This window comes from Eretmochelys imbricata, chromosome 5 (genome assembly GCF_965152235.1).
Source record: "Eretmochelys imbricata isolate rEreImb1 chromosome 5, rEreImb1.hap1, whole genome shotgun sequence".
Taxonomy (NCBI): Eukaryota; Metazoa; Chordata; order Testudines; family Cheloniidae; genus Eretmochelys; species Eretmochelys imbricata.
The window spans coordinates 72,220,244-72,364,422 of NC_135576.1; the positions used below are offsets into that span (position 1 = coordinate 72,220,244).

The window sequence follows — 144,179 nt, forward strand, 5'->3', positions numbered from 1 at the left end:
CCGTGTGTGTTCCCTCCATGTGCCACCCCAGCCCTGTACAGACAGCTGGTATGGCACACTTCGAATGAACCATCCAATGACCACAAGATCCGTTAAGGGATGAAGGCACCCAGCCAGGTTTATTGTCAACGAAGCATGTACTAGTATCCCGCAGACTCTACTGGACTAATAATACATGAATGCCCATAACAATGGACCAGTTTGGTGAACAGCGGGGCTTTCTGTTCCTCCCTAGGGCAGACAAAGATACTCCCTTTGAGATACATCTTTATACCCTGGTACAAACAAGTTATTACTGCCCCTCTGGCATAGTTAGTTACTGCCCCCTGATGTGGCTAGTTATCACCCAACACCTTGTACATGTTAGTTCGATCAAAACATGTCTATTACATACTGTCATCCTGACCTTATCTTTTAGGGGGGGTGTATGTGTTCCTGTTATCCTTTGGGAATGTTCTTATATCATCCTTGATATCAGGATGTTCTGGTACCACTTGATATTGGGATGTATTTGAGTACTCTGTGACTAGCACTTCTTAGGATTGTGTATTTCTGCAATATTAGCCCTGTTCTTGCCAGATTCTGTGAGCAGGTCCTGTTTCATACCAGGCCTCTAATACAAGGGCTTATGTCTCAGGCTCTTTTCCTACTATATTCCCCCACTTTTTGAGTTTTTATGGGGAGGATGTTTACCCATTGACCCAGAAAAGCATAACGCATGGGCTGAAGATGGTCCAGTGGGCTAAACGCTGTTATGTGGCCACCTTATTGCTTCCCATTTACACACTTATGCCCCATCTGTTTCTTAACTTGCACATTCCCTTGTATGACTGATGGGCAGATTTTATTTTCCAATTGTTATTAGTTCCTTATGGTGGGCCTGGGAATGTTGGGCTTGAGACTTTGATTAAGGAATATAGTTTTATGATTGAGCCTTGGGGGCACTCCCAGATAATTAATACATATGAATAATATGGATATAATGTATATATTTGTAGTGTATATGGGTATATATGTACAGTTCGTATGTGTACATATGACACCACTTTATATTTAAGTGTAACATTTTTTTTCCAATCTGGTGCTATAATTTGGCTTTTTTATGTTGGTGCTGTAGATAGCAACATATTTTTATTAGGGCAATTACAGTTACCATTTGTGTTATTATTGGTAGAAGGCTGAGTGTTTTGAAATACTGGGATAAGCATTATTATAGTGTGTCCCACCGTGCTATGTATATGAGAAGTAAAACAGAAATTTGGAGTAGTGACATTACAAATGAGGCCTTTATATATAAATGTTTTGTAATTGGTTACTACCCAATACTGTCCATTCATATTATAGATTACCCTTACTGCTGGTTGTTACCCTTTGGTAAGCTTTGCTGGGTAGGAAACAAGAACGGCTAGCTTTTTTATTTTATTGGTGGCATTACTCTGTGATACACCAGTAGTTGACGTAGATTTAGTTTTTGTTTTTTTTATGGATGCTGTTTTCCAGGTAACTTACTGAATGGACAGTAAGCAATAACCAATTTATTAAATATTCTGTGTTAGGATTTAATGTTGGTACTTGGACACTGGACAAGATTGTTTTGAATAATGTCTGTTTTACTTAGGATGCAGGGTCACTTACCCACATTATGACTGGTGCTAACAGGGATTTGTTTACCCAAATTGTAGTTATTGTGTTGCTGTTGTTTGCTACCATTTGTTTGTGGATTTTTATTCATGTGTTGGTTAAACAGTTTAGCAATGTTATGTAAATGACATACAGAGCAATAATACAATTGCTTTTACATAGTAGCTAAGTTTAAATTAACTGATAGTGTTTTTTAGCTCATTGCCAACTTAATTGTTTGTATATGGTAGATTGAGGTGTATTTGACCAATTTTTTATTTGTGCACTTCAATTTTTTTGTTTTTTTATCTCAATACTGATTTTTGGGGGTGTTTTTGTGGTGTGGTTTTATGGTGTATTTAGTTTGTGGGATGTAATTTTAGTTAACATAATAAATTTTTTGTTTGTTTTAAATTTTTTAAATTTTTAGTAACCCAAATTTAATCCATAGATTAATTTAATGTGATTACAATGTAATAGGGACCAAGTCTTTTTTAAGGCAAACAAAAATGACAAAGGGTTAAACATTTAAATAAACAAGTTATCACCTTATTTAACTTTTTTAAAATTGATAAAAATATATTTGCCAATTTTGTTGTGTTACTTTAGTAACTTAAGGCATTTTTGATTACCTTATATTAAACTTTATTTTAAAACTCTTCTATCTGGAAATAAGGAAATCCCATGTTTCAAATATTAGTTAGTGGTTAGGATTAGAAGTAGGGTCTGCATTTCCATTGCTTGGCAACTATATTTTGAAGAAAGTTAGGAGTATTTCCAGCTGTTGCGTTTCTGAAGGGTTAAAATAATTAAGGTACTGGATTTATTTAAACGAAAGTTTTTACCATTTTTTCTCTTTGTGAGTTTGTTGTTTTGTTCAGTTTTTAATTGCTTTATTTTTGGAGGTTTTTGTGAAAACTATAACTTTTAAAACAAAGAGAGAAAGAGCCGCAGTGAGGAGAGACAGGAGAAGAGCAACCTAGGAAGGTAAATCCCATTGACTTTTAGGGGTTTAGGACCTTACATCTGAGGAAGGGTCCTTCGGAAATTGTAGCTTTGGGTCGATTTACAGGGAGGACAAATCCACACGGAACAGCACCTAGTGCCGCCCCTGCCTCAGAAACCGAGGCAGACAATAGCAGCAGGAGCTTCAGCCTGGCCCACGTGGGGAGGAGCCGCCCACAGGCAGCGCCTGGGGAAGAGAGGCAGCCAGGTGAGGTGGGCGCCCCGCGCTCAGCGAGGGCCTGAACACACGGCGGCCTTAGCCCAGCGTCCCGCGCGCTGCCCCTAAGGCTGTGATTGGACCGACACGGCCGCCCCCTAGCGCATACGCCCCGCGCGGCGCCTGGTCCTATTTCCTGCGTGCCCCCTTCGCCCCGCCCCCGCCTGCAGGGACGTCATTGCGTCGCGGCTCCCCCCCTTCCAACCCCCTTTCACTTTTCCTGCGAGTCCCACACCGCCGGCGCGGCGGCTGCCTGCTGACCTGGCCGCTGGCAGGTGCGCGCGCGCGGCCTGCCCTGGCCGCCAGAGGGAGCCCTGCAGCCCCGGGGCCTGTCTGGGAGCGAGTGTCTCGTCCCCGCAGGGCCATGTCCCGGCCCAGCAGTGTGTCCCCCCGGCCGCCCAGCAGCGCCCTGTCTGGCGGGGGCCCGGCCGCCGCCTCCGGCTCGGGCAGCGGCCGGGCCAGGGGGCTGAAGGACATCCGCATCGACGAGGAGGTGAAGATCGCGGTGAACATCGCCCTGGAGCGGTTCCGCTACGGGGACCAGAGAGGTGACCGCGGGTCGGGATGATGTGGAGGCACCTGGGAGGGAGTCGGTGGGTGAGGCTCTGGGGACCGAGGGGGCTTCTGGGTGAGCAGAGAGATCTGTCTGTCTGGGGCGGGGGGTGATCTCGACAGGGAGTGTGTGGGGGGGACCTGGACAGGGAGTGTGGGGAGGGGTTGCGGGGAGGCAGGGCTTGGGTTGGGGGGTGGTGACCTGGGCAAGGGGGTGTGGTGGGGGAGCGCAGGGTTTGGGTTGGGGGTGTGTGTGTATGTGACCTAGGCAAGAGGTGTGGGGGAGGGCTTGGATTGGGTTGGGAGGTGATCTGAGGGGGGGAAGACAGGACAGGACATGGGGAGGGGGGATGTTATACTGTTGCCCCATTCTGGTGGCAGAAGCTCTCTGAGGGCACCATGGGGATCTTGGTTTGGGAAGCAGGTAGAATCATTCCAGCATTGACAGGAATACCTGTTGAGATGAATTTAGGGTGATGGGGCTGGCAGCATGTCATGTCTGAGCTATAATATTCATGGCTAGAACATATCTTGAGTGCTGGTACTTCATGTGTGTTTGCTGCCCTATTCTGTTTTGAGGTTCCATGGAGGCTTAGTGCATCTTGTATTCCTATTAGTTGTGAGCTGTAGCCCAACATAATGAGCTCCTATACCACCCCAGTCCTCTAATTGCCCAAGTGCCATATTGGCCAAAATATTCAAGGGTGAATGGGGGACATGACTCCCTGGCACTTGTACCCCTGAGATCTGACACTGGGCCTGGCAAATGATTGCAGTTGCCTGAAAAAGCTAGGAACCACTACAGTAGGTAGTGGCAACGGTTTTATATGTGTTAGAAAGATAGTTCTACTTTGCTAGTGAGAAGTACAGGTTTGCCTCCTCTCTTGGGAGAAGATAAATGAAACTAATTTGTTTGGAGGTTTAGAGATCTCTGCTCACTAGTTTTTGGTGAGATTGCTTGTTTTGGCATAGAAATAAGCAAATATTTCTCATTTTATTTGAAATAGGGAAGAAGTAACATGCTGATTATGTTGTGTTATATCTTCTAATTTTTTAAATTTTTTTCTAGAAATGGAATTTCCTTCTTCTTTGACTAGTACCGAAAGAGCATTTATTCACCGAATGAGTCAGTCTCTTGGTCTGATTTCTAAAAGTAAAGGGTAAGTTAATGTGAGATTAGTTGTGTTAATTACTAAAAATGAAAGTCCATATATCTCTTTAAAAGGCCATATATACATTTCCAATATTTCTTATAATTTGACTGAGGGCCAGATCATTCAGGAGGGTTTAGTAGGGAAGAGATATTGGGGTTCCTTGCAGGGTTCTTTGAGCACTATTTCTCTGGTTGAAGGAATTTGGGGCCTATACCGTTTGGGAAGACTTGTCCCCTCTGTACGTTATGGATCTGTGAAATTGACAAAGAAAGGACTCTCTTTCCACACAGTGCCAGGAGTCATTCTGCTCTGAACTGTATTGCCTCCTGACCAAGATTCTGCATGGAATCTGGGAGCTTGGTAAGGAACAATATAATCGAGAGCAGCATCTCCCTTACTCCTAGACATTTGTGAGAACATCTTTACAGAGTAATGGAGGAAAGAGGTTGGATGGTACTGCAGGGATGGGTTTACTCCCCAAGTCGCTCTGCATTTCAACCTTCTAAGTAGAAAAGGGGAGATCCTCATACAGAGGGCCCCTTTCATGCTGAGATAAACAGAAGATGATCAAGGCCGAAAAGTTGTAGGGTCACACAGCGGAAGAGGAAACAGATCACAGTCTATATAAGGGACATAAAAATCTGGACTTGCTGATAGATAAGTTGGGGAAGCATCCTAAGAAATGTTTTGCTCAAACTCAGTCTTTTTCTTGTTTGATTCTTGAGATAACTTCTGAAGGGGTACTATCAAGGTTCAAAAGCCTGATTATGATCGCTGACATAATAGGAGGTCTTTGAGTCAGAATCATAAAACCAGGTTGACTTTTTGCTTAGGCATTCTGTTGGATCTCTTAAGATAATAGTGTGCTGGATGCTTCTCTTATTCTGTGGGTTTTTTTGTGGTATTTAGTATATTATTAGACTTTTTTTGTAGGTCACCCTAGTATAATTTAGGAGTTAATTGTCAAAAGATTTGTATGTATAGGTAAAATAGTTACTACCTAGCGAAATGAAAAATTTTTCTTTTTTTTTTCAGAAAAGGAGCAAACAGATATTTAACCATAAAGAAGAAAGATGGATCAGAATTGGCTCATACAGTAATGGCCTGTAGTTTGACCCTCAATACAAAACATGCTATTAGGAGCCTAATTCAGAGATTTCCTGTGACCAATAAAGAACGCACTGAACTTCTACCAAAAACAGAACGAGGAAATGTGTTTGCTGTTGAAGCTGGTATGTGCAGTATAATCTGATAAGAGTTTGTGAATTCATACTGTTAGACAATAACATGCTTTTCATTTTCTCATTCCATGCTATACTATTGACTTCTTCCTATTAAAATAAGAAGGAAGCTTATATTTGTATTATATTAATTGTATTCCAGCTCTAGACATGGTCCGTAACCTAAAGAGTTTACAATTCAGACTTCTTAAATCTCCACTAAATGAGAGAACTAGTTCAAATATACATTTGATAAATTATCGTATGCTAGAACACTGACCTTTTAACAGGATTATTACTTGAACAGGTATTCAGGTATGAGGGCTTAATTGTATTTTTGTATAGGAGGTTTGATCTAGTGCACAGAAAACTCTACTTCATTTGACATTACATATTTTATGATGGTTCTAAATACTGCTACACATCTCTTTTTCTTGAGGTTGTATTATAATAAGGTTAACAAGATGAATTTTGTGTGGTTGGGAGCCATTGTTTAATACCCGTGTGGCAGTGCTTTTTGAAGAAGGGTGTATAGGATTTGATATAGTAGCTTAGCCAATTATTTGCTCCTGTCCAGCTCAGTCTGTTAGCCTGTGTCAAGAAGAAGTAGCAATAAAGGACTCAAGTTTGTACTGAATTTGCATCTTCTGACTTTTTCATGGTGTAAAGATGTTTCTTGATAGTTAGATTTGACATTCTCAGTAAGCTTATACTAAAACTGCTTGAATTGATGTTTTGCAAGAAGCATAAAAACCTACCTACAATTTATTTTAGAATTTATTTTTAGTTTATTCAATAGTGATGAACATAAATAGTTTGGTTTTTAGGTAGTTTAACATTAGACTCTTGCAGAATAGCCTCTTATGCTAAAGATTTTTAGGATTCTTGCAATTTTATGGTATGTGCTAGTGTTAAATACGTTGGTATGTACACCGTGTATCTAGAAGTATAGACTTAGCAAAATCAGTGTACCTTATTCCAAATTAGACACCTGTCTAAGGGTATGTTTACACTGCAATTAGACCCCACAGCAGGTACATGCCTGCTGACTTGGGCTTGCTGGGGTCCTTAACTGCAGTATAGATTCCCAGCTGGGACTGCAGCCTGAGCTCTGGGATCCTCTCAGGGTCCTAGAGTCTGGGCTGCAGCCCAAACCTGGAAGTCTACACTGCAGTTAAGCAGTGCTGCAGCCCTAACACCATGAGCCTGAGTCAGCTGGCCAGGGTCAGCTGCGGGTTTATAACTGTTCTGTAGACATACCCTGTCTGCAGGATTGGGGGCTAATTTAAACATGGATACAATGAATGTGGCCAACAATCATTAGGAAAGGAGTGGGAGAAGAAGCACATGGGTTACAATATGATTATACATTAACTCGTAGAAGGCATGTATGCATCATGGTGGAGTAGTTTAAAAAATCGTTAGTCATTTATTATTTTAATATATGATAACTTCTCTAGGAACTGTGGAAGAAATGGGTCTGCAGGAGAGACTTAAGGCCAGCATGGTAGCCTCACAGGTCAGCTTCTTTAAGTCAGTTGCCACCTCTCCTTAGATGCCTAGATGTGGTGCTTTTAAATATAATAGACTGTTCCCTTTCCCTATAGGGCTGAGTCTGATGTTTTCACAGCACTTGTAGCCTTTCCCAACTTTGGCAGTGAGATATTGGGAAGGTTAATCTTTTTATTCTTTCAGAAATACCTTTTGTTAAACAACAGAATGTCTTCCACCAGTGTTCTAGAATGTGTTCATTTGTCACTTTAAATATCTTACTGCACTAACATGGAAACGTGGTATTTTGTTAAAATAGAGGTTTCTAAAATGAAGTCAATGTTCAGTTTTGCATTGAATTCTTGCGTTTTGGAGGACACCTTTGGTGCCATTTCATTAATTCTGTCTTTTCTTAGAGAACAGAGAAATGAGTAAGACAAGTGGGCGACTTAACAATGGCATCCCTCAGATTCCTGTGAAAAGGGGGGAATCTGAATTTGATTCCTTCAGGCAATCTCTACCAGTTTTTGAAAAACATGAAGAAATTGTCAGAATTATTAAAGAAAATAAAGTTGTTCTGATTGTGGGAGAAACTGGATCTGGAAAAACTACTCAGGTATGTCTTTTTGCTTAATGAAATTGAAAGGACAGAATTAGTTCTTTATACTGTTGGACTAACCATATGTGTTTTATCTGTGTTAATATGAAATCCTAAAACATTATTTATTTAAATGGGATCTCTTCGTATTACTCTGTTAGCTTTTCTTTGGCCTGTTAGTGGAAAGATTCTCTGTTAAAATAAATCACATTTTCTGTCTCCTTCTGCAACTGAAATATTTGACAGAAATCAGGTGCTTATATTAAATAGCTATGCTTCTGTGCTTCTCACATCTTTCTAATAACAATATAGTTACTGACTTTTTCAGACAATGTAAAGTGCATTTTAAAATGTTTTATTTATTTCATTTTTTTTCTCCTTACATCCTAATAAACTTTCCTGAGTAGGTCAGACTGAAACCCATTGTAATAAAGCTGAAGACAATACAAAAACAGGGTAAATTACTAACCAAATAGCCTAGTCTGAGAAATAGAAAATTTTAAAGTGATCAGAAGTTTTGAAGAGCGTTTAGGACAAAATCACCAGTCCTGTCATTCAAAGACCTCAATCATGCAAGCTGATCCACATGAGTGAACTCCTGCCTTTGTATGGAGCTCCATTGACTTCAGTGTGTCCATCTGGATCAACTTGCAGAATCAAGGCCTAAGGACACACTCTTACTACAAAATACTTTGGGTCCTTAGTTGTAAATTAACAAAAATGCAAATTGTCATGGTGGAGACACAAACTGAAGGTCAGCTGCTGGTTACTGGACTAGTGAATGGGGGAATCTCTAGACATAATATATCTTTTTTTGGTGAGGCTTTTGTTACAGTCCTATATGATGTTCTCATATAGGACAGAGTGGTTATCAGTGGTTTGCTGTCAGACAGGGAGGACATATCTAGTGGGGTCCCGCAAGAGTTTGGTACTATTTAGGGCTGTCAGGCGATTTAAAAAATTAATTGCGATTCATTGCATGATTAAACAATAATAGAATTCCATTTATTTGAATAGTTTTGGATGTTTTCTACATTTTCAAATGTATTGATTTCAATTACAGAAATCAATTATGTATTCAACACAGAATACGTGTACAGTGGTCACTTTATATTTATTTTTGATTACAAATATTTGCACTGTAAAAAACAAAAGAAATAGTATTTTTCAATTAACCTAATAGAAGTACTGTAGTGCAATCTCTTTATCATGAAAGTTGAACTTACAAATGTAGAATTATGTGCAAAAAGTAACTGCGTTCAAAAATAAAACAATGTAAAACTTTAGAGCCTACAAATCCACTCAGTCCTACTTCAACCAATTGCTCAGACAAAAAAGTTTGGCTACAATTTGCAGGAGATAATGCTGCCCGCTTCTTGTTGACAATTTCCCCTGAAAGTGAGAACAGGCATTCGCATGGCATGGTTGTAGCCAGCGTTGCAAGATATTTACATGCCAGATGTGCTAAACATTCATATGTCCCTTCATGCTTCAACCACCCTGATGATGGATTCTGCTTGATAACGATCCAGAGCAGACCGACACATGTTCATTTTCATCATCTGAGTCAGATGCCACCAGCAGAAAGTTGATTTGCTTTTTTGATAGTTCGGGTTCTGTGGTTTCCGCATCTGAGTTTTGCTCTTTTAAGACTTCTGAAAGCATGCCCCACAACTCGTTCCTCTCAGATTTTGGAAGGCACTTCCAATTCTTAAACCTTGGCTCGAGTGCTGTAGCTATTTTTAGAAATCTCACATTAGTACCTTTTTTGTGTTTTGTCAAATCTGCTGTGAAAGTGTTCTCAGAATGAACAACATGTGCTGAGTCATCATCCAAGACTGCAATAACATGAAATATATGGCAGAATGCGGGTAAAACGGAACAGGGGACATACAGTTCTCCCCCAAGGAGTTCAGTCACAAATTGAATGAACGCATTTTTTTTAACAAGCATCATCAGCATGGAAGCATGCCCTCTGGAATGGTGGCCGAAGCATGAAGGGGCGTATGAATGGTTAGCATATCTGGCACGTAAATACCTTGCAACACCAGCTACAAAAGTGCCATGCGGATGCCTGTTCTCACTGTCAGGTGATGTTGTAAATGAGCAGGCAGCAGTATCTCCCATAAATGTAAACAAACTTGTTTGTCTTAATGATTGGCTGAACAAAAAGTAGGACTGAGTGGACTTGTATGCTCTAAAGTTTTGCATTGTTTTGTTTTTGAGTGCAGTTATGTAACAAAAAAACCCCTACATTTGGGTTATACTTTCACTGTAAAGAGATTGCACTACAGTACTTGTATGAGGTGAATTGAAAAATACCATTTCTTTTATAATTTTTATAGTTCAAAATATTTGTAATTAAAAATAATAATATAAAGTGAGCACTGTACACTTTGTATTCTGTGTTGTAATAGAAATCAATATATTTGAAAATGTAGAAAAAATCCAAAATATTTAATAAATTTCAATTGGTATTCTATTGTTTAATAGTGCGATTAATTGTGATTAATTTTTTTGAGTTAATCGTGTGAGTTAACTGCGATTAATCAACAGCCCTAGTACTATTCAATAGAGTGGAGAGTATGCTTATAAAATTTGTGGATGACACCAACCTGGGACTGGTTGTTAGCCCTTTGGAAAATGGGATTAGAATTCAAAATGACCTTTACAGATTAGAAAATTGCTCTGAAATGAACAAGATGAAATTCAGTGAAGACGAGTGAAGTACTTCACTTAGGAAGGAAAAAATCAAATGCACAACTACAAAATGGGGAATAACTGGCTAGGTATTAGTACTGCTGAAAAGGATATGGGCAGGGATCACAAAATCGAACGAGTCAACAATGCAATGCAGTTGTGAAAAAAGGTTCGTATCATTTTGGGGTGCATTAACAGGACTGTCAGACAGGGGAGGTAATTGTTCCATTCTACTCGGCTTGGGTGGGCCTTGGCTGAAGTACTATTTCCAGGTTTGGGCACCACATTTTAGGAAAGGTGTAGACATACTATTTGAGTGTCCACGGGGACGGGAGGATGGGGGGAGGGTAACAAAATGACAAAAGGTTTAGAAAACCTGACCTATGAGGAAAGGTTTTAAAAAATCTGAGCACGTTAAGTCTTCAGATATGTTAAGGGCTGTTATAAAGAGAATGGTGATCAAGTGTTATCCAGGTCTACTGAAGGTAGGACAAGAAGTAATAGGCTTACTCTGCAGCAAGGGAGATTTAGGTTAGATATTAGGAAAAACTTCATAAGTGTAAGGATAGTTAAGGTCTGGAATAGGCTTTCAAGGGAGGCTGTGGAATCCTTGTCAATGGAGATTTTTAAGAACTAGGTTAGACAAACAGCCATCAAAGATGGTCTAAAGTATACTTTATCCTGGGGGGCGGGGGCTGGACCTCTCCAGGCAAGTTCCAGCCCTACACTTTTTGTATTGTAGTCTATGGCCCCTGCATTATGTGCTGTGTTTTTAACACAATGAAATGACCTAAGAACACAGGGCCAAATCCTGCTTACTTTGTGCACATGGGAAATTCCAATGCAAGATTAAGGGAGCACGATTTATCCCAGAAAAGTCAACAATTTTGGTTTTATTTTTTTTTGCTTTTGGCTCAACCCATCCTGATTTAGAGGGGAAGTGAAAGTGGCAATTAAGAAATGGTTGACATATGCACACATACAGAAAAGTTGATAGAAATGACTGCAAATTACAGTTAGGAAATGCAGACAAGTGGTAAGAAAGGGATCAGTGGCCAGTAGGGTTAAGGACAATAAGAAATAATTATTTAAATATATCAGAAACAAACAAAACCTGACAGTTGCATAAATTGAATACTAGATGAGGATGGTAAAATTGTCAGCCATGATGTAGAAAGGGCAGATGTATTCAGTAAATATTTGTTTTCTGTTTTCGGTATTTATTTTGATTCTAAATAATGAATAATGACTGTAGAGTTCTCTGAAACTCTACCATGAGTACATCAGACTTTTCCTAAAAGTTGTCATGACAAAATTGCAGTGTTGCTATTTCTCTTTTAAGAGAATTGTAATGTTCTTTTATATATTTGGTTAGAAGTTTGACATCATTAAAATTTTGTTAGATCATCCTGTGTACCAATGCTCCGGATCTCAAGTGAGTATAGTTTATGTAATCATTGTTTTGGGTCAGGAACTTGAGAAAACAGCATCTGAAATGTTTCAAATTCTCTCTCAAACAGACTACAGCCCAAAATAACTTCATCTACTTAAAATCAAATTGAAAGGTGCCTGTTCTGTTTCCCTGACTTTGTCAGTAATAGCCCATTATGGGTCTATTAAACACTCCTAGAAAAAATTCTTTTTGGCTTTGGATGCCTTCTTCCTGCATCAGGAGCCAGCTCTGCCCTCTGCTATGAATCCAAGAGGGATTTCTCATTTGGCAACAGCAGGAGGAGCAGTCTCAGCAGAGCCTAAGAAAGGCTAGTAGGTAGGAGGAGAGAAAAGAAAGATCAAACACTTCAGCACCCAAAACCTTGCAGTGATGCGGGTTGGCATCTAGGATAAGAAGCTTTGTCCTTTCCTCTCAATAATAAACAACAGAGAGGGAGAAAGCAGACAGCCATGAGCTTCTGAACCTCGCACCACTTGTCTATTTCTTTAGTGATTTATGGTGATTTGCCTCTTTCCTGCTGAGTACCAGCATTAAACACCCAAAATACCCTAAAATGAATAATGAGCTATTACAAACTGAATCTTCCTCTCTTCTTTATAAAATGAGTCAATGCAAACTGCTTTATTCAGTGGTGCTGCTCAGTTATATATTTTGTTTGCTAAGGTAGGAAAGTTGCAATGCTATCAAACTAAAAAACAAACCCACTGTCTTCTAGATTCCTCAATTCCTTCTCGATGACTGTTACAAAAATGGAATTCCATGTCGCATATTTTGCACTCAACCAAGACGTTTGGCAGCTATTGCTGTGGCTGAAAGGGTTGCCGCAGAAAGAAGAGAAAAGATTGGCCAGACAATTGGCTATCAGATCCGATTAGAAAGCAGGTATAAATAATATTACTTAATTATGTTTAACAAAAAAAAACCCAAGTTGTATGAACGTATCTAACTCTTTGAAGAAAAATTAGATTTTAAGTTTCTCAGGGCAGGTCGTGTTCATCTCATGTCATTTAAACAACATGCTTATCTGTGATGCAGCATAATAAATGATCAAAGAAACACAGATAGTTGGCTACATTGTGTGAAGTATAATATATGAAGTTCCATCTCATCAGATGTCTATGAAAGTGCAAAAAACAGAATTTTGCTTGCATAGACTTCTGGGTAGGGGAATAAAAATCTCTGCTGACACAAAACTTTAGCCTTAGTTTGATCTGGAAATAGGTAATTTGAGGAAATGTGGATCTAAGTTTTTCCTCAAGCACAAAATCCCAATCCATTTCAGTGAAAATAAAAAGGTTTATTTTTATTCATTATTTGTATAGTTCTAAAAGTCTTCAGAGCTCTGAAGACATGGCTAGTAAAACAGGGCCTTGTCCTAAACAATTTAACGTAATACACGCTAAATAGTGTTTAAAAGTGTAGAAAACAGGAAGAAACAAAAATTAGTTGAGCCCTTGCCTGTTTTTTTTTCAAATGTTTTGTTTGTTTTTTATTTTAATTTGTTCATTAGCTAACCCTTTCCAGCAGGAGGTTTATCAGACTGTTGGGAGACCTGTGTTTTTTAAAGTGGGGGGAAAAGAGTGATTGGATATATGGTGAACTGAGGATGGAGGGGTTGGGGGTTTCCAGGAATATGGTGCCATTCAGAAGGTGGTGTGGGGACAAGTAGGAGGAGGACACTAAAGTCTTGGCTAATTATGCAGCTTCAGTAGAGTGGAGGTGCTAAGGTGAGTGCAGAAGGTGACAAAAGCAGAGGAATGAAGGAGCTAGGTGGCCTTGAAGGTGAATACAGAGGCGTACATTTGATGGAGAAAGTCACAGGAAGCTGGTGAAGGGTTTTGAAGAGGGGCTAAAGATTATGAAAGTGTCCAGTAAAATGGATGATTTACTTGATTTGCTGGAAATGGCCCAACTTAATGATCACTTTAGATAAGCTATTACCATCAGGAGAGTGAGTTTGTGTGTGTATGGGGGTGGGGGGGTGAGAGAACCTGGATTTGTGCTGGAAATGGCCCACCTTGATTATCATGCACATTGTAGGGAGAGTGGTCACTTTTGATAAGCTGTTACCAGCAGGAGAGTGAGTTTGTGTGGGGGGGGGCGGAGGGTGAGAAAACCTGGATTTGTGCTGGAAATGGCCCAACTTGATGATCACTTTAGATAAGCTATTACCAGCAGGACAGTGGGGTGGGAGGGGGTATTGTTTCATGGTCTCTGTGTGTATATAATGTCTACTGCAGTTTCCACGGTATGCATCCGATGAAGTGAGCTGTAGCTCACGAAAGCTCATGCTCAAATAAATTGGTTAGTCTCTAAGGTGCCACAAGTACTCCTTTTCTTTTTGCAAAGACAGACTAACACGGCTGTTACTCTGAAACCTGTCATTACTTGCAGTAGCGTTTTGACAGTCTGAAGCGGGCCGGGGCAAGATGAGTGTCTGTCTGGCAGGCCAGAGAAGAGGAGGTTGCAGTAGCTGAGGAGAGGAATACTTAGTTTATGTAGGATTTGGTGGCAGTGGTGGACAGGAGCAGGTGTTTTCCTAGGCAATATCTCCTAAAAGAACTAACAGGATTCTAGAAGGAGCTTGAATGTGTGAGGGGAATGGGAGAGAGACAGGGAGGATAGTGGAATTTCCAACGGTAATAACTTATGTCACTCTGGGGTGTGAAAAAGCCACCCCCCAGAGTGATGTAAGCACTGTTTAGACAGTGCTATGTCGGCGGGGCTGGAGTAGATAAGCAGACGGGCTCCCATCAGCTTAGTGCGGTCACATTAGAGAGCTTACAGTAGCACACCTGGATTGCTGCAGCTCCACCACTGTAAACTTTTGAGTGTAGCTGTAGCCTAAAAAAGACTGGCTTGCAAGCCAGGCTGGTGTGACCCAGCTGATTTCAAGCACTGACAGTTGAAAATATTTTTCAGTGGTATAAGATGGAAAGTTCAAGAGCATGTTTTTATAAACTAAGCCATCCTGTGCATTTTACATATAATTAAACAGTCAGGTTGGTATATATGTATATTCTCAAGTTCTTATCTTAGGGATTTTTACTCTGAATCTGGCCTTAGGTTAAGGAGTCATTTCTTAGTGAGCAGGTGTTAATATTTTTTTTAGTAGTATTCATTTTTAATAGGAATATGAAAGAGAGAATGCCTATTTTAAATTATATGTAATTTATAACATTGCAAAGAACTGAACGTGTCTGTTTCATACCTATTTAATTAGGGTTTCTCCAAAGACATTGCTAACGTTTTGCACTAATGGTGTATTACTTCGTACGCTAATGGCAGGAGACAGCACGCTATCGACCGTGACACATGTTATCGTGGTAAGAACCCTTAGGTGTTCAATGTAGAGTGACATTCCAGAGGCCTTGACAACTGTGATGTCAGGCCTTATTTTTTCTGATTAATTGGCTGTATATTATACTTAGTCTCAAATCTTCATGTCATCTGAGCAGAATATGAATAATTATTACTGTATTTGCTGCGCTTGACTGGTCTATATAGTAGTTCATGTGCTTGTATGTTTTTCTGCATTAAAAATACTGCCAGCCTGTTTAATGGGCTCAGGTTTTTTTAAGTGCATATTTGAAATTAATAAGAGTATACAGATATGTTGAGGGGAAGATAGAATCCTCAATTGTTTGCAACATCCTTTGGAACTAAATACATTGAGTCTTAGCACAGCTCATGTAGATACTGTGGAGTCTGGTGAACATGCATCAGAATTCCATGTATCTCACATTTCTATTTGCAGTCTAAATTGTAGCAACACTTCTTTAAGCATTCTGTGCTGCAAAGTGCTGAGCACTCTGGCAACAATCATGATCATTGCCCTATTGTGCTAAGCACTGTACAAACATGCAGAAAGGTCCCTGCTCCAAAGAGCTTACACCAATTTAGTGCGTGTTGCCTTAGATTGTAACAGAAAGAATAGCAAAGAGAACAATCATAGGAACACATGATTACGTAGAGCAAGATACCATCACAGTTTAATGGTTCTGAGTTATGACTTTTTAGAAAAAGTTACAAGGTATAAATAATCTCTGGTCAGCTACCTGTGACTAAATTATCCTTCATGGAGGATTGTGTGATTATTTTTTTTTTTTTTGGCTCTTATGGTAAATGCTAATCAACGCAGAAAAGTTATTTATAAAAATTAAATTGTGGGGATCCAGTGATAATCAGATTTGTTCGGTTATTGAGTAAGGAGATTGTCTTGTAACTGCCAGTCTGAAAACCCAACCGAGGATCTAAAAATCTAGCAGTATTTTGTGGATCATGCATCATCTTTAATAATAAGATTCAGTAGGCAAATTCTGCTCTGAGATACTTGTGCAAAATCCCTCCTCTACCGTTTTTTACTTTATGATATAAAGATGTATTTCCTTTGACAAATACTTGTGTAGCTTATTGGCCAACTATACAGGTTAGCAATGGGTACAGTTTTCTCAAAAATTTTGATCCTGGATCTGGGATGTTTGTCCTTTTTTCTGCTTGTTATAGGATGAAGTACATGAGAGGGATCGATTCAGTGACTTCTTGCTAACAAAGTTAAGAGACATATTGCAAAAACAGACAACTTTGAAACTGATTCTTTCTAGTGCTGCTCTGGATGTGAATCTCTTTATCAGATATTTTGGAAGCTGCCCAGTGATACACAGTAAGTCAAGTGATAGCATATGCACAAATACTAAATCTGACTAATTTTAAGATCAGTTATTTCATAACTAAAATTTATCTATCTCATTAAAACATAACAAAATATTTGAATAAGGGTTTGTTAAACCTATGACACTTAAGCAAATCAAAGTTGAAATTGTGTGCTGACACACACGCCTTAGTTTGCTGGATTTGAAACATTTCTGTCACCATTCCGGATTAGTGCATTATTTTTACAGAGTAGTTTTATATTTTTTTGGTCCTTTTGAGGTAAAGGAATAAAGTGGGGTATAAAGACAAGAGAACGAGTTCAGCTTGATGCAGAGAAAATTAGAAGTGCTAATAACTTTGAGCATGTAATTCCCAGCTGATATTTTCATCTTTCTTGTAAAATGCTCCTCTGCCTTGACTCCAGTATTGTTAATACAAGGAACCCCTACCAAAGTTTATAATATTCTTCCAATAAAAAGTTATTATTGAATCTTTAAAATAGCCCTTAGAAATTTGTTGAAATCATTTTCTTCTCCATACCAAGGCATATGTATTGGTTCCCACATGTAAGGATAACTAACTGAGGCAAGGAAAATCTAAAAATACTGAATATTAATTATTTGTATTTTCAGTTCAAGGAAGACCATATGAAGTTAAGGAGATGTTTCTGGAAGATATCTTACGAAGTACAGGATATACAAATAAAGAGATGGTAAAATACAAAAAAGAAAAACAGCGAGGTTGGTACACTTATTTTGAGGTGGGGAAAAGAAACCGCAGTAGTCACTGTTTTCTAGTAGTAAAATATGACCAACATTTTTGTTCAGAAATATATTTTTGTTCAAAATATTGAATAATAAACGTCAGTGGATCAAAGCAAGCATTTTTTGGCCCTAAATGTTTTACTTCTTTGTGGTATGTTTTGTAAAAATCTTGAAATAACACTTAATTTCCTGCTGTTTACTTTTTTACGTTTTTTTTGTTCTCCACTTGGTAAATTTTTTTTATTTTTTTTACTGTTTCTAAAGCACAATCCTGCATAATTCATTTGTTTACTTCTAGCTGTGTGCAAGCATCATAATATCAAGAGGTACTGTATATGCTCACCTCTGGGAATAGAATGTAATTGTGTCCACACAGCACAATGTCTGCAGTGCACAGAAATAGTGACTATTGATGTAAAGGAGTTTTGTTTATCTTTCCAACTGGTGTATATTTAAGAGAAATAGAATCTAGAAAAACTCACAAATATTAACCAGTTTAAAGAAGACTATGGTGTGGCTATTAGACATACATGTCCCTTTTAAAAAAACCAAAAAACCCCCCAACCTATACATTGTATGACCAATTAACAAACTACCTGTTAAAACTTAACATTAACATGAGGCATCATCATACAGTGTACATCATTCATGTTGCTCACTTTGATATAGAAATGATAAATCACTGTTGACCTAGTAAAGCTTTTATATTTCTGAGAAATATGTATAATGACAAGTTACGGCCTCCATTATTATGTTTGTCTAAGAGCTATTTAATTCCTGTTGCTTGATCGTTTCAAAAGTTTTCTGCTTGAAGAAAAGTAAGAAATTTTGTGTCCATTCCTGTAGCAATTCCTTACTTGGAACTCCTCTACCGTTACAGTCAACAGTATTTTGTCCTGATCATTTCAGGATTGAGCTGTCTGTATATTTTGGCTTTATTCCTTGCTCTTAAAGCAAAGGTTTACAATAATGAAACTTTGGAAGATCTATGCTAGTTACTAGAAACTGCCCCTGGATTTGAGCCAGCATTCTAACCAAAGGATTGCATAGACAAATTCTTACAATGTATGCTTTTTGGAAAGTATTTATGCATGGTAATGTCCCAAATACAATTTTAAACTTAATTATCTTTCATAAATAAAAGTGGGTATTAGATAATATGTTTGCTTATTAGTGCTTTACAAAAATTATAAATATTTTAGAAGAGAAACAGCAAACCACCCTGACAGAATGGTATTCTGCTCAAGACAACACTAGCAAACCAGAATCTCAAAGACAGAGATCTGTACCAAGTGTGGCTGAAGAGTATGACTTGTTGGATGATGGTGGTGACACAGTGTTCAGTCAACTGGTATGCTTTTCTTTTTGTCAGAACTGAATTTTCAAATACACTGTATTTATATTAGTAGTCTGTGCTTTCTCCCCCACATATGTGGCTGTAACAGTTACATAAGACAATTTAATTTTAACAAACAAATTATGGATAGATCCTATACACCTGTGAAAAAGTTGTGTGTTCTGCTTGAATGTTGTTAACACTAGTATTTTAAATGGAAGACTTTTTAATCCCTTAATGGCAGGAGTGAGTGAATATCTCTCAGAAGATCTCACATTACTAAGAACAATTAATTAATGTTAAAATATTATTATGGTCACAAAAGTCTTCTTTAAGTCATATTTTCTTGCTTTAGTGACAAAACAGTTATACTGCATATACTTGTGTGTAGTGACCCATCCTTTTCATAATTCAAGTTTAACTGGCAGTACTGGAAAAATCATCTTTTTGTTGTAAACTAAGCGAAGTTCATATGGAAGTCATAGAGACAATAAATGGGTCTGTAGGGACCATTTACAGTTAATCTTTAATGTATAACACTCTTAAGTAATGTTATTACTTAAGAACATTAGCTATTTATCTAAATGTCTGACAGAATATACTTGATGAAAAATGCAATAAAAAGTTCAGATTTAAGGCTCTCCTGACAAATTTATTCAAGTACTGATTAAAGGTATTTTTGATTAAAACTTTGTACCTGCCACCCAATTATCATCTTTGCTTAATATATAGGGTTTGTTATGTAGAAAGTTGGGATTACTTATAATGGCATGTCCTTTAACCATAGCATTTTATTAGCTAAACCATATTATAGAAGTCTTATACTTGTATATATTTAAAAATAAGGGACTGTTCTTTTGTAAGCAGTAGTAGGAAGGGAATAAATGACACACTCACTTGTAGTAATTGCCTGCAGTCACCTCTATCTTTACAACCTTCTTTGCAGTTCCAAATTAGTTTAATTTGGATGGCGTTGTTTGTAGTCTGTTCTTAACTGTTGTGTGTCTCAGTCTTGAGTGATAATGTGAAAATGAATCCTGGTCTCCATTATTATATGGGTATTCATCTGAGAAACTTCCACCTCCCTGAAAGAGTTTGTGACAAAATTTTCTGTATGTGATATAGGAAAGGACTAAATCAAGTATACGCTACAAGTACATGTGTACATATAAGATGATAAATTGTATAAATCTGCGTGTTTAGAGACAGTGATGTTTACAGTTTTGTATTTAATAAGTCTAGAAAATGAGTTTATAGTGAAATTGTTGATACAGAGGTTTTTTAGAGGGGCACAAATGATTTTAAATGAAAAGCTTTTATTTCAGTTGCTGCTTAGAATATTTTCTTCTAGTGAAAATGATTAGTGAAAATGACTTAACTGTATATTAAATCCTTATAATGCATTAGATCTTATCCTATTTTAAAAACGTATTTTGTTTTTGTTTAGATAAAGTGTCCAGATTTACCATTCTTGTCCTTTTTAATAATAATTTAGTTTGAGGACATGTGACTTTTATATGCCACAATTCCAGTCATTATGAAAGCTGGAAACCTGTTTTCCTGTGATAATGTACTGGATTGGCGTAGTATCACATTATTAAAATAGTGAAGGGTGGGTGAGTCGGAGGATGTGTGAGAGTGGGTGTGCAAAGAATGTAAAACATTAGATTAGCAACTGCTTTAGAGAAGATTCAAATACTTTTTGTTTTTCAAGTCTATTATCTTTTTTCAGACTGAAAAAGATGTGAATTGCCTTGAACCATGGTTAATAAAAGAAATGGATTCTTGTCTCTCCGATATATGGTTGCATAAAGATGTTGATGCCTTTGCTCAGGTGTTTCACCTTATCTTAACTGAAAATGTCAGTGGTAGGTTTCTCTTATTTTAGTAAACTTGTTTTTCTTACTGGGCTGTGCAGCTTCCTACATAGACTTTACCAAAAAAAAAAAAAAAGAAATGAGTTAAAAGTGCTGTGAATTCTACATCACTTTTACTTTCTCAATTTTTGTTTAATTTTACATTAAAATACCTCTTTGAGAATTGACTTAAGATTTGTACGATTAATGGATTGTGTCCTTATTGATTATTACCACAGTATTCTTGAAGTGTACATATTATTTTTTATAGAATCATTTTGTGTAATACAATGTTAAGTTCATGAGGATTGACAATGGAAAAAATGAATCTTTTGGTCCTTCATCCAGAAACCAATTTTTCCGTAGGTGGATGGAGTATAGCAAGGCTGCTAAATATAATGTTTGGAGGAATCAGTAACATTGTTTGAAGAATTTCCTTTTTGCCCAAAACACTAATGTTCCGATTTTTCCTTATTAGTTGATTACAGACACAGTGAAACCAGTGCAACTGCACTAATGATTGCTTCAGGGAGAGGTTTCTTAAGTCAGGTAGAACAGCTGATTGGAATGGGAGCGAATGTCCACAGCAAATCATCCAATGGCTGGTAAAAAAACAATTGAATTCTTTCAAAATCTGATTTGTTTACGTTTTCTAAATATGCAAGTTTTCAGTTTACAGCCAGGAATAATTACATATTTAAGAACATAAGAATAGCCATACTGGGTCAGATCAAAGATCCATCCAGCCCAGTATCCTGTCTACCGACAGTGGCCAATGCCAGGTGCCCCAGAGGGAGGGAACCTAACAGGTAATGATCAAGTGATCTCTCTCCTGCCATCCATCTCCACCCTCTGACAAACATTCCTTACCCATCCTGGCTAATAACCATTAATGGACTTAACCTCCATGAATTTATCCAGTTCTCTTTTAAACCCTGTTATAGTCCTAGCTTTCACAACCTCCTCAGGCAAGGAGTTTCACAGGTTGACTGTGTGCTGAGTGAAGAAGACTGTGTGCTCTTTTATTTGTTTTAAACCTGCTACCCATTAATTTCATTTGGTGGCCCCTAGTTCTTATATTATTGGAACAAGTAAGTAACTTTTCCTGAACAAGTAAATAACTTACTAACCCAGGAACCTATCCTTGCAACAAAGCCCATTGCCAACTGTGTCCACATATCTATTCAGGGGACACCATCATAGGGCCTAATCACATCAGCCACACTGTCAGAGGCTCGTTCACCTGCACATCCACCAATGTGATATGTGCCAGCAATGCCCCTCTGCCATGTACATTGGTCAGACTGGACAGTCTCTACGTAAAAGAATAAATGGACACAAATCAGATGTCAAGAATTATAACATTCATAAACCAGTCAGAGAATGCTTCAATCTCTCTGGTCACGCAATTACAGACATGAAAGTTGCGATATTACAACAGAAAAACTTCAAAACCAGACTCCAGCGAGAGACTGCTGAATTGGAATTCATTTGCAAATTGGATACAATTAACTTAGGCTTGAATAGAGACTGGGAGTGGTTGATTTCCCCTTGTTTTTTTCCTACCCCCCCCCCCCACCTCCCCCCCCAGATGTTCTTGTTAAACCCTGGATCTGTGCTGGAAATGGCCCACCTTGATTATCATACACATTGTAAGGAGAGTGATCACTTTAGATAAGCTATTACCAACAGGAGAGTGGGTTTGTGTGGGGGGTGGGTGGGGAGAAAACCTGGATTTGTGCTGGAAATGGCCCAACTTGAATATCATACACATTGTAAGGAGAGTGATCACTTTATATAAGCTATTACCAGCAGGAGAATGGGGTGGGGGGAGAGAAAACCTTTTGTAGTGGTAAACACCCATTTTTTCATGTTTTGTGTGTATAAAAAGATCTTCTGTATTTTCCACAGTATGCATCCGATGAAGTGAGCTGTAGCTCACGAAAGCTTATGCTCAAATAAATTTGTTAGTCTCTAAGGCGTCCCAAGTACTCCTTTTCTTTTTGCGAATACAGACTAGCACGGCTGCTACTCTGAAACCCATTAATTCATTGTTCTCGTTATTAGAAAAGATCATTGTAATACAAAATGAAGTAGGAATTGATCTACCAGTGGATTTATATCAGGCAGATGCTAATATCAGAAGAATGCAAAAACAGATTTGATTTAGGGAGAGAACAGTAAAAATTGGCTTTATAAGGAGATAATGAACAAAGGAATTTTAAAAACCAAATCTTTGAGCATGTGAATCTTTGCCTACAGAGAATACTAGGTGTGCCATTTCAGAACACTTACATGTGCGGTACAGGTGATAGTGAGGGAAAAATACAAAGTGTGACTCAGTATTGCACATAGGCTTATGTTTTTCAACAGAAGAAGTGAAAAATTATTTTTTGCTATAGCTTGCTTGTACTTGCTCTTGTACAGAGCTGGCAAACTTACTTTGCGGGGATTTCTGTATACTGTATTATTTAGATATCATGTGATTTCAAGTGTGAAAACATATATCCAGTGGATACTACAGTGATGAGAGCATGACAAGTGCACAAGTGTTTAAAAAAGGGGTTCCTAGAATCTGTAGTTGACTGATATAAGGTATTTGTAGTTCTAAATGAGACCGTAAAGAACACTTTGTAACTATTGCAGGATGGCTTTGGATTGGGCTAAACATTTTGGACAGACTGAGATTGTAGATCTTCTGGAATCTTACAGGTAAGGTATTCCTGCTTTGCTGAAACATTTATTTAACATGTAAATGCCTATTACATTCATGCATAACTTTAATGGGTACAACAATGTTTAGTTCTCTAACTTCTAAAATCTGGCACAAAAAAGCCAATTTGCAGAACTAGGTATAATAAATCCAGAAGATATTCTTGCTTTTTAAAAAGTAAACCTCCTGTAACAAGACTAGGTGGTTTAAAAATGTATATCAAATGAGTTCTGTTTCATGGCCACTATAGCAGTCCTCACCAAGAAACCAAGAGCAGTTCAAACACTTGGATTGGGAGGCCTGGAACTGTAAGCCTTACTCACTCTTCGCTTTTCTGCTTGGACAGCATGTTACAGTTCTCCTACTTCTGTTCAAATCTCTTTTGCTTTCCCTTCCCTTCTACTTCTAGGTGGGGAAGTTTTTTAAATTTACTTTTGCCTCTTTGGTATAACTTTTGTCTTGATAAACTTTGTTAAAGCTTTGAAAACCTTAGGGACCACTCATTAAACGCTCCCTGTGCCCTTCAATGATGGAACAGCTGAAACAGCTCAGAAATATGTATCTTTACATCCTGCATGGCACCAGAGGGCCACCTTACAGAAAAATCTCTTCAGCAGTCACTATTTTCAAAGTCCAAAAAGACCAAGATTTGCAAAAATAGGTGTCTAAAGTTGAGCTCCTATGGCGATGTTTAGGCATCTTGGAAATTGGTCTGACTTTCAAAAGCACTGGGTATCCAGCAGCTCCCTTTTAAAGAGCTAGTGTTCCTTCAATTCTGAGAAACCTTTAGGGCTCCATAAAATTCTTAAGTGAAGTAAAAACTTTACGCTTTCTACTTGCTCTTCTACCAGCTCACTCATGAGACCGCTCACCGTCCCAATCAGATCATTACGGCCACAGTCAGGAAATATTCTTTCTCCAAGAATTATTTTGACGCTGTGCAAGAGAAAGAATTGCACTCTTAACATTTAACCTGTAAAAGAAAGACAAGAGGTGCATAAATACCCACCTTTTGTGTTTGAATAAAATGTTATGCCACTACTTGTTTGAGTAAGTTAATAAGGGCTTGGAGGGGAGAAAACAGATGAAGGGAAATGGTTCAATCACAAAATTAGGAAATTCCATAGGATTCAGGCTTAAAAAGCTTAGCATCCCTAAAATTAAAAAACGTATGAAAGAATTGGCATCATTGTCTGAAGACATGGTTATCTCTTCAGAAGAGGATAACTTTAAGATAGGAGGACCTCTGAGAAGATATCAAATCATCTTTCAGTTTTCCCCCATATCTTGCTTTGCCAAAGGGGACATAGCCTGGAGTGATGACCTCAGACCCACTAAGTCATGAAAAGTTTCATTCTTAAGAAAATCTCTGTACTTCTATTGTAGAAGCCCTAGAAGTCTGCGTTTTGCTTCAAAGTCTTTCTAAACTGATCTCTCTTAACATTTTATACTGTGCCCATCACTGTTACACTTGTGCATCTCACACTGTAACTAGTTGCCCGTTCTGGGTAAGTGGCTGTCTGTGGTTCAATAAATCAAAACCAATCATTTGCTTCTTCAAATTAATTAAAGCTAACTACTCATTGGAAAGTGGCAGAAAATGCTGAAATATCCAGGTATTCCTTGCCTATCTCATGTGAATATTTATACTCATCTGTTTAGTCTCTCTTTAAAACAGATGAGTAACCAGCCTTTTCATCCCAATACAGGTATTAATGGAAAGATTCCAAATACTTCAGCAGAAAATATTGGAATTGAAATGATAAAGTATTTCACCCTTTAATTCTTCATCCAGCCACTATAATCAGTTAGTCAATAAAAGCCCCGGATGATCCAAGAAAAGTGTTCTCACTTTAGGGGCTATAAAACCAATTCCTGCACTTGAAAGAATATGTGGGCTGCACTCTATACCTTTATAGTTCAGAACAGACGGGTGTAAGAGCAATTGTAGACCTTGAATCCCTGAAAAAAGTAAAATCCCACTGGGATCAACCTTTGTTATGATGTCTCCAGGAGATTTCCTAACACCTGTAGATCTTGGAGACGTACCTTCCCATTCTGTTTTAGCAGTGCCAACATCCCTCTCTCCAATTTGTCTGTGAAAATCATCCTATATTTACACCCTTTCATTTTGATCTGTCAGTTCTAAAAATCTTTACTACATAGTCAGTCTCCTAGGATTTCGGGTAGAAAAATCGTTAAGGATTACTACTTTGTTTAAATTCATGTAAACCGTTAACATGTTGTTATTGACATATCTTTGAAAAACTTCTGGTGAGTGAATAATTGTGACTTACAGTCCCTTATCAAAGCTCTTGGATGTGTCTTTGGTCTCTGTAAAGAGGTAATCTACCCATCATTGAGGACTGAGTTTGATGTTAATTATAGAAAGGAAATAAGCAGGTAATTTTTTTTTCCATTGGGCCCTCATAAGTCTTCACACAGCACCTCTTGAGATCCAGCTGGGTTTTATACACCATTCCCACTGCCTATTCCATAATAATCTGATTCAAGATATGTCCAGCAAGTATTTTTTTGATGCATCCTTTATGACTAGTAACAATTTTATAAAAGAAAAATGGAGAAAATGATTAATGGGAGTCAAGTACTTCTTAAAAATAACTTGATGGCATATAAGGTACTTTCTTGTAAGAGAATTGCTTCTGGAATGGGATTCTTTATATAAGCCCTCAAACCATGTTTTCTGATCTGTGTAATTTCACTGTCCACTCTTTTTTTTTAAAATTGCCAGTCTCCTTGCCTTAGACTAGACTAATGAGGATGTTCCAGGTCAATACTGAAATATATTGGTAGTGCTATGTGGGAAGGTTTGTATTGAAACTGCCTGTATTATGTTTTGCTCCAGCCAGTGTGCTTATTTTTGTGAGCAACAAAATTCACATACAAAGTAAAAGGTAAGTTACATAATAGGCTTCCAAATACATTTTAAGTTGATTTTAAGGTAACAACACTATTTTGTCTTGTCTAAGTGTGGAGGTTTTTTTTGGTTTTGTTTTTTTTTTAATTTTTAGAACTACAATATATGGTCTTAGAGTCCTAAAATTCCAACTGCTGGGATTTTCCTGCCTGGCAGGGCAAATTAAATTAAGTGAGTTCTTCTATAGAAAACCCTTCCTCCTTGCCTTTCTGCAGGAGGAGCAAAATGTTGAGGCTCAAGAATCATAGTAATTTCTAATGCGTTTGAATGCCATTGTAATAAGTTTTACTGTTCATTCTCCAAAGATACATTGAGGGAAGATCCACAGTATTTTTTGTGGCCAGAAAAATGTGAAAGGTAGTTGTGTTGCAGATGTTTTGTTGAAGGAGTTTCAAGATTTTGTAGAAGTGTGCGGGGGCAGGCCGGGCGGGCGGGGTCAGGGAGAACCATAAAGTGGTCTCAATATATCATTCCTGGTGTTGGAAAAAAGTGCTTTCTAAATTGCTTTTTAGTATGTTAAAGGATGGGGAGAGAGTCAGGAAAGGGATTGCAATGAAATAGAAAACAAAACGGGTTTAGGCCCCATTTGTGGGGAATTACTAAGCTATAAACCTATTACAATATTAAAGAGGATTTTGGTGTTAAAATACCAAAAATAAACCAAACCTGCACCAAAACATCCAGCATTTAAATAGTAAATGATCAGTTAAATAGCAAACAGAACTAATACTTAGCTGTATCTTTATTTTATGTTAATATTTTGACACAGGTGTCTTTCTGTCTGCCAAATGCATTAATGGTATATGAGTGGAAAAACTTCACCTGTACAAAAGCTTCAGGTCTTAAACAGAAAATCACCACACAACTGACTAACATCTATTGGTATTAATGATTTTCATGCAAATTGTCACTATGAGCAGAGCAGTTACCAAACAACTTACCAACTAGTAACGATGGTATTTTAAAAACTCCAAATAGACATTGCTATTACCATGCCTTTGAATTAAATTAATATTCAGTGTCATTAAAACAATTCTTGAGCGATTATCAAGGATAATCAGAAGATACTTGTAAGGAGGAGAAATATTGAGTCTTAGATGAATTATAAAACAAATCAAGTTGAGCAAAATGAAGGGAGAAAAGATATTTACAGATATCTGTTCAGTGCATTTCACTTGCACTTTGGCAATATCATTCCTGGCCTGGCCAAGTTGAGCAAATGTAAAGTATTCCTAAATCACACAAGATAGTCTATTACAAGAATAATTTGGGTACATATGTTGGTTTTTCATGCTTAAATGTTTTCTATAAATATTTTTTGTTTGAATGTGCTTTAGCGTTGGTATCAACAAAAATTAAATATATCTTACTTGAGAATAGGAGGACATTTTTAAGACTTTGTCAACACAGCTTTTAATAATACAACCTATCGTGGAAAATGATCCCCCACTCTCACAAGCCTTGGGAGGCAGGCCAATCCTCACTTACAGACAGCCCCCCAACCTGAAGCAAATACTTACCAGCAACTGCACACCATGCTACAGAAACACTAACGCAGGAACCAATCCCTGTAACAAACCCCGTTGCCTTCTCTGTCCCCTTATCTACTCTAGTGACACCATCATAGGACCTAACCACACGAGCCACACCATCAGAGGCTCATTCACTTGCACATCTACTAATGTGGTATATGCCATCATGTGCCAGCAGTGCCCCTCTGCCGTGTACATTGGCCAAACCGGACAGTCTCTATGTAAAAGGATAAATCGACAAATCAGACATCAGGAATGGTAACATACAAAAGCCAGTAGGAGAACACTTCAGTCTTCCTGGACACTCAATAATAGATTTTAAAGTAGCCATTCTTCAACAAAAAAACTTCAAAAACAGACTTCAGTGAGAAACTGCTGAGCTACAATTCATTTGCAAACTTAACACCATTAATTTGGGCTTGAATAGGGACTGGGAGTGGCTGGCTCACTACAAAAGCAATTTTCCATCTCTTGGTATTGACACCTGCTCATCAATTATTGGGAGTGGACTACATCCACCCTGACTAAATTGGCCTTCAGTATTGGTTCTCCGCTTGTAAGGTAACTCCCTTCTCTTCATGTGCCAATATATATTTATGCCTGTATCTGTATTTTCACTCCATGCATCTGAAAAAGTTGTTTTTTTTTTTTTACCCACGAAAGCTTATGCCCAAATAAATCTGTTAGTCTTTAAGGTGTCACCGGACTCCTCGTTGTTTTTGGCTTAGCATGATATTATGTATTGACAAGTAATATACGCATATATAATATAGACACTGGAACATTCAAGAGTAATAGTTTGGATCATAGAAGCTTTTTGTTTATCATGATAAAAGCCTTATTGGTTTTAGATCATTTTACTACTGCTAAAACAGTAACTGTTAAACTGATTTACCACCTACTCAAAAAACTGCAGCTATGTGTTTGTTTAGCTGGGTATAGCTACATGTTGATGGGGAAAAAATGCATTTTTCTAGCTACTGTTTTCCTTTTAAAAGATAAATTGGGTGCCTGGTTATACTTTCACTGTTTTTTAATGCTCTGATTAAACAAAGTGTTTCAGCTCATTGAGCATGTTAAGTACTGAGTGGTACTGGCACATAAATCACTAAAGTCAGTGAATATAATTCGCTGTTAATATTCTGTTATTACCTACACCATCTTAAATATTTCAGTATGAAATAAGAACTGGATATCTTGGTAGTTCTGATCTTATTTCGAATTCATGGCTACAGGGAAGCCTAGTAGTCTGATGCACACTTCCACTCTTGTTTCATGAGGATAAGCTTATTTTATGTGACTCTGTGTGTGTGTGTGTGTATGTTTCAGTGCTTCATTAGAGTTTGGAAACCTGGATGAAAGTTCTCTAGTGCAGGCAAATGGTGGTGATCTTAGTGCAGAAGACAGAGAACTATTGAAAGCTTATCATCACAGTTTTGATGATGAAAAAGTGGATCTGGATCTGATTATGCACCTACTTTACAATATCTGTCATAGTTGTGATGCTGGTAAGCACGTATTAAATTTTTTTATTTTAATAAGTTACTGTGGATACAGCTTGTTTCAGATGTATTAGTGATTGCACTTGTCTTCGTGAATAGTAATAACTTAATACACTGACAAAGAGTCCTGTGAAACCTTATAGACTAACAGACGTATTGGAGCATGAGCTTTCGTGGGTGAATACCCACTTCAGGCGAGGTATTCACCCACGAAAGCTCATGCTCCAATACGTCTGTTAGTCTATCCTAAGGTGCCACAGGACTCTTTGCCACTTTTACAGATCCAGACTAATACAGCTACCCCTCTGAAGCTTAATACACTGAAGTACTGCATGCAAATCCTTCGTGTGTTTACAAATACATGTTACTGGAGCATGTTTTTCTGTGATTTAAAATGAGTTTCCTATGTAACTTCTGTATTCTTCATTTTTTTTAAAAGGAGCAGTTTTAATTTTTCTTCCTGGATATGATGAGATAGTTGGCTTGAGGGATCGCATTCTGTTTGATGACAAGAGGTTTGCTGATAATGCTCACAGGTAAATTCTTTAGTCTCTGTTGCTGATTTTAATGCTTCTTAGTCTCACCCAAAAAAAAAAATTTTTTTTTTAATTTCACTTCTGTTTTGCCGTTAGATATCAGGTTTTTATGCTGCATTCAAATATGCAAACATCAGATCAGAAGAAGGTGCTAAAAACTCCACCTCCGGGCATTCGCAAAATAGCAAGTATCAAATTACTTTTTTCAGCTGTTCTCTTTGATTCATGTCTTCACTTCTACAGTTACTATAAAAGAACTTTATTGTTGCAGATTCTTTCTACTAATATTGCAGAAACCAGCATCACAGTCAATGATGTTGTCTTTGTTATTGACTCTGGCAAGATGAAAGAGGTATGGCTGTATAAATTTTGGGTTAATATTGCTGAAAGAAATAGTGGAGAGAAGTGTGCAGTGGTACATATTTTAAGTAAAAATGTTAACAGTAGCGGAAGGAAAATGGTATTAGCAGGATTATTCCTGGCACATGTTATCAAATACATTTCATGTAACTGAACTTATTGATTCTTGAATGCATATCTTTTGACAACTGAAAGAATGTTATAAATGTTTAGTATGATTGTATTTTGCACTCAAATACCAAGTTTAGGAAAATATGGTAATAATTTACAAATGTGGCAAAGAAGAAATAAAATTTTAATCAAGTACAACAACAAGAGATGTTTATGCTTAGCCCTATGGTAAAGCGAGAGGAAATGCAACTCACTTTCTGTGCTATACTAGGCATTATAAATTAAAAGAACCTGATAGCCAGAAAATTACATTGAACAGATCTGGCTTTGGCTTTAATTTTAAAAAGGTGTCTATATATTCGTAAGAAAGAGAAGTAGGTTCTAAATAAACACTTGGTTATAGTTAACTAGCTTTAAACATGCCCAGGTCCAATTACTGTAATTATTGTAGTTGAATTTAGCTTGATAATTAAGATAATTTACGTTGCTTTGTTTAATGTACCCTATTAAATCCAACTATTGCTCTTGTGATATGAACTCTACCTTAATATTGTAGAAGTCCTTTGATGCACTGAACTGTGTTACCATGCTAAAAATGGTGTGGATTTCAAAAGCCAGTGCCATTCAGAGAAAAGGCAGGTAATGTACAATTCACGTTGAATCTTATTTCACAAACTCGAACTTTGCATACGTTAAATGCAGTAAGGAGGCAGACCATTGCCTTTATAATAGGAAGTATTATGATGTGAACTGTCAATGTATTTCTTTCATCCAAATACAATTAAAATCATTTAAAAGCTTTGTGTCTCTATTATAATATTGGAGTTACTACTACAGGGAAAACATTGAGACTCAAATTAGGCTTGAATAACGTTAAAAGATTTAACCTAACCAGACTTTTGTATTGGGAAAATTGTTATAATATACAAGTCTGAAAATAGAAGTTCACTTATTTGCTTTTTTATTCACAATTCTTAGAGTTTGTCCACACTATAGATGGAAGAATTCTTCTGTTGACCTGGCACCAGGTCTTAAGTCGGCTTAACTATTTTTTTCTCGAGGGTGTGAATTTTTCACATTTCTGAGTGATGTAGCTAGGTTGATCTAAATTTTTGTTGTAGACCAGGCCTTGCTGTTTGCTGGTTTTTGAAAACATTTGGCCCTTATTTTCACTTATACTACAAGCATCACTTTGTGCCACTCTGGGAGTGTAAAGGGGCCTTAGAGAGTGAAAATTACACTTACGCGTACTTTAAAGCCTCTCTTCACTCATAGACTCATATAGAGTTTAAGGCAAGAAGGGACAACCAGATCATCTAATCTGACCTTCTGTATGTCACAGACCCTCCCCACTATCTAGCAACCTCACACTGCTGCCAGAGTCAATCTTAGTATAATTGACAAATCCATTTGTATTTAAGTCAGGTGTTTCTTCCTGAAGAGTTTCCACCTGCTCTCTTTTGATCCTGCAATGGAGTTATAATTGTCCAGTTTGGTGATTTAATTTTTTTGTTTTAGGAAGATTAGATCATTTTTCCTGGAAAATCTAAGTCTGCGTGTTTAAAAAAAAAGTAGTATATTTATCTTTGTGTTAAATGTGCTTGACTGTAGATCTCCTTTTGTTTTTTCATTATGAGCTTTTTTTTTTTACACACTTTTTGTATTTGATTCTCAGCTGTCTTTTTAAGTAATATTTTGTTTCTAAGGGCTGGACGCTGTCGGCCTGGAATCTGTTTCCGACTCTTCAGCAGGCTCCGATTTCAGAATATGTTGGAATTTCAGACGCCAGAACTTCTAAGAATGCCACTACAGGTGGATCGTCACTTGAAAGCTATTATTTTTTTCTGTTGTTTTACCATAAGTCTACGCGTTGTTTTACAAAACATATGCTGGAAAAAAAGGTCCCTGTCTTGAATACTTATAACCTTGGGTATATTTAAGGATGTAAAAATATGATATGGGATAATTTGTCATGTTCCAAGAAAGTGTAGAGGCATTATGGGAGCAGAGATAGGGGCTGGGGAGTAACATAAAACCATGGATGGGTGCTTGGTATCTGAATTGGGAAGCTGCTTAAGGCAAGTCATTCATACTTCTGAGTATGAAGCGGAGGATGGGAGGAGAAAACAAGACGGGCACTTGGAGTGCCTCTGGAGAAGCACAAGTGTAGAATAAAATAAGATGAGATCTATGTGGATAGTTCTAGAGTTAAGTCAATGTTTGTTTTTCCAGGGACCTTTAATTTAATATGGGTATAAAAATATCTGTGAGATAATAAAGAAAATAGATTGCAAGATCTCAGCCTACAGTTAAAATTTGAAGTTGATGTTTCATTTTATCAGCTTACTAAATTGATCTGTTGTAGCATACAGTAACACAGCAGCTCTGCTCCTGAAGCTGGACTAGTTTTAATTTAAAAGAACTGATTTAGTAATTTGTTAAAGGATATTGTCATTTAAAAATCACACTTTCAGAAATTTTTACCTCCAATAATCATGAATAACATTGATGATTCCTATAAGTAAGAGATGAGAACAGTGTATTTCTCAGGTTTTTCCAAATTATTTTGTATATTTGATAGTGCTATAAAGGAAAATGAAAAGGAGTACTTGTGGCACCTTAGAGACTAACCAATTTATTTGAGCATGAGCTTTCGTGAGCTACAGCTCACTTCATCAGATGCATACCGTGGAAACTGCAGCAGACTTTATATATACACAGAGAATATGAAACAATACCTCCTCCCACCCCACTGTCCTGCTGGTAATAGCTTATCTAAAGTAATCATCAGGTTAGGTCATTTCCAGCACAAATCCAGGTTTTCTCACCCTCCACCCCCCCACACAAATTCATTCTCCTGCTGGTGATAGCCCATCCAAAGTGACAACTCTTTACACAATGTGCATGATAATCAAGTTAGGCCATTTCCTGCACAAATCCAGGTTCTCTCACTCCCTCACCCCCCTCCAAAAACCCACCCCCATACACACACAAACTCACTCTCCTGCTATTACCAGCAGGACAGTGGGGTGGATTTGTGCAGGAAATGGCCTTTACTTTAGATAAGCTATTACCAGCAGGACAGTGGGGTGGGAGGAGGTATTGTTTCATATTCTCTGTGTATATATAAAGTCTGCTGCAGTTTCCACGGTATGCATCTGATGAAGTGAGCTGTAGCTCACGAAAGCTCATGCTCAAATAAATTGGTTAGTCTCTAAGGTGCCACAAGTACTCCTTTTCTTTTTGCGAATACAGACTAACACGGCTGTTACTCTGAAACCTGTCATAAAGGAAAATATTACTGTTACTCACACATTTGGGGGGGAAACTCAGGGCATATGTACTATGTGATACTCAACTCACTTTTTTGAAATCAGCTAGATTTCAGAATGACAGTGTATTTATAGTGCGCTAGTTTTACTTAAAAGACAAACTGCAAATGAGATTTTAAAGTAGCTATATATCCAATCACTTTTTAATAAGTATTTTAGTACTTGTGTCATGGATAGTGTAAGGGATAAATGAGCTGTAAGAGTGTGATACTTAAGCTATTTTTTTTCTTTAATTTAAAAAGGAAAAATAGAGACAACTTATTTTTTAGTGTTCACTTCGTCCATTGCCTCTCTATATTAGCGTTTACATAGTGTTCTATCTTCGATGCAGACATATGCAGTACTACAATCTTTTAGTCTAAAGATTTCTTTAGTGATCATGAAAATCTTTAAATCTTTACATTTCTTATTTTTTGGTCTAGCCCCATTGTTAACAAACTTATAAAGAGGCCAAAACTGAGTGTGTAATTTTACCTGTTTTGCTTGCACAATGTAGGTGCTTATGTATTGTATAGAATACTGCATTAATATTTTGATGCAGAGTTGCTTTTTTGCACAGTTTGCATTCACTCCATACCTAATGATTTGTGTTGTGGGAGGAGAAGATATAGTATTTTACCATTTGCTTTGTTAATTACAGATTTTCTCTTTGTTAAGATTTGAATGATGTATCCTATTATGTATATTTAAGGTTGAACGTAAAGTCCATATTCAGTATAAGAAACTGATTTTTTTGGAGGTTTTCGTAAATGGTTTCCATTTTTAATTTATAGGAACTTTGTTTGCACACAAAACTGCTAGCACCAATTAACTGTCCAATTGCTGACTTTTTGATGAAAGCCCCAGATCCTCCGCCATCCTTAATTGTGAGAAATGCTGTTCAGATGCTTAAGGTGAGTAAATGAAATAGATGTATACATTAATATTTTGTTTTTTACCTCTGTTCTTGGTGGCACAGACATTAATGTAGGTGGGAGACTTTCTACATTCAAGAGGCATGCTGTTCCCAGACAAAGCCTCTATTTGGATAGTGGCTTAATGGAAGTCTTCTTGTTAAGTGGTTTCAGGCTTTCACTTTGTGCTGACCAGGCTAATGCTATACCCTGGGTAGGGGAAGATATTCATTTACTCTTCACCAGATGTAACCATCATTTATCCAAAGCCTTTATCCATACTATCCAGGCAAGCAAGGACATAAACAAATAGCTGTTACATCTTTTTTTATTGTTCTCAGGCACTTTTGGGTGGGGGAGGCGCTACTCAGGCACTACTTACTCCTAGAGATTGTAGCCTTCTTGACCATCCTGGCTGAAGGAATGGGGAGGAGGAATAAAGAAGTCATTCCAAACTTGGGTCTGATTATGTTGCTAGTATATGGTATTTTACTAATCCTATCACTTGGATGGTGTGCTCTTCCTGCTTTTATGCTAAACTTGCTAGCTTCTCTTTCCTTTTTTTTTTTTTTTTTTAAAAAAATCAGACAATAGATGCCATGGATACCTGGGAAGATCTCACGGAACTTGGTTATCATCTGGCTGACTTACCTGTAGAGCCACACCTTGGTAAAATGGTGTTGTGTGCTGTTGTTCTGAAGTGCCTGGATCCTATTCTTACCATTGCTTGCACTCTTGCATATCGAGACCCTTTTGTCCTACCTACACAGGCCTCACAAAAACGTGCAGCCATGCTGTGTAGAAAACGTTTTACTGCAGGAACATTTAGTGACCATATGGCACTTCTCAGGGCATTCCAGGTATTATTATTTCATCTACAGAAGGAGTATTGATGGCAATAGTTAGTTTACATATAAAAGTAATGGTACACTTTAAAGCAGGGATGGCCAACCTGAGCCTGAGAAGGAGTCAGAATTTACCAAAGTACATTGCCAAAGAGCCACAGTAATACGTCAGCAGCCCCTCCATCAGCTCTCCCCCTGGCTCCCAGCACCTCCTGCCCACTGGCAGCCCCACCGATCAGCCCCTCCCGCTCCCTCTCCTCACCTCCCAATCAACTGCTTTGTGGCTACAGGAGGCTCGGAGGGGGAGGAGCAAGGGCATGGCAGGCTCAGGGGAGGGTGTGGGAAGGGGTGGAGTGGGGGCAGGACCTGTGGCAGAGCCAGGAGTTGAGCAGTGAGCACCCCCTGGCACATTGGAAAGTTGGCGTCTGTAGCTCCAGCCCCAGAGTCGGTGCCTATACAAGGAGCCGCATATTAACTTCTGAAGAGCCGCATGTGGCTCCAGAGCCACAGGTTGGCCACCCCTGCTTTAAAGTTATAGCTTGACTGTAAGTCCTTTTGTGAAGAATTTCAGTATTTCCTAGTAGACTGTCCCTTTGTAGACTCTTTCCTAGTAGACTCTCCCATTGAACCCACTAGAAATTTTATATGTGAAGAAATTTTTTAATCTATTAAGCATGATTTTGCTGACCTAATTCAACTCTAAATGTTGTAGTTGATGATGTATTTCTAATTTTAAATTACACTTAATCTGTTACCAAAAAGTAATAATTTTGAGATGCATTATATTGACTTGAGAGAATTTTGCTTGATGATAACAGAAAAAACATCCAGATGGCTTAATGCCTTTAAACTTTTGTTTCTCTCTTCAATTGAAGTGCATTGTACTATACTCAAATAAAATGCAATAAAAAATCACATGGAAGATTTGAGTTTAAACACATTTGTAGGCATTTGAAAAAATATTTTTCTGCAGGCATGGCAGAAGGCACGAAGTGATGGCTGGGAGAGAGCCTTCTGTGAGAAGAATTTTCTCTCTCAGGCTACTATGGAAATCATCATAGGAATGAGAACACAGTTGCTCGGTCAGCTCAGAGCATCAGGTAACTAATTAAAAAAAACCCAAGAAGAGGTTTTTGAACAAACTAGATTTATTATGAAGTGAATTATTCAAATTTTAACAAGAATGAAATTCAAGGCCATCCTAACTTCTTCTTTGTGTAATACATATTAATACAGACTCTCAAAAGCCAAGTTTGATCATCGCATTATGCAACATAGCCCGTTTCAGGTTAAACAAGTTTAACACACAGTGAGTTAGTTGGATTCTTAAGTGCAGTTGAGCTTTGAACGGTGCAGGTCCTAAGAAGAAGAAGATGGCTCTAAGATGGCTTTCCTCTCCTGGGCCCAACTGGTGGACTGAACTGGCTTATTGTGGTGTAACTTGGAGTGACCTAATGGCTGTTCTAAATTATTTTGGCTAAAATGGTCCAGGATCTGGTCTGATGTTTCATTGGGATTTCTATTCCATTAAATAACTTACATATACAAGGTCTTCATTCTCAGTATTTTGTATGCAATAAAGAGCCACTTTATTTTAGTATATCAAAGCCCACTAACTTGAAGGGTCTCAACCAAATTGTTGCATTAAATATGGAAATAATACATACTATGTTAGCTAGTATGAAAGTTATAAAAAGCAGTGTGGGATTTCATAAAATAAAGCATAAATACATTGTTTTCACTCAAATGGAAATTTAAAAATGTATGATTTTTAAAACATCCAGTAATCTTTTTTCCTCGGTTTAGGTTTTGTTAGAGCCAGAGGTGGAGGCGATATTCGAGATGTTAACACCAACTCTGAAAATTGGGCTGTAGTGAAAGGTGCTTTAGTAGCTGGGATGTATCCAAATCTAGTGCATGTGGATAGAGAGAACCTCGTATTGACTGGCCCGAAGGAGAAGAGAGTGCGATTTCATCCTACCTCTGTTCTTAGCCAGCCTCAATATAAAAAGGTAACATTTCTAAACGAATAGCCCACAAGTAAGAACAGATTTCGTTGTTTGTGAAAAGTTATAAAAATGTCTCCTCTTAGTTCTCATTCCTTTAAAAGAGCTTGTGCATGCATGAAATAAACCACTATAGGGAAGATAAAGAAAATGTTTTTGTAAATTGGCTGGATGGGTTGTAGTCAGCTTATGTTTTAAAAGCAGTATATGTTTAGTCGTCTTCACCTGGACTGAAACCAGAATCATTTTATCTTGGGGAATGAGACAAAATTACCAAACAATGTCATGGAGTTGTTTTTGAAGATTTATTGACATGTAGTGTTGACTGAGTTTGGACTGACAGTAGCAACTAGGATTTCTGCCCTGAAGCATTAACCTAGATTTTCTTTGGATATTATTGTTTTTAACTAAAGAAACTTGGCTATAAAGCTATAATAAATTTTAATTTTTACTGTACTTTATTTTACAATCCTAAACTATAAAACGGTTTATTGGGCTGCAGATTTGTTATGGCATTTAAAAAAAAAAATCTCAGAGCAGTCACAGTAAATTTAGTAAAAGTCACAGGTTTGGAAGAAAATGGTGTGTAAAGTCATGGGAGTACCATTTAACGAGTGTGCGGATGAGCTATGGGCGGGGGTTCTACCCCGAGGGAATGGGCGACCCTGCAGTGGGGCCGGAGGGCTCTGCAGCAGCAACTCCTATCCCACAGTGTTGGGCCTGACTCCTTGCTGTGGCCATTTCAACCTGGTGTATGGCATTACAGTGCTGCTCGGGTTTGGCCTGGCCACCCTTCCGTCATGATTGGTACTGTGACCCCGTGTGCCACATTGTCATGGACTAATGGAAAAATCACAGTGTCAGTGACACTTTTGTGACTGTGACAACTCTGCAACCAGTTTATTTTAAATTGTTCTTGAAAGTTTTGATTATCTAACAAATAAATGGTACAAGAGCCTTGTTTGCTTTTGCTAACAGATTCCTCCAGCAAATGGTCAAGCTGCAGCAATTCAAGCACTCCCCACAGACTGGCTTATATATGATGAAATGACTAGAGCACACAGGATAGCCAACATCAGATGCTGTTCAGCTGTGACGCCTGTCACTGTGTCCCTCTTCTGTGGTCCAGCTCGGTTGCCAAGTAATGCTTTACAGGAGCCCTCATCCTTTAGAGGTACAGTATACTTGGAATTAGAAGTTTTCAAATAATATACAATACTCTGACATATTGGAACGTCAGTGCTGCTTATACAGGAATATTTAATGCACTTTGGGTAAATTGTGAGGGTCAAAGCCAAAACCATAGCTCTTGCAACCATCCAAAAATGTGTTAATGGTCTCATAGCAAACGTCCTGGAATTTTTTTGAACTATACTATTTAAAGAGTAAATAATGGAATATTAGAAAATGGAAGAAAAAATGAATGCCTTTTGTCCGGTGCATAAGGATTGGACCCTCATTGGACCTGAGGAATAAAAGCAGTACTGAAGTAGAGGTATAGTAATCAAAAAGTAGAGGTAGATACTCCAAATTAAAAAACTCTCTTGTGAGAAGTTTTATAGTAGTAAATTTAAACAGAAAACTTATATTTTAACATTCACTTTAATTAGAATTAGGGAAAAAAGAGAGAATGTTAAACAGAAAAGTTCAAAACTAGTGGGGGAAGAAATTTAATTTTCATATTTAAAATACAAGTACACCATTTAATAAAAATGCTGACTTAACTTTTATTTTTTGAATTATGTTAATTTAGTGGATGGTGTTCTTAATGATAGTAGTGATAGCGAGATGGAAGACAGAACAACTGCTAATCTGGCTGCATTGAAGCTAGATGAATGGCTACATTTCAAACTGGATCCTGAGGTAGGTAATGTATTAACTGAATAATTCTACCCCTTTTCAAGAAGCAAATACTGTTTGCTTTCTGAATCTCTTCCCTTTACTGTGATTTTTAAAATAGTTGGGTCTTCCAGAATTTCATTGAAAATAATTGCGCATCTTTCTTTAAAACACACACAAACATGCACCCCACCCTTAGGAGACCTAAATAGAAATGCTTGGTTGAAATAAGCAACAAGGTTTGGTTTGTTTTTGTTTTTTTAAGGATTCAGTGTGACTGTAGTCAAGGCTTGGGTATATCATATATTGACATAAATATGCTTACTTGCCCACAACTTTTCTTAATGTCTTCGCAAATTATCAGATATATTTATACAAGACAGAAGGGTTTTTTCACAACCTGCCTTCTCCTGAATTAATCAAGAACTGAAGTAATAAATGTAATGTAATGCATTTCTGCTATTGGAACAAATTAATGTCCTTATGCTGCAATGAGATCCATTAATGCAGATACCTGTATGTATGAGTCCTATTGAAGTCTAAGTCTTGGAACCAAATAGGTACAAGGATGTGCATTATCAAATGTAGGATTAGAACCTCATGTTGTAAACGGGCTTATAACTATACAGATCACTGAAAAGTAAGATGGTAAGGGAGAATATATTATAAATGGAATACAGAAACACTGGAAAGTATGAATGAAAGAAATCTGGGATTTTGGCGTGGGGGGGTTATATTTGCTTCCGGTTTGAGTGTCACTTTTCCAAATCTGTTTGCCATCTCCTTTACACCAGAAACCATTGCAAAAGTAACACCACTGTTAAATGTATGCATCAGAGTTTGCTTGGGGACCAAATAAGAAAAAAGTCAGTGAGTCTTCCATTTGGGAATTCCCTTAAAACTTGTTCAGTAAATAAATTTCTGCCCTTATGCAGTGTCTGTTTGTGGGGGTCCATCAAACATTATCGAGATGCACAGGTCTTAACTTTTTTCTTCTGGCAGCTCCTACATTTCCATAAGGGAAGCTACCTTTTGTATTTTCCTGTTTTAACTGCACGCAGCCATTAAGTGAATCCTGTTGAGCACCAAACACACATCAACACTATGCTGCTTCCGCTTCCTTAGGTGGTGCTGCACAGCAGAACCCGGTTAGGTAGCCTGAGGAAAGGAGTAGCAGAAGCTAGAGCAAGCTGGGGGCAAAGTGATCACTTCTGGAGTTGAAGAGGGCAAGCGGAGAGAGCCAAATATGAGAACTGTCATGGGTGAATTTAGAGAGTGCAAATCTTGAGGGAGGTGGGGAATGAGTGGTAATGATAATGATAGTAATTGGGAAGTTGCCAATCTTGAGTGAATCTGGGTTGCGAAAGAATCTGCCTGGGCACCATTGGGCAAATCTGGGTATCAGTTCTGTAGGGAGGAGATGTTGTGGTGCAATCTGGAGTTGGCAGGAGAAGGAAAGGCAGAGATGGTTGGAAGGAAAAATAGGAAATGCTGAGATACAGAGTTTTGTGGGGGAGCAAACAATCTCTTCCCTTTTAAGTAGCAGGTGAAAATACACTAATGAGACAGGCATTTTAGCTTAATGCCCCCTCTTAAAATTGTATTAGGATGAGGAGCGTGGTCTACTAGGCAAAAGCGTATCAGACCCAATACAGACAAATGTAGAGATCTGCAGAATGCTTTTAAAGTGAGCTAGGAAGGCTTTGACTAGTTCACATAATGTCCACACTGAACTGTTAATTAAACCATTTGTTTTAGCTGAAATCTATTTGAAGGAAAGGCATTCAGTTAAGACTTTTTTTTTTTTTTAATCCAACTGTGACAGAAGCGTGCATGTATTTGGAAAGAGAATTAACAGAGAAAAGGCATAAGGCAGGGGCGGGCAAACTTTTTGGCCTGAGGGCCACATCGGGTTTCCGAAATTGTGTGGAGGGCTGGTTAGGGGAGGCTGTGCCTCCCTAGACAGCCAGGCATGGCCTGGCTGCGGCCCCCGCTTCTCACCCCCTGATTGCCCCCCCCCCCCCCCCCGGAACCCCTGCCCCATCCACCCTTCCCTATCCCCTGACCGCCCCCAGACTCCCTGCCCCTGACTGCCCCCCGCCACCCCATCCAACCCCCACTCTCCTTCCTGACTGCCCCTCTGGGTCCCCTGCCCCCATTCAACCCCCTGTTCCCTGCCCTCTGACTGCCCCGAGCCCTATCCACACCCCCGTTCCCTGACTACCACTCCGAATTCCCCTGCCCTCTATCCAACCCCCCCACTCCCTGCCCCCTTACTGTGCTGCCTGGAGCTCTGGTGGCAGACGAGTGAGCCGCGCTGCCCAGAGCACCAGGACAGGAAGCCGTGCTGCCCGGCTGGAGCGAGGCACGCCACCGCGCAGCACAGAGCACCGGGTCAGGCTGCGGCTCTGCAGCTGCGCTGCCCAGCAGGAGCTCGCAGCCCTGCCACCCAGAGCATTGCGCCAGCGGCGCAGTGAGTTGAGGCTGTGGGGGAGTGGGAACAACAGGGGAGGTGCTGGGTGCTAGCCTCCTAGGCCGGGAGCTCAGGGATCAGGTAGGAGGGTCCGTGGGCCAGATGTGGCCTGCGGGCCGTAGTTTGCCCACCTCTGGCATAAGGTAAAAGAAAAACAGGTGAACAAATGAAAAATAGGTTCTAAATAAAAAATTAGAGATGGCAGAGAAATCTGAATAAGGAAAACTCAGGAAACATTCTGTTTTGTTGTATTTATATTTTATATAAAAAAAAATGTTACTTTTAAAATAAAAAGTCAGGAAATAGAATTTCACAAGCAAAGTCATGGGAAAGATTAGATGGAGAAGCAACATAAAAGTGGTTTTAAAATTATTTCGGAAAAAAGTTGGAGAAGTGTATGCAGAAAACAAGACAATGTGATAGGATAGTAGTTTTAAAACTGATTTTCAGTTTTACTCAGAAATTATGTATGCCACATTTTGGACGTTTTTCTCTCTAGAAAATATTGCCGCTTTGTATATTGAGGGGGTGAGGGGTCCTCTATCTGCAATCGGTCCTTTTTAACAGAGGTGAAATTCATTACAGGCTGCCAGTCTGCTTCTGCAACTCAGACAGAAATGGCATAGTTTATTTCTGCGCCGCATGCGAGCTCCTTCTAAACCTTGGTCTCAAGTTGATGAAGCAACTATAAGAGCAATCATAGCTGTTTTAAGTACTGAAGAGCAGTCTGCAGGCTTACAGCAACCTTCAGGAATTGGGCAAAGACCAAGACCTATGTCTTCTGAAGAACTTCCCTTAGCATCTTCTTGGAGATCAAATAGCAGTAGGAAAAGCTCAGCAGAAACAGAATTCTCTGATGACTCTTCTAATGCTGAAAAGTAAGTTGGTAGAAATTAGTGGTAATTTTTTTAGGTGGAGGAGTGCTACCTGTATTTCGGTTTGTGGCAAAATCATGACAGTGATTGTTGAGTAGAGTGAAATAGTACAGTTTTCAATGGGACAAACTGTGAAAAGCAAGTCTGGTTCAAATGTGTGTATTCAACAGAAAATTTCACTTTTCACAGGCGACTACTCACAAAGTGAAAATTGGTCATTCTGTGCGGGTCTCACTTTCTTATTCCACCTGTGCCTACTCACCTTTTTCTCCTCCTCACACTTTTGCTATTCCATTTTAATTCTTCAGTCCCCACTTTGTTTTCATTTATCTCTTTCCTCCAATCTACTCATAAATGGCACTATGAAAAGCCATGCCCTGTTGAGACAGGAGCAAGTTATCAAATTTACTGGTGTAATCATTTTTATACTTTGAAGAAAATGTTACTTAATTTTATTTATGTATTTCCAAGGTACCTTGAATTCTTTCAGGTTATATTTCAGGGAGCATGGTGGAGAAAATAGACCAATAACTATTTTTACAATACAAAGGTGACCAGATTGAAATCAAAGTCATGCCTCAACTAGATATGAAATAAATTCTTATTGTTGTTTTGGTAGGTTTATGGCTGTTCTATAGGTTCCATTCCTCTAGAGGATTCTACAAAGATATGGATAGAAACAGATGTTTTTAATTATACCATGATAAATTTTAAATTTGTCATACAGTTGTTTAAACCTTGCATGATGCCTATGGATCATGATGCTAGCATAGGTCTATTGTGTAGAAACAAGCACTTTTCTTTTCAAAGGCCTTTTTAAAAATAGTTGGTCTGAGGTTTAGTGTCTACTAAATGCAAGTCTAATACTAAGAAATGTAAACTTCAATAATAAAACACCTAACTCTGCTGTGTGGTACGACAGTTTTCGTTAGGCACCTAGCAGAGCTGTACATATGATATATTGTGATGGCATTAAAAATTGCTTCTTGCAGTGGTCTCCCACCATGCTTTGTGTGTCCATAATGTCAAGTCCCCTCAAAAGTAAAATGTTCTAACTTTACAAAAAAAAACAAAAACAAAACACCAAAATCATTTCTTAATTGTCAAACAGCGTGACACTTAAATTCAGAACCAGATTGATTGAGGGGTAGGGAAGGGAGCGATCTGCCTCATGCATCATTAGGAAGGAAGATCAACTGAAAGATCGTGCTGTCCTAAGAAGCATGAGTGGGTATGACAGAATACTATATATTTCCAAATATGTCTGTCCTCTGAGGGGGCAGCTTGCTGCCAGTGCACCCTCTCCACCAAATTTGTCTCTGGAAAGAAGGAGCAGAAGCCCCATCCTCCAAAAACAAATAACTGGTATTTAAAGTTAACTGAAAATTGTTTAACCTGTTTAAGAAATGTAATGCATGTAGTCATTCTGAAGACTCTTGAAGCTTTACATTTTTTTTTTGCTTTGATTGCTGTTTGTACCAACCATTTGTTATGTTGAACAGTTTTATATCTTCACCTATCCTCCCTCAGAGTCCTAATGAAATCTACGTCTCCAGCATTTCACCCGCCACAGAAATACAAAGAAAGAGGTATCTTGCATTCTAAACGAAGTTCAGATGACAGGTCAGATCAGTCATCTGTGAAATCCACAGATAGTAGTAGTTATCCCAGCCCATGTGCCAGTCCTTCTCCTCCATCATCTGGAAAGGTAAAGTATCATTTTATTCATAAATGTTCAACTGTAGAATATCTGAAGTAATCTTGCTGACATTCTTCAGAGGTAAAAAGAACAGTGGACCCTAATCGAGGCTCCTGGTCCCAATGTATAAAGTGCTATACAAATGTAAAGGAGTTCATGCCCCTAAGAGCTTACACTCTACAATAATACCCTTAGTACTATGGTTTGAACACAACAAAATTTATTATCAGAGGAATTCTTCATAGTGTGATGAATTGGAAAGCTTTTGGCATGCAGCATACAGAGCATGTTGCTACATATGTGTGCAAGAATATGTATCTTTCTTATTTACACATATACATTACTACTGAATTAAATTCACCTTGCTTTATCCTCATGGTTTTAGAATAATGTATGAAAATCATTAAATGTCATGCGCTTAATTATTTAGCAATCAGATTATCAAATTCATTAGTAGCATAACCTAATAGGCCTTTTCATCTTTCCAATGTAAAAAGGTCCCTTTAATGGGAAAATTTTGGTGCAGCCTTACTATGGAGGTATACTAGCATGCGTCTATAATCTGCCTTGGTAGTAAATTGTCTGAATCTGAGATTACCTTTACGTACCAAGCATACATAGAAGGGCAGAGATCTAAAAAGAGGTATCTAATCACTCAAATTGGGATGGTGGGTATAATATCCCTAGACAAATATAGTGCTTGCCACAATTTGAAAGCCATATAAAATGCATTAGGAGAATTCAGCTGCCATTTTCGTAAAGAATAATCTTGCATTCTAGTTCACAGCTGAGCATTAACATTTTTGGACTGTAAATTGATCAGCAATTGTACAACTGTATGTTTTAATTGAAATTTCCTTTTGCTACATTGAATACCTCTTACTCATTCTTCCCTTTTCTTTGGGTCTTTTCCATTTTGTCTTCCCTCATGTTCATTTCCCTTACTGTTATAGGAGATAGGGCTTTCCACCTACAGTTACACTGTATTCTTCGGTATCTGTTTAATGTATCTGAAAAATGCAAACTTCTTAATTGCAAAAATGTTCCTAAATCAGAATTTAGCCACTATTTCATAAGTCCACTCAAACCTTTTGCTTGTCAGGTGAAAATATTTTTTCATAACTTTTCTAGCTGGTATTTTTAGAAAAAGTATCAGATTGGCGTGATCGCCAATGAAGTTGGTGTGCAATTTCTTAATAGACTGAGATTTAGCACCTGGACTTCTCCTGCTATTGTGGCTTTTGTTTGAGAGTCTGTTCCCCACCACTTCCTTTAATAACGTGCATCAGGGCCACACTCTCTGGTTCTCAATTTTGTGGCACTTGCATTATGTCTTGTAGCTTCACTGTGATAGCTATGTGCACTCCACAAGAGGAAATATTTCAGTGGACTGGTTGAGTTCAGTTCCACTCACATACGTAGGGAGTATAGTATGCCTTCAGTCACCGTCTCTCTTCCCCTTTCTCACAGTATTTCCATAGATACTGATCCAGTCTGCTTCTTGCATTTCAATAAATAGGTTAGTGCAGGAGGCTGATATGTCTGGATCTGCTCTGTTTGCTCCTTTTTTATAACAATCTGTCTATCTTCCCCCCCAATTCTTCTGTCTCTAGCAGGTTTAATTGATTCCTTATTTAATTCTTTGACTCTTGATCTCTTGATTTTTTTTTTTTTCCTAACCCTATAATACGGAGGGGAAAAAACTTTGCATTTCCTGGGTGTGACAAGGACATTAATAATTTACGTTAATCCTATCATAGACTGTAGCCTGCTTTACCAAAAGAGCTGTCAACTTCTAATTACTGCAGAGTGCTTAGGGCTATCCTTCTTTGAACTATTCTCCTAGTTATACTGTTCCCTAAATTAATAGCTTTGGAAAATATGCCAAAAATTAATTTGTTCATCTCAAATGGGATGTTTGGCTATTACCATTTTCTTCTTCTCCTTGTTATTTTGGATAATGTTACTCATTTCTCATAATCTGAGTTGGTGGCAATTGATCTGCAGAAATGGAAATTTCTTACATGGCCGTGCCTGTCTGCAGACTTGTACCAACACCTGTCCTTCAATTGCTATTAGTCAGATAGCTAGTTTCAGTTGTCATTTCTTGTCACTTGCTTGTTAAAATTGAAAGTTATTAACTACACTTGAAATTTCTGCTTTGGAGGCTGTCAACTGGAACAGAGTCTGTGGATGAAGGAGTTACAGGTGTTACTTATGCTTGGTGGCCTCCTTGATTTTTACATGATGGGAAACAAACCTATCCTGTTTTCTCTGGTGTAGTAAGAAATTCGTCTTTCTGCAAGACTATAATTCTGCTAGAACTTAGTGAAAAGAGGCTAAGCAGGGGATTTTTGCTTTGTTCAAATATTAGAAACGCAATTTGCTTCATTTTTGCAGGGATCCAAGTCTCCTTCACCCAGACCAAATATGCCAATTCGATACTTCATTATGAAGAGCAGCAACTTGAGAAACCTTGATATTTCTCAACAAAAAGGCATCTGGTCTACGACTCCAAGTAATGAACGAAAACTAAATAGAGCCTTTTGGGAAAGCAGCATGGTTTACTTGGTATTTTCAGTTCAAGGATCAGGACATTTTCAGGTGAGTCTTAAATTAACTTTTAAAATTAGGTCATTCTGGTGGCCTCATATCAGTGCAACAAATTACCATGCACAGAATGGGAGTTTTGCTTATGATTTGAAATCTTTACAACTGTTTTAATAAGTAGTGATGGAGAAAGAACATTTCATATCCCTCTGGGGTCTCCCCTAACTAATGCAGGAAAGTCAATGAAAAGCCGAGGCGCTCTGGATGCAATTCAGTCTTAGTCAGAGTAATGTTTGTGTCCTCCATGAGTTCTCTGGAATTAAAAACAAAGCGGGAAAATAATTAAGGGTATCCTCATTCTTTTCTTTCTCTGACTGCTAAAAATATATGTAATAATGTACATTTGTCATCTTATTATGGCAACCTTCTCTAACAGTCATGGGGCTGTTTTAAAGACTTCAAGTGATGAAGAATCCACCACATCTCTAGTTGTTCCAGTTATTAATTAACATGGATCTTAAAAGCTTGTGCCTTATTTCTAGTCTGAATTTGTCTGGCTTCACCTTGTAGCTATTGGATCTTGTTATGTCTTTGCCAGATTAGAGCCTCTTGTGGTCAGAAATTGCCTCATGCAGGTACTTGTAGACCATGATGAAGTAACATTTTAATCTTCTCTTGGATAAACTATATAGATTGAGCTTCTTGGTCGGGACTGTGTTTTGTTTGTATATTACAAATGTAATTAGGTCCTGATCACTTGCACCTAGACAACTGATTTTTAGTTCAGTGATCAGATGTTCTAAGATATAAACATAAATCAACTGGAAAATTAAAATATTATTGCCATGTACTTTATTGCTTTACTATACTTTTGACTTTGTTTGCATTTCAATATACAAGATAATAAAATTTTAGTCAGTATTTTTCTTGTTTAAATTATCAAGACCTTGGGGGGAAAAAATTCCACATCAGTGTTAGACTCCCTGTTTAATATATTACATCAGGCATTTAGGTGAAAAAACTGAAGTGAAGTTGCAATTAGTTTCAGTTGTCACCATTGAAATTTTCAAGATAGATTACAAAAACTAGTCTCTGCTGAACAAGTATTCCTTCTAATTTTAAATTTGCTCTGTTTTGCATGTTTTGGTCTAATTGCATTCCAGTACATGGAACAGAGTTTTGTAACTAGATTTTTTTTTATACTTTTGAAGATCATTAAATACTTCTCATACATTTATATATCTTGTTGATTATTTCTGTCTTTGAACAAGGAAAGAAAAATAGTGCTGGATGAGGTGTTCAAGTACATTGAGTTGTTGTTCAGCTTCATTAAATATGAAAATTCTAATACCCCAGTATACAAATTGGCGATTCCGATCCAAAAATCCCATTCATATGCACCAAGGGACATGAATTGCATATGGAAAAATTTCATTCCTCTACTTAACTTTTCTATACTTCTGTTTCTCATCTGGAAAAGGAGTAAAATATACTTGTGTGCCTCTTGGGGGTGAGGTGAAGGATTGATGTTTGAGTGAAGTACTTTGTACCTTTAATCCAAGAATGTCAATGTAATACAAATGATTATTTTATTCCAAGATGGAAGGGTATTATTTGATTATATACAATCTGATTAGCTTTATGTCTTTCAATTAAATATATGTTTTATTTTAAATTTTCCCACAGGGTTTTGCTAGAATGTCTTCAGAAATAGGACGTGAGAAAAGTCAGGACTGGGGCTCTACAGGCTTGGGAGGAGTGTTTAAGGTGGAGTGGATCCGGAAAGAAAGTCTTCCCTTTCAGTTTGCACACCATTTACTCAACCCTTGGAATGATAATAAGAAAGTACAAATAAGCAGGGATGGCCAGGTAGCATTTATTTTCATTTGAAATATGTTTACACTGCTCAGTGTTGAATATACAGTGTATTTAAAAGGATATTGCTGGGGTGATTTTTGTGGTTTCATTACTCTCCATTTTATATAATAATCTTAATGCATGGGTTTTTTTCTTTTATGATTTTTAAGCTTCTGCTCTCTCTTATCTTTCCTATCTGGTAAACTTCAATTCAGGTTATTGGCATGCTGGGTTGTGTTACCACTAACTTACTAAAGGCTTTGCTAAGTAAGAAGGAGGAGCGTCTCTTCAAAAGAAGGTTGAAATCTTCAGTATAGAGCAGAAGACATGGTATTGCAGGAGCAATACTCATTTATCATTCCCAATGTGTTTAACCCATGTATTTAAAAACTATAGAGAACACCATCTCACAGTGAATGATACATGCTGTAAAGCCTCCGGTTTTTTTGTTAAAAGAAATGTCTCTAAACCAATCAAGTCAGTGTATCTTCTTGCATGAAATGGAATATAAATGTACTTTTTACTGAATATTTATGAAAGGGAAGAAAATCATAGAATATAGGTCTTTTGAACACTTTGTTACATGGTTGACTATAATATTTTAAACAATGATAATGTCAAAAAGGAATTGGCAGGTAGTTTGATTACTTCATGAACTGTGGGAATGGACTTGGAGAGAATTTTTAGCACCTCAGATTTTTTTAGAAATTGATTAGCTGTGACTTTATCCAGATATATTGTACATTAAAATTGTCATATAATGCTGCCCTCCGAAAGCCTGTAAGTTTGTGCCAGTTGTAGTATCTACATGGCAATTTACTTAAAAGAAAAAAAAAAATTAGGTCCTTATGCTCTAGAAACTCATCTGTCCTAAAGAGATAATAGTTTTGTGGTGTTCATCAACACTCTATTGCTAAGATGGTAGTCAGAAATCCTCTGGAATTACTCCTTCTCCTGCACTGTTTTGCCTTGCCTTTCTGTGCTGCTTGGTTGAATCTTGTTCTAAATTGGGGTTGTTGGTTTTTATACAGAGTAAATAGGCTCATCAAATCCAGCCAACTTTTTGTTTAATTTGAAAACAACACAGTAGGTTTTCCCATGTCCAAGAGAACCTCATTTAATTGGAAACTAACTTGCTTTTCACAGTGTTTAAGAGGACCACAACTTGAGATGCATTTCCAGCCATACTCAGATTTGTCAGCAATGATAGCAAAAGTCCCTCTCACCCAAAAAGATTCAAAGCTGAGACCTTGAGTTTTTTGTATAGTTTTAGGAGACTGTATCACTATTTTGAAAGAGAGTTGGTGGGTGGGGTTTGATTCTCTCTGGGCCCAGTTCTCCAGACTGAGGCCACATGCGGCTAGAGGTATCAAACACACATAGTCTGCTGGGGACCATTTTACCAGCCAGAGTGACTGCAGTTGATGGCATCTCCCCAGGCATCATGTAATGAAGTTTCCAGATCTGGCTCAATCCTGCGAATCCATGAATCTCTGGGATGGCCCCATGTGCAGTATCAAGGCATGCACCCCTTCACGAGTTGATGGAGGATTTGAGAGCATAGTGTGCTGGGGTGTTTTTGTCCATCCTGACAATGTGGCCAAAGGGCATGCAATGCTGCTTTTGAATATAATGAGCAATTGAAGGAAAGCCAGATCTTCGCAAGTCTGTCACATTTGATGTGAAGTCAAACCACTTTATGCTCAGGTTTTTACAACGCATATGGGATGCTTCTAGGGTCCACATAGCAATACAGGCAGTAAACAGGATTGAGAGAGCCTGAACTTTTGTCTCAGCCCAAAGATGTTTTTGTGTCCGTAAGCGAGATATGGACTTGAGATAGCTTGTGGAGAATTCCCCCTGTGCAGGGAAACTCGCCACTGACCGAAGACTTGCGGAGGCAACTTTGGTACCTCCTGTGCGCAGCTACCCCTAGTTCTGAGGGTGAATTATGTCAGCGGGATGGGATGGGGAGGGGAAGGAATGTGGCAGAATGGAGCTCTACTGTGCCCAATCCTCTACAAATCCTTATGACAATGTCCTAAATGAGGGTTGCTTCTGTGCAACCCTGACTTGCACTGGAGTCTAGTAGCACAAATTAGTGAACTGTAACCAAATCCGTATGCCCCACTCTCCACTCAGCTGAACTGTTCTTGAACGGAGTGGAGCATAAGGACTCTAACTCTTTACATCTGTGTTCTTTTTTTTTAGTTGTGCTTAGGGTTTTCTTTTGTATAAACTAATGTTGTGTGAGAGTGTTAGAGTTCTGTAGCAGGTCTACCAGGAAGAGCCCTGACCACTGTTCTAGGAAAAGTCATGGAGGAAACGTATAAACAGTTTGAATCATTTTATCTCAGAATTCTGAGAATACAGCCAATGGACACTTTACCATTTTACCTTTGCTTTTTTGGCTGAGCCAGGCTAGGTTGTATGCTCAACTTTTCTATTGTACTATAAAGGTTCTTATACCACACTTATCACCATAGTTTTTGAGTATCTAAAGTGATGATTTCTGTAAAATAATTTGTTGAACACCTGTATCTGATTGTACTTAGTATGTATCAATAGCAAATGGGATTCGCTCTTTCAAACAAAACAAAAACCAAACACTGTTTATTTTGTCTTTACCTCCATTGCTGTAACTGTCTTCTTTGTGTTGTGGCCATCCTGTAACATGCCTCTTAGCATTAAATGTGTCATTAAGTTTTCTTTCTTCTGGTCTGCAGGAATTGGAACCACAGGTTGGAGAACAGTTGCTACAGCTTTGGGATCGTATTTCTTTAGGAGAGAAAAACACAACTGATTGATTGACAATTTACAGTAACACGCTTGAGGTATTATATTGACATGTAAAGTCATATTTTTCTTGTGGTAGATCATCAGTAAACTTTTCCTGGTCTTTATACTATGTGTTTTCACCAGTTTTAATGGTACCTATCAGAGAAAATAGCTGCTGATGAATTTTGCTGGAGAAAGTATAGATTTGTTTTAATTTTCTTAACCTTTTTCTCCTTGAATTTTACAGTTCTGGCTGCTGAGACACATCTGTTTTATAACCACTAGAACCAGCACTGCTCAGCACCTACACAAATAGAAGGGGGAAAAGCCATGTAGTGAAATGGGCTGTTGGAATTGATACCATTTCTCTAAACTTGGCATAATAAAAATAAAATGGAGCAGGGTTTCAGTAAGCTCACAGTAATAAGTGTGATAACATCATTTTGCTAGTGTGGTTTTGACTGAATGAAAAATGATGTATGTTTTATTTGTGTGACATTCAGTCTGCAATTTATATCTAAACAATTTTGAAACTTTAAATATTAAGTTTACAACAATGGAGCAGGCTGAAGTTGCTGGTGGGTTTTAAATAGTACAGTAGGCAGTTAAATAGACCCTTTCCTTTCAGAGCAGCCCAATGCAGCAGAAGGTTTGGGAGCAACCAGTGTAACGTTAATTAGTCTTAGAATTTCACATTTTATCGTTTAGTTCTTGAGAACAATATTTTCCAGATGTAGTTGTTGAAGATTTCTCAACTTAGATGCTCAAGGCTACTTTTATTATTGGAGTAGAGCAGGATATATGCCGACAACTGATGGGGGCAGACGGTGCACCTCCTAGCTAAATAAAAATTGCATTTAAATTTGCAGCATGAATGGAAAGAGAAGGAAGGCTCTCCCTTGCCTGAAGGTTGTTCCAGAGCGAGTTTCCAGTCCCCACTATCTTTTTAATGTGTGTACTCATAATTCCCTCTTCGTAAAATGGATACTTCTCTCATTGTTTCTTATTTCTCATCTGTACAGCAAGTCAATAAGCTTTTTCAAAGGCTGAAGCCAAAGGCAAAAACCTTGGGTTCTAGCAAGTAGCATCTTTTGTTGAAGACCTAATTTTCCAATTGCTCTCTTCGCCGACCTGCACATATGCTTTTGTATTGTTGTACATGTACATAGGGACCCATACTGTGTTACTTGACTTTTTAGGATATACATGAAGTTCCTGCACTGCTTTGATGGGGAAGATAGAAGGCTAGCAGTTCAGTGATAACTTTCACTGAATTTTAAGTAGAATAGATAACATACTTTCCCTTTTAACACTCATTATTGTTTAGGGAAGATATGTAATCTTAAAAACTTTGGAAAGGACTGGAGTTCTATACTTTAAAACACTAACAAGAGAAAAAAAATCATGAGTGGCCTTAACATCAGGGAAAAGAGAGTGAAATAAGAAAATCCTTCTGTTTTATCTGTGGGAACATTGGTACAGTACATCAACTAAGATATTGTGCATGGATTTTTATTCTTTAACTTAAGTTTTTCGTGTATAGATTTGACACACTTGGTTTGAGATCACCTGCAATTAGACTCTACTGTACATTGTTGTAATTACGTTTTCACTTGTTAAATTTTACTAACAATGACCATAGTTTCATATTATACATTTAACTGTTTAGTGTTTTGAAATTAGAAATAAGGAATTTCTGGAATAAAGTTGTTTCAGTTTTAGCTTTGTGATGTCTTCAAATCATTAGCCCTTGTGTATAGAGTAGATGATCTTAGTAAAAATACTATTTGACCAAATTCAATGTAAATACTACAGTGAGTGGAAAAACACATTTTAAAAATGAAGTATATTATACAGAATGTAAAACGAATTTAGTAAATGTATTGAATTCTTCTTAGTTAGGTATGGAAGAAGTTGAGTTTTTTCTGAACCAAGATGTTTTAAAGCACAGCGTAAAATATTTTGAATCAGGAATGGGTAGTAATTTCCATAATGACCACACTTCCTGCAGTTGTCTACATCTTTCATCTCGGTTTATGGGCCAATGATGCAAATGGAGTTTAGAGCCAGCTTTGGACATCGGGATGAGTTTTCCATTTTTTTTTTTTTTTTGAGCATGCCATCTCCGCTAATCCCTACAAAACCAGGGTAATTCAGTGCTGATAGAGAAAGGACACTAGAAGCTAAATTCTGTTTGTCTTGTAATTTACTAGAAATTCTGCCTCTAGTGAGAAGACAATTTACTGGTCCAGTGGTCTTGCTTTTATTGTTTCCTGGACAGATTTTTTTCATTTTTCCATGGAAGTAGTAAGACCTCTTCCTCTCTTGTTCTCTCTTTATGGCTATTAGTTCCAGGTATTCACTATTTGTGTCTCAGCGGGAAAACTGGACTCAAGCCTCAGGCAGGACAAAATAAAAAATGAGTAATGGCTTAAGTACCAAGATCATAGGTAAAATTTGGGATGTGCCATAAAGAAGCTACGAGTATAAGTAGGGGAGGGTCTTGAGAAACCTGATGGGTACCACAATAGCCGTTGTGACATGAGGATGCAAAGGAGTTAAAACCTCTAATTCATACATCTGTAAGGTCAGTGTTATAGTATATTAATAATAATATGCTTCCCAATGGTTTATAAGGCCACTTTAACATGAGAGATAGAAAATCAAGTAATAGTGAATAGTTAAAGATTTGTAAATGCTCATCCTGTCGGTTTTTGACATGCAGTAATAATAATTGTGGTATGGTCTGTGGAGGGGTTTGTAAACACCTCTGCAATAAATAGCAATACAAGTTGATATAGGCAAAAACTTCCAGCAGAGTCTTCTACTAGATCTAAGTGTCTTCAGTCTTTACCACTGAAGAAGCTGTGTTATTGAGAGATGGAATTTTGGAACTAAGAAGACTGAACATTTGTGGTGTTCTCCTTTTGCTGTTCAAAGTCACTTTCAGGCATTTGTATATTTCTAAATAAAAATACAAGAGGAATGTTTATTAATCCTGACTGTCAATCATTTTCTCACCTAAATTAGATAACTACTTTGTCAAGTCAAAATAGTTATCTAGTTTGGTGACACAAATATTTAAATATAGGGTATTAAATTGCATGATGGTGATTAGTTTCCAATACATTCACACAAACATATCTTGATGTTTAGACCAGGGGCCTGAATTTTAGCCCGGCCTTTGCTTAGACTCACTTTGGGATCTAAAGGCTTGTCTACATTAGAAGGTTCCACTGGTGGAACTGTCCTATTGGTGGGAAGTGCCGTGCCCCTATACCCAAATTCTCTTATTGATGGTTCTTCGCACATTTGTCCATTTAAGTCCATAGGAAGTTCATTGATATAGTGCTAGCCTGGACACTTCCTCCTGCCCCTGCCCCGCAAACACACACACACATCTAAGGTAATTGAATTACTGAAAAGAGTCTTCTGCAACATGGGACAGTAGCAGGAAGTGGTCTGTCTGGTCAACTTTGTATATTCCACTGCTTTGGGGTCATGACAGCTGTATATCAACCACCTCCTCAAATCCTACTGGCTCAAACATGAGCACTAGAGGCATTTTTTGAGGGGAGCATTCTACTTTTCGGAGCCTGTGTACTGATGTTTTTGATTACTATACTTTGCATATCTTCCTGGATCTATGAAAAGGTTATCTTCATTGCTTTGTGGGTCAAGAACCACATCTTGTTCCAGATGCTGATGTGAAGCAGGGGGTTCAACCCAGTTCTCCTTCCTCCCAGGTGAGTGCTCTAACTGCTGGACCATGGGTGGGTGTTTCTGTTGAAGCTGTTCTAATTTGTATAAAATATTTAAATATTCATTGGAGTAGAGACTGGAACCTTGGTCTCCTAGGAGATTGTCCTAACTGCTGGTCTGTAGTCATTCTTTCTCTGGCCCAATGCTTATTTAAGTATTTTATGCAAAGTGGAACAGCCTCAACAGGAAAGATTGAGACCCACCCCAGAATACCCTATAACTCAGAGGTTAGGACACTTGCCTGGGAGAAGGGAGACCTGGGTTCAAGGACCTTCTCCACAACAGACAGTGTGGGGATTTCAGCTTGGGTCTCCTATGTGCTGGCTGAGTGCACTAACCACTGAACTATTGGGTATAAAGGGGCACCACCATCACCACCACCTCAGTGTTTTGCAAGAAAGTGCTGATCTGGCTTAGCGCCCAACTCCAGGAGAGGGTTCATGTTGAATATGAAGCAGAATTAGGTGTTTCCTGTTAGGCACCTAACTCCCTGTGGGGGTGGGGTTTATGCCCTGCTCCTTTCCTCAGCATTCTTTACTGACTAACTTAGGCAGCTCCCTGCTCAGCTTGCTGGCTTCTTTGAATTGCATCTAGGGTGCTTAACTCTTCCCATGCATTATATAGGGACCTTGCATGCCTAACTTGGGGCTGAGTATTCCACTTGGCATCTAAGAAGAGTATCTAAAAATTAAGTGTTGAAACATTGAGTCTAAGTCCCCTTTATTGATCTAGCCCACTGGAGGTGGGAGCAGGAGAAGGAGAGATCCTTCTTGAGGATGAGGTTCTCTCCAACCTCTTCCCATGTGGGGTAGCCAGAATCCTGGCTTGGAGGCCGTTGGTCAGGTTCTGTTCTGGTGCAGACTTAGACCCAGGGGCATATTGCCAGAAACAGTGGAGTTTGGAGACCAGAGGTTCTTATCCAGTCGGCAAGTTATTTTTATTGTGGCCCTTTTGAGACAGTTAGGGGGATTTGATCCAGCTAGGAGGTCTATGGAGGACTTTCTTCTGGATTTGCCTGGCTACCACCATTACAGATTGTAAAAAGGCAGATACAGTTAAACATAAAGGCAGAAATGTCCATCCCTGGTTCTTCTCCTTCACTGCTGCTTTACCACCTCCACTGGTTCCCCTCCTCACTAGTGGCAGATGGACCACTCACCAGCTGCTAGGATGACCAGATGTCCTGATTTTAAAGGGAGAGTCCTGATATTCAGGGCTTCGTCATATAGATACCCAAAACCCCCTACCTCTTGTCCTGATTTTTCACACTTATTGTCTGGTCACCCTACCTGCTGCCTACTGTTTTGGTTCAGTTGAACCCTTTCCTCCCTTCTGTGCACTGTATGGTCTCATTGAATTGTGTTGGACACTGAGTATTATAACAAAAATACTATCAAATAGCAGTTTTGTGGGACAGGATTGGTCTGTCTGGCCAGTGCATGATACAAGTTGGATGTCAGTATAATAAAACACTGGTATAGTGTGTTCTGGCCCTTAGTGTCATGTGAACTTCATATACTTGACAGCCTTAGGGACTCTATCTGAATATATGGGCCTGAAAATCTGTAGAGGGTCAGCTATGCTGGAACGAACAGCTTGAAGTGGCTGTAAGATCTACTGTACAAGAAATAGACTGAAATCTTGTAGCCATGAAGGAGGTCAATGTCATCTCAATTTGAAATAAAATGTACACATTAGCCTGTGTTAATCTTATTTTACCCTCTTCTTTTGACATGTTTTATCTTAAATTGTGAAATCTTTAGGACATAGTGTCTTCCTATGAGCTTGTACCACGGTTGCACAAAGGGGCCTCCATCTAATAGGGGGTCTTTTGAACACTACCACAAAATCTATAATATGTTTGAAAGACCTGGATTGAAGATTTAGCCGAATCCAGAATAAAATAAAAACCAGCAGGATCTTATTAAAGGGGAAATGGCAAAATGCCACATTTATTGTGAATACAGAAAGAATCATAGTAAGCAGTTAGTTATAGCTATAACATTCCATTCAATTTCGTATTTATTCACACAGTCATTCATACACACACACACACAGATTCTGGAAGGTTATCATAGTTACCAGCCTTAGAGTTGTTCATGCCAAGCCACTGGCCAGGTGGCTTGGACACAAGGAGGGAGCAGGGCCTTGTCAGATGCATATCTGACGCTCCTGGAAGTTGGTTTGCAGAATCAGACCCCAAAGTTCTCAGTTTCTAGAGTCCATGTTTATAGGAATTTTTTCCTATGCCAGTCTATGGGAATTGCTTCAGCATGCTGTTGCTGAATCAATCAGCAGATGGCACATTCCTGACGGCTCAGTGTTGTTCTTTGGTTCTCCCATCCTTGAGGCTGTTGGGTAGATTCCAAGCTGCCCTCCTGGTGTCCTCTGGTTGTTTCCACTTGACGCCTTCTTTGGCCGATGGGCACTGGATTCTTAGGCTGGCACCTCCCTGATCATTCAGTTATTATCCACACCAAGCATCCATCCACATACATCCTCTATCTCTATTTTAATCACAATTGTTAACAAAGCGAGATAAATACAACTAAAGGGTGGGGAGTCTCTGTGTGCTATTTCTGTTGTTACAAAGTATTGCTTTGAGAACAGACTCTGTCTTAGGATGTACTAACACAATTAGCAGCTTGCACGTTTCACACAGCGAGGGAGAGAAACAGTAAAAATAAGAGACCAAGAGACCTCTTAATTAGTAATACCCTGGAATTCAAACTATGGGGAATCAAACTCATTTGTGATTTTAACACAGAACTTCTGTAATATGATCCAACATAATCCCCCTTTTGACACTAAGATTTATAATAGTGTCACTTTCTATATAGCCTATTCAAGAGAAGGTACTGTGAGGCAATTTGAGTGTGTGATTCCAATTCATCCCACATACATGATCCTAGTGATGTATCTTTACTACAAGGTTCTGGGGCAACAGGCAAGGTGAGGCACACCCACTTTTGAAGAGCCCATTTTGTACAACCTCTAGTGTCCAATAGCTTTCCTCCCTCCCCAGCCCACTGGCTTGAGGTCCAGGGTAGCCAGAAGGATCCCATGTGTAATATGGGGAGTGGGCTAACCTTCCATACCTTTGCCTCCAGGGACTGTTTGGTGTGCAATTTTGACGACAATTTCTCCCATTAACAAGTCTGGTTTTACAATACTGGAAACGTATTGCATCCATTCATAAGTGTCAAACAATGATCTCTTTCTTTGTTATTGTATTAGGCTGTTCTGTAGCTGGCACAGAGAGCTTAATTTATTCTTAATTACCTGCAGGTCTGCAGTATTTTTTCTTTAAACACAACAGTGCTAGCAACAAGACAAAACATAGAACACAAAACACAATTTCTATTGTGACAGTAGATTCATGGTATTGGGTTCCTCTTCAGCTGGCATCAGCTTTTCCTGATTTTCTGAAAGACAAAAATAACATGTTTCTACCCCTTTTGGGGTGGCAGATTATTGCTTAAAATATTTCTTTTACAAATAACCTTGCTGACTGCAGGCAAAACAGAGGAATTACCCCCATATTTTCCTATGTTTGTTCTATAGGCAGGCCAGGTTTCAATGGCTTCTATCTTTTAAGGGTTATGGGGAAATTATCCCACTGTTTAGTCATTAAATCCCTGAGGTGGGGTACCTCAGTTTCCCTTCTTATACAGCAGACCAAGTTTATAATGTTTTTCCTGCTGTGTTAAGCTTTGTTTATTTACAGGTAATAAGTGAAAAGCATCATTACCATATGACCTTAAAGGATTTTTCCAAAAATCATACACACTATACATTGTTACTAGGGGTACTTATCGTTAAATTTATTAAAGTTATCTTGTTATACCATGCCTTTTATTTAGACAATTTGTTTGCTGACCAGGTATGTCCTTTATCTGCAGCTCCTTTGTGCAGCTAGTTCTTTCCTTCCTTTATCGTTTAGGTAAATTGCATTTTCACAGACGTTTCCTGCTTGCTTTTGGATTTAAAGCCATCAGCAGCTCAGAGGCTCTATCTTAAAAGGGACACAATCAACTTTCACCAGAGTTTTGATTACTTTTAACTTTTAACTTCTGCTTCCAAAACACACAGCAATCTGAAAAAGAAAACCCAACCTATTGTGGCTCCCTTTGGAGCCCTAATAGCATTTTAATTAGATAGCGTGGTATGTTTGCATTTCTTTTGCCCCTTCTACAATATACACCGCATATGTTCTCGAGAAAATGCACATTCCTTCCATACTTTAACTTCTATAACATTATCCATATCAGTTTTTTCATAAGGGGTAACTATTTCTTTTGTGCTTACAGAGTTTTCATATACCTTTATCAAAGTGACAGTCTGATTACTCAGAAACACAGTCTTAAAATGGCTCTAACATTGCTTCTTTTTGTTTTGTGCACCTCACCCCTGCTGTTGCTTCAGAGGGGCACTGTCTTTTTTAATTTCTTATTATTTTTTTTAACTACAGCTCTCATCTGCTATTTTGTTACAAAAACAAACCAACCAACCAACCAAAAAGAATCCAGAATTTTTTCCTATTGTCCTGATTTTGACTGCCCTGCTGTAGCCACTAGTTTAAAACATTTTAAATTTTGTAAAGCATTGAGTTACCTCTTAAGGATTAAATGCCAAATCCCAGAGCCAATCAACACTAATCACCTGTGTCTAGCAAAAAGGTCTGTCAGTTTTGCAACTTTGAAATAAAGAGTCAAATGAATTTTTAGTGGCATTATTTAAAACAAAAACAAAACCAACTGGTCCTTAGAACTTTACATATTTACACACACACAGATAGATACATATACATTTTCTTTTCCTTAACGTCCCTTCCACACTGCTGTTTTTTACATCTTACATTCCCTTTATACATTTGAGGCAGAAGTTCCAATAGAACCCCCTTATGCTCTTTTAGCAAATTTGACGAAATTGTCCAGTCAAATGATTTTAATCAGTTTATTTTTGTCTGGCTTATTTACACACATTCCTTTGCAAAGGAATTCTTTCAGAATGGCTGCAAAGAAACCAAGAATTCTCTTTCTCCAACAGGTTTCAGAGTAGCAGCCGTGTTAGTCTGTATTCGCAAAAAGAAAAGGAGTACTCGTGGCACCTTAGAGACTAACAAATAAATTTTCTTTCTCTAACAGTTTTCCTTTTTAACATTTTCACAAAGTTTAACTGCTTAATTCTCTCCAGCCTCTGCAGAGTTAACTTTTCACTCTTTTCTCTTTGTAATTATGCCTGGGGGTGCCGTACATAGTACCTTCTCCCCCTTCACCCGTTGCAATGGCTGCTACCTGTTTAGAGGCAAAGCCCAATTTTTGTCTCTCACTCTTAATTAGTGACTCACAACGACTGTGATTTGCAGGTGCTCTGCCCTGCTTCAAGGTTAATTTTCTTTACCATACCTTGTAGCACATGATTCTCTCTCTCAGTTTTCTCAGAGGCTTTAGCTTGGTCTGCCAGGAATCTTTCTGTCTCTCTGGATTCCTGGAGTGCCTCTTTCACTATTTCCAGCTGACTCTGGGTATCTGTAGCCAGCACCGTCCAATTGTCTGCTCCCTTTTCCGTTTGGTTTAGCTTTTCCTGTAAAGATGCCTTTTCCTCTTTCTTACCACCGCTTGTCTTCATGTAATCTTTACATGCCTCCCGCAACAACAAAATTGGTCCTGCATCTCTGCAGCACTAGAAGGTTTGTATATGAGGATATACTGAGCCAATCTATCCTCTAAGTCCAAAATAGCGCAGACATCAGCTAGGGCTTGTTTAGTCCAAGGACTGTGCCCAAATTTTTGAAGGATTTGTTTAAAAGGTGTAATTTCTTTAACAAAAGGTGAGGTTGGAGTTCCTTCTGACTCCATTCCTCCCTCTGGCTTACTGGCTTACCCAGTTTTCTTTTAAACATCTTAACACGGGTATTTCAATCTTTGTCACTCCTGGTATTACTCAGCGAGTGACACCTAGATTCTGAAATCGTGGCTCATCAGATTTCCTCGTCACACCTGGCACAGGTCAGCGAGTGACACAACCTAGATTCTCTGATCCTGCTACTCCTTGTTCCAGTGAGCAGCACTGCCTGGCCCTTAGGCTTTTTTGTTGCCCCTGATACTTCAGTGAACAATAGGACTTGGATTCTGTAATCATAGCTTAGTAATATGAGCTCTGTATATTTTACCTCTGCCTCCTGGAGGCCAGAAGGTAGAAATGCCGAGCTCAGTAGAGCTGGCGGGGTGCACACCAATATTTACAATAACTCAGATTTTTTACCAATATTACCCCTTTTGCAATTCTCCACCAAAATGTTATACCAATAAATTAAAAACCAGCAAGGTCTTATTAAAGGGGAAAAGGCGAAATGCCACATTTATTGTGAATACAGAAAGAATCATAGTAATCAGTTAGTTATAGCTATAACATTCCATTCACTTTCATATTTATTCACACATTAATTCATACACACACAGGTTCTGGAAGGTTGTTACCATAGTTACTAGCCTTAGAGTTGCTCTCGCCATGCCACTGGCCAGGGGCTTGGACACAAGGAGGGAGCAGGGCCTTGTCAGATGCACATCTGATGCTCCCGGAAGTTGGTTTGCAGAATCAGACCCCAAAGTTCTCAGTTTCTAGAATCCATTTTTATAGGATATTCTTCCTATGCTGGTCTATGGGAATTGCTTCATCATGCTGTTGCTGAATCAATCAGCAGATGGCACATTCCTGACGCTCAGTGTTGTTCTTCGGTTCTCCCATCCTTGAGGCTATTGGGTGGATTCCAGTCTACCCTCCGGGGGTTCTCTGGTTGTTTCCACTTGACGCCTTCTTTGGCCGATGGACACTGGATTCTTAGGCTGGCACCTCCCTGATCATTCAGTTATTATCCACACCAAGCATCCATCCACATACATCCTCTATCTCTATTTTAATCACAATTGTTAATAAAGCGAGATAAATGCAACTAAAGGGCAGGGAGTCTCTGTGTGCTGTTTCTGTTGTTACAAAGCATTGCTTTGAGAATAGACTCTGTCTTAGGATGTACTAACACAATTAGCAACTTGCAAGTCTTACACAAAGAGGGAGAGAAACAGTACCAATAACCAAGAGACCTCTTAATTAGTAATACCCTGGAATTTAAACTATGGGGAATCAAACTCATTTGTAATTTTAATACAGAACTTCTTTAATATGATCCACAAGAGTTTATACACAATAAAGGAAATGTTCTTTTTATAAAAAATACCTGTGACTGATATAACATCCATGCAAATTAAAATGCAGGCTCATATATTTATTTGGGAAGAGTTCTATTAAAAGGCAGTGCTCACTGAGAAAAGGGAAGAACGTGACCTGGCACAATTTCTTCTACTCTTTGGAGCTGATGTTAATCTCTCAAAGGTATGCAGTTGAAGGTTAACGCTAGAAGGAGGTAAAAATTCCCTTCCATTGGACTTGCTCATTAATGCGCTTGACAATGTGACCTGGAAAATAGCCATGAGGTACAATTTTGCTGTAAGATAAGGTTATTGAATTCTTCTAAATTTTGGAGATTAGATCTTGAAATTGTGAAATTGAAAGTGAAATTGTTAGGTCTCAAATAGAGAGTAAAAATCTCTGCTTGTGTTTTCCTTTCAATTTTTTGTTAGAGTAAGTTGTTTCAGGTAATCCTTAACCAATTGTAATGAGAGGAAAATGGCTCTCCTGTGGTGGTTTTTTGAGGTTGGTATAGAACACTAAAATTACAAACTGGGAGCCAAAATCTGTGATATGTTGCACTGCAAACAGTTCGCTCTTCTTTCAAAGCCTGAAATAAAGGTCACCTTTGGGATGAAATGTGGTGACTGTTTTAACAGTGCATGGTAGCACTGCATAATAGTTTAAGCTGATTTTGAAAAATATGGTATCCTGTTGAAACTGAAGGGGAAATCTGTAGAGCAGAATTTAATTTGTGTAGCCAAACCACTGGATTGAATACCCCTACAAACTCTGGACACTGTGACAAATCTAAAGGAGGTTTTGATCTGAGTGGTAAATAGAGGTGCTCATTAACAAGCAGACTGACACCTGCTGAATCACTAACACCACTTTCTGCTACATATCAAGGGTCCTTACAAGCCTCCTATGCAAGGATTGACCCAACTCAGTTTGAGAGCTGGCAGAATTGCATCACAAGGCAGTAACAATGAAACATGGTTCTTATAAAAAGTAGGACCTGGACTGAGGCATGTAAATGTTTGTTTGGATTGACCACTGTATCTTTTCATTTTGACTTTTCAGAGTTAAATTGACTATCGGTAACGATGCCGCCTCTGGCGGGACACAACTGAGAGTATCAATTCAGGACAAATTGCTTAGAGCAGGGCAGTCACAGCCCCAGGCTGGTGGTTCTCCACCTCTAAGGTACACCAAACCAGCCAAACAGAGAGGACTTCGGTTTTTCCCCACTGACTAACCAGAAGTCATACACGCAATTCGCTCAGACACTCCAGGTTCCCAGTATCACCACCAGCAGCCACTCGTTATGGGGATGACTGGTTATGAAAAACCAATACCCCAGTAAAAGAAAAACGGTTCTCCTGATCCCAAATGACCAGGCCCCAGTCCCAGGTCAATATACAAGTCAAATCTTACCCACAAATCACGCTGTTTCCAGTTCTTTAGAATCTAAAATCTAAAGGTTTATTCATAAAAAGAAAGAAATATAGATGAGAGTTAAAACTGGTTAAATGGAATCAATTACATACAGTAATGGCAAAGTTCTTGGTTCAGGCTTATAGCAGTGGTGGAATAAACTGCAGGTTCAGTTTAAGTCTCTGGAGTACAAATATCCCAGCTTGGATGGGTCGTTCAGGCCTTTGTTCAGAGTTTCAGTTTGTAGCAAAGTTCCTCCAGAGGCAAGCAGCAGGATTGAAGACCAAATGGAGATGCTGCTGCTGCCTTTTGTAGTCCTTTTGCCATGTGGCTTGTGCTTTCTTTGTTCAAGCCACAAGCCACCCAGCACATGCCATGGAAAAACCTTAGAGTTCTGTCCATAAGCATGTCCTTGCATGCCTTGCTGAGTCACAAGGTGTATCTTCCTTCTCTCGATGAGTCAGTTGTATGGCTGATGGTCCTTAATGGGCCATCAAGCAGGCTAGGCAGTGCTGACGCCACATTGTCTGGGGTAGCTCCCAGAAGCATAACGCAAGTTTGAAATACAGACAGTATAGAGCCAATATTTATAACTTTAAATACAAAAATGATACATGCATACAGATAGCATAATCATAACCAGCAAATCATAACCTTTTCATGGACACCTTACTTGACCTCCTTTGTATAAGATTTGGTACCACTGTATGACCTTGGTTGCAACAATGATCTGTATGGTCACAGTTCATGTCAATAACATCACACTATGCATCTGAGTTTTTAGCCACATGGTTAAACTTTGAAAACTCATATATAAAATTACACCCATTAGCTATAAACATCTTTGCTTTAAGAAGTTAGTTTTATTTTTTTTAATTGATATTTATCTGTGGTCAACTAAGACAATTTTGTCTACTTTATTTTTAAACTGAGTAGATACATATCATGAACCAGCTTGCTCATGGAAACTCCCACATGCATATAAGTTGCTGATGATGTGCAGTAGATGTGTGGGGTGGGGGAGGGAGGCTATATGCATAATACTGCTTTCCACTTGCATCACCATCTTCATTTAATTAAAATGATGCTATTATGGTGTTCCATTCATTGTGCTCTTCTTCTAATTAAATTATGCTTAGCAGCGTATTGCAAAAAATCTTAGTCTAGTGTTTTCATAGTGCCAGTGTCTATTAGATGTATACAGGTGTATAAATTTTAAAATGCAAAATATTTGGTTTATATGTTTATCATGTTTGGTTCCCCATATAAATGGCCATTCTGAATAAAGTAAGAGCTAAATTGTGACCCCAGGAACTCCTCAATAGCAAAGGGCCCCCCATACTATAACTCCCATCAAGCCTGACACACTCACCTTACATGACGCCTTTATATATTATGACAACAGTGTGTTGGGGCAGTATCATTTGTAAACTGGTGACACACTGGTCCCAAAAAATCACTGTGTGGGTTGTGCACAGTGTGTTACAGGTGTGTACTGTAAATACATTCTTAAATGTGTTTTTGGAGACGGAGCATGAACCCACCCTGCCCTAGACAAAGAAATGTGTATTTACCTGTCTGACTGGCTTGGTAACAGGCAGAGGCAATAGAAGTACATTTACATATATGCTAAAGCTAAACAAAGCCATCAAGCTAAATAAGAGGGGCAGAGGACTGTTCAGCAATCACATGGAGGGACAGAATCTGCACTCCAGGAAGCTTTCCTGGTTCTTGAAACAGAGACAATAGACTTTGGGTAATATAAGGGGGTCAAAGAGTCATTTTAGTTATCCATCACTTAGGGAAGAAAGGGAACAGCACTTTTTTATTCTGAGAACATTGGGTTCCTTAGTCTGGAGGGCTAGGGATGTTGGCAACTTGATGTAAGTAAGAGAACTGCTGAGGCAAGGATTGTAACTTGTGAAGATTAAGTTTTAGACAGAAAGCATCTTATTTTGTTTTATTCGTAACCATACCTGTCTTCTATTCATACTTAGAATCACTTAAATCTCTGTTCTTTGTTGTTAAATTCATTCTTGGTTTATTACGCCGCTATCTCAGTGCTGTGCATTAAACTGGAGGGTGACTCCTCAGCTACCCAAGCAGACTGGTATGTACTCTTTGGAGCAAGTGAGCGTTTTGTGAGCGTCCAGTGAGAGGGACTGGACAATGCAGAGAGATGGCTCCAGGGAACTCGGGAATTGGCGTTCACTGATTGTTACCTGCAAAGAAAGGTTTGGACAGGCAATTGTCAAAATAGCTCATATCTGAGGATGTCCTGGATGCTGGCAGAAAGTGAAAGAGAAAAGTTTTAATATGACATGTAAAATAGAGATATTTAATACCCTCCCTTGTTGTAAAGTGCCTGAGATCCTAGGGTGAAAGGAGCTGTCTACAGTAGCAACATAGAGGAGATCTTACCATGACAGGACAACACAGGTAAATGGTTGAGCCACTTACATGGTAGCTGTTTTTCAATTGATGGTCACCATAGTGTGTGGTGTTTTTTTCATTTTTATTTTTTTTAATTTGAAAACAATGTATTGATAGAACATTATTAGTTACAAATACAAACAGCTTTAAAATAAACAATGACTACTAGGGACTATCAAAATATATGCCATCCCTAGAAACCAATGTACATAATGTTATATACATTAAGAATATTTTCATTCAAATATGACATTTCCTCCATTCTGATCTCCGGTGTCTGTAGTAAATTATTTTTCCTTACTGATAATGTTTAAAACAGTAGACTAACTTAAAGGTCCAGAAAACTTTCTGGTACTTCTGTGCCAAACAGGAAGAATTTGTGATCTGATCAGAAATATTTTAGACTTCTCTGTTACTGATTTTTGAAGAGGTAAACAATAAGTTTGTGACAATGTTTATCAAATTGATTTTCTTAACTATAAAAGTTAACTTTTTCAAAAATTTTAATTGCACTCTGGTAGCACAGCCCATCACAATTTAGTATTAATATCTATTTATGCAGCCATCCATCTGTTGCTGAGTTCCTTGTTCCTGTGGTGTGCCATGGATTTATAGAGACATAATATTTTCTGTCTTATTATCTATCCCTTTCTTAATGGTTCCCAACATTCTGTTAGCTTTTTGACAGCCACTGCACATTGAGCGAATGTTTTCAGAGAACTCTCCACAATGACTCCAAGATCACTTTCTTGAGTGGTAACAGCCAATGTAGACCCCATCATTTAAAATGTATAGTTGGCTTTGTTTTCCAATGTGCATTACTTTGAATTCATCAACATTAAATTTTGTCTGCCATTTTGTTGCCCCGTCACCCAGTTTTGAGATCCCTTTATAACGCTTCACAGTCTGCACATTTTGCCACTGCACTGCCTACCCCTTTTTCCAGATCATTTATGAATAAGAATTTGTGAATTTATGAATATGTTGACCCCTGGGGGACCACTATTTATGTCTGTCCATTCCGAAAACTGACCATTTATTCTTACCCTTTATTTCATATATTTTAACCATTTACTGATCATCTTCCACCTCCTGCTCCTCCTCGCGCCAGGGGCCTGTGACTTGGGCTTCTTGAAGGTATCATTGGTGGTCTGCAGGGTGGTAGTGGGTTGTCCACCAATTATGGCATGCAGCTCTTTGGAAAAGTGGCTGGTCTGCAGCTTGGCACTGGATCAACTGTTGGTCTCCCTGGCTTTCTGATACGCCTGCCACAGTTCCTTCACTTTCACATCGCACTGCTGCAGGTCCCTGTCCTTCTGCATCCTTCATGCAATCTGCTCATAGATGTCCATGTTTCGGTGGCTGGTCTGTAGCTTGTACAGCCTCTTCTCACGTGCCCAGGAGATCCAATATCTCCTGTCTACTTCAAGCTGGAACGCATCTGGAACGTGTAGCTAGCGTGGTTAGCTGGGCAATTTCACACAACAGAGCTAGGTGTGCTTGCCAAGCTGGACAATCAGGAAAAGGCATTTCAAAAATTCACAGGGCCTTAAAGAGGTGGGGGGCCTTATGGTCTCATGGCCCCTGGGCAGTCGAGGTCACAACTGTGACAAGAGCAGTATCCGTCATTGTGGTTCAGCAGCTGTAGGACTGCTAATGTTGACATAAGTAATGCAGTGTCTACATTTGCACTGTAATGACCCCAGTACATCGACCCAGGCTCAGTGGTGCTTGGGGAGGTGGTGTTACTGTGTTGCTGGAATGAGGCACTTACATTGGTGGGAAACAAATTTGAATGTAGACATGTGCACAGCTAGGTCGACACAAGGCAGCTAACGTCAACCTAGCTTTATAGTGTAGCCCAGATGTGGATTTTCACAGCTCTGAGAGACGTAGCTGTGCTGAGGTAAGTCTTCAAGGTAGACCAGGATAAGGTTTATTCATGTCAAAGGGAAAACAGGTGGGTGGCACAAAATTAAATAAATTAGAGATTTTTTTTTAACAAATGTTTATTTTCTCACCATGATCCTCAAATGTGAAGAAGTAATGTGCTGGAGCTCAGTTGCTCTTTATTATATAGCTTTCATCCTAGAGAAAAATATGGTCATATAAATGCATATTTAGGAGATTCTGCATAGGAAAATACCTTTAGTGGCTTCAACAGTGTGAATGCTACTTTAAGGAGGTGAGGCAATTGCAACTATTCTGTTATCTGACAATAACATGCCCAATATAGATGACCTTGGTGCCTGATGAGAGGCAATTCAATAGTGTAAGAGTTTTTTGCCACTGCCATCCCTTTGAAAAATTGACCAAATTTGGCCAAGTTATAGCCTTTGAAAAATCTCAGCATACGACACTCAATAAAGGCTTATGAGAGCTTGGCAACTAAAATCTCGGAAGATTTCATCAGTACCGAATGCAGGGGCTGAGCAGGACCTTTCCTGCAACTGCTGTGAGGCCATATACCAAAACTAAGAGTGGGGAGCCTGTCTCTCCTGTGCTGGCAGTGCTTATCCTGTAGGCACCCAGGCACGGTGGGGGAGGAAGCTGCCTGATTCAAAGGCAGAGGGGACATGAGTCAGGCTGAGATGGGGGAGGAAGTAGACTGAGCAGGGAATTTGTGGAGGAAGACTGTGATTGGGAATGAGTGAGTGGCAGGGAGAGGGAAATGGGGTTGGTGGGGAGAGTTGGGAGCCACTGGAGGTGGGCCATGTGGAAGATGAGGATCAGATGAGGAACAGGCAGGGGAAATTGGGATTGGCTGGGCTAGGAGGCTGTAACTAGGAGTGGGGGGGAGGGGGACTGAGCTCAGAGGAGGGGCCTGGGACAAGAAGCCTGGGTGGAGGAAAAGTCTGGGTCTAGGAGAAGTGTGGGACTGAGACATGGTGGAAAAGACTGAAATCAGATGAGCTCAGGGCAGAGTGCAGGGATATTGACAGTGGCTGGGCAGGAAGACTAGGTCAAGGAGCCTGGAGTGATCATATAATTAAAGTCTGCATCATAATACGTAGTCATAAGATGGCCAAATTAAGGTTGCCTGGGTAACTTTAATATTGCCATTTTCTATCTTTTGAGTGCTTGATGTTGCAACCTTAATGATGTTCTTCTCAGAGCTGGTTGATGCATTTTATGATGCAATGTTTTTCTGTAAAGAACAAAACAAAACAAAAAAACCCAAACCAAAAAAACCACAAAACCATTTAGTCAAAATTAAAACTTTCCACAGGAATGTGTCAACTTCAACAAAATTTGGTTTCATTTTTTTGAAAAACGTTTTTTAAGGTTAACCCATTCCTTTTGACCTTATAGAACAGCATATTTAATTATATTATTTTTTCATATTTTATAAATGTCAAAGCTGAAACAAAGTTTTGGTTGGTCCAAAGTAAACATGTTCCTAAAATTTAATTGGAGGGATGGATTTCAAAATGTCTGGATTTCGGGCAGTATGGAAATTTCAAGTTTCAACCAGCTTTAGTTCTTTTATCTTTTTTTTGGTAAGTATGTGTGTAATATATAATGTGCATTGTCATGACATCAGACATTAGCTGTGCTGCTGGAAGAATCAGGCTTACATCACCTTTCCCTTTGTAAAAGAAAGGGAAGAAATAAGTGAAAAGGCGTTGTTTTATTGCAAGACTACAAAGTACTTGGTACTTTCAGGAGTACATTTTGTTTAGGAGAAGGGCTTCTAGCAATCCACAGATCACCCGACTGTGGAATTGTTTGCTAAACTGTGGGCAAGGGACAAGGCTGGGGAGGTGAGATTGTGAGGCAGCTCCTTTGAACATAAATAATGATGCTGAGAAAAACATGATTTTGAAAATCCGTCTAAAAATGGAGGAAGGTGGTGCAGTTGTCTAGTGTATTAGATTTTTACTGCTGGTGACTTAAGCAAAAATACTCAATGTATTCACACTTACAAATTAAATGGTTTTATCCTAAGGAAAGACCATGTGGGTGAGGTAATATCTTCTATTGGCCCAATTTCTGTTGGTGAGAGAAATAAACTTTTGAGCTAAGCAAGGCATTTTTCCTGTGCGCACAACCAACAGCTGTAGACAGTCCAGTGAATCTGGGATCCTTTGCAAAGCTCCTTGGTTGGTCCCTCTGGCTGCAAGGCCCAAGATTAAGTGTGCGTCTTGCTCTTCTCTCACTTCCCTCAGGCTGCTGTACAACATCTTCTGTGAGGCAGTGGGAGCTAGTCTCATGCGATGGGGGTGAGAATAAAGAATCTGTCCAGAACTAGTATGTGTGTGTTTGTGGAAGAAGTAGGGAAATAGTGGAAGGAGGTTTCCTGTTAAATAGGAAGCAAGAAACTGCAATGTGCCCCAACTCTGGCCATGGTAAAGAGGAAAGAGTCATCTTGATTTTCCAGGGGTTCAAATTATCACTCTGGAGACAGCTCAGTAACATTTCAGTCCAGTCACTGGTGGAGTGGGTGCTCCAGGATGTGGGTCCTCCTCCTGTGGCTGCAGTGGGTTTGGCAGCATGGTCTGAACCAGCTAGGAGTTCCAGAACTAGGATTGTTGTATATCAAGATTAAGCTGTGTGTGGAAGCATGCACACTTCTTGCTCTCTGCCTGACTTCCTATTCACCAGTGAGCTCTCATCCTGCTAAAGGGAAGCGCCTTCTCTTGGCCAGCAGCCATGTGTTTATCAGAGATGTGGCATTTCCTTAAAAATTATTTAAAATCCTTTTTTGAAGAGCAGTCTCTGCCTGCAGATAGCCCAGAGGTACAGGATCAGGGCAGGAAGGATAACTTTATCTTTAAAAAGGTTTTAAATAACATTGCCTTAACTTGCATAATGACAGGTTTCAGAGTAACAGCCGTGTTAGTCTGTATTCGCAAAAAGAAAAGGAGTACTTGTGGCACTTTAGAGACTAACCAATTTATTTGAGCATGAGCTTTCGTGAGCTACAGCTGACTTCATGAAGTCATGTAGTAGGTAACTTCCCAGAAGTTACCTACTACAGGACAGGCCTAACAAAGAAAATAACAGAACGCCACTAGCCGTCACCTTCAGCCCCCAACTAAAACCCCTCCAACGCATTATTAAGGATCTACAACCTATCCTAAAGGATGACCCAACACTCTCACAAATCTTGGGAGACAGGCCAGTCCTTGCCTACAGACAGCCCCGCAACCTGAAGCAAATACTCACCAACAACCACATACCACACAACAGAACCACTAACCCAGGAACTTATCCTTGCAACAAAGCCCGTTGCCAATTGTGCCCACATATCTATTCAGGGGACACCATCACAGGGCCTAATAACATCAGCCACACTATCAGAGGCTCGTTCACCTGCACATCCACCAATGTGATTTATGCCATCATGTGCCAGCAATGCCCCTCTGCCATGTACATTGGTCAAACTGGACAGTCTCTACGTAAAAGAATAAATGGACACAAATCAGATGTCAAGAATTATAACATTCATAAACCAGTCGGAGAACACTTCAATCTCTCTGGTCACGCAATCACAGACATGAAGGTCGCTATCTTAAAACAAAAAAACTTCAAATCCAGACTCCAGCGAGAAACTGCTGAATTGGAATTCATTTGCAAATTGGATACTATTAATTTAGGCTTAAATAGAGACTGGGAGTGGCTAAGTCATTATGCAAGGTAGCCTATTTCCTCTTGTTTTTTCCTACCCCCCCCCCCCGATGTTCTGGTTTAACTTGGATTTAAACTTGGAGAGTGGCCAGTTTGGATGAGCTATTACCAGCAGGAGAGTGAGTTTGTGTGTGTATGGGGGTGGGTTTTTGGAGGGGGGTGAGGGAGTGAGAGAACCTGGATTTGTGCAGGAAATGGCCTAACTTCATTATCATGCACATTGTGTAAAGAGTTGTCACTTTGGATGGGCTATCACCAGCAGGAGAGTGAATTTGTGTGGGGGGGTGGAGGGTGAGAAAACCTGGATTTGTGCTGGAAATGGCTTTTAGATAAGCTATTACCAGCAGGACAGTGGGGTGGGAGGAGGTATTGTTTCATATTCTCTGTGTATATATAGAGTCTGCTGCAGTTTCCACGGTATGCATCTGATGAAGTGAGCTGTAGCTCACGAAAGCTCATGCTCAAATAAATTCGTTAGTCTCTAAGGTGCCACAAGTACTCCTTTTCTTTCTGCGAATACAGACTAACACGGCTGTTACTCTGAAACCGGTCTCCTCTTAATTGTTCTGGAGTACACAATGATGCGCTCATTAGTATTTGTTATAGCTAAAAATTAAAACCCAAGACTAAAGGTTACAGATAAATGTCACTGCGTGTCTCATTTGGGAGCTTTACAAACAAACAAGGGCTATTGAATGGCAGTCTAATCCGGTGCACCAGAATTTAAAAAAGAAATAAAATCCCAAGCAGTTTGTTAATTTATGATTCAGTGAAAGAGTAAGGGTCCAATCCAGCACACGTTGCAGTCAGTGGAAAGACTCCCAAAGTCTTGAAGGCTTGTTGGTTTAGGCCATAAACCACATCAAAAAGGAGAGGAGTTTTAGGAGTGGAAAGGGAGTGTGCGACTGTTTATCAACCTATTTAATTGTTTGGTACACATGATAAAGATAGCTCCAAATAAACCAGGTAATATTTGGAAAGCATGTTACTCAAACTCTTGGCATGTTACTGCTTTTCTCTACCAATCAAGATTTAATTCTTACAAAAATAGGCTTTTATCAGTAAAGCAGGTCTGCTTTGCCAATTCACCTCTGATTTACAGTTCAGTTGAGGCAGTAGATAGTCTGAAAGTCAAAGGCTTCACAACAGCAGTTATCTCTTGAAATCAGCAATGTGAAAACTGACTGTTTCTCAAGTAATTGACAGAAGATTGCCCCATTGAGAGTTATTTATAGGTTTTTGGGTTTTTTTGAGAAATTGAAAGTAGAAATGGGGGAAGAAGCCAAAAATCAATAAAACTAGCAAAACACAACAACATAGTGTGTTCATTTAATAGAAAGTTGAAAATGTGATCTAGTTAGAAATATACAAAGTGTCCATAGAACATAAAAAAGAACAGACCATGTCAGATATTTGATCTGTTACACTGTCTGCAAAAAAATTAGCATTAAATGCTCATTGTACAGAAATATTGTTAGTTTTTACTGAGAGAGAGGGTAAAAAGGGAATCTGGGGTGGGTTTTATGAAAGGAAATAAATGGAAGCCCGTGCCCAAGCTGTGTTGTATAAAATGACTTTGGAACTTTACACAGAAGTGAGCCTTTGTTATTGACTCTCAGTGATGTCATGAGTGTGGCAGAAATACCGAGGAACTGTGTGCGTCTGACCAGTTTTACTTCTTTGTGTATAAATTCTGTTTAATGGTAGTTCTAAGGCACTCCAGGCAGTGTGCATTTCTAGGGGATTATTTCACATCTTGGTCTCCTGCCTTATTCTCTTGGAAATGTAGGGCTGGAAGGGACTGGAGAAGTCATCTAGTCCAGTCCCCCAATGAGGCAGGATTAAGTATACCTAGACCATCCCTGACAGGTGTTTGGCTAACCTGTTCCTAAAAACATCCAGGGATTGGGATTCTACAGTCTTCCTTGGAAGCCTATTCCACAGCTTAACTACCCTTATAGTTAGAAAGTTTTTCCTAATAAAAGCATCCCCTCCATGCCTTCATCCAAGTCATTAATTAAAATAGTTGAACAGTACCGGACCAGGACTGACCCCTGGGGGACCCCTCTGGATACATCCTCCCAGTTTGGCAGTGACCTGTCAGTAACTAGTCCTTGAGTATGGTCTTTCAGCCAGTTGTGTGCCCATCTTATAGTAACCACAGTTCCCTAGTTTGCTTATGCTCCCCTGAGATATACTAGAGTCATTCAGAAAGGCATTGCCTGTTGTCTTATTGCTGAAACTACAACAGCTTTGGGTGTTTGATGCTTAGAGAAAGAGGACAGTTGTCAGGATTCAAGGCTCTCTGTGTGCTGCAGGTGAAGGAAAAAGATACTGTATAATTATAAGAGAGAGGGGAAATGATAACTGATTGTCTCATTTGGGGACTTTTGACCTGCCCTCTTTCCCAGCTGCTTCTGAAGGCTCAGAGGCCATGATCTTTATCAGTCTTTCCTCATTCCTGTACCACTTCACTAGAAATGAACTCATTTTTGGCTTTTGATGAATATTCAAAATGCCACCATCTGTCACCCTGTCTTCTCAGAGGGCAGAAGCCTCCTGACTCTCCTAAAAGTTCAGCTTTCTTTTAAAAGAAAGTGAATAGTGATTGCTATCCACTGGGGAATACCACAAAGTGACATTTGCAGAATAGTAATTAAGAGAAACTAAGAGACCTACTATAACTAAAGGAAACCAGCGGTGCTGTTTCAAGCTGGCATCCCAGAAGCCCTCCTGTACCCTAGGCTGGAATAGGCAGGGGGAGAGAAGCATGAGATTTGCCTCTTTTATTTCTGAGAATGAGGGCCTTTTGGTGCTAGTATTTAAGAATTGGTTTCTATAATTTTTTTTCTATATAATTTTTTGTCTGGGTCTGGCTGCAGTGAATTGGGGAAGTTCCTTATTGGGGGAAGAGGGAGAAGAACTGTTTTTGTTCATTTTTGTGTTCCTGGTATATTGGAAAACTGGTGAAACACAATATGTCTGCTGATCTAGTCTCAGGGGCCTACTTAGATCCCACCAGATACAATCTAAACTAAGGTCCTGTGTACACCAGAAACTGCAGTGGAAGATGGCCACATGATTCTGCTACAGGAAGTGAAGGAGCTCTACCAGTTCTACATGACTTACACTCCAGAGGAGCATTGTGGGACATGGCTAAAATAGTTATTGTGCACACTCACAAATATAGTCAACCTGAGCAAACATGGATGCTACACACAACCCTGTATGCAAATGATTCCTATCTTAACAGGAGTGAAACATGAGAGAGGTCCACATATAGGTCGGGACTTGGCCAGGACATAGGAAGTATTTGCAGCCTGTCAGAGTGCAGCCTTGCATAAATGTATTGTGCATGACCGTAACTATTTCTGTATTCCCTGGGTTTGTATCCTTTTCTCTGGCCTCCAATCCATAGGTTTATTATGTTGGATCATATTAAAGAAGTTCTGTATTAAAATCACAAATGAGTTTGATTCCCCATAGTTTAAATTCCAGGGTATTACTAATTAAGAGGTCTCTTGGTTTTTGGTACTGTTTCTCTCCCTCTCTGTGTGAAACTTGCAAGCTGCTAATTGTGTTAGTACATTCTAAGACAGAGTCTGTTCTTCAAAGCAATACTCTGTAACAACAGAAACAGCACCCACAGACTCCCCGCCCTTTTGTTGTATTAACAATTGTGATTAAAATAGAGTTAGAGGATGTATGTGGATGGATGCTTGGTGTGGATAATAACTGAATGATCAGGGAAGTGCCAGCCTAAGAATCCAGTGTCCATCGGCTGAAGAAGGCATCAAGTGGAAATAACCAGAGGACCCACGGAGGGCAGACTGGAATCCACCCAACAGCCTCAAGAATGGGAGAACCAAAGAACAAGATAACATCTAGCAGCACGGAGCTGTCAGGAATGTGCCATCTGCTGATTGATTCAGCAACAGCATGATGAAGCAATTCCCATAGACTGGCATAGGAAGAAATTCCTATAAAAATGGACTCTAGAAAGTGAGAACTTTGGGGTTTGATTCTGCAAACCAACTTCCAGGAGCATCAGATGAGCATCTGACAAGGCCCTGCTCCTTCCTCACATCCAGGCCATCTGGCCAGTGGCTTGGCATGAACAACTCTAAGGCTGGTAACTATGATAACAACCTTGCAGAACCTGTGTGTGTGTGTGTGTTTGTATGAATGAATGTGTGAATAAATATGAGATTGAATGGAATGTTGTAGCTATAACTAACTGCTTACTATGGTTCTTTCTGTATTCACAATAAATGTGGTATTTTACCTTTTTCCCTTTAATAAGATACTGCTGGTTTTTATTTTATTGGTATAACAATTTTAATAGTGGAAACCCTGATGCTCTTGTTTGTTTTTTTGCCTTTATTTTGTTGAAGTGGGAGCTGTAATAACAGAACATCTACGTAATGAAACAATAAATGGAACTTCTGTATTCATTTGTCTGCGATAATCCTTATAAAATGTATTACTGTCCTACAGTAGTGACTCAACTTACAGAAGTGCAGTATTTTGAACCGTTAGAACACTGTAGCACTGTTTTTACTAGCGATCTAAGAATCTTGGTAAAGCTTTGGTACCTTTTAAGTCGCAATGGGTAGGTTTATTCCAAATACTGGAGAGTCTAAGAATATTACAGGACCGAAATCACAGTTGTCATGAAAATGGCTCCTAGTCACCCATCCATCCACCTAAATGTATCTTGCTGCCAGCAGAAAACACACACAGCATGAAATATAAGCCATAAACAGCTGGAAGGTTTCTCTGTTCACTTTCTGCTTTACTGTGTTCAGCATAACTGATGTCTCTAGCTTTCCTTCAGTTAAGCATGGTCCCATTTGTGTAAATGTTTGGAGACGGACACTCCAGTGCCTTTGACAAGCATATACATTATTTTGTGTTTGTTTTGAAGAGCATCATATATGAAACTTTATCAGAGGCTAAGAAACTGCATAGAATATAACTTCAAAAATTGACAGTTCAGGACCCTAGGAAAAAAATACCTTCTAGCAAATACTAGAAGGATACTAGAAAACTATCCAACTAATTCAGATAATGAACAGAGCAGGTAAGCCCCCCCTCACCCTAAAAAAAAAAAAATTTAAGAGGGCAAAAAACCTCATTGCCTTTTAGAAGCAATTATTTCTTGTGTTTTTGATCCCAGCTGCTAGGAGCTACCTTTCTGCTTACAGTTCACCAAGATATACATCTCTAGCAGAGTAAGGTGCATCAGTGATGAGACTGCTAAAGTCAAAGAGAGAGAAGAAAATGAAAGGATAAAAGGGGAAGCAATTTTGCAAACAAGAGTGTCTGTAATAATAATAAAATATATAGAATAGAATGTTCAACAGGGCTCATGTATCTGATGAGTGTTTCTATTAATTAAACCAGCCAGAAAACAATTTCTGTGCTATGGGTTGTCCCATGATTAAATGTCAGAAATAGAAAATTATCTTTAATACTTTACACTGGAATGGGAGTGCTGCAAACTTTCTTTTTTTTTTATAGTTCAAATAACCTTTCCCTCTGAGCTTTGTTTCCTTTTCGATTTGCAGTATGGATCTCTTTTGATTACATTTAGATAAAGAAAGAGTATTTTGCAGGTAGGAATTAGTTTTTGTTTTTTTTTAAACCTTTGAAAATTATCATTAAAATAACTATCCCAGTTATGACTAAGATTGTAAAGTGCTGATGCTGAATTTATCTGGAAAAGCCTGTTGTTACTGTCGGGAAATAAGGAATCATGGGGCACAGATGGTGGGGGCTTCCTTCTGTCAGCTCTCCTGATGTGTTTGAGTTCTGGCTTGCAGCACTCTACCTGGGCTTGTCCTAGGCAGTGGCTGGCAGTTATGCCTAATTATGTGGCAATTTTGTGATAGGGTCTGAGGTAACAGAAAAGGACTTGCCCTTCAGTCCATGGGATTACATTTTATTAAGGAGAGGAACTAACCATTCCCAATTCCTGTCCCCAGATCTATCCAATTGTAGTGGCAGCTTGCTACTAAAGCAATAAAATTCCATTGTTCCCTAGTATTGTCTCCTACATTTTCACTTCCTGGCTCTTCCATCTGTCCTGTGTCTAGCATGAAACTGTTATGCCATTATTTGCTGTGTACTGCACCTTTACATTTAAGAACTCTGGTTGTCTGTAGAGTCATAGTCTTCCAGTGCAGAACACTCCTCACCCCAGAAACAAAATCCTCTCAATGCACCCATGTGATGAAGCTAAGAAGAAATATTCAAGCCATCATCTTAAAAAGGTGTTGAGGTGCCCTGGGCTCTGTTGCCAACAATACACTGATATCCTTCAACTGTTCATTTCATTTTCTACAGATGATGGCTATTCCATCATGGGATGTTGCAATGCCTTCGGACAGTTAGGACCTGGATGAAGAACAGTTGGCTCAAACTCCGCCTGCATAAGGTTGAAGTGATGATACTCAGAAATGGAAAATATCTTTGAAGAGCTAGCCAGGTTTGTTGTCTGAAAGCATCGATTCCCTGTTGGTCAAGGTGGTATGAAGCTTGGAGGTCCTGTGACATTCCTAACTTATTTTGGATGACCATGTAGTGACAATACCATTCTTCATCTAGCTAGGAGATTTTCATGCTTCTTCTCAACTAAGCTTTTGGCTACAGTGATCCCGTGTTTGTCATCTCCAGATTGGATTGCTCCTGACTCCTCCTCTTTGACCTTGACATTCATCCCATGTCTTGCTCCGTCTTCCTGCATAGATCTCACCATTCCTGTCTTACCATACTGTCAAAACTCTTGCTCATGCTTTGGCTATGTCTTGGTGACTGTAATCTCCTCCTCTCTGGCCCCAGTGCTGCTTGTGGTCTGTAGGTGCCACTGCAATATAAATGTTGAATGAAAATGTTGCCTCTTTGGCTGAGTGATAGCCAACATTTGGGGCTTTGCAGGGTGGTTTGCATTTGGACATGAGATTGGTTTACTAAAGGCAGGGAATATTCTTGGTGTAGTCTGTTTATGTGTAAATATATACCCATAGTCCTTGTGGAAGTTTAAAGCCCGTTAGCACCCATTTTCAGTTTGGTATCTGAACTGATCCTTGTTGCCTTTTGCAACTGCCCTTCCTTGGTGGTCAGTTCAACAAATCCTGGGCTTTCTAGTCTGAAACAAGCATAAGTGCACAGGTACACAGACTTCCTTATCTTGAAGGCCCCTTGTGTTGTGGGTACCTGTGAGGCATGCTTTCTCTTCCTGTGAAGACTGACTGATGTGAATTTCCAGACATACAGTTTGCTCTAAGACAAGCTATGTATTTAGAAGTTTAAACAAATTAGAAAAAACAAACAAACACATGTGTTATTCTAGCTGAGGTTGGCAATGCTCAGTTGCTATGCAGACAGCCTATTTATTCTACCTTCAGCTTCTCAGACTGTCGAGTGCATCTCTGTCTTTCTCTGTTCATATTGTACAGTGTCCTTAAGAAGAGGGACCCATTCTGATCCCACCCCAGTTAAGTGCAAACCTTTTTAGCATATCCACTGATATACCATACATTTCCCCTCATCTAAACTAGTCTCCTAGGAGTTCTGATATAGGTCATCAAAGTGACTGACTTCTGGTATTGTCCTGTAATTTTTAAGCAGAGACTCTTCCTCTCAGCAGAAGAGAGAGAAGGTGGGTGAAGTAATATCTTTTTATTGGGCCAACTTCTGTGGGTGAAAGACACAAGCTTTTGAGCTTACTTGAAGAAGAGCTCTGTCTGGGAAAGGTACTGAGTTTGTCTACACTAAACAATTATGTTAGTATAACTGTGTTGCTCAGGGGTGTAGAAAATCTGCACCCCTGAGTGACATAGTTATATTGACCTAATTCCAGTGTAGACCGTGGTATGTCGACGATGGGAGGGCTTCTCTTGCCAACATAGCTACTGCCACTCAGGGAGGTGGATTACTTACGCTGACGAGAGAAACTCTCCAGTTGGCGTAGCTAGTGTCTTCACTAAGTTCTGCAGAGGTGCAGCTGTGCCGCTGCCGCGCTGTCAGTGTAGACAAGCCCTCAGATTGTCACAGCTAAATACGTTGTGGAACAGACTGTTTAGCGTACATAGTTAACCCATATTGTAAGAGACTATTCCAGATGAAGTGGTCACTTAACACCACTGCAGACACAGGACAAAAAAGGGAGATCAGTGGGTTACAGATTGTTGTAACAAGCTATACATCCATTATTAAGTCCAGATTGTTGTAACAAGCTATACATCCACAATTATTAAGTCCATGATTTTTAGTGTCTAGAAAAATTATGAATTTAAACTCCCAGGCTTGTCTTTTGAAGGAGTTGTGCAGGTTTCCTTTAAGGATGAGGATTGAGAGGTCAGATATGGAGTGATTGCTCTGTGAAAATCGTTCACCTATGGGGTGATAGGGTGCTTTTGTCTTTTATCATTTTTCTGTGTGAGTTCATTTGAGAGCACAATGATTATCTTGTTTCATCCAGGTAGTGGTTATTGGTGCATGTAATGCATTGGATGGGGCCAACAACGTGATAGGCATGTGTATGACCCATGGATCTTGAAAGGTGTGTTGTGGGGGATATTGATGTTCGTAGCAGTAAAGATATCTCTACAGATTTTGCATCTTTGTTATGGCAAGGTCTGGTGCTGTTTTGAGTTGGTGACTTCTGGTCTGTGGGGAGCTTGCTTCGGATGATGAACTTGGTGATGTTGAGAGTTTCTTGAAGGCCAGAAGAAGAGGTTTGGGAAAGATTTCTTTCAAGATGTGGTCTCCATCAAGTATGGGTTATAATTGTTTAATGATACCCCATGTGAGTTCCAGTGTGAGGTTGTAGGGGGTCACTTTTTTTTTTTTTCACGTATTGAAGCAGGTTCTCTTGGGTTATTTGGGTGGCCCCTTCCATGATACAATCTACCTGTCTGGTGGGCTGACCTTGTTTGGTGAAGGCAGTTTTAAATCTGTTAAGGTGTGTATCTTGGACTATCTCCTTGGAGCATATTCTGTGGCATCTGCATGCCTGCTGGTAGATAACGGATTTGTTGGTGTGTTTGGGGTGGTATTTGAAGGTAAGTGTCGTGATCCAAGGGTTTCTTATGTATAGTTGTCTGCAGGATTCCATTGTTGAACCTGACTGTGGTGTCCAGGAAGTTGATGCTGGTGTGGAAGTGTTCCAGAGAGAACACTTGATGGAGGGGGAGGGATGGTTGAAGTTGCAATGGGCACGTATGAGGGAGTTTAGGTCATCTGTCCAGAAGATGAAAATATCATTGATGTATCTCAGGTATACCCTTGACTTCATGGTGCATTTATCCAGAAATTCTTTGTCAATGTGGCCCATGAAGGGGTTGGCATACTGGGGAGCCATCCTAGTACCTCTGGCTGTTCCCATAATTTGGACAAAGTGTGTGCTTGTTGAATGTAAAATTGTTATGGGTGAGGATGAAATGGATGAGTTTGGAGATGTGTTTGGGGGGATATGGGGTTGTCCACTGTCTTCTAAATATTTGAGGAAGGCAGCTATGCTGTCATTGTGAAGGATGTTAGTATGTAGGAAAGTGACATCTATGGTAGCAAGGATGGTGTTCTGAAGGAGGTTGTTAATGTTGCAGGAGTTTGTGGAGGAAGTCTGTTTTTGTCCTGGTCAGATCTGATTGTTCTGCCTTGCTTCCCTTGTCTGTGTATCTTGGAAAGCATGTAGAAGGTCCCTGGGGTGGGTTTGTGAGAGAGAGGGGGTGTTTCTCTTGGAGCTGTTTGGGGAAGGATTTGATTATATCCTTAAATTCCTGGGTGCAGGAACTTCTATTAGTTCTTTATAGTAGGTGGTGTTGAAGAGTTGTCAATTGGCCTCATTAATGTAGTCATGATTGAAGACTACGGTGGCTCCCCTTTGCTGTTGGTTTGATCTCTATCTGGTGGTTGGATTTCAGGGACTGTATAAATGTCCTCTCAGCAGTGGAGAGAGAATGGTGGATGTGATGTTTATTAAGGATTTCACAGTCAGTTTTTGTCCTGAAGCAATCAATGTAATGATCAAGTGTGTGGTTTTGTATGCTGTGGGTTGTCCAGTCAGATTGTTCTTTTTTCTTATGACTGTTGGTGTGGAATTCTCTGAGGGGGAGTCAGTGGAAGAATTCTTTTAGTTCTCCACATGTTAGTACGGTATCCAGGTCTGTGATGGGGCAGAAGTTTAGTCCCTTGGGGGAATACAGATAATTCAGCTCCGCTTAGGGGTAGTACTAATAAATTGATGTTGGGGTATCATGTAGTGCCAATGTGGTGGGTTCTGATGCCATGGTTTCTCCCAGAGGTGGTGTTCTGGGTTGTGGAATTATTGTAGTTGGTTTAACTTTTTGTTGTTGTGCTGGATGGTTGTCATCAGGTTCTTTTGTTAGTAGTTTTGGATTTTTTGCATGATCTCCAGATAGGTTTCCTGGGGTTGTACTAGTATAACTTTTCTTTGTTAAAAAATAATGCTGCTAACTGATAGCTATATTAGTACAAAAACAGTGTGTAGAACAGGCTGACACATGGCTGCTTATCATTTTACCACAGATACCCTAAGGAAAGCTAGGCACACTTAGTACTTGGTTTCACTCTCCAGGGTACAGCTGATATACAGAAAATGTAATCTGCTCTTTTTCTGTGATATTCCTATGTCACAGTGAATTTTCAGATTTGACTAGCTCTGGACAGGAGGTAATTCAGAACAGCAATCACCACACTGGAAAAAAGAAAATGTGACATGCAATCTAATGAACATGAACACCATGTAAGGCACATGCATGTTTCTGCAAGATATACTCCGCTGATAGGGTAATCGTTCAGACAGCTCTGAAACAGGCTGCAACTTGGGACCTTGTGGATAAAAGGGGAAGAAAAGGTGGATGTGGTTTAAGATTTCAGGATGTCCTCCATGGCAAATGATGCATCACTTGCTCCTGTCACTTAACATTACTCTCCTGACTTAAGTTATTGCTGTTTAGCAATATATTCTTGAAGATTTATTTGTTGCTCTTTCTAAGTACATGCAGTAGCTATCCTGCATTATCAAGAACAACATCCTTAATTTAGTAGTTTAAGTAGCTGCATTTTAGGTCATTACAGGTATAGATGCAATGAAATGTGAGTACTCATTTTATAATCCATATTAGACATTAACATTGAAGCAGAATTCATTCTATTCTATCACTATTGAAGTGATGTGAACTAACATTTCAGTTGTTTTAGGATATATGAGAAGATATGTCTCATAATATCTGATACTGCTGATGAAATTGTATGACAGATAGCCATCAAGAATCATTACTATCCATGACTTATTTATATTAAAAATATCTTTTGCCTTGGAACCTGCTAATTGTCACATAGGTGACTGTTTCTGTCACTGTTACCCTCATCCTTCCTCTCCCATCTCCTCCAGCTATCTGTTCACTCAGTTGTTGCATCTTGTCTTAATTTTTATTGTAAACTCTTAATTGTCTTTTGTTTGTACAGTATCTAGCATAATGGGGCCCAGATCCTGATTGATGCCTATACAACATCATACTGTGTTCTATCTTTCTGCACATCTCTTTGTGAGCTAACTTGGAAATTGTCTGCCATCTGTGTATACCTTTAGATAAGGAGGAAGCTCTGTAATTATGTTGACAAACATCCTGATAATTGAACATGGAACTGTGCACACTTTAAACCCCAATTTCTACTATAATTCTTCTTTAATGTTGGCAGGTTTTTCCTGATTTTTCTATTTTCTGTGAGGTGTTTAAGGATTGTATTTGGAATGGGTCCTTCCTACATCATGATGATATTCATGGAAATTTGATATTAAATGTTAGGGGATTGTTTAATTTTTAAGGGCCCTCAGTGGGAGCTATGCATTGTGCCTCCTTGCAGGCACAGAATGTGGCACAGTTGTTTCCCTGTCTCTCTATATCTGTATGTGACCAACAATCCCAAAGTTAATTCCATTTTTTCTTTGAGCTTAGTTATGTTTATTTCACTCTTGGACTCTGTTGTCATTTGTAAAGTATAAGAAGAAATATTAGCAAACCCCCCTGCCTGATGTCCCTGGAGGTCCATCTGTTAGACTATAATGTAATGGAATAGACTGAATGCCTTTTGTGCTTTGATGTTCCCACATGCTAATAGACATGTTGAACAGGATGACCTCTAACAATGTAAAGAAGTTTTTATGATTCGTAGCATTTAGAAGGTCACACACATGTGATGCAATTTACATATCTGGTATGTAAATTCTCCAAATCTATAACACAAGGCACAAAATGCTATAAACCACAAGATGACCAAAGGACCAGATTCTGATGACACTTCTAGTTTAGTAGCACCTAGTCCCACTGACTTGGAGTGAGACACGATTCAGTGTGAGTGATGTTCTCTTGTGCTCCCACGGCGGGTTATGTCAATATTTGTTACGTTGGTCCAGTTTGTCAGGAGAGAGGTCTGGCTTTCAACAGACTTCCATTACTTGAATGAGTTTCTAAAAATAACACACAAAGCATAAAAATAAGGAAACACACTCCATTTGTCAAACTTGAATCACTTTTCTAGAGAGAACAGAAGAATAACACCACTAACTTTGCATAATGACAGGTTTCAGAGTAGCAGCATTGTTAGTCTATATCCGTAAAAAGAAAAGGAGTACTTGTGGCACCTTAGAGACTAACAAATTTATTAGAGCATAAGCTTTCGTGAGCTACAGCTCACTTCGTCGGATGCATACAGTGGAAAATATAGTGGGGAGATTTTATATACACAGAGAACATGAAACAATGGGTGTTACTGTACAGACTGTAACAAGAGTGATCAGGAAAAGTGAGCTATTACCAGCAGGGGAGGAGGGGAAAACCTTTTGTAGTGATAATCAAGGTAGGCCATTTCTAGCACTTTACAAGAACAGTAGGAGGGGAAATAAACAAGGGGAAATAGTTTTACTTTGTGTAATGACACATCCACTCCCAGTCTTTATTCAAGCCTAAATTAATTGTATCCAGTTTGCAAATTAATTCCAATTCAGCAGTCTCTCGTTGGAGTCTGTTTTTCAAGTTTTTTTGTTGAAAAATTGTGATAGTGTGGCTGATGTGATTAGGCCCTATGATGGTGTCCCCTGAATAGATATGTGGACACAGTTGGCAATGGGCTTTGTTGCAGGGATAGGTTCCTGGGTTAGTGTTTTTGTTGTGTGGTGTGTGGTTGCTAGTGAGTATTTGCTTCAGGTTGGGGGGCTGTCTGTAAGCAAGGACTGGCCTGTCTCCCAAGATCTGTGAGTGATGGGTCGTCCTTCAGGATAGGTTGTAGATCCTTGATGATGCATTGGAGAGGTTTTAGTTGGGGGCTGAAGGTGATGGCTAGTGGCGTTCTGTTATTTTCTTTGTTGGGCCTTTCCTGTAGTAGGTGACTTCTGGGTACTCTTCTGGCTCTGTCAATCTGTTTCTTCACTTCCACAGGTGAGTATTGTAGTTGTAAGAACGCTTGATAGAGATCTTGTAGGTGTTTGCCTCTGTCTGAGGGGTTGGAGCAAATACGGTTGTATCGTAGAGCTTGGCTGTAGACAATGGATCGTGTGGTGTGGTCTGGATGAAAGCTGGAGGCATGTAGGTAAGTATAGTGGTCAGTAGGTTTCCAGAATAGGGTGGTGTTTATGTGACCATCGCTTATTAGCACTATAGTGTCCAGAAAGTGGATCTCTTGTGTGGACTGGTTCAGGCTGAGGTTGATGGTGGGATGGAAATTGTTGAAATCATGGTGGAATTCCTCAAGGGCTTCTTTTTCATGGGTCATAGAATCATAGAATATCAGGGTTGGAACGGACCTCAGGAGGTCATCTAGTCCAACCCCCTGCTCAAAGCAGGACCAATCCCCAATTTTTGCCCCAGATCCCAAATGGCCCCCTCAAGGATTGAACTCACAACCCTGGATTTAGCAGGCCAATGCTCAAACCACTGAGCTATCCCTCCCCCACCCCGAGCTATCCCTCCTGATCCATTGTCTACAGCCAAGCTCTACAACCTATCCTGAAGGATAACCCATCACTCTCACAGATCCTGAGAGACAGGCCAGTCCTTGTCAGACAGCCCCCCAGCCTGACAGCAAATACTCACCAGCAACCACACACCACACAACAAAAACACTAAGCCCGGAACCTATCCTTGCAACAAAGCCCGTTGCCAACTGTGTCCACATATCTATTCAGGGGACAACATCATAGGGCCTAATCACATCAGCCACACTATCAGAGGCTCGTTCACCTGCACATCTACCAATGTGATATATGCTATCATGTGCCAGCAATGCCCCTCTGCCATGTACATTGGCCAAAATGGACAGTCTCTATGTAAAAGAATAAATGGACACAAATCAGACATCAAGAATTATAACATTCAAAAACCAGTTGGAGAACACTTCAGTCTCTTTGGTCACTCGATTACAGACCTAAAAGTGACAATTCTTCAACAAAAAATCTTCAAAAACAGACTCCAACAAGAGACTTCTGAATTGGAATTAATTTGCAAACTGGATACAATTAATTTAGGCTTGAATAAAGACTGGGAGTGGATGTGTCACTACACAAAGTAAAACTATTTCCCCTTGTTTATTTCCCCTCCTACTGTTCTTGTAAAGTGCTGGAAATGGCCCACTTTGATTATCACTACAAAAGGTTTCCCCCCTCTCCTCCCCCCGCTCTCCTGCTGGTAATAGCTCACTTTTCCTGATCACTCTTGTTACAGTCTGTATGGTAACACCCATTGTTTCATGTTCTCTGTGTATATAAAATCTCCCCACTATATTTTCCACTGTATGCATCTGATGAAGTGAGCTGTAGCTCACAACAGCTTATGCTCTAATAAATTTTTTAGTCTCTAAGGTGCCACAAATACTCCTTTTCTTTTTACCATCAACTTTAAAAGCATAAAGTGGAGTGAGGTTATATTGATTCATTTTCTGTTGTAGGCTAGAGATAAATAGGAGGAAAATTCTGATGGTGAACAAAACAAAAATGGCAGAGAAATGATACAGGCTAATTTTAAGTGAGTTGTTGGCCAATAGGGATAGCTTTTAGAAACACGGTTCAAACTGCTCTTAGATTAATTTGCTGGTTGTTTAGCTTCTGGGAACCTGGCTTTAATACTAGCTTTAGGGTACATATTAAATATTATGCTAGTCTAATTTAGTAATAACAGGCTGACCATTGCCAGACAATTCAGTGTAAATCGACAGTCCTCACACATGTTAGCTCAAGTACCGGAACAACAGGAGTGTTACAGGTCAAGATTGATATGCATTCATTAGATTTTATGGAGAAACTAGCACAGAGCCTATTACTGTATTTGACTCCAGTTTACTTTCCTGAGTACTATAATTTGGCAGATATGTAGATAATAAACACTGGGGAAAATCTTCATATAGATGATTTATTTAAAGATTTGGTGCCCATTAGTTTTGAGAATATTGTTAATAGCCATCATGAAAAAGTGCTAATTTGGGGGATTGGATGCTTTTAAAAATTAAATGTTGGGTACAGAGACCTTCACTCCTGTGTACGTAGGTTCATAACTAGCCAGTGTTGGCAGTGAGTGCCTTAAAGTTATCATAATCTGATCACTGTTTTGACTACAAGGAAGATTGGAGATCTCAGTAAAGATCACAGTGAGTTGGTATCCTTGTCACAAGATTATTAGAAAAACCACCTGACTGAATTAATTTGCTCCATATTAAACTGAGAAAAACTAGGCATCCTAATTTGAACTCTACCTTGCTCTCATTGAAGTCAATGGCAAAACTTTTAATGACTTCAGTGGGATTGTATTTGGGCCTTAGAATTTGACTCTCAAAGAAGGGCCTCATGTCACCTTTATCACTGGTCTTGCCATGTCTCTAGATAAGTGGTTCTCAACTAGGGGTGTGTGTACCCCTGGAGGTACACAGAGATCTTACAGGGGATCCATCAACTCATCTAGATATGTGCCTAGTTTTACAACAGGCTACATAAAAAGCACTAGCAAAGTCAGTACAAACTAAAATTTCAAACAGACAATGACTTGTTAAGACTGCTCTATATACTCTTGTGGAAGCAGAAAAAGGAGGATCTGGGGGTAGATGTCTTAGTCAATTTAAGGATAGAGTGAAAGGAAACCCTAATCCTTACCCTAATAATGCGAGAGTTGTAAGAGATGCTGTTTTCGCCTTGCTTTTAGTTTTTAAAGATGGAATGCTGACTTAAGCAGAAACTTTCAGATAAGGTAGTGTCTGGAGGGAATTTGCATGAACAAAGGATAACTGTTAGCTGTTGATGTATGTAATGGGAAAGTATAAATACTTGTCTTACACTGCTTGTAGAGGGAAGATCTGCCTAAGGTCAGGGGACCCCCTGTCTGACCGCAGTCGTCCCTTGCAATTGCTCGTAATAAACTGTTTCTGACTTGTTGCTAACAAACGCAGTTTGAGGACTTGTTTTCTTCCATACGCTACACTAAAATGTAAGCACAATAAATATATTCCAGTTGATTTATTTTATAATTATATGGTAAAAATGAGAAAATAAACAATTTTTCAGTAACAGTGTGCTGTGACACTTTTGTATTTTTATGTCGGATTTTGTAAGCAAGTAGTTTTTAAGTGAGGTGAAACTTGGAGGTACACAAGACCAGTTAGACTCCTGAAAGGGGTACAGTAGTTTGGAAATGTTGAGAGGCACTGCTTGAGATAACCTGACATTTTGCCATCAGGTTTAACCACAGTGATGTATGTCTTTTTTCTGAAAGGATTTCCCACAGGCAGCCTTTGGAAAGATATATGCATATTTTTCTCTGCAGAGATGCACTAGATGCCAACAGAGAGAAATTAGGGAAGCAATATGGTCCAGCAGATGTGGACCATTTTGATTATCATAAATACTTTCTCTGGGAGATCCTTGCCTTTAAGCCTGATTTCTATCTTGACTCTTAAATATCTTAATGAATCATAGATATTAGAGAAGGGCAATACCTATTGGATCATATACAAAAGTCTGTCCTCTTGTTGATACGGGACTAGGGCATTTCCTGGTCTAGTTTTTAAATATTCCAAGCAAAGTAGTTCCAACCCTTTCCTTTGGTGACTATTCTACTGCCAAACAGATGTCACTGTCAGGAAGGTTTTTCTCATATTTAAGGTTTCCTTTAAAAAAAATTAATCTAATTATTTCTAGTTATTTCCCATTGTTACTATCCTAAATTGATCTTAGATCGAGAGAGCTTCTTATCTTCTTAACAAAATAAATATTGCCTGTCAGTCATAGTTGTTAAAAATACAATAAATATAGGTTCTTAATATACTCCTCCCACACGCACTTACCCTAAATGCTGTAATTTATTATTCAAAAACAAAAATCATGTCAGCACTTTCTTTTCCATGTCTACTAACCTTTTTCTGGAAGCTCCCATGAACACTCATTGACAGTAGGTGGTGGTATTCTGCCAAGGAAAAATTAGGCAAAATGTCTGAAATACAGAATCATGAGTACGTTTTAAGTAGGGCCCTATATTATATAAGAACAAATGGTTTTTAAAGTACTGCAGCTTTTCCCTTAATGTTTGTGAGAAAAATGTGAAATTTTCAGAAGGACAATCCTGAGTATATTTTGAAAAAGTTAATTTTCTATTGTTGGATTTCATTTGGATCTGACTAATTCTTATCTTTCATGCCATTGTTTTACTTTGGGGTGTTTGAATAAATATATCCTCCAACATCATTTAGGCTTAATGTCTTTGTGTGTAGAACCTGTAGAATCAATGACATCTAAAACTGGGTAGGAAAAGTTAATGTTTAATAATGTGCTGAGAGCCAATTTATAGTAGTGGATAAAGAAAAGACTGAATCACTGACATAATGTGACCATGCAAAGTATTACCTTTAAATGTGTGTTTGTGCTCTGTTTGGCTGCTTTGAACTGAAAGAGGATTTGAAAGTTTAAAAAAATTCTGCTGTTTTTAAACCTTGGAAATATCAAGAATGTCAAGTTCTCTGGGGACTTCTTGAAATCTGAGGATATTTAATATGTGCTCTCACTTCTTAACTAACAGACTTGGGACTTGACTCTTTAACAAAAGCCTAATTTCTCCAAGGTGTTCATTGGGCATGGAAGTTGAAATTAAAACAGTTAATGAAATCATACTAAGAATCCCTTTTGGTTTATGCCATAATTTCACTAGTCCTCCATTTGTCCCCATATAGAGTCTCTGCAATAGACAAGATTTGAATTTCTAATACATAAAACAAGCAGGCTTTGTTTATATTATCAGAAAGGAACAAAAAAGGAATAAATCCATTCTCTTTCCCGACATACCAGTTTTTAATAGCTTACCTAGCAGAGCTCTGCTGGAACCCAAGAATACAGAGACTAAGGCAAGCTGTTCTGGTCTTGTCTAATCGAAACCTGGTCTTTCTTTGGTGTGATTAATTTCTCTCAGCCCTGGTCTACACTACGAGTTTAGGTCGAATTTAGCAGCGTTAAGTCGATTTAACCCTGCACCACACGACCAAGCCTGTTTTGTCGACTTAAAGGGTTCTTAAAATCGATTTCTGTACTCGTCCCCGGCGAGGGGAGTAGTGCTAAAATTGACCTCGCTGGGTCAAATTTCAGGTAGCGTGGACGCAATTTGACAGTATTGGCCTCTGGGAACTATCCCAGAGTGCTCCATTGTGACCGCTCTGATAGCACTCTCAACTCAGATGCACTGGCCAGGTAGACAGGAAAAGCCCCGTGAACTTTTGAATTTCATTTCCTGTTTGGCCAGCGTGGCAAGCTGATCAGCACAGGTGACCATACAGAGCTCATCAACACAGGTAACCATGGAGTCCCAGAATTGCAAAAGAGCTCCAGCATGGACCGAACGGGAGGTACTGGATCTGATCGCTGTATGGGGAGAAGAATCCATGCAGGCAGAACTCCATTCCAAAATGCCAGTATATTTGCCAAAATCTCCAAGGGCATGATGGATGGAGGCTGCAACAGGGACATACAGCAGTGCCATGTGAAAGTTAAGGAGCTGAGGCAAGCCTACCAAAAAACAAAGGATGCAAATGGTCGCTCTGGGTCAGAGCCCCATACATGGTGCTTCTATGATGAGCTGCATGCAATTCTCGGGGGAGCCCCTACCACTTCCCCACCACTATCCATGGACACCTGCAAGGGGGTGGGGGAGAGGGAGTCTCACGCAACAGGGACAAGGATTTTGTGGATGATGAGGAGGAGGAAATTGAGGATAGCAAACAGCAGGCAAGTGGAGAATAATCCCTTCTTCCTGGCAGCCAGGAACTGTTCATCAACCTGGAGCCAATACTCTTCCCATCCTCCTGAGGTGGGCTCCTGGACCATGAAGCCGGAGAAGGCAGCTCTGGTGAGTGTACCTTTGTAAATATAATACGGGGTTTAAAAGCAAGGGTGTTTAATTTGTCATGAAGACTTGGGATGCATTCGCGGCCAGTATAGCTACTGAAAAATGTGTGTTAACGTGTCTGGCGATGGAGCGGAAATCCTCCAGGGACATCTCCATGAAGCTCTCCCGGAGGTACTCTCTGTGTTAGCCGCAGGAGAGTAATATCATTCATGATCACCTGGTTGAAATACAGAAAATTTGTTTAAGGGGACATTCAGAGGTGCCCATTCCTGCTGGTCTGTTTGCCTTTGGCTGAAAAGAAATCATCCCCTCTGTTAGCCACGCGGTGCGAGGAGGCCCGTTCATGCTGAGCTGTTCATGTTTGGCTGACAGGGATCATCCCTGATACTAGCCATGTGGTGGTGGTGGGGGGGTGAAGCGATCATCCCAGAGAATTGGGTGTGTGTGGGGGTTTGGGTTGTGCTGTACATTCACCCTAACACCGCAGCCCCTCCTTTTAAATGGCCAACCCAATGGGCTTTGCTTGGTATGGGAAAGGAGGGCGTTGCTGTTTGAAACCATTCCCACATGTTATGAAGGTTGAAGAAGCTGAAACCCTTTGCCTTACCGTGGCTGCCTGGAAGCCGAATTCTGTTGCCCAGCCAAGCGTGTGTGATGTCTCACACCAAACCGGCAGGCACTCAATATAAGAGGCAAAATGCGACCTTGTACCAAAAGCACATGTGCTATGTAATGTGAATCGCTTGATTCAGTGTGAAATAGTCTTTCCTTTGTTCTCCAAATGTATCTTTTAAAATACTACTCTCCCTTTTTTTCCTCCTGCAGCTGAAAATGTTTCTACGCTCCCCCTATCATCTCCGTCCCAGAGGCTAGCGCAGATTAGAAGGCGAAAAAAACACACTCGCGATGAGATGTTCTCAGAGCTCATGCAGTCCTCCTGCACTGAAAGAGCTCAACAGAATGCATGGAGGCAAACAATGGCAGAGTCCAGGAAAGCGTTAAATGAGCGCGATGAGAGGAGGCAGGATGCAATGCTGAGTATAATGGGGGGCAAAGTGACATGCTCAGGCGTCTGGTGAAGCTGCAGGAAAGGCAGCAGGAGCACAGACCGCTGTGGCAGCCGTTGTATAACTGCCTGCCCTCAGCCTCAAGTTCCATATAATCCTCACCCAGATGCCCAAGAACGTGGTGGGGGAGGTTACGGGCACCCAGCCACTCCACCCCAGAGGATTGCCCAGGCAACAGAAGGCTGGCATTCAATAAGTTTTGAACTGTAGTGTGGCCTTGTCCTTCCCGCCTCCCCTCATCCACCACCCCACCCGGTGCTTCCCTCCTCACTCACCCCTCCTGGGCTACCTTGCAAGTTTTCCCCCATTTGTGTGATGAATTAATAAAGAATGCATGATTTTGAAACAATAATGACTTTATTGCCTCTGAAAGGAGTGATTGAAGTGGGGGAGGTCGGTTGGCTTACAGGGAAGTAGAGTCAACCAAGGGGGCGGGTTTTCGTCAAGGAGAAACAAACAGAACTGTCACACCGTAGCCTGGCCAGTCATGAAACTGGTTTTCAAAGCTTCTCTGATGCACAGGGCGCCCAGCTGTGCTCTTCTAATCGCCCTAGTGTCTGGCTGCACGTAATCAGCCGCCAGGCGATTTGCCTCAACCTCCAACAATGTTTTTGCCCCATCAGGCATTGGGAGCTCAACCCAGAATTCCAATGGGCAGCGGAGACTGCGGGAACTGTGGGATAACTACCCACAGTGCAATGCTCCGAAAGTAGACGCTAGCCACTTCCACTGCAACTCTGCTCTCTCTTACAAGAATCTGGTTTATCTGGCCAAGACTGTATTTTGCAATGCTGCTGCAAGCCTGTGACTAAAGAGAGAATTAAAAGCAATGCCCTTAACAGCCTGATACTGGTACTTGTTGGCTAGGTCTTGTAGGGCTGATAAGACCTTGTGATGTGTCTGTGTTTTCCCAGCAATGAGACTGGAAGTGACAGTCACCCCCAGAGACAGCAGGTGCATTTTTTGTCTTTATTGTTCCTTTCTGTCGCCTTTTATGTGGGTTGTCTTGTCTTTTAGGAAATGGGATTGGATTTTAACAACAAGAACAGCAGCTGCTCCAGCCCATCTCAACTAACTTCTTCTCTTTCCCCCCAAAGACAGTCTTTAATATCACTGCACACTCTTTATGGCTGTGTGAAGAGTACATGCAGTGTATGCACAGGTATAAATAGCAGTGTACACGGTGAGGCACTGCTTAGGCGAGTGGAGTAGAGACACACCGGAACCTTATGGTATGTACCTTACGTGGCTTTCTACATGCCCAAGCAATGGCCTCTCCCATCTACACTGTTATTTTGTAGTGTAGTGTCCTGCTGCTTCTTCACTGCTGGAGCATTTCACTGATGTGTAGATACACACTGCATCCTGCATTTTACTGTGGTATGCAGCTACTGGTACCCTACATGCCACTGCCAGTATTGTTCAGTGTAGATATATCCTAAGAAACTTTCAAATGGGGCAGGGGGAATCTCTCCAGGGAAGAAGAACAAGGGAAGTTGTTAAAATGAATGTCTTATTTGATATTTTACATTTCGAATGCTTTAACTGTTTTTCCTTTTTCTCTTATTGGACCAACTTTTGTTGGCGAGAGAGGGACCAACACAGCTACAGAGACACTGTATGCGTTTCCTTTTTCTGTATCTCTAATAAAAGCTGGTGGGGGGCGGGGGGAGTAGCGGTGCATTTGCCATGGTACTAAGCAGGCTGAGGTCTCTGTGTACCAAAACCCAAACCTTGTGTAAAACTGTTTAATGTTGGACAATGACAGGATCAGGTTAACATTCTGACTTTTAGGGCCCAGTTATGCCATCTAAAGTAATACAGTGGTCTGCCCCAGCATTTTCCTTAGAATGTCTCACTGTTGCACTACTGCCAGCGGAGCCTGCATTTGTAGGAATTTTGTAAGAGAAATTCTAGTGGACACTATGTGTAGTGTAGCTACAGCCAAGTTACATGTCCTCTTACAAATTATTCTGTAATTAATTAAAAATAGCAAATTTATGGCAAGAAAGACTGCTTATAGATACGAAACTAGACTGGGAATCAGGAAATCTGGCTTCTATTCCTATCTCTGCCACAGAGTTCCTAATAACCTTAGGCAAATCACTTAAGGCCTGATTTTAAAAATTGCACATGCATAATCTTGCAAGGAAGAGTACATGCATAACTGGAGTCCTGTTCTGCATGTGCAACTATTGCAATTGTATATGGGATAAGTCTGTGCAGGGATGGCAAGGGGTGCATCTGCCCAGCTATTTGTACATGCAATAACTTGATTTACGTACACGAAAAGTAATTGAATATGCAATTGCATGTATATAGTTAAAAAATCCTTCTTTTCCTCAGTTTCTCCATTGTACTCTCCTTCCTGGAGAGCAGAACTATCTACCTTCAAAGGGACGTCAAGACTAATTAATATTTTGTGAAGTAGACCGAGATCCTCAAATGGAATGTGCTAGAAAAATACCAAGTTTTATTACTAATAAATGATCAAGGTGTTGTCAAGGTGATTTCTGGTTAATAAATAAATCACTTATTGGCTAGAAGTGGAATCCGATAAAGGTCTCTCTCAGTAATGGTTTTAAGGCTGCATCAGATGTGATACCTTTGTGTAAGCTGAGCGATAGTCTACCTAATTCCTGTTCAGGAGAGATCTGACTAGAGTCTGTAAGCAGCCTTCCTGTGGGTTTATAATGCAAACTATGCATATGAAATGAGAAAGAAGTATATTAACACAGACATTGCTGTAAGTAAACAAGTTAAAAGTACATCGCAAGTTTGTGAAGTCCTCTTGGTAACTCTGGATAACCTTTTAACTATCTCTACTCATAAAGACAGGTTTCAGACTAACAGCCGTGTTAGTCTGTATTTGCAAAAAGAAAAGGAGTACTTGTGGCACCTTAGAGACTAACCAATTTATTTGAGCATAAGCTTTCGTGAGCTACAGCTACAGCATCCGATGAAGTGAGCTCTAGCTCACGAAAGCTTATGCTCAAATAAATTGGTTAGTCTCTAAGGTGCCACAAGTACTCCTTTTCTTTCCACTCATAAAGGATGCACTGTTATATACCTCCATCTAAAGAAGCTTTCAGCTGGTCCTTCCTTATTAAAACCTGCTTTGATTGATAGAATATTATTTACCTGAAAATTGCACACTTGTCATAAGTGACTGAATTCTATAATTTTACAGCTTTTTAATGCTTCCATTTACTAACCCTGCAAATGCAAAGTCTAAACTGAAAGAAAGTCAGGATAAAGCAATGCCTCTAATTATGTTTATCTTTTTGGGCTCATTTTATTTACCCTTGATAACATAACTTAGTTTTGATATGTTTCTCTCACTTCTTGTATTAGTTACAAACAATTAAGAAAAGTATAATGAAAGCTTGAGGCTTATGATCTTTAACCTTTGGAGAGCAGCTCTCCTTTTATAATATCTAGTCAGAGTTACTCTACACAGAATGGATGTTGATCTATGCTTAATCCCCAAGTAATATGGATTTTAAAACCTGTGAGTGCCTTGGCTCTATTTTCTGTAAAGAAGCAGAGTTCTCAAAATTAAACTGACTACATACATTTCCTCAGTTGCAAGATGATCCAATTTCAGAGTAAAAAGAGGCTTTGGTAACTGAGTTAACCATAGACTTTGTGGGATAGATAAAGAATACTGTAATGTCATAGCTGTACACCAAATATCTGTTGTTGATTTAGTCTCTGCAGGCTGCATTAGGTGAAGTTGGTGTTTGAGTCATGATAAGCTTCTCTGCTACTCTCATCTGAAATGAAGGGTTTAATCAAATGATGAGTGGTAGCTGCATCTTCTGGAAACCAAAGTCTTCTCTTTGGCTCTGATCCTGCAAATGGGACCACGTTAACCACCCTGATGCCAATGCAGATACTTTTGAAATCAGTGGGACTGTGTGGGCTTAAGAGCTCCCTTTACAGCATGGGGACCTAATGTAGCATACAGTGGTAGTGTGAGCTTCAGCATCAGTGCTCTACTAGTACACCCTAAACTTGACCTGGAGGGAAGTCTCAAAAGTAGTGAGAGGGTAGGGGAGTCTCCATGCTCATTCAGTCCTTGGTCTTCATACATTATCTTAAATCTATTTAGTCTGATGAAGACTCCTGGCCATTTGGAATTGGACTGAGACCATTAATTCATTTCACATAATTCACACAATGCCTGTCAGACAATGTTCTTTTCTCGCTACTGATATGGTTTAGGTTTGGACTGGTGACCCAGAGACAAACAGCTTTGGAGAGCAAAGCCTGTTAGTGATTCCCCATAGCTATTAAAGCCCCACTAGAGTTTTTCCTCCGTCTGTTATATTCCCTGTGCCCCAAGCTTATCTAATTGGGGTCCTCAGTAGAAGGCTTTTAAACATTAGGGTCATTTGTGTATACGGAATAGCCATTTGAAAAAGAAATTAGGCTTATCCAGATTGTAATGAGGTAACATTTTGTACATTATAAAGCAATAAAAATAAATTTAACAATAAAGGGACAAATATTGGTGAAACATGAGCTGCATCATAACCCCTGCCCCCATTTTTTAAAGAAAAAGGCTTTTAGCTTTAATTTCTTCAAAATGTGGACTTCACTTATTCTTCCAAATTCTGTATTGCCTAGCAACCTTGAAGAAGGTGGAAGGTGGAGTCTAACCCATGAAGTTTTCAGTCAGCAGGTCTGATTACAAGTGTTCAAGAGAAATGGAAGAAAATTGGAATAAAGTGAGGAGAACAAAGAGCTAGGGCCTATGATCAGGGAATCTGGCTCTCCACTACCACAAAAGGGCCGGGGGAAAGAGGGGTGGGGGAGGAATGGATTGATGGTGTGACTCTGGCAAACAAGGTGCCAGCCCTTACCTAAGTCTTTAGGCCTCAGCTGAGCACTGATAAATTCATTGCTGGAAACCAGTCTGTTTCACCTATGTGTTACTATGGTTAAGAAGGATATTGAATTTATAAGAATGGGCTTAGTGTTTAGACTTATGAATTGCTTGTAAGTTGCTGCATGCATTAATCTCATTTATAATATCTTTATCACAAGCTATAAGGTAACATTGAAGTTTTTGCTTTGTAATGGTAAAAAATGTTTGCTCAGAAACTGTGAACCCATCAGGAGGGATCATCTCCTGCTCATCAAGAAGGTTTTCCAAACTAAATGGGACATTGTGGGACCTCTCAGTACAGACTGTTAATTGCCCCTTCACACCGGTGAAGACACTGTGCAGAAGGGCTTTTCCCATCAGCTTGAATTCTGGAAGAAGGACATTTTTTCATCTCTTTCGCTGTTTGGACTCTCACAGGGTCAGAGCTATGAAACAGAAGCAGAGATTCTCCAAGGTCAACCTGGGTTAGCCTTAAAAGACATTCAGAACTGACAGATTACTACAACTCTATCACCATTTAAAACCATAGACTGTAATTCATTTGTGTACACATATTTGCCTCCTTTAACCTTGTAATAATTCTCATTTCTTTTTCCTAGTTAATAAATCTTTAGTTAACTTATTACAGGATTGGCTACAAGCATTGCCTCTAGTAAGAGATCTAAGATACAAATTGACTTGGGGTAAGTAACTGGTCCCTTGGGAGTGGAAGCAACCTGAATCTTTTGTGATCATTGGTGTATAGCAACCAACTAACACTAAAAGTCTAGCTTGTCTGGATGTCAAGATAGACTGGAATGCCCAAGGGAACTGTCTGTGACTCCATGGTAAGACTGTTACAGTGCTTCAGGAGTTCACACTTTTTACTGGCATAGTAAAACCTAATTATTGAACATACCACCAGTTTGGGGGTCTCTGCCCTGCTTCTTGCCATTCTGGCCTGAGGCTGGCACTCACGGTCATGAGCCACTCCAGACAGCATGACAGATGGCTATTGAATGCTAACAGTTATTTTGAATTTTGTGGTATAATCATGAAAAGTAATTGTATTGCACTGTAGTATACATGTATGTGAATTAGAGGGGCCTATTTCATTATCTTTGCTTTGCTGTAACTCCACCACTGTGACAGGGTGGCCCTGCCTGGCACCCTCTTGTGGAAGGCTGCAGCATGACGTGCACATCTGCATCAGTTTCCCTTTGGAATTTACCTATACAAAGGAATAATGTCTTTTGGTGACAAATTCAAACTTTTGTTCACATAAAGTGCCATGCTCCCTTCATAATAAAAACAGTTCTTCTCGAAACCCCAGAGTAAAACAAGGTTATCACTCAGCAGCTCTTCAATCCAATTCAAAGGTCACCATCCCCACATTACCCATCTAAGAGTCATAACCCACTCTGTCCTAGTTCCTTTAGCCCCCCTCTCCCTGAGAGTTCCAAGACCTGCTTCTGTCCCACGAGTCTTCTTCCATAGCTCCAAAGCAGGTGTCCAGCAATAGAAACCCCTGCTGTGTTCCATTCAGCCAAGTCTTCCTGCTCAGTCCTACCCCTGCTGAGGGAATGTCCGTCCAGCACCAACCCTTCCTTGTTCAGGACTCAGCTTCCTGCAGTTCTCTACTCAGGCCTGCTTCCAGGAGGATTCCCACACAGTGTTTCATTCACTCAGGTATCTGTCTCTGCAAGTCCTATCCCTACTTCTGGGATCTACCCTCCAGCATCAACCCTTTGTTTTCGGCTTAGCTTCTGCTAGCGAGGCTGGTTCCTCCCCTTCTTCATAAGGGTCCTTTCCTGGAGCTCTTCTGTAATTTGGCAGAGATTTCCCAGCTCTAGCCAATCCTCACCATCAACCTTTTATTCTTCCCAATGACTCTATACCTGCACTTTTCTGCTGCTGTCTCCTTGGGTCCCTCCTCTCCTTTCCATACCAGGCAGCCCTTATTTGACCTTTTCTATTTCTCTCAGGTCTGGTTTACACTACAGACCTATACTGGTATAATGACATTGCTCGGGGTAATAAAAAATCCACACCCCTGAGTGACGTAGTTATACCGACCTAACCTACAGTGTAGACAGAGCTATGTCTGTGGGAGAGCTTCCCCGGTCAACATAGCGACCCTCTTTTGAGGAGGTGGATTAACTATGCTGACGGGTTAGCTTTCTCCTGTTAGTTTAGAGCATCTTCATTAAAGCAGTGGTGCAGCTGCACCTAGGCAGCATTTTAAGTGTAGACCTGCCCTCAGTAAGTGCTTTAAGGCAGCTCTGACTCACCACCAGTTCTTGCTCCCCTTCAGTGCCCAGGTGTTTTCTTTCAAACCCAATTAGGAGGCAGCTGATGAGTCACAAATACACTAGCCTCTTCCTTCTTAAAGGGCCAGTGCCAATGACAACCACATTGATTTTGGTGAAGTTTTTTTTTTTTTGCCAGTTAATTACTCCAGAGCAGACTCTTTTTTGCTGTTGAAAATAGTTCTGGTCAGTGGTGCCTCTAGTAATGATAAATAATGTAATGTTGGATAGAAAGGATTGATGCAATAATAGATTAGCATTAAACTGTGATAAATCAGTGATTAAACAATGCTCACTGTACATTCTTATCTAGGGCCTTGTCTATGCAGGGAAATTGACTGGAATAGCTATTCTGGAATAAACTATTCTGCAGTAGCTATTTTGGAATAGTTTCCCATGTGAACACTGTATTTTGGAATAAAAGTTACTTTATTCTGGAATAACTTCTCTGCTCACAAATTAGAGTAATTATTCTAAATTTTATTTTGGAATACCGTGTCCAGGTGGGGAGACACTCCAGCATAGCTAATTTATACCAGAATAGCTATTCCTGAATAGTTATTCTGAAATGGTATACCCATTAATTTCCCTCCATGTAGATAAGGCCTAGCAGTTTTTGTCTTTTGTGTTTCAATTCAGCCTGAAAATTTGAGACTTCCCCTTATCCAGATGTGTTTTGATTTGGAATTACATCTGGCAAAGAATAAACATTTGGACCGAGTTACACAGTGTGGTTGATATAAAACAGCCAACTTTAATCAGTGTGAAATTAAAATCCATCCTTTTGTGTAACTTTTTTATATACTTTTAGAAAATGAAGTCTCAATAAATCAATTGGAAACAGTTTCTCTATGCTGCTGACCTGTCACTGCCTGTCTCAGTGACCTGCAAACTCTGATGATGATTCACTCCCTCTGTCTAGTACTTTGGCTTTCTGAACTTGCTGCATTACATTCATTTCAGTTGTGGTGAAAATGTGGAAAATAATAGTTTGAATGTGTCCAGACAGGGGCTTCTGGCATGTTTTTAACCATGTAACATCTGCACTGGGAGACTAGTGTTGGGTTTCTTTCTTTTCTGGATCCATTTCATTCTCCACCTTTTTGCCATTTGTGGGTAATCTCTAGGTTCTTGTCTGTGCATTTTCATATAACAACCACCTAAATTACATTAGACGGGAGCCTACAAGCTAGTGTGTCTGAAATGGAAGAATATATGTGGGATTGCTGTGCTAGACAAAGACCCAGATCAAAAGTACTGTTTCTTTGGGAGCATGTGGCCAGAGCTTTTGTGTGATTTCTTGCTGTAAGTAGCTAGGGATCAGAACTCAAAGGAGGAGACAGAAAGCAACACAATTCTTTCTTTTAGTAGGAGAACATTAATTTTGTTTCTTATTAAAAATGAACCTTTCACCATCTCTAAAGCCCCTCACCATTGTAGCTGCAGAAGTGCCAATAGTCTCCTACTAGTGAGGTGATGCTGTGCTGAACTCGTTAAGTGGAGTTGCCCTGTGAGGTATCCCATGATTTATTTACAGTTTTCAGTAACGCCACTTCTGATTGGACACTCTTCACTACACAGTGGGTAGTACAATGAGAAGTTCCAAAATGGCTCTTGAAATATCCTCTATATTCTTTTTGTAAATATACTGTTGAATTTATTTTTGCTTGCTATCTGATTATAGCCCATCTCCCCACCCCCAAAAGGACTCTGCAAATGATTGGATCCAACTCTCACTGAAGTCAATGGGGGAGTCTGCACAGAAATCAGCAGAATGTGGAGAACAGGAAAGGGGTGAGAAAATATAGAGATTGGCAGGAGAATTCCTCTTATAAAATGTAGATAATTTGATCATGAAGAGAGAGAGAGAAAGAGAGAGTGAGCGCATGTCACATGCAATTTTTTTGATGTTGAAAATCCTTGTTTTTCAGAAATTTAGAGCTTTTTATATAATTTGCATTGAAACGTTCAATGAGCTATAAATACTTTTCTAAAACATGCAATTCCTATTCCTGGAGGGTTTCCAGTCCAATCTAACAGCAGTACAAAATGCTGGAGCGTGAGGGCACTGCCCTGGGCATTTTTCTGTCCTATTCTTCTTGCAGAAGCTAAAAACAAAGCAACTAATACAGGGAGAAAAGATTTGCAATGTGTCAGCAATAGCTTTTGTGATGCACGGCTCTTCATGGCGATTTTCAATTCAAGCGATTATTTATATATGAGTCCACAGCATGATTGGCATTTCCTCCGGCAAAACCTCAGGAGGTGAAAGTCAGACTAAATATGAATGACACTACAGAATTACAAAATCAGTCAGAAATAGTCTGGGGGGATGCCAGGAAACTGCTGCTGCTTTTTTTTTTTATTTTTCATTGAAGGTAAATCTTCTGAGGGGATATAAAATATAGATTTATTTAGGATGATGTTAATTAATTCCTTTTTATAAGTAAATTCCTTGCTTCACAATAGGTGTTTCTAACCAGCCCTTTCAGAAATCAGGTGTAGGAATCAAAATAATTATATATAATGAATATATTCAAATGAATGAAGCCCATAACAGGGGAATCCCCTCTATCCTCCCTCTTTTTTTAAATTTTTTTGGTTCCTGTCAGATAAGTACACTCAAGTCGTTAAAGGGTAGAAAGCCTCCATCACCTAGAAACAGGCAATTGAAATGGGGTTGCCTGGGAAACACTCATGCCCATAGATTTTCATTTTGCTGCATCGTGTATTTCTAGGTACAGTTATTTTTATTTAAAGAAGTGTCCCCTAGAAAAGTGAGGTGTTGTTAGTGGGGAGATCATGCTTTATTTCCAGCAAGAGCTAATAGTATTTTCTCATTTAATTTTTACTAATTTCAAATAGCAGGTTTAAAAAAATAAACTTGAGGTTTTAGAAATTCTGCTTGAAAAAGCAGTATGGAAATATGACTCTAGCTGCTTTAAATGCAGCTCACGTATTACTTAGTCTGCCTGCCAGTGGAAAAACCCCACCAATCCTCAGGAGAGTTCCATTCTGATCAGTCTGAGTAGATTATTCCTTCAGCTTTAATAATTCAGACTCCCTGTCTGCCTTGCAGGGAGTTTTCCTCTTGCCTGGAAGACACGTGCTGCTGACTGGGGAGATCCCTGGCCTCCTGCTCATATTTTTAACAAAAGGTTCATTCTTTACATTATTGCCTTAGAAAAAAGAAATCAGTATTTTTATCTTGTTCTTTTTAACATGGAATCCAGCTGGGATAAAAAAGGTTTGTGTGAGGTCCTGCCTTCAGGTTATGTAAAGAGAGCAGATTTGGCTGTCCTGCCCCCTTCCCCACTTAGACTAAGAGAAACAGGGTCTGAGTGCCATGCTACTTTGTTCCATCTGATTTAGTCTCCTTGGCTTCTTGATACCAATGGGGAACAAATACATTTCAGTGTTTAAAAGCGCCTATGTGCTAGATATCTCTTTTTTATTGGAGCTGTGCACAGATTGCCAGGTTTGGTTTGCAGAGATGTTGACTGGCAGAGTAGTCCAGTGCCCAGTAGACCCAGAACTAAAGGCTTCAAAGGTGGCCTAACACCATCTTTATATGTCTCCTCATCTTGCCTTATGCACCTCAGGCACACCAGAGAATTGGAGCCGATTGGTTTGCTTAATTTCTTATTAGAAAAAAGGGGGCTTAGTGGCCATCATGGGAAAATCTCATTTGTAAATGAAGGTTAGGTGGGAGACAGGTTGGGGTTGGAGGAGAGAGAGAGTTGAGGCAGCACAGGAGAAGAAGAAACGCCATCAGAACTGAATTAGATGTGTGAAAATTTGCAACAAAATCAGAACAACTTGAAAATCCAAAGTGGCCATATTGCATTCTAAGTTCTGGAAAACGATTTTATGGAAACAAATTACTTGTGTATTTGCTCAAAAATAAGATTATTTTTAACGTTATTCATTTGATTCAAAAGCTGTGTTAATTTGATGCAATACTCACAAAATATTTGAATTTCTCAATTTAAGATGAAAATTAAATCTTGTTGACAATGTGGGAAATTTTGAGTTTTCACATGTTTTGATTGGGGAAAATGGCCACACTTGATAAATAATGACGTTTCTATGTGGGAAAAGGACTGGACCTGTGTGAAATACTATGAAAAATGTTGTAACTTTCTCACATTTGTGTAAGCAAATATTTCCCTCTTTCTGAGAGGTCTAACTCTGTAATCTCTGTCCTCAAGACCTTCTTTCTCCTCCAAGTCACTCCCTTCTGGTTGTCCAAGGATATTGGGGTCAGAACCCAAATTTGTGTCTTTCCCAGGTGAGCATTCTACGAGATAAAACTGAAGCACAGGTGATTGTTTTTTGAAATGTATAATCGCACAGAACACAAATGCCCAGTTATGTTGCTGTGCACTAATATAGATTCAAGTTTGTGACTCTATCGTCTCCAGTAAAAGGAAATTTATATTACAATTATTAAAAACTTATTGTTTGTACATATCCATTGTTCAGGTTGTTAAGATTTTAACATGTACTTGTTATAATAATGTTCAGTTAATTTGTTTTTGCAGCATGCTTTGGCCATGATGTAGTGCAGGGCTCAGTATCAAAAAAGAGAAGAATCATGGTGGGGAGAATCATAAATTGCTAGCAGCAGTGCTCCAGCCCAGAAATTGCTTTTAGCAAGAGAAATTACTGGAGCACTATTGCCCTTGTTCACATAATACATACTTTGCACTTCTCTAGCACCTTCCAGCTAATCAGCTCAAAGTCTTTTACAAATAGTAAATGATTTAGCCTGACTACACACCCATGAAGTGCTTATAACTATCCCTATTTTACAGATATGTAAACTGGGCACAATCAGATTAAATATGTCCAAGGTCTGAAAGCAAATCTGTAGCAGAACAAGAAAGAGACACGTTTCTCAATCCCCAGTCCTATACCCTATCCAGATGGCCAAGTTCTCTTGCTATGTCTATTTCCATATCTTAGGTATGTCTACACTACGAAATTAGGTCTGTTTTATAGAAGCTGATCTTTAGTAAGCGATTTTATTCAGTCGATCGTGTGTGTCCCCACTAAGCGCATTAGGTCGGTGGAGTGTGTCCTCAATACCAGGGCTAGCATTGATTCATGGAGTGGTGCACTGTGGGTAGCTATCCCACAGTCCCCGCTGCCCATTGGAATTCTGGGTTAAGCTCCCAATGCCTGATGAGGCAAAAACATTGTCACGCGTGTTTTTGCGTACATGTTATCAGTCTCTCCTCTCTACCTCCATTCCTCCCTCCTTGAAAGCAATGGTAAACAATCATTTTGTGCCTTTTTTCCTGGGTTATCCATGCAGATAGTATAGCATGGCAAGCATGGAGCCCGCTCAGCTATGCACTGCTTTTGTGAGCATTGTAAACATCTCATGCATTATCCTGCAGTATGTGCAGAGCCTGGCTAGGAGCCACTAGCACAAGGACGATTGTGAGGAGGACAAGGACACAGACGTTCCTGAAAGCATGGGATGTGGCAATTGGGATATCATGGCGGCATTGGGGCATGTTAATACAGTGGAACACCGATTCTGGGCCTGGCAAACAAGCACAGACTGGTGGGACCACTTCGTGTTGCAGGTATGGGATAATTCCCAGTGGCTGCAAAACTTTTGCATGCGTAAGGCCACTTCCATGGAGCTTTCTGACTTGCTTTCTCCCACCCTGAAGCGCAGGAATACCAAGATGAGAGCTGCCCTGACAGTTGAGAAGTGTGTGGCGATAGCCCTGTGGAAGCTTGCTACGCCCGACTGCTACCGGTCAGTCGGGAATCAATTTGGAGTGGGCAAATCTACCATGGGGGCTGCTGTGATCCAAGTAGCCAGGGTAATCAGTACCATTCTGCTAAGAAGGGTACTGACTCTGGGAAATGTGCAGGTCCTAGTGGATGGCTTTGCTGCAATGGGGTTCCCTAACTGTGGTGGGGCGATAGATGGAATGCATATCCCTATCTTGGCACCAGACCACCTTGCCAACCAGTACATAAACTGCAAGGGGTACTTCTCAATGGTGCTGCAAGCACTGGTGGATCACAAGGGCCGTTTCACCGACATCAGTATGGGATGGTCAGGAAAGGTGCATAACCCTCCCATCTTTCGGAACTCCAGGCTGTTCAGAAAGCTGAAAGAAGGGACTTTCTTCCCCAATCAGAAAATTACCATTGGGGATGTTGAAATGCCAATAGTTATCCTTGGGGACCCAGCCTACCCCTTGCTCCCATGGCTCATGAAGCTGTACACAGGAAGTCTGGACAGCAGTTCAACTATAGGCTGAACAAGTGCAGAATGGTGGTAGAATGTGCATTTGGACATTTAAAGGGGCGCTGGTGCTGTTTGCTGAGTAGGTTAGACCTCAGCGAAAGCAATATTCCCATTGTTATTGCTGCTTGCTGTGTGCTCCATAATATCTGTGAGAGTAAGGGGGAGACGTTTATGGTGGGGTGGGACATTGAGGCAAATCTCCTGGTGGCCAATTTTGAACAGGCAGACATCAGGGTGATTCTTGGGCATCTGGGTGAGGAGGATATGGAACTTGGTGAGGAGGGCAGGCGGTTACACAATGGATGCAGCGGGGGGGTCTGTAGTCTAGTTGCCTTTCCTGCAGCTCCACCAGAAGCCTCATCATGTCTGTTTGCTACCACATTAGCCTCAGCATCTCCTCCTGCGTGTTCCGATCATGCTCACTGCATGCTTTCCTGGCCTCTGCCACCGAATGCCTCCATGCATTCAGCTGTGCCCTATCAGTGTGGGAGGACTGCATGAGCTCTGAAAACATGTCATTGCGAGTGCATTTTTTTCCCCTCCTTCTAATCTGCGATAACCTCAGGGACAGAGTTGATGCGCAAACAGCCCAGCATGCCTGGGGTCTAATGTGTCAGGGATCATCAAACAGAAGGGATTACTGGTCCCTTACAAAAATTCCCCTATTTCAGCTAGGTGACTGTGAATGATATCACTCTCCTGAGGCTAACACAGGAAGATATAGACCGAATGTTGCATGAATGCGACCAAAACCCAGGACCATTTGCTGCCATGCTTTGTGCTGCAATGATTCCAGACCACTTGCTACTGGCTTTGCATGGTAAAGTGTCCTACCGTGGAGGACGAAATAAGGCAGCCCTCCCCAGAAACCTTCTGCAAAGGCTTTCAGAGTATCTCCAGGAGAGCTTTATGGAGATGTCCATGGAGGATTCCCGCTCCATCCCCAGATACATTAACAGACTTTTCCAGTAGCTGTACTGGCCGCGAATGCCTCCCAACTCTTCAGGGCAAATCAAACATTAAAAACAATTTCTTTTAACCCCTGTAGTGTCATTACAAATGTGCACTCACCAGAGGTGCCTTCTCTGCCTTCAGGGTCTGGGAACAATTCTCCCTGGGAGGTTATTGAGTCCAGGGTGAGGAAATGGTCCTGGCTGTCGGGGAGAATGGATTCTCCACTTGCCTGCTGCACATTCTCCTTCTCCTCCACCTCCTCCTTTTCCTCATCCACAAAATCCTCAACCGTGTTGTCTGAGGCTGCCATCTTGCAGGTGTCCACAGAGAGTGGTTGGGTACTGGTAGGGTCCCTCCTTAGAATGCATGGAGCTGATCATAGAAGCAGCATGTCTGGGGCTCTGACCCGGAGTGACTGTTTGCCTCCTTTGTCTTGTAGTAGGCGTGCCTGAGCTCCTTAATTTTTACGCGGCATTGCTGTGTGACCCTGGTGTAGCCTCTGTCCACCATGACCTATGTGATTTTGGCATATTTCTTCTGCTGGATCAGAGTTCTGCCTGCACAGATTCTTCTCCCCCTACAGCAATCAGATCCAATGTCTCCCATTCACTCCATGCTGGAGCTCGTTTGCAATTCTGGGACTGCATGGTCACCTGTTCTGCTGAGCTTGCCATGCTGACCAAACAGGAAATGAAATTCAAAAGTTCCTGGTGCTTTTCCTGTGTACCTGGCTAGTGCATTGGAGTTGAAGGTGCTGTCCAGAGTGGTCACATTGGAGCACTCTGGGATAGCTCCTGGAAGCCAATACCACCGAATTCCACAGTGCTGCATCTACACTACCCCAAATTTGACCCAGGAATGTCAATTTTAGCGCTACTTCCCTCGTTGGGGAGGAGTACAGCAGTCGCTTTTAAGAGCCCTTTAGGTTGGCAGAGCGGGGTTGGTTGTGTAGATGCATTCGTTATAAAATCAACCTAATGCAGCTAAATTTGACCTAACCTCGTAGTGTAGACTAGGCCTGACTGTCTTTTTATAGTACACTCCATGAAATAGACTGAAGCTGTGGAAAAGTTTTAGCAGGAGCTATCATCACCATAGGGGAGGGATAGCTCAGTGGTTTGAGCATTGGCCTGCTAAACCCAGGGTTGTGAGTTCAATCCTTGAGGGGGAAATTTAGGGATCTGGGGCAAAAATTGGGGATTCGTCCTGCTTTGAGCAGGGGATTGGACTAGATGACCTCCTGAGGTCCCTTCCAACCCTGATATTCTATGATCTTCCCATATCCTCTGTCATGGGGAAGTGCACAGGCAACACGTGGATGTGGGGGAGGGGAGGCACAATTGAAAGATTCTGTGGGGGCATACGAACCCCTGAAACTTGATATGTACGTACACAACATACACTAGCAACTACATCCTTCTCCTCCTGCTCTCTGTCCTGTGGCTGGCCAGCTCCTTGTAGAGCTTGCAGGCATCATTCCCTACCTGAATTATCCTCAATCAATTTAGCAAGTATTCAAAACAAGACCAACAAAAGAGGCAACAACACAGTTGGGATGCACAGTCCCCCCCTCCCCCACCATCAGGGTGGAATGGTTCTTGGTGCTGGATTGGAGAGTCACTTGGAGGGGGAAATATGGCACCCCCAAATTGCCTTCTCCTTAATAGGCACATGGGAGACTGCTGCTGTTTGAATGCACTCCTGATGTATGATAAGCAGATGGAAAGTTTTTAAGGGCAACCTGTAGCAAATCATAGTGCAGAATCAACTTGCTTTGCACTGTGATTACTATTGTAATGGCAGACTGGGGACAGAAAGAACCTTGGTAACCATATTACATGTAAAGGAAATGGTCACACAAGAGCTTTAGTAGACTGTGATAAAGTATAAGCCTTGGAAAGTTTAACTCTGAACTTTAAATTGCTGTATATTTTTTCTTGTTTTCAATGTACACAAATATCAGTTATCCTTCTTTCATTTTTATATTTTTTGTGTTCATGCATTATTATTCAAACATTATTTAAATACATTACACTCAAAATAATATGCCGATGAACTGTACTGCTCTTTTGTGAGAGTCTGAGGATACATTTCATTTGAAGTTCTAGTAATCTTTTAATGTGTGTTGTTTAATAATCACAACTGTAAATGCTAACATAGGAAACAAACATTTGTTCCAGAACACACATCTGTTCCTAGTCACATTTAACACTAGGGTTAAACTACCTACCACTACTACTCCCTAGGGTTAAGCACAGCTAGAAATATATGTTCAAGAAATTCAAGTGTGGACATATGGAGACATTCCTTCTTCAGTTACCTTAGAGGGCTTTGCTTTTGGCCTTTGCCTTAAAAAATTGTCTGGCAGCTCTTCTGCTGCTCTCTTTCTGTCTCTTTCTCCATGCTGAACAGCTACCTGGAAACACAAGGGAAAAAATAACCACAAACAAAAAGTAAATAAAATTGGCTATTGGCTGTTAAAAATAATCAGAAAGGATCACTGCAGCAGGTCTCTGGAAGTGGTTGAGTCATTGTTTTATAGAATCCCATCAGCTAACAAGCTCTCCATACATCTCTTTGAAGCTAGCATTCCATGATCTGGTGTCCTGATTTATAGATGCCAGCGCTATGACAATGGTCTGACAAATCTCACTTCTATTGGGAAGTCTTGTGTGGTCACTTTTAGCCATAGGTATATTCAATGGCTACTCCTCCTGGGGAAATTCTGTGCCAAAAATTAAAAATTATGCGCACAATATTTTAAAATTCTGCCAATTTTATTTGTCAAAAGATGTGGCTGCAGCATGAAGTGGGGAGCACACGCCAGAGACTACATTGAGGTGGGAGATCACCCTGAAGCCTCCACCTTCCCCATTACAGAGACTCAGCAGTGAGGCTGCACCTGACCCTGACACAGTGCAAGGGCTGGGCCTGCCCTCTGCGCCAGGTGCATCAGGTGTGGGTGGGCAGGCTCAGCCCAGCAGGATCCAAGTGTGGAGGGGCTTAGTGTGGGGGGATCCAGGTGTGGGGTGAGAGGTTTCTGTGTGGGGCAGTCTGGGTGCAGGCAGCTCAATGGGTGATCTGGATGCACAGGGGCTCATTCCGGGGGTTCTGGGTGCAGGGGCAGTGGGACTCTGCAGGGAATCCAGGTGAAGGTGGTTGGGGCTCATCATGGGGGGTCTGGGTGCTGGGGGAGTGGGGCTTGATGTGGTGAGGGTCCAGGGCAGCTGGTTGGGGCTCAGTGGGGTGGGGCTCTGGGTGTGAGGGGCTCAGCAGAGGGGTCCAGATGTAGGGTGGTAGGGTGACCAGATAGCAACTGTGGAAAAAACAGGACAGGGGGTGGGGGGGTAATAGGCGCCTATATAAGACAGTCCCCAAAACGGGACTGTCCCTATAAAAACAGGACATCTGGTCACCCTAGAGATCAGTGGCACATAACCCCGTGTGTCCCCTCATGCTTCACCTCTATCTGGGGGGGGAGGAAATCCCCTCCCAACTGCACCCAGGGTTCCCCCCTCTTTCCCCTGCACAGCTTCTCTTTGCTTTCCTGTCGTTTTCTGCAGGGAAGCACAGGAATTCTGGCGGGTTCTGCCGGTGCACAGTCACGCAGAATCCCCCAGAATACCAATGGCCACTGTTTACCTTGTGTGTCAAATAATTAAAAAAGGATATCTCCAAAAATACATATCATGCTTTTTAAATTAAATTAAATTAAATTAAATTTAATTCACTCATAATCCCCTCACATTCCCTTGAGAGACTATGCCAGTTGTAGTCACATTTAGAGTCACCAATGGTATAACGCAATTTACGGGAATAACAGAAAGTCAGCATTAAAACTGAAGTATTATTTTATTCCTGAGGCACTTGAAGAGTCAGGAAAAATGGAACTTTGTCAAAACCCTTCTGAAATCCTTGGAGTGGAACTTTGACAGGCGTATTGTCTAACTCTCAAGAGCAATTTCTCAATCACCTTGCCTCTGGATTCCAGAGAAATGCTTCTTAGAAAACACTATAACTTAGAATCAGGTTCCTCTTTAAAATAGTATTGGCGAGAGAGAGAGAGGGAGATTGCAAAACACACTTTCTCTGTCTAGTATATTGCTGCACAAACTAAGCATAACTGGGCTATTGTGTTTTGTTTCATGTATACTGCTTCTAATTTATTGTACTTTGCTTTCTACTGTCATGATCCATGCCAGAAAACCCAATTATTGCTATAGCAATATATCTGTTATAGTCAGTGATTGAAAACTCATCTGTGTGCATTTGGCATGCTGGGACATTGCTCAAAGATAGCAGAGTTGATGCATAGTGAGTGGGTGTACTTTCACCTTCAATTCTTAATTTTCAGAGGTTTAATTTCATTACTCTCCACATTCTGGAAGAGCATGAGGCATCCCTGGGCAACCTGAACTCTATGTTAATGAACTTTTTGAGCACTCAATAAACAAGAGTCATGGGTGCTATACCTTATATGTGAAGTGTGTGCTTTTTTATGTTGCATTTTTTTTTTACATCCACTATGAAAGAAACTATTTTCTGCCAGCTTCTTGCAAATGTATGACATTAAAGTGTTTAAGAGTAGTCTGCTATTGCTCAATACTTTGTTTCAGAGTGTGAAAGAGCAATCACTCCAGCTATGGCTTTATAAAAAGCTTCAGTTTAAATGTGTACTTTTCAATATGACTTTCCTGCTGCCAGGAGTTTTTCATTTGATGTGACAGACCGGTGGAATTCGGGAGGGATGGCTGGTTGAAATTCTGTTTCATGTGTTCCTCTCCGTAAGTAGGTCAACTGACATGAGATTTCTTTCATCGGTCCAAGTGTCTCCTGTCCCATTATAGCGACAAATAAAAGAAAAACAACCCTTTCCGCATCACACTGTTTCTCACATGTGCTCTTTTTAACACATTCTTTAGTCTATAGGAAAAGACGTCATCTGTTTCTGATGTACAGTCAGGATTGTGTATAGCATTAACCAGCCATATCTTGCTGTGCAAATATAGCATCATCTTGCTGAATGCTGAACCTGGCCGAAGACTGTAAAACAGTTTTTGCAAATGTGTCTGGAATTCAGAGTGGCTGCTCAGTTTGACAATGTTTGCACCTCTTTCTCTTTGCTGTTGATGGACATTTACCTGAGTGGCTTTTTGTTCATGCTGATTGTAAAAGTTGGCCAGTCATCTACATCAAAGTCAAGGTTTATTTGTGCAAGAGGAATGAAAGACAGCTAAACACAGACAGCTCTCTCTTTCCTCAGGGAAACTGGAATGTTCCGATGCTAACAGAGGTAACATAATGAAAAGCACCAGGAGCCAGCAAACACAGGCTGCAGGTAGTGGATCCACCTTAGGTCTGAAAAGGTCACTGCAGAAGGCACTATCTGAGAACAATAAAAATGGCCATATGATCAGACAGCCATTGAGCTTTCAAGGGGTATAAATTATTGATCCCAGTGTTAGAGGGCTTATTCCTTCACCCACTTACTTCCCTGGTCCTTCTCACATGAACAGAGAGCAACAATACCCGAAGTCCAAAGGTGCAAACAATTCGATGTTTATTGGGGTGAACTTCCAGCAAGCATGATTCCAGTTTCCTTCCTTAGTATCCTCCTTCCCAGCTCTGACACCACAGAGCCTTACACCTGTGTCCCTGTTCCCATTCCTACCCTTAGCCAAACATGATTCCAACTTCCTTACTCCCATTCCCTGTTCCCATTTCCCCCTTTAGCAAAACATGATTCCAATTTTCTTATCCCCATTCCCTGTTCCCATCTCCCCCTTTAGCAAAACATGATTCCAATTTTCTTGCCCCCATTCCCTGTTCCCATCTCACGCACCCACATGCCCACCCACACCCAGGCACTTCCTCATTGACTACAGATTATATAGTAAAACTTGAGTTCTGCTTAGCTATACCTTAACCAATCATTTTCCTGAAATTTAACTAACCAATCCTAACATATTGTAACATGATTATGTAACCAATTATATCCCACCACCTTAATTAGTTTACACCCAGCAAAATTAATTATACAGCAGACAGGAACAATCACAGAACCAGACAGAGATTATACAGACAAACAACAGCAAAGTGGGAACTATAATGACAAAACAATACAGAAGTGAGGATTTCACATCCCAGCTATCGATAAGTGAGTTCTTGCCAGACAGGATGCTATCAAACTAAGTTTCCTTTTACATTTTCTAGGCACTTCCCTTTCTCTGGAGGTGATAGGAACTATCAGGACAGGATTGTATTCCTAACAGCCGAATAGCACCTTATTTCAGTGTGACTAGTTTGGAATGTGAGGATGTGACTGTTCGCTTCCCAGCTTATGGCTGCCTCTGTTGCTTAGCCAAAGGCCTTAGCCTAAGAACAGGGCCTCAGACTGTCACAGTAAGAGAAGGCCCTTACACCAGCAGACAGTGATTTTGATTCTTTCTTTTATACCTCTATCACTAGCCAAGTGATAAGAATACACCTAAATTCTTAGAGTATAGGCCTTTACAGACAGGCCTGAATATCTATATCCTAACACCCAGGTGCAGGGCCAGGAGCAGAGCCCCTCGTAAAGCCTGGGGGTGCTGCAGCACTCCCTCACCCTTAGTTCCCATGCCTATGCAAGTGTATCGTTGTGTGATTTAGAGCAGTGACTCTCAACCTTTCCAGACAACTGTACCCCTTTCAGGAGTCTGATTTGTCTTGCATACCTCACATTTCACCTCACTTAAAAATTACTTGCTTACAAAATCAGACATAAAAATACGGAAGTGTCACAGCACACTACAGTATTACTGAAAAATTGCTTACGTTCTGAGTTTTACCATATAATTATAAAATAAACCAGTTGGAATATAAATATTGTACTTACATTTCAGTGTATAGTATATAGAGCAGTATAAACAATTCATTGTCTGTGTAAAAATGTAGTTTATACTGACTTTGCTAGCACTTTTTATGTAGCCTGTTGTAAAACTAGGCATTTATCTAGATGAGTTGATGTACCCCCTGAAAAACATCTGCGTGTCTCTAGGGGTATGCTTACTCCTGGTTGAAATTCACTGAAGAGTATTCGCTATTTGTTGTTCATTAGTCCTGTTTATATAACCTCTGTCAAAAGCAGAAATCATGGAACCTATGCCATTAATAATTGTAAAAATGTACAGTTCACAAACAGCTCATAGGATGAAATTGGTTGGCACAGATTATGAATCAGATTCTTCAAAATAGTTAATATATTTCTAGAAATTGGGGAGAAGTTCACAAATGATTCACAAAAAAGAATCACATTTGTCAGACAATTTCTTCACAATGGAATGATGTGTGACCCCTTAAAACCTAGCAGTTTGAAGGGAAAGTTCATCTATGTCTAACATATACATTGTAGACACATTTAATTCTCTAATGGATTGTTCTTTTAAGTGTAGCCCTCTTCACCAGCTGCCACTACTTTCCAAATATCAGGGTTGGAATTAATTAGTGTTGTCTGATTAATGAAGTATTTTGTTATCAAGGTGTATCAGCGCAACCTTTGTTACACCACTAATTGCAGGTGGCAAATGGGCAAATAACTATACTGCAGAATCTTTATCTTCATGGTCCAATGAATTGAGATATACTGTATACTATAGCTGAATCCGGAACATTCACTGACCATTTTTATATTCCCCCTAGCACACCTTGGATGGAGTGCTCTAACTTTTCTTTGGCATATTTGTTAATGGCCATTATCTGGCCCATGAATGGTTTATATATGTGGGGGCTGGTGCCTTAGAACTGAGAAATTTTCTCCTACTACCCCCTACCCCTTGCCATCCACCTTAAAAAATCAGAATCAGATAGGGAATTAAGGCCAATGTAGTCTTAAATACAATTTACCTTTCTGTAAGCTTGATTACAGAATTGCATGCAATTACTGAAATGAATTAAGGGACAAACAGGCCTGCATCTGGGAAACGGTAATACTTTTTGGCATTGGCACAAGTGTTACAGAAATTGTTGCGAGTAGAGCTGGTTTAGGAGCAAGCTACTGGAGCCCATATATTACCCACCTTACTCCTTTTCTGCTTCTTCTCATCTCTTCTCCCATCATCTCTCTCTCCTGAATCTGCTACTTGTTACCTTTCTCCCTCACTTCTTTTCTTCTAATCATCTTCACTCTTGTATTCCTGTTCTCTAATCCTGCAGAGTCAATGGGTCCTGAAGATGCCCAGCACCATTCAGTATGAGACCCTTAGGGTATGTCTACACTGGAATAAAACACCTGTGGCTGGCCTGTGTCATCTGACTCAGGCTGTGGGGTTGTAAAATTGTGTATAGATGCTCAGGCTGGAGCCTAGCCTCTGGGACCCTCCACATCTCCATGAGTGTCCCAGAGCCTGGAGTCCAGTCCCAGACTGAATGTCTATATTGCAATTTTATAACCTGGCGGCCTGAGCCAGCCACAGGCGTTTTATTGCAGCGTAGACATACCCTTATTTACATATGTCTTCTCTCTCCACATCTCCTCCTTTGTTGTGGTTATGATAGTGACATTGGTTATATGTGAGAGAACCACATTCTTGCAGAGCCATTTGCTGCTCGGAGTCCTTGCAATTTTTCTGTTCACCCATCGACCGGAAAACAGGCCAGGCTTCTGTTCATAATATGAAAACTATTGAGCTTAGCTCAGTTCATAGGCACAATAGCCTGGCTATTGCTAATGTTTAAAGTAGTGTCTTAATGAGATGCTTGTTTCCCCAGCACTGTCTGAGGCTGTTTGCATGATTGCTGTTTTGTGAACAGTAACATGCTGGAATTCAAAAAGAGAGTGAGAGAGATCTTCTTAAAGTCTTGCATTTAAAAGCTAGTGAGGAAACAATGCAGTTGACAGGCTGAAGCACATTCGTCCTATTAACATAATTAGAAAGATGAATCATCAGGCTTGATACACAAATCCCTCCAGAGCTCATTTCTCCCCTCTGTGTTCACTTGTGTTCAAAAACCACTCAATCCCTTGCCACTGCTTTTCAAAATATGCTGTCTAGCTGTAGGCATTTTTTTCTTCAAAGTCTTGAATACTCACATTAAAGGAGTGCTTGCTAATAAACAGATGTCTTCAGACAGTTGTGTAGTTGAAAGGAGGAATTCCTCTCTTTTGAATATTCAGATACATCGGTATATACGCCAATAGAAGTGTAAAGATTTGTTGTGAGGGAAATCAAATTACCACCTATCCTATCCATGTTGATTCCTACTACCCACTTCTATAATACTTAGTATCTTCCATCTGAGGATCTCAAATCATTTTGTACACAATTATAACTTAACTTACAGCACTGCTGTAAGGTGGGGAAGATTTATCTTTGGTATACAGCTGGGAAAGTGTATTTACAGTGAGAGATTGTATTTACAGATACGTAATTGCTGTTTGCTGTTGTGTGGTAGAATTGAGAATAGTATTCAGCTTGCCAGAATCTTGTGCCTACATTTCAGTAACCATTAGGCCAGGGTTATATACAGCATAAACTAAGAAATATAGCTTGATAAAACAACACAGAAAGTTCACAATAAAGCTTCTAGTTGGTGTTGAGCAAATCAATATTGCTATGTAGTTTCTATTACAGAATTTGAAGAGTCAATTTGCCAAGTTTACCACAGTTTTGGGCCTTATAAAGGAGAATCTCTCTGTGTGTGTATATATATATATATATATTTGTGTGTGGTTTTATAATTACACACACAAAGTACATCTCTAGCCCTTTTCCTTGCATAGATAGACTTGAAAATGTAAATGAATGTAAACCGCTTACTAAGACTAAACAAAATATACAGCTGGATTCCACATTGCTTCAGGAGGAGACGGGAGGCCAAAAGATCCCAACAATAGACACTGTTTATGTAAAATGACTTGGCTAAGGTTGAGCTACAACATAAAAAATCATCTCCTCAGACTCAGACTGGCCCTGTGCATCGTGGCATGACCATGGTGGATAGAAATTGGTTACAGTTAGGGAGAGGATGTGGCATAATAGCACTTAGCAGCCCACTCAAAAACTTTAAGGCCATCTCTCCTTATTTGCATTGTCTGCTCTCTGAGTGTCCATGATTGTTCCAACTATGGTAGCTACTGCTAAGACAAGCTCCCTTGATGTGTCCCCCACAAAGATGGTCTAGGTGTACATGTGGGTACATCATGTTATCCCTATGAATGCCTTCTCCTCCTTTCACATCCACCAGCTGCTTCAGCAGCACATGAGGAAGAGGAAGGGAGTTGGTACCAAGCTTCTGCTTCACTGAGTGGAAGTCTTGTGGCAATTATATCCCACCTCTCCCATTTGTTGCCTGTCTGCATGGTCTGGCCTAACTTTGAGCCTGAAGAGCTGGTACAGGGAGAAAGCCTTGAGCTCTATTTTACTCCACCAGCCAGCACAAACTTACCTTCTGAATCCTACCTACCCCCTTTCACCAGCTTAAAGAGATTTGCTCCCCTGACATACCAGCCAGCAAGGGGAGACCTTTGGTTCACCCTAAACATTGATTTCCCCCAATGCCCACCTAGCCCATCACAAGAGGGGGATGCCCCCATCCAACCACCACAGGCAGATGGTGCCAAATGACTTGTCCAACACCACGGCTGCCAGGAGAGTCTGCAGGACAACGTGCCTAGTACCACCACTGCAGCTGCTCTGAGTTACAGCTGCCAAGTAGAGGAGTCACCTAGAAGAGCCTGGGAGGAAATGTGGGGCAGAGAAGCTAAAAGGCCTGATCTATTTTGGGGAAAAGAGTATGAATTGGATACAAGAAATTTTTTTTGAGGGGCAGTGGAGGACGATGGAATTGATGGCCATTTTTGGAGTGGGAAGAGTATTTTATCCAGGGGGTTCACACACACTGCTGATGAGGTGGAGAATTTTTGAGGGAGTGTCTTGAAAAAGGTTTGTCAACAGTTACACTACTCTGCACTATTTTGTGACCCCTTACTAAAGCAGAAGGATTTTGTGCAATGGACCCATAATCAAATATCTAGGCCCACACACATCTCAAAATCCTGACTCTTTTGTGGCATGTAATATAAGAGGATTCACTGAGAATCAGGCACTGTGGGACTGTTGAAGGAATAAGGTACAACTCACTGGGAATAAGGAATAGGAATGTGGCCCTCAATAACAAAAGTATACCAATCTCTTTCTGTTATGTTCCTTGCTCCATTTTGTTTCTTCAAAACACTAGCTGCTTTATATAGTGTCTAAATTTTAATTTTAAGACACATCGATTTAGCAGTCTCCCAGGTAGACTTTTGTGAAAAATCCAGGCTTTCAAACTTACTTACAGTCTCTAATTGTGAAGATTTTAAAGATTAGTCACATCCCAGTTCCACTGAATGTTAAAGCTGGCGTTTCTGACTGAAATGCATATAGAGTAAATGTCAGTCTGCTTCACAGTGATATGAAACCCACTGAGAAATCTTGCCATTGAGTGAGGAGATTTTAAAATCTGTTTACTCTCATACGCATAAGCTACTGAAGTTATTTTCTATTTTCTATAGTGCAGTGGAAGATTTTTCTTCAAGCAATGCCATAACGCACAGCATGCATCATAGGGTAGCTGATATGGCCCTAAGTCAACAAATAAAGCTGGAAATGTCTACCCCCAGTTGGAATGAAGCTCACTGGATTTCTGATTTATGGAATCAGGAGAAAACAATGGCCAATGAAGAACAAATTGATAATAACTGCTCAAGTGTGATCTTACTTTAAATTTGTGGGACAACTGAATAGTGTAGAACTAATATAGCCTAAAAATTTACATTAAATTTTGCAGAGAAATCAAATGTTAATTTATTTCCATTTCAATTTATTCTTGCTAGGGGCTTTAATTGCAAGTTAGCAAATCCACTTTTTAATTGCACTTTTTAATCCTCTGTTTGCCAGAAGCTGGGAATGAGCGACAGGGGATGGATCACCTGATGATTACCTGTTCATTCCCTCTAGGGCACCTGGCATTGGCCACTGTCAGAAGACAGAATACTGGGCTAGATGGACCTTTGGTCTGACCCAGTAGGGCCATTCTTATGTTCTTAGGTAATTCTAACTTCACTCTTGACAGTGTTCCTTTTAAAGTGCACAGACCATATGGGTTCTCAACACCTTGAACTGTAAAGGCTTGCTCTTGCTCCTGTTCAAGTCAATGGCAAATCTTCCACTCAATAGGAGCAGGTGAAGGCCCCACTAGAATTTTCTATGGAAGTGTGAACAGCACAGTCCAGATGGCAGCAAAATGAACTCATTTTTATGACCAATGCTATTAGGCTAGAAAGAGATAAGAATCCCAAATGATGATGCACTTCAAGTATTGCCAAAAATTGAGATGGTTAGTAGCCTCTTTCAGCTGTAGGCTTTGGGCAATACACTGATCAAAATGACACACAGCATTTGCCAGAACAATACTGAAAAAGGATGTGATTTCATCAATTGCCATGCTGCTAGAAACCCATCTAACCATGCATTCCTTATCTAATGTGCTGTATTTTAAGAAAAAGTAGCTAGATGCAACATATGCTATCTGAGAAACAACGATACAGCTCATCTAACTCTATTTATCCTAATGGGACTGAGCCTGATGTTGCTTACTGCACTATAATAATACAGGCATAAATAGAATCATTTCTCCATTTGGGAGTAAAATTGGTGCACTGGCCAGTAGAATTACAAAATAATAATGTAAACATAAATTAACACCAGACTGGATTTGGGACACTCACCTTCCTGTTCCCTTTCCCTGAAGAAAGTAGCTTCGCAGATGAATAGAAGGTGCATTTTAAACAACTTTTTTGGCATCTTCCTTCCACTATACCTGTCAACTGTCCTTCCTCCTGCTCCTCCTCTCACCCTGTCCCCCCAATTAAAGAATCCAAATGTAATTCTGGGCCACACGTCTGGTACTCTGTCACTATCTTTTTTTCAGTACTGCAGAATAAGGCCTTGCTCCTGCAAACACCTATGCACATCTGTAAAATTAAGCATGTATAGAACCCCTTGAAGCCAAAGGCACTACTAACATGCATAAAACTTAACATATGAGTGAATACGTTTGCTGGATCGGAGCTTAAATCCAAAATGTCTCCAAGTATTTTGGGGTGAACTTTATAAGTCAGGCAACTGAGGTTCAAAATTTAAAGTAACAGCTCGTCTGTAACCATAGTATCCGTGGTGACACTAAAGTAAAACACAAGAGATCATGAGCAAAATTATAAATACAGGTTTGGGTCACGTCCATAACCAAAACTCTTTGATTATAGCACTGGAACTCCACGATGTATCTGTAATTTAGTTTGGCTAGACATTAATAAATATAAAATTCTAAAGGAATTCCTATAAAAATGTGTTACGTCTATGTGGGTCTCAAGAAATTTCAAATAGTTATTAATGTATTCTGAACAATAATTTGTTCCACTTTAAAAAAGGGAAGAAAGAGAACCCGGGGAACTACAGACTGGTCAGCCTCACTTCAGTCCCCGGCAAAAGCAAGTAGCAAGTCCTCAAGGAATCCATTTTGAAGCACCTGGAGGAGAGGAAGGTGATCAGGAACAGTCAATATGGATTCGCCAAGAGCAAGTCATGCTTGACCAACCTGATTGCATTCTATGATGAGATAACTGGCTCTGTGGATATGGGGAAAGCGGTGGATGTGATGTATCTTGACTTTAGCAAAGCTTTTGATATGGCCTCCCACAGTATTCTTTCCAGCAAGTTAAAGAAGTATGGACTGGATGAATGGACTATAAGGTGGATAGAAAGCTGGTTACATTGTCGGGATCAACGGCTTGATGTCTAGTTGGCAGCTGGTATCAAGTGGAGTGTCCTAGGGGTTGGTTCTGGGGCTGGTTTTGTTCAACATCTTTATTAATGATCTGGATGATGGGATTAATTGCACCTTCAGCAAGTTCGCAGATGACACTAAGATGGGGGGAGAGATAGATACGCTGGAGGGTAGGGATAGGGTCCAGAGTGACCTAGACAAATTGGAGGATTGGGCCAAAAGAAATCTGATGAGGTTCAACAAGGTCAAGTGCAGAATCCTGCACTTAGGAAGAAAGAATCCCATGCACTGCTACAGGCTGGGGACCAACTGGCTAAGCAGCAGTTCTTCAGAAAAGGACCTAGGGGTTACAGTGGATGAGAAGCTGGATATGAGTCAGCAGTGTACCCTTGTTGCCAAGAAGGCCAATAACATATTGGGCTATATTAGTAGGAGCATTGCTAGCAGATCGAGGGAAGTGATTCCCCCCCTCTATTTGGCACTGGTGAGGACACACCTGGAGTATTGTGTCCAGTTTTGGTCCCCCCACTACAGAAGGGATGCGGACAAATTGGAGAAAGTCCAGCAGAGGGGCAATGAAAATGATTAGGGGACTGGGGCACATGACTTACGAGGAGAAGCTGAGGGAACTGGGGTTATTTAGTCTGCAGAAGAGTGAGGGGGGATTTGATAGCAGCCTTCAATTACCTGAAGGGGGGTTCCAAAGAGGATGGAGCTAGGCTGTCCTCAGTGGTGGCAGATGACAGAACAAGAAGCAATGGTCTCAAGTTGCAGTGGGGGAGGTCTAGGTTGGATATTAGGAAACACTATTTCACTAGGAGGGTGGTGAAGCACTGGAATGGGTTCCCTAGGGAGGTTGTGGAATCTTCATCCTTGGAGGTTTTTAAGGCTTGGCTTGACAAAGCCGTGGGCGGGATGATTAGTTGATGTTGGTCCTGCTTTGAGCAGGGGATTGGACTAGATGAGCTCCTGGGGTCTCTTCGAACCCAAATATTCTATACTGCTGTTTACAATATATATATTGTCATTTTGCTATCAAGTATTATATAATACAGATAGCAAAATTCACTCAGACAAGTGTAGTGTGACTCTATCATATTTCATGAGTATTATGTTGCTAAGTGAATTCTTAGAAAGGACGTAAGTATTAATTTACAGTGCTGGCTATGTGAACATCATACCTTCACTGTGCTTATTTTTTTCTATGGGTTAATAAAAACTTAAATCATATATTCAATACTATGTTATTGAAACTTATTTCTGCAGTGCATGATGTCCAGGCATAAGGATGGTGGTTGTTTTTTTTTTTTTTTTTTTTTTTTTGCCTTGATGAATTTACAGTCAAAGGTCACCTCAAATTTTGTCTCTTTGTGGAATGGTATGTATCCTCTAATACTCATAACATTAACAGAATTATTTAATTCAGGATCATAGTCTGGATAACTGGTACTCTGAGGGGATATTTGTATCTGTCTGTTGTAATCTAAACTAATCCATGTTGTGTTCAGGTACATTTTGGTATGTAATGTTTATGGAAGTCAATGGGAGCCTTTCTATTGACTTTAATGGGAGCTATATAGAAGACATGAAGAACATATCCATTATAATTGTTGGGTGCTTAGCATTTAAGTAACGTGTTCATGGCTGAACAGAGATAAAACCATGGGGTGGTATCCTGGCCACAGTGAATTAATGGAAAAAGTCCCATTTACTCCAAAAGGGGCAGGATTTAACCCATGGTCCTTGCCCTATTACAGCACAAGCTCTTCTGGAAAGCCCTACTTTTTTCTGTTTGTAGAGTGCCTGTCACAATGCAATCCCTAACTTGATCAAGGGAGGGGTCCTTTGTGGCCTTGTGATACAAATAATCAGTCAGAACGGAACATATAATATACAGCAATACAAATGGCCATGAAGGACCTTTGGGAAGTTATCATAGGGCACTGTAGATTCTTTAATGGGTATGTTGAATCTTTCTAAATTGGAAACAATGTAATGTTGCTAGGCTTGCTAGAAAAAGTGTGTTTTAAGGAAGAAGTTGAGCCAAGACCAGAGTCACTTTACTGAAGGTCATATTTAAACCCCTATACCGTACCAGTACTAGATTGCTTTGTTAGCCCTCTGTAGCCATTATAGACTAATGTCAGATACAGCAGCCCCTTGGGTGCTCTAAAAAAGTGTAGGGAGGACAGCATGCACAGAGGAGTTCTGGGAGAAATTTAGCTCAAAGGAGAGCTTTAAGCTTCTTTTGTACATTCCTCCCTGACTTTTGTGTGACTTGGCTATATCTGAGGATCTGGGCAATTGATGGGTGGTGTTGGCTACATCTGGCTCTTAAGGAATGAGAGAGTTCCAGGAACACAGCAAGTAGATGTCTTACCTTGATTAGTATACAGTACTTTCATGCCAATTTCACAAGGCTATTTAGGGAATTGAATGTAGAGAAAAATTCCCTTGAGAGAGGCATTGATATGCATATAATGCATTATACATGCTGAATGTGTCTCCTTTGAGCATTCTTGTATGCACTAACTTCCTTAATGGTACTGAGTCAAAAAAGCTGCATACAGTAAAAAGAAGGTGGTCAGGCTCTAGTGGTGGCCAGTCTGAGCCTGAGAAGGAGCCAGAATTTACCAGTGTACATTCCCAAAGAGCCACAGTAATACATCGGCAGCCCCGCATCAGCTCCCCTCCTCCACGCCCGCACCTCCCACCCACGAGCAGCCCTGCTGATCAGCGCCTCCCCCTTCCTCCCCATACCTCCCGATCAGCTATTTTGTGGCATGCAGGAGGCTCTGGGAGGGGAAGAGGGAGGAGTGAGGGCACAGCAGGCTCAGGGGAGGGGTGGAGTGGGGGCAGGGCCTGTGGCAGAGCCAGGGGTTGAGCAGTGAGCACCCCCTGGCACGTTGGAAAGTTGGCACCTGTAGCTCCAGCCCCGGAGTTGGTGCCTATACAAGGAGCCGCATATTAACTTCTGAAGAGCTGCATGTGCCTCTGGAGCCACAGGTTGGCCACCCCAGCTCTCGGTTATCACTACATGATGGACAGAACAGTGCTTGGAAAATGTCCACCTTTGGACCAGGTGACCTGCTGGTCATGGAGTTGGAAAATAAATAAGCAAAGCTATCTGTTCTCAGCTTCCTAAAACTATGGTATTGTATTTCTGTATGGCTCTCTGATGGCAGAACTGCATTAGTCAAACCAATGTTTTTTAAATTCCTACCCAGTTCCTGATATCAGATTTTTCAGTTCTGTTCTTATACATAATCTCTCTAATGTTGTCCTGGTTGTGCTGTTGATCAGACATGCCAAACCTGCAAAAAAATCGCACAGAAATTGGGCTTAGTTTTGGCTTAATTGGCTAGTTTTTGGCTTGTTTTTTTTTTGATTGGCTTCTGGCAAGCAGGAGCAAGGGAGGAAGAGAGTCAGGGGTGCATAGCGGGCCCATCACAGTCCCAGACTGCATGCCGAGGATCTAGTCACATAGAGTGTTGGGGTTCTTAGGGATTGGCTTGTTTTGGCCTTATTTTGAAATGGGATTAGTTTGATTTTTGGCTTACTGTGAAAGTCGGGGTGCTTATTTACCATGTGAAAGTTAGCAACTGTGCTGTTGATGTGAGTGAGGATGTGTCAAAGAGAGCAACTTTGTTAATGAGGGTCTTCAAAAACCTGGAGGGATGATGTCTTGGTATAGTAGTATCTGGTAAACTGTTGTAGTAATGTTACCATCTTACATCAATGACACTTCCTTATTTTTTAACTAGTGTTCAGAGTTTGCACAAAAGAAGTGAACTGCAGATGGATTATCAGAATGATCCTTTGGCTTATTGGTTCTTTCACATCTGCTGTTCATGTTACTGAACTTGCAAATCCAATTGCTGTTTCTCTTCTGTAAATTTTCATTTAGGAATATCTAGCTTAATCACAATTCTGTCTAAACCTTTTTTATCAACAGGTAAGTGCTAAAATAACTAGCTCTGAGGGACATTGCAGGAAAAAATTCTCAACTTTTTTTTTTTTTTAGTTTTCCTCTATGCATTTGACACTATGAATCTGACTATGTACACAGCATTGATTCTCAAGTATAATCAATTGATCAGTTTCCATTGTTTTGTTTATGTAGGTTTCTAGCATGTCAACAAAGCTGAGCCCGCCCCGATCTTTTTAAAGAAGAGGTTAGTAAAACCATAAAAATTAGCAGGGATACTTCTACAGCTTTCTTCCCCTTCCATTAAGTACTCTCTCCCCCCCGACCCATTCAGTTATTTTGCTTTTTGTGGATAGAAGTGAGTTTCACTTATTACAGGAGAATAAGGTTTTCAATCATGTGTTAAATGTATCAATCATAGAATATCAGGGTTGGAAGGGACCACAGGAAGTCACCTAGTCCAACCCCCTGCTCAAAGCAGGACCAATCCACAATTTTTGCCCCAGATCCCTAAATGGCACCCTCAGGGATTAAACTCACAATCCTGGGTTTAGCAGGCCAAAGCTCAAACCACTAGCTACCCCTCCCCCCAATTCTTTAATAGAAATCCTTTAGGAATTCTACATTTTGTCTTAGAACATCTAGAATTCTCAAATATCAGTTTAGCACTAAACAATTAAAAGAATTATTTTTGGACATCTTCAAAGCTCTAACTGTATAGGAATTCAAGAGATCAACTAAAACAGTGGTGTCCTTAGACAGACAAAACAACAAATGATTTCACCTATTGTACTTCCAGCAAAGTAAAAAATCCCCATTTAACCCTTTATTGCTTGGGTCTAGGCTTCGTGTGCCCTTTAAAACCAGGTTAATAAGATCTCTTCAAATGTCTTGCTTCTTGTGGGGGTAAGATCAATTTAGGAAAATTATGTAATTAAAAATGCCACTAAATAGAGATTGCATTTTTCATACTGAGTATTCAGAACTGAAACGTGTGTATATGATGAAAAGGTGCTCAGACAATTCTTTAATTTTCCATTACCATAAAAGATACAACCTCAAAGATATGCATTTGATTTGAAATCATCCAGTCGAGGATATATTTACCCTTTGCAGCTTAAAAAAATAGTAGTGATAAAAATGTTGCCAGTCTTGCAGCAAGACCTTGGCACCAGGTATTAAGAAAGAAAGAATAGAACAAATGGTGAGGGGTGGGGTAGACGGTGTGTAGGTTTTTATTGCTTTAATGCATTCTGTGTTGCTTTTATGTTAAGGATAAAATGTGCTTGCTTAGAAAGAGCAGTGCAGTAGACTAAATGGGGTAACACTGATAACCATCTCTGAAGAGAAGGCAACACATGAACAGGGTAGCTAGACCCTATCCATGGGTGATTTTGATTTGTGGTGAGTATAGCCAGGGTAAGTCCTCTCCATCAGAATAGCCTGCTGAGACAGTTTTCTGTTTCTGGGGAGGTCACAGTAAGCGGATGGAACTGTTCAACCCTGCTTAGAAAGGAGAGATGCAAGTCTCCACCCAAAAGGCAATGGCGGCTGAGCTGGAGTCAGAAGCCTGAGAATGGGTGCTCTTGGTGGATCACAGGGGGGAAGTATCAGTGCAGTTGCCCAGAATAGGAAAGGCAGCATGACTGCAGATGAAATAAGGGTAAAGGGTGAGGAAGCTACATAAGGTTTAGAACCCACAGTAGGCTATTGTGATGGAGGCGATTGCCCTGGCTATCTCTACTACAAATAAACCCTGGATAGGTACTGGACACCCTGCTCTACATCCCTGTTCATATGTTGTACAGCATTTCACACCCTAGGCTTTGGTTATGCCTGGTATCTTTTGCTATTCAGACCCCTTATCTTCTCTACTTCCCCACTCCCCCCCAAAAACTGCAAAGGTATTGGCTTGTGTCACTGACCATTTCAGACTCTAACCCATTCCTTACTGCTGCACACCTGCTCCAGTGGAGTCCTCCCATTCCAGGCGCTGATCCAGTGCTAGGTGCCAACATGGTATTGTGAAACCTTCCCTGTTGCAACAGTAAGTGTAAGAAGCAGCCTTCCCCTCCTAAACTTGAAACTCACCATGTAGATCCTAACTTCTGTTTTGGTTTTGATCCAATCAGTATTAGAAAAGCAGTCACTCATTATTGTTTTCTAGCTATCCTTCTCTTAGCATTGTTAGGTATGATGATGGGCAATAACTTGTTACCGAGTATGATCATCTTCCATGGGAGTTATGGATCCTCAGGTGGCTAATAAGGCCAATCCTTGAACCACAAGTTCTATTGCAATGAGGGCAGATGTTTTCAGGCTCAGCAGGAGGCTGTTGACCATGACTGCAAGTCAGTCTCTCCTTCCTTCTGTGCCTCTTGTCCTCTTCAGCTTGTTGGTGAACAAGTTCAAAATGCAGGGGACCATCACGTAGGACTTCACTCCATTTTAAGTGATCCTGGGAAGTGTCTCCCAAGTGTCAATGTCAATATTACACTTTTTTAGGTTGTCCTTCAGTAAGTCCTTATATCGCTTCCGTTGTCCACCCACGTTACGGTACCCTTCTTTCAGCTGAGAGAACAGGACCTGTTTTGGGAGGAGATGGTCTGGCATCCAGACAATGTGACCAGTTCAGCGGAATTGCTGATGGATGATCATTGCCTCGATACTGGTGGTCTTTGCCTCTTCCAGGACACTAATATTGGTGCGCCTGTCTTCCCATTTGATCTTCAGAATCTTACAAAGGCAGCATTGATGATGCCTCTCAAGGACTTTCAAGTCGTGTCTATAGGTTGTCCAAGTTTCGGACCCATACAATAGTGTTGGGAGATTAACGGCTTGATAAACAAGAAGCTTGGTGTCTGTTCGAATGTTGTGATCTTCAAAAACACTGTGCCGAAAACGAGAAAAAGCTACACTGGCGATGTTGAATTTCTGCATCAATATCTGCCTTGGATGAAAGATGACTTCCAAGGTAGAGGAAATGATCGACATTCTCCAGTGCCACTCCATTGATTTTGATAGATGGGGCGTGTAATACCTCATTTGGAGAGGGCTGATAGAGCACTTTAGTCGTCTTGATATTAAGAGTGAGACCAAGACATGCATAAGCATCGGCAAACACATTCAAGATAGTTTGAAGATCTTTCTCAGAGTGGGCAAAGATTGCATTGTCATCAGCATACTAAAGTTCCAGTTGTGGAGATCTTACTCTTGGCTTTCAGCCTGCTAAGCCTGAACAGCTTTCTGTCCATTCTGTAAGTAATTTCAATGCCAGCTGTAAACTTTCCAGCAACTAGATAAAGGATGATGGTGACAAAAACCACAAGCATGGTTTGGAGCGATGACACAGCCTTGTTTTACTCCTGTTTGTACTTTGAAAGGTTCACTCTGGGAGCCAGTGCTGCTCAGAACAGTCGCTTTCATGTTATCATGAAGCAATTTTAGGACATTGACATATTTATCAGGACATCCAATCTTAGCAAGTATAATCCAGAGGGCATGGCGATTCACTGAATCAAAGGCTTTAGTTAAATAAAAAAAAACCATGTACAGAGGTTGGTTTTGCTCCCAACACTTTTCTTGCAGCTGCCGTGGTGTGAAGATCATATCCACAGTTCCACGACATGGTCAGAAACCACTCTGTGACTCTGGTAAAATTTCTTCTGGTAAAATTTCTTCTGACAGGGGCAGAAGGCGAATTGCAAGGATCCGTGCCAGAACTTTGCCTGCAATGGCTAGGAGGGAGGTACCATGATAATTTCCACAATCTGCTTTATCCCCTTTCTTGAAGAGGGTGACAATCAGGGCATCCCTCATTTCACTGGGTATCTCCTCCTTTATCCAGATTTTAAGTATAAGCAGGTAAAGCTGCCGAATTAGCTCTGGTCCGCCGTCTTTAAAGATTTCAGCAGGGATCCCATCTAGACCTGCTGCCTTGTTGTTCTTCACCTGCTTGGTGGCATTGTGTACCTCATACAAATTAGAAGGTCTCCGAGCTCATCCCTAAATGGTCGTTGAGGGATTTGCTCAAGGACTTCATCTGCAACCATAGAATTACAGTTAAGGAGATCTTCAAAAAGTTCTTTCCAGCGAGAATTGATGGCCTCAGTGTCCTTCAAAAGTGTGGTTCCATCCTTAGAGAGAAGAGGATTCATACCATGGCAAATTGGCCCATAAACAGTCTTGGTAGCACTAAAGAAACTACATGTATTGTGGATGTCCGCGAGATGTTGGAGTTCTTGCGCTTTCTCAGTCCACCTTTTGTTCTTGAGTTCTCTGGTTTTATGTTGGACTTCTGCCCTCGCCTTGGCATGGGCTTTTCTCTTTATATTACAATTTATGTCATTCTGCCAAGCATAAAATGCCATTCTCTTCTCATTAATGAGTTGCTCCATTTCAGCATCATTATCATCAAACCAGTCCTGATGTTTTCTGGTTTGGTAGCCTATGGTTTCCTCACAGGCATTGATGATTACTGCTTTCAGCTGGCTCCGGTTTTCCTCAGTTTCTTCCGGACACTCTAATGGGAACTTTTCTTCTTAGTATGCTTGAAAGTGGTCACACTTAATAGTGGTCACACTTCAAATCTTGAATCTTCAACTAGCGCCTGACCTGCTTCTTTTGCAGCCTCCATTTGGGAGCGATCTTAATTTTCATTGTGACTCGAATAAGGTGATGATCAGTCCAACAGTCATCAGCACTTGTCGTTGCTCTTGTGAGAAGTACATCGCTACGATCTCAGGCATGAACTATAACTTAGTCGAGGAGATGCCAGTGCTTTGACCGTGGATGTCTTGAAGATGTTTTGAACTTTTTCTTTTGTCAGAGAGAGTGTTTGTAATAATTCATGTTCAGCACACTTGGTCAGGAGCAGAATTCCATTTGAATTGCTTTTGCCAACTCCTTCTTTCCTGATTGTTCCCTTCCACAGGTCTGAGTCTCGTCCCACATGTGCATTGAAATCCCCCAGAAGGATGATCTTGTCTTCTGTAGGGGTCTCCAACTGAGAATAAAAATCTTCCTTTATCTCATTGGCATCCAGTGTTGGTGCATAGGCTCTCACAACAGTTGCCTGTTGATTTTTGGTGAGCCTCAATCAGAGTGTCATAAACCGCTCATTGATGCCAACTGGTACCTCAGAGAGGCACATTACGAGCTTGTTCTGTATAGCAAAGCCCACTCCATGCAATTGGGGTTCATCTATAGATTTTTCCCTTCCAGAAATAGGTGTATCCTCCTTTCTTCTCCCTCACCTGTCCTTCATCAGCTCTTCTAGTTTCAGACAAAGCAGCAATATCGATTTTTAAACCGACTCAATTCACGAGCAATAATGGCTGTACGTCACTCTGGTCGGTCGCTGTTTGAGTTGTCCATCTGGGTATGTACATTCCAAGTTCCAAAGTTGAAGAGTTTCTTACATTTTTGACCACTTAGGTGGTGATCCTGCTGGATGCGGCTATCCCGCCAGGAAAAACAGAGGCAAGACTATTTTTAGGGTACCTTTTCTAACCCTTTCCCCATGGTGGGGGGTAAGTAGAGTGGATCCTAAAAAGGACTGCTCAGTCATGGGTGCAGCTGCTGAGATGCCCGACCCGCCTCAATCCTCAAGCAAGATGACTGTATCACACACCCACCGCCTGTGTGTCGGTCTGTAGCTAGGAACTTCCGGATTTCACTGTCCTGTTCCTGTCGCCGATTGCCACCGGACTTCTGACTCGTGCAATATTATTTTTCCCAAAAACTGGAAGGTGCCTTTGTTAGGTATAGCATTCTATTTATACAATAAGCAGTCTTCATTCTGTTAGCGAGATTGTTTCTCTAAAACGTTCTGTATTGGTTGAATACTGTAGTGTAGATGAGAATCTATACCAGTAATTGCTTAATCTGAGCCATGATTTAGACAGCTGTATTGTGGTAATGCTGTCATACAAACAGTGTTCCTAGAGATCCAGGGAGTTGCAGGGTCTCTATTTAGGCTGCAGAACACACAATATCTATTGTGTTTACTGCTCTTAGTCCTGTTTCTTCTCTGTTGCAAAAGAGACATCAACCTTCCAGGTTTTTCAAACCACTTCTCTGTAATTGTATTGATAAACAAATAAGCAAATATTTTTGCTCTGAACACATTTACTTTGTAATAGTCTGTGTAGTATGTTTAACTGTCTTTTGTTGATAGTAGAATGAGAAAAATTTATATCAGTTACTTATTCATGCTATATTCTGTGCTTTCCTCAAAAGACTGGAGGTTAGATTTCTTCACCCTACTTGCTTGTATAAATAGTGATACTTTGTCCTGAAACAGCTCACACCATTAATAACATTTTTATCTCTTCACACACACCAGCCCCATAGAAGAAATCTATTAAAGATTAGAATGTAAAGTAGCATGGATTTGAAGCCTGGCTTATGCAGATAAATGATCCAGCATAGGAACAACATGCATTCTTAATTTTGTGGCTGAAAGAGAACACTTAATGTGAGTTTACGAATGGAAAAAAATCTGTTTTTTAAATTTTTTCCTCTTTAAATGAAGCTTTTTGAAAGTATTGGCTGCTAACACTTATCATTCAGAATTGGTAAAATTCCTGCAGATATTATAGTACAGATGTCTTACTATGTTGGTTATTTGGTATAAAGATCTGTCCATGTGATAGGAGATGCATTCTAAACTCAACTGCTTACTTTACTTAGCCTGAATGTTTGAATTTATTAATGTCTATAATTATGGATACCCAGATCTGGGATTTCCCACCACATTCCTTCTGTAGCTTATCCCCTAAGATCAAGTCGATATCATTTAACGATAGAATTTCCAAAACTTTAGCTGAGATTGTCTTGATTCTGCAGGGGATGGACTCAAATGATTAGTAGGAGGTTTTGCATCTGAAAATTTCACCCTGCTGGACAAGTCCAATCGAATTTCATATTATTCAATAGCAGGGATATAATTCTTATATTTTTAAATCTAGACAGGATCTCATTCTCCATTAAGTTGCACAGGTTTTCAGAGTAATTGCCATAGAATCCTATTGCTTTCTTCCCTATGAAGTTCTATATGTTTCTATAGAAAGGTTTGATTAAAAATACCTGCATTATTATGGGTACTTTGAACAGATGCACTGGAAGTGCCAGCTGTGGAAGGCAGCACTTACAGGAATGTCATGGCAGCAGCCAATGACTCTTTCTAACACTGCAGTTTTCATGTAGGTAGTAAATGTCAAATAGCATTAAAAACTTGTGTTCTTTTTAGAGCGGGAGGAGGGAAAAGGAAGGTCGGACTGAGAGCAGTATGTGTGTCCCAGTATAAATGTGGAGTAAAGCTCTATGATAGTGGAATTACTCTGAATTTACACCATTGTTACAGGGCAGAGTTCAGCCCATTGTACCTAATCATCACTATATGGGAAGTATAATAATTTAGTATTAAAGTCTTTCACAGAGACAGATCATCAAGGGTATTTAGGTGTGGAATGGATATTTCTCAAACCAAAATCAGGACACTTTTATAGCAAGATGGCAGTGAAACATTGCACAGTTTATAATCCTAATTAAATTGTATTTTAGTATGGAAACCTTGCAAATTTCAAGTCTTTGTGATCCATGATGAATGATGCAATCAATCATTCTTGTCTGTAGAGTCAATGTCTCTGCTTGCTGTGCAATACTGATCTGAGGAAGGATCACTCTGGACAGTCGGAGGCTGTTTCTTTTCCTTTCTGTGTCAGAAATAGATCTCTAGGTGACTGAGCCATTTTTCTTAGAAGTACACGTATTCATTGCGCGTCTTTGAGGGTGAGAGGCTGAAATTTGGCTTTTAGTTTGGTTCCAGTGGGAAAATCAACAAGCCAAAGTATTTCAGTGTGGGTTAAGTCAACTCACACTGAAATGTTAAGATTTTGAAGTGTTTGATTTAATGTCAAACTGGCCTTAAATAAATGTCCACCTGAGCTGTTGCTGCAGTATCTCATGGGATTTGTAACTTTGATGCCTCATGCCCCTTTCTCTATGGGCTAGGCTTCTTGGTTGGACTACATGTCCCATGTTAGACAGCAGTTCAGCCAGAGGGAATTACAGAACTTTATTATGAGAGCCCATGACCATGATGTTTCACGGAGGATGTACTCCATGATTGGTAGCCTACATCCCAAAGAAGAATGGGGGCATGATGCATGCTGGCACTTTCAGGGGATGCAGTTAATGTTCGATTGAGTGTGGGTGGTGGCGGTGGTGGCGGGAAGCAAGATAGACAAGCAAACAATCTTTGTTTCAGCTTGTTGAAACATTATTTCAACATTGCAGATTTTTTGGGGGAACTTTTAGTTCTATGAAATCATAATATTTCAACTTTGTCCTGATTTGGGACAAAATGTTAATATCAGAATTTCCTTTGGGTTACATGCACAAAATAACGCACAAGTGTCCAATTTACTCTCCCTCTTCTCCCAGTGTACAGCTCACTATTCCAGAACCCCCCAGTGAAGAGGGTTGTACCCAGCTCATCGCAGCTATTTAATTTGCTAGAAGGGAGGTCACTGATGAGTGGTCAAAAGACTCCTTCCTCAAAGCTTGTAGAGTTGGAGAGCTAGGGAATGATGGACAAAGCTGCAAATCTAAACTTCAGTTCCCTCTAAGCAGCACTTCTAGGCAAATCTTGCCCCAGGCTATGTTCAGCCTCCTATGCCATGGTTCCACTATGTGTGGATGGCATTTGGAGGGCTATGCTGTGGATGTGCATCACCTATACTTCGTGGAGCCCATCTGCATGGAGTACTCTCTTCATCTTGCACAGGAGGGTCATAGAGTGCTGCAAGGGAGGGACAGAATTGGTGGGTAGGTTGCTTCTGGTTGCACTAGCTGTTACCCCTGTAGAACTGGGAGCACACACAGCATGGTTCTGCATAAGGGATGCTACTGCTGCAGCAGCCACAGAGCTATACTAGCAGCCAGCTGCTTTGGTGAATGAAGGCAAACCTTCCGATCTCATTCACAAACTCTCATCGGCATTGTCTGCGAACTGCCTGCTATGTAGAGGATTTGGGAGTTAGCTTGGCTAGGAGTTTGGATCACTTGTGCTGCTGTATTGGGTTGGGCTAGAAAGGACGGGAGACAAAATAAGTGACAACCAAGCCTTGAAAGAAACCATCAGGGTTAGAAATTAAGTTATGAGTGAAATGGAAGTTACTTCAGCAGTTTATTGTGCATAATCCTTGTCAGTACTCTGACCTCTTCCCTGTTTTACTGTTACATTCAAATGGTGCTTTGGGACACTTATTAGCATGGCATTCATGACACAAGAATCACTTCACTCTGCATGTGACTAAAGAAGAACTCCAGTCTCTGCACTGAAGTCGTGTCCTATAGCGTCTGGAAAATGGCAGTTCGCCCATCCAGAAAATAGCAGTTCTTCTCTCATCCAGTACTCTCATCTCTCATCTCTCATTTGGGTGGAAGATGAGCCCAAAGCTTCCTCAGTTGCACTCAGAACATGGTAACAATTTTGTGTAGTGAGGAGGCTGTTACACAGTCAACATCCACCAGCAGTTACCAGACAGATTGCCAAAATATTGTGATGTTATCTTTCTTAGGGTAGAAAATTAGCCTGGTATCACACTATTGCTGCATAATACCCATCTTTTAATGGTTAGTACAGTAACTACGAACTTGAACTGGATTCACAATGATGACTTAAAGGTGAAAATATCCATATGGAGTTAGTAGTTACCTGGCTTCATCTTGCTGCTGTGTAGGGTTGTTTTTTTGTTTTTTTGTTTTAAAAGAGGTAATTGAGCCCAAGTGAGTTTCTACCACATTCTATATCATCTGTCCTCTAGTACTAGCTGTGATCACCAGTAGTATGGCCTTGCAGTTATCTGCTAGAGTTAGCAAAACCAGAAGCTCATTCCAGGCAGGGCTTGTAGCTGCATGACAAAGCCAGGTGATTGCTAGGTTGTCTTCAATGCAGTGTTAGCATGAGCTACATACAGTCAAATTAACTGTGCTCAAGTGGGAGTGCTCAGATGGCAAAACACCCAGCCTCCACCATGTTTGAATTAGCAGCTCAAAGTAGCTACTTCCCTAGTGCGTTACTACCTAAAGCAGCCCTCAAACTTCAACCCATATTCCCTGGTTATAGGATGGCCAGTTTTAGTTGGACATATTTCTTGAGGTTTCATCATGTAACGATCTTTAATTAAAGATTAATAGTCTTTGTCCTGGAGTCTCCAGGAATTAATACCGGAGGGTTAGTAACCCTACCTTATCAGCCAGCTAATTTATGTTTAAGCACCACTTATCTTGAGCCAGGGACTCTTGTATATGGATGGGAGTTAGGGGAGGGGCAACACTTGAATTCTATCTTGAACTAACACTCTAGTGAAGGTAAGCCCCTAGAAGTGAAGTGAAAAATAAAATTCCTAAATGCTTTGATTAAATTAGCTAGTAGATCATAACTCTTGACTGTTAAAACTGGCTGCTCTTTGGCTGAGATTTAACCAGTGCACACGCACAAGACAGACCCAGATTTGCTACAGAGCCTGAAAAAATATTTGATCCTTTCTCTCCCCACCCCTTCCCAAATGTTTAAACCTCTTTGAAACTCACTGAATAGGTAACAGCACCCTCTAACTGCTCCAGCCTCTCTCCACAACTTACAGTTAATAGGCCAGAAATCTCCCTGTACCATCTTGAGTGTGTAGTTTACACCCTCCTGGCCCAGCTAATCCCCTGTGCCCAAGGATGGAGGAAGATTCATTTTTACTGGAAGATGGACAGAATTGCCACAACTACTCCCTGCCCAGGTTTCCAGCGCGGGAGGGCAGCTTTAATTCTCATTGGGGGCTGAATAAGAGCCCCACTCTGACTGCTGAGGTGATGACATGAATCCGTTCATCTCCCTAGAGTCCCTGCTCATGTTCCCTTCCTAGCCAGTGCATCTAACTTGTGGGCTGCACTTATCTTAAATGGACTCCTTGTGGGGGGAGTGAAGGCTGTGGCTGCTTTCCAATGATGCAATGTGTCATATTTCCCTTCCCCCTCCCTCCCCACCCTGGGTGAACTTTCTGCCTCAAGGACTGCTTTGGGCTGAAGCCAATGTCAGCTTGGCTTGAATCTAACCTAATATTTTGTAACCAGTAAAGTAACCTATGAGACTCAGAAAGATAAAGAACTGAGGCCATGTCTTCCCTGCAAAGTTAACCTGAATGTATATAACTTAGGTTTGATTCCTCTTGGGTTAGTCTAGCTTGAGGGAGAGCGGCCACACTGAAATCACATCTGAACTGCTGTGCCCACAGGAGTGCTGCACTCACTTGCATGGCACTGAGGATTTGGGTAGGACAAACACCAAGGTGGCTTGCACTGCACTAGGAGAACTTGTCTGACCTTTTTGGCCACATGAGGAGAATTGCAGGAAGGCATTGGAGGACTGGTGGCACTTAAGTGGTGTTGCACTGCATTCACACTGCAGAGTGGTCATGTTAGTGCAACTCATCCTCTGCGAACTTGAGTGTTGGCCTGTAGCCTCCAATGGGCCAGTCAACTAAAGTTAAAAGTGCCTCCATGCTTGTATTAAGGAGTTTTGTGGGCAAATGGGACTCAACTTGAATGTTGCCCCTAATGCAACTTTGCAGTGAAGACAAGCTCTGCAGAGCTGTGGAAATTCCTTTCAGGGGAACAGTGGGTTTTGGTATCTGATATCCTAATTTTCTGGAAGGTGGTGGATAAACGTGTAATTCATTTTTAACAACAAGGAGCTTTTTCTATCAGTGATCCAACAGCATAAACATTCAAGAACAATCTAATCAGGTGATGTAGCGGAGACAGCAACTCTGCATCCTTACAGGATCTTATGCTACTAGAAGACTTAAAATGCATGTCTCTAGAGGGGGGTGTAGTGATATATGAACATAGATGCACAATGAATACTAAACAACCTGCAGTATTTTTGAGCTTGCTGCTGCTAACCAGCACATCATTCCTGATATACACACTAACTTGAATACTTTAAGACACTGAAAACTGCCAAGAGGTTCATCCTTACAAGGCCTCAAGCAGCCTTTATCCCTGTAGATTTGTGCACTAAAGTACTTAATACATGCTCTATTAGTATGAGTTGGGGCAAATAGTGATACAATACGAGCTTGTAAAGAGTTAGGAAAGATTCCCCTTCACGCAGTGCAAATAGGTTTTTTTGATTAAACTCCCTACCTGACCAACTCATTAAAAAAAAATCCTTCTCTCTGACCTCTAAAGCTACAAACCTGGGTTTTTTGTTTTTTGTTTTTTTTTTTAAAAGGGAAGTTTTAGATTTTGTTAAATGTCGGTGGTGTGACTCCCAGGAGTACAATTGTATACTTGTGTAGGCTGTTGTTGAGTAAACAACATTTTGGGTCAAAATTAGCCCTGGTGCAACATGAATGAAGTCAACAGAACTACACAAGAAATTATTTCAGTCCATTCACTGTAATTTCTGCAGTAGTAGGTAAAAGGTGCTATTTTATTTGTATCTTAGGCCTTGTCTACACTACGAAATTAGGTTGACTTTTTAGAAGTCGGTTTTGTAGAAAGCGTTTTTATACAGTGGAGTGTGTCCACAGTACCGAGGCAACCGTCGACTTCCGGAGCATTGCACTGTGGGTAGCTATCCCACAGTTCCCGCAGTCTGTGCCACCCATTTGAATTCTGGGTAGAAATCCCAGTGCCTGATAGGGTTAAAACACTGTCGTGGGTGGTTCTGGGTAATATCGTCAGCCCCCCTTCCCTCCCTCCCTCCGTGAAAGCAAGGCCAGACAATCGTTTTGCACCTTTTTCTTGCGTTACCTGTGCAGACACCATATCACGGCAAGCATGGAGCCCGCTCAGCTAACTGTCACCCTATGTCTCCTGGGTGCTGGCAGACGCGGTACTGCATTGCTACACAGCAACAGTTTATTGCCTTTTGGCAGCAGACAGTGCTGTATGACTGGTAGCCATCGTCGACGTAGTCCAGGGTGCTCTTTTAACCAACCTCGATGAGATCGGGGTGCCTGGGCAAACATGGGAGTGACTCAGCCAGGTCATTTCCTTTTTAAGTTTCGTCTCATGGCGATTGAGTCCTACTGGCAGTGCGCTGTCCTTTAATCTGCAGCCAGCAGAAGATGATGGCCAGCAGTCATACTGCACCATCTTCTGCTGAGCACCCAGGAGATGACAATGGCTAGCGATCGTACTGCCCAGTCTGCTGCCAGCAAGATGTATAAAGACAGATGAAGTGGATCAAAACAAGAAACAGACCAGATTTGTTTTGTATTCATTTTCTCCTCCCTCACTCTGTGAAATCAACGGCCTGCTAAACCCAGTTTTGAGTTCTATCCTTGAGGTTTTGAGTTCTATCCTTGAGGGGGCCATTCAGTTTCTCGCAAAGCCACCCCCTTTGTTGATTTTAATTCCCTGTAAGCCAACCCTGTAAGCCATGTTGTCACCCCTCCCTCCGCCAGAGCAATGGCAAACAATCGTTTTGTGCTCTTTTCCCTGGACTGCCCGAGCAGGAGCAGACGCCATAGCACAGCAAGCATGGAGCCCGTTCAGCTCACCACAGCAGATATGACCATTGTAAACACCTTGCGCATTACTGTGCAGTGTATGCAGAACCAGCACCTGAAAAACCAGGCGTGGAGGCAACGGCAGCGCGGTGATGAGGACATGAACGCACTTTTCTCTAAAACCACGTTCCCTTGCAATTTGGAGATCATGGTGTTAATGGGGCAGGCTCATGCCATGGAACGCCAATTCTGGGCCCTGGAAACAAGCACAGAGTGGTGGGACTGCATAGTGTTGCAGGTCTGGGATGATTCCCAGTGGCTGCAAAACTTTTGCATGCGTAAGGCCACTTTCATGGAACTTTGTGACTTGCTTTCCCCTGCCCTGAAGTGCAAGAATATCAAGATGAGAGCAGCCCTCACAGTTCACAAGTGAATGGCAATAGCCCTTTGGAAGCTTGACATGCCAGACAGCTACCGGTCAGTCGGTAATCAATTTGGAGTGGGCAAATCTACTGTGGGGGTTGCTGTGATGCAAGAGGCCAATGCAATCAATGAACTGCTGCTATCAAAGGCAGTGACTCTGGGAAATGTGAAGGTCATACTAGATGGCTTTGCTTCAATGGGATTCCCTAACTGTGGTGGGGCTATAGACAGAACGCATATCCCTATCTTCGGACCGGACCACAAGGGCAGCCAGTACATAAACCGCAAGGGGTACTTTTCAATGGTGCTGCAAGCACTGGTGGATCACAAGGGACGTTTCACCAACATCAACGTGGGATGGCCGGAAAAGGTTCATGACGCTTGTGTCTTCAGGAACTCTGGTCTGTTTAAACAGCTGCAGGAAGGGATTTACTTCCCAGACCAGAAAATAACTGTTGGGGATGTTGAAATGCCTATAGTTATCCTTGGGGACCCAGCCTACCCCTTAATGCCCTGGCTCATGAAGCCGTACACAGGCAGCCTGGACAGTAATCAGGAGCTGTTCAACTATAGGCTGAGCAAGTGCAGAATGGTGGTAGAGTGTGCATTTGGACATTTAAAGGGCCGCTGGCACAGTTTACTGACTCGCTCGGACCCCAGTGAAACCAATATTCCCATTGTTATTGTTGCTTGTTGTGTGCTCCACAATATCTGTGAGAGTAAGGGGGAGACGTTTATGGCGGGGTGGGAGGTTGATGCAAATCACCTGGCTGTTGGATACGCGCAGCCAGACACCAGGGCAGTTAGAAGAGAACAGCAGGAAGCGGTACGCATCAGAGAAGCTTTGAAAACCAGTTTCATGACTGGCCAGGGTACTGTGTGACATTTCTGTTTGTTTCTCCTTGATGAAAACCCGCCCCCTTGGTTGACTCTTAATTCCCTGTAAGCCACCTGCCCTCCCGCCTTCGATCACAGCTTGCTTGCAAAGGAAATAAAGTCACTATCATTTAAAAAACATGTATTCTTTATGAATTGATTATAAAAATAGGAGATAACTCACAAGGTAGCCCGGGTGGGGTGTGGGAAGAGGGTAGGAGGGAAGGAAAAGGCCACTTTAAAACTTGTTGAATGCCAGCCTTCTGTTGCTTGGGCTGTCCACTGGGGTGGAGTGGTTGGGTGCCTGGAGCCTCCCACTCCGCGTTCTTGGGCGTCTGGGTGAGGAGGCAATGGAACTTGGGGAGGAGCGAGGGCGGTTAAGCAGGGGCTGCAGCGACAGTCTGTGATCTTGCTGCCGTTCATGAACCTCCACCACATGCCGGAGCATGTCCGTTTGATCCCGCAGTAGCCCCAGCGTTTCCTCATGCCTCCTCTGATCTTCCTGCCACCACCTCTCCTCACGTTCATCGGCCACCGTCCTGTACTCTGCTATTGTGTCCCTCCACACAGCTCTGTCAGTGCCGGACGACTGCATGAGCTCAGAGAACATGTCATCGCGCGTGCGTTTTTTTCACCACCTTATCTGAGATAGCCCTTGGGACAGAGGAGGGAGGCTTGAAACATTTGCAGCTGCTGGAGGACAAAAGGGGAGTGAAGTATTTAAAAAGATACATTTTACAGAACAATGGCTGTACTCTTTCACGGTGAACAACACTATTCACATCACATGGCACATGTGATTTTGGTACAAGGTCACATTTTGCATCTTATATTGAGTGCCTGCGGCTTTGGAGTTAGAGATCACACACGCAGGGCCGGGCAACGGAATTCGGCTTGCAGGCGGCCACGGTAAGCCATAGTCTTTCGGCTTCTGCCACCTTCATAACAGCAGCCCCCTCCTTTCCCATACCAAGCAAAGCCTGTTGAGTTGGCCATTTAGTGCTGCAGTTTTCCTGTTAACGTGCAGCAGCAGAAACCCCTCCCCCCATCCAATTCTCTGGGATGATCGCTTTTCCCCTCCCCCCACTGCCTGGCTGGTATCAGGAAAGATCCCTGCTAGCCAAACGCGAATAGCTCAGCGCCAATGCCCCCCCCCCCACTGTGTGGCTAACTGTGGGGAGGATTTCTTTTCAGCCACAGGCAAACAGCCCAGTAGGAACGGGCACCTCTGAATGTCCCCTTAATCAAATTCCCCTATTTCAACCAGGTTACCATGAACCATATCACTCTCCTGAGGATAACACAGAGAGATAAAAAATGGATGTTGCTTGAATGCCAGCAAACACTGGGACCATATGCTGCCAGGCTTTGTCATGCAATGATACCAGATCACTAGCTACTAGCATGACGTGGTAAAGTGTCCTACCATGGAGGACAGAATAAGGCTGCTCTCCCCAGAAACCTTCTGCAAAGGCTTTTAGAGTACCTCCAGGAGAGCTTCATGGAGATGTCCCTGGAGGATTTCCGCTCCATCCCCAGACACATTAACAGACTTTTCTAGTAGCAGTACTGGCCACGAATGCATCCCAAGTCCTCAGGGCTACTTAATCATTAAAAAAGCTTGCTTTTATAACATATATTATATTTAAAAAGGTACACTCACCAGAGGTCCCTTCTCTGGCTTCGTTGGGTTGGGAGGGTAATTCAGTCAGGGTGATAAAAAGATCCTGGCTGTCAGGGAGAATGGTGTGCTGTATGCTCTCCCCAAGCTCCTCCTCCTCCTCTTCATCTTCCCCATCTGCAAAATCCTCAGCCATGGCGGAGAGTACCCCATCATCGGAGTCCACAGACAGGGGTGGGGTAGTGGTAACGGCCCCCCCCAGAATTGCATGGAGCTCAGCGTAGAAGTGGCGTGTCTGGGGCTCTGTCCCGAAGTGTCCATTTGATTCTTTGGTTTTCTGGTACACTTGTCTGAGCTCCTTAAGTTTCACGCGGCATTGTGTTGCATCCCTGATGTAGCCTCTGTCCCTCATGGCCTCGGAGATTTTTTGAAATGTTTTGGCATTTCATCTTTTGGAACGTAGTTCTGATAGCATGGATTCCTCTCCCCATACAGTGATCAGATCCAGTACCTCCCATTCGGTCCATGCTGGAGCTCTTTTTCGATTCTGGGACTGCATGGTCACCTGTGCTGATGAGCTCACCTGGCCAAACAGGAAATGAGATTCAAAAGTTCCCGGGGCTTTTCCTGTACACCTGGCCAGTGCATCCAAGTTCAGAGTGCTGTCCAGAGCGGTCACAATGGTGCACTGTGGGATAGCTCCTGGAGGCCAATATCTTCGAATTGCATCCACACTAACCCAAATTCAAAAAGGCGACGTCGATTTCAGCACTAATCCCCTCATTGGGGAGGAGTACAGAAATCGGTTTTAAGAGCCCTTTATGTTGAAAAAATGGCTTCGTTGTGTGGACAGGTGCAGGGTTGATTCGGATTTAATGCTGCTAAATCCGACATAAACTCGCAGTGTAGACCAGGCCTTAGTCCCACAGCATCACAGGCATGCAGGTAATTTCTTTAACAAGGGCTCTTTAACAAGGCATGCTCAGAATAAGCACTCCAAGATGTAAAGTGAAAACACTCTTCAATGGTTAGAATGTTCAGAACTGACTTTCCCCACTCCTTCTTCTGTTGTTCAACAGGGCAGAAGCTATTCCTTTGATGTGAGAGAACGCCACTGCATAAAGTACGCCAAAAAGTGCATCCTGCCCAATCTCGTGTGTGTTGCTGGAACTATGACAAGATAGAGAAGTATCAGATATGGCAGAATTTCTCCATTTTAAGTTCTCCTTAAGGCTCCCCTAGTATTTGTGGAAAGGCAAATACTGGCTGCTATGCTGCCCTACAGTTGCCCCTTGTATTTTTCTGATTTCTACATAGGAAGCATCTCAAATACAGTGTGTCCCATCTCATTTTGTTAAGTTTATCCTGTTGGTAGCTAGGGTTACAGTCTCTTCTAATTGGTTTTCTGCAGAACTCCTTATCTTATTAGCATCCATAAATGGTTGTGATTAATTATCCATGAGTAGTCTAATAAAATTCCAGCAATGTTAGTAATGGAGAAGATCGCCTGCTTGGGGAGAGGCAGACATGTGCTGAGTATGTCTTTATCAGTTATGGGGTCACTAACTAATTACTTAGAAAGGTCAACAGTGGTCAGGAATGTTTGTCACACTCCACTTTCTGGGGCTTTTTTCTCTTCATCCCTCAACAGTATGTTAACTAAACTACTGTGTCAGGGAATATTTTATAACACAGTTTATAACAGTTTCCCCAACAGTTTTATAGCCTGGTTTGTTCTTGGCCGTGTAAATAGCACCAAACTGTATAATATAATTCAGTAATATGGGTGCTGCATGGTTTGGTCCTATATGTACAGGCAAAACTAAATCCAGTAGGTTGAACTTTAGCTTTGACTTCCCCCTGCTCTTTGACACCAGACTTGGTGATTTCACTGAGCCAAAAGGCAAATACAAGTATCCTCTTGCTCTCTAAAACTTATTTTGAACCAATTTTCCCTGTGTTCATTTACACTTAGCACTTATTTTTTCCCAACTCTCTCAATTAATTATGACCAAATCCATGCTAATTGTAATGGATTTTAGTAATCAGAGACATTAACTTAGTGTCTGCCTCTACAGTCAGAGGATAATGGTATGGAGAGTAAACTTATAAAGTTTGCAGATGATACCAAGCTGGGAGGGTTGGCAAGTGCTTTGGAGGATAGGATTAAAATTCAAAATGATCTATGGAAATGGTCTGAACTAAATGAGATGAAATTCAATAAGGACAAATGCAAAGTACTCCACTTAAGAAGCAACAATCAATTGTACACATACAGAATGGGAAATGACTGCTTAGGAAGGTGTACTGTGGAAAAGGGTCTGGGGGTTACACTGGATCACAAGCTAAATATGAACCAACAGTGTACCACTGTTACCAAAAAACCGAACATCACTCAGGAATCACTGTTCCCTCTAAGCTGTGCGTGTGTGCGCATGCACACAGATCCTAAACACAGTGGACATGGCAAAACACCACGCACACAAAAATTTGCACAGAAGCACAAACATTTGCACGGAAGAAATTTTTTGTGCACATGGCCTGTCAAAAAATAGAGGAAACACTGTCTGGGATGAATTCTGTAAGCAAGACATGTGAAGTAATTTTTGAGCTCTAATCAACTGATAAGGTCTCAGTTGGAGTATTGTGTCCAGTTCTGGGGGCCACATTTCAGGAAAGATGTGAACACATTGGAGAAAGTCCAGAGGAGAGCAACACTGATTAAAGGTCTAGAAAACATGATCTATGAGAGAAGATTGGGGGAGGGGGGGAAAAGAAGGTTGTTTAGTCTGGAGAACAGAAGACTGAGGGGGGACATTAAGTTTTCAAGTGCATAGAAGGGAGAGGGTGATAAATTGTTCTCCTTAACCTCTCAGGATAGGACAAGAAGCTATGGGCTTAAATTGCAGCAAAGGAGGCTTAGGTTGGACATTAAGAAAAACTTCCTAACTGTCAGGGTGGTGAAGCACTGGAACAAATTGCCTAGGGAAGTTGGAGACTCTCTAATCTATTCTTAAAAACCTTCTATGATAGACAAACACCTGTCAGGAATGATCTAGTTATTACATAGCCCTGCCTTGAGTGCAGGGGACTGGACTAGATGACCTACTGAGGTCCCTTCCAGTCCAACACTTCTATGATCCTTATGCCTGTGTGGAGTCTTGTTGGTTTGCAGAGATCTGCATATTGTGGGTTCCCAAAGCCTCAATTTGGGAAACT

The 144,179-nt window shown here is 40.5% G+C and overlaps 1 protein-coding gene across 6 annotated transcripts; it reads left to right on the forward strand.

Annotated features, from left to right (window-relative positions):
- Window positions 1-3,068: 3,068 nt before the first annotated feature.
- YTHDC2 (YTH N6-methyladenosine RNA binding protein C2) lies at window positions 3,069-92,566 on the forward strand. Of its 6 annotated transcripts, XR_013346177.1 has the most exons (31): window positions 3,069-3,390; window positions 4,464-4,554; window positions 5,584-5,780; window positions 7,676-7,875; window positions 12,726-12,892; window positions 15,234-15,336; window positions 16,517-16,673; window positions 17,296-17,403; window positions 18,630-18,778; window positions 20,496-20,631; window positions 21,098-21,224; window positions 23,266-23,331; window positions 29,132-29,310; window positions 29,744-29,840; window positions 29,937-30,024; window positions 30,112-30,192; window positions 30,868-30,950; window positions 32,018-32,123; window positions 34,417-34,536; window positions 35,124-35,396; window positions 36,355-36,481; window positions 37,188-37,393; window positions 38,366-38,561; window positions 39,141-39,250; window positions 42,285-42,577; window positions 44,105-44,282; window positions 46,674-46,877; window positions 48,510-48,692; window positions 51,407-51,514; window positions 91,218-91,306; window positions 92,132-92,566. XR_013346177.1 is itself a non-coding variant. In XM_077817323.1 (30 exons), the coding sequence occupies exons 1-29, from the start codon at window positions 3,207-3,209 to the stop codon at window positions 51,485-51,487; spliced, it is 4,290 nt and encodes a 1,429-aa protein (XP_077673449.1). In that variant the 5' UTR covers window positions 3,069-3,206; the 3' UTR covers window positions 51,488-51,514; window positions 51,706-53,179. The 6 variants fall into 6 exon arrangements, 5 of the variants coding, with proteins under 5 accessions (XP_077673449.1, XP_077673450.1, XP_077673448.1 ...); XM_077817323.1 differs by lacking the exons at window positions 91,218-91,306; window positions 92,132-92,566 and adding an exon at window positions 51,706-53,179; XM_077817324.1 differs by lacking the exons at window positions 91,218-91,306; window positions 92,132-92,566 and adding an exon at window positions 52,328-53,179.
- The last annotated feature ends 51,613 nt before the right edge of the window (window positions 92,567-144,179 follow it).

What these genes read in the sequence shown, in the direction of transcription:
- YTHDC2 (XM_077817322.1), top strand. Translation starts at nt 3,207, where the DNA reads ATGTCCCGGCCCAGCAGTGTGTCCCCCCGGCCGCCCAGCAGCGCCCTG. An exon ending in CCGCTACGGGGACCAGAGAG is followed by an intron (nt 3,391 to 4,463) that starts GTGACCGCGGGT and finishes ATTTTTTTCTAG; the next exon opens with AAATGGAATTTCCTTCTTCT. An exon ending in GACTCTTCTAATGCTGAAAA is followed by an intron (nt 42,578 to 44,104) that starts GTAAGTTGGTAG and finishes ATCCTCCCTCAG; the next exon opens with AGTCCTAATGAAATCTACGT.